Source organism: Macaca nemestrina, chromosome 1, assembly GCF_043159975.1.
Source record: "Macaca nemestrina isolate mMacNem1 chromosome 1, mMacNem.hap1, whole genome shotgun sequence".
Classification (NCBI taxonomy): Eukaryota; Metazoa; Chordata; class Mammalia; order Primates; family Cercopithecidae; genus Macaca; species Macaca nemestrina.
Genome location: NC_092125.1, coordinates 213,791,863 through 213,933,802, shown reverse-complemented (window position 1 = coordinate 213,933,802; position 141,940 = coordinate 213,791,863). Strand labels below are relative to the sequence as shown.

At 48.2% G+C, this 141,940-nt stretch overlaps 4 protein-coding genes and 1 long non-coding RNA gene across 9 annotated transcripts in view; 2 read left to right on the top strand and 3 right to left on the bottom strand.

Moving 5' to 3' along the window:
* LOC105483096 (phospholipase A2 group IIF) overlaps positions 1-48,768 on the top strand; it is a 53,472-nt gene extending 4,704 nt beyond the window's left edge. For 2 of the 4 annotated variants that reach the window (XM_071099280.1, XM_071099291.1), the window contains 7 exons: positions 22,929-23,256; positions 37,573-37,640; positions 37,900-38,025; positions 38,667-38,719; positions 41,964-42,108; positions 43,078-43,187; positions 46,708-48,768. In XM_071099280.1, the coding sequence (XP_070955381.1) occupies positions 37,910-38,025; positions 38,667-38,719; positions 41,964-42,108; positions 43,078-43,187; positions 46,708-46,883 (600 nt within the window). In that variant the 5' untranslated portion in view covers positions 22,929-23,256; positions 37,573-37,640; positions 37,900-37,909 and the 3' untranslated portion in view covers positions 46,884-48,768. Of the gene's footprint in view, positions 1-22,652; positions 22,757-22,928; positions 23,257-26,750; positions 27,436-28,197; positions 28,262-37,572; positions 37,641-37,899; positions 38,026-38,666; positions 38,720-41,963; positions 42,109-43,077; positions 43,188-46,707 lie in introns of those variants that run through there. The other 2 variants (XM_071099299.1, XM_071099300.1) reach the window with 2 other exon arrangements.
* On the bottom strand, positions 10,219-17,781 carry LOC105483097 (phospholipase A2 group IID). Its single transcript, XM_011743735.2, has 4 exons — positions 17,676-17,781; positions 14,232-14,376; positions 13,406-13,512; positions 10,219-11,827 (listed from the first exon to the last, which is right to left on the bottom strand). The coding sequence occupies exons 1-4, from the start codon at positions 17,761-17,763 to the stop codon at positions 11,682-11,684; spliced, it is 486 nt and encodes a 161-aa protein (XP_011742037.2). The 5' UTR covers positions 17,764-17,781; the 3' UTR covers positions 10,219-11,681.
* Positions 48,769-61,622: 12,854 nt separating the features above from the next.
* Positions 61,623-85,478, bottom strand: LOC105483094 (phospholipase A2 group IIC). The gene is made up of 6 exons (XM_071099269.1): positions 85,295-85,478; positions 75,950-76,064; positions 73,198-73,342; positions 71,013-71,116; positions 62,574-62,712; positions 61,623-62,387 (listed from the first exon to the last, which is right to left on the bottom strand). The coding sequence occupies exons 2-6, from the start codon at positions 75,987-75,989 to the stop codon at positions 62,321-62,323; spliced, it is 495 nt and encodes a 164-aa protein (XP_070955370.1). The 5' UTR covers positions 75,990-76,064; positions 85,295-85,478; the 3' UTR covers positions 61,623-62,320.
* LOC105483095 (UBX domain protein 10) lies at positions 85,234-92,699 on the top strand. 2 transcript variants are annotated; one of them, XM_011743729.2, is made up of 2 exons: positions 85,234-85,342; positions 89,729-92,699. In XM_011743729.2, the coding sequence occupies exon 2, from the start codon at positions 89,744-89,746 to the stop codon at positions 90,584-90,586; it is 843 nt and encodes a 280-aa protein (XP_011742031.1). In that variant the 5' UTR covers positions 85,234-85,342; positions 89,729-89,743; the 3' UTR covers positions 90,587-92,699. The 2 variants fall into 2 exon arrangements, with proteins under 2 accessions (XP_011742031.1, XP_011742032.1); XM_011743730.3 differs by lacking the exon at positions 85,234-85,342 and adding an exon at positions 85,464-85,709.
* A 1,742-nt stretch (positions 92,700-94,441) lies between these two features.
* On the bottom strand, positions 94,442-140,301 carry LOC139364050 (uncharacterized). Its single transcript, XR_011625249.1, has 3 exons — positions 140,212-140,301; positions 95,901-96,054; positions 94,442-94,699 (listed from the first exon to the last, which is right to left on the bottom strand). It is a non-coding gene; the product is annotated as an uncharacterized lncRNA (long non-coding RNA).
* Between the last annotated feature and the right edge of the window lie 1,639 nt (positions 140,302-141,940).

Sequence of the window (141,940 nt, the reverse complement as noted above, 5' to 3'; positions counted from 1 at the left end):
GACTCTGTCTCTAAAAAAAAAAAAATAATAATAAAAAAATAAAAATAAAAAAAATTGGCGACCAAAACAGTCAAACTCTGCAAAATATTTGAAGGATTTATTCTGAGCCAAACATGAATGACTGGTGGCCCATGACAGAGCCCTCAGGAGATCCTGAGAACATGTGCCCAAGGTGGTGGGAGTATGGCTTGGTTTTATACATTTTAGGGAGACATAAGACATCAGTCAATATGTGTAAGATGTGTATTGGTTCGGTCTGGAAAGGCGGGACAACTGGAAGTGGAGGTGTCAGAGGCATTAGAACAAGACCAACTCCATCTTGAACAAGGGCTGGGTAAAATGAGGCTGAGACCTACTGGCCTGCATTCCTAGACAGCTAAGGCATTCTAAGTCACAGGATGACATAGGAGATAGGCACAAGATACGGGATATAAAGACCTTGCTAATAAAACAGTTTGCAGTAAAGAAGCCAGCTAAAACCCACCAAATGCAAGGTGGCTACAAAAGTGGCCTCTGGTTGTCCCCCAGTGCTACACTCCCACCAGCACCATGACAGTTTACAAATGCCATGGCAACATCAGGAAGTTACCCTAGATGGTCTCAAAAGGAGAGGCATACATAATCCACTGCTTGTTTAGCATATCATAAAGAAGTAACCATAAAAGTGGCAACCAGCAGTCCTTGGGGCTGCTCTGTCGATGGAGTAGCCATTCTTTTATTCCTTTACTTTTTAAATAAACTTACTTTCACTTTACTCTATGGACTCACCCTGAATTCCTTCTTGCATGAGATCCAAGAACCCTCTTTTAGGGTCTGGATCTGGACCCCTTTCTTATAACAGAGGCTTCCAAGTCATAGGCAGATTCAAAGATTTTCTGATGAGCAATTGGTTGAAAAAGTTATTATCAATAAAAAGGAACATCTGGGTGATGACAAGCGGTTGTAGAGACCAAGGTTTTATCATGTAGATGAAGCCTCCAGATAGCAGGCATTGAAGTTAATAGATTGTAAATGTTTCTTATCAGGCTTAATAGAGTCTGTCTTACGAGCAATTCCAAAAGGGAGGAGGGTTTAATGAGGCATGTCTGGCTTCTCCTTCCCATCATGGCCTGAAAATAGTTTTTCAGGTTAACTTTGGGAAGCCCCTGGCTGAGAGGACGAGGTCCACAGGATGGTCTCCATCTCCTGACCTCGTGATCCGCCTGCCTCGGCCTCCCAAAGTGCTGGGATTACAGGCATGAGCCACTGCACCCGGCCCCCTGTGTCTTTTTAGTAAGTCCCCCAGCACCACTCAGCAGACTTCCCTGCAGGACAGGCTCCCCTAACCCAGAGGTTACCCAAGACAGTGGGATGAGACTGCTTGGTTTAGATTCCTTAGGATTTATTTACCCCCAAGAGGGAACAGGATCAGTGTCCCTGAGGGGTTGGGTAGCTGATGAAATTTGTGTTGGGTGAGCAAGCCTGGAGCAAGGGACTGCAACCCGTTCTCACTTTGGCCAGGAGCTGAGCTGTGCCTGGGGTGCTCCCATTTCTGACCACCTTATCACCAGGGCAGGCTTGATATGTAGTAGGTGATCAATACGGATTTGTGGAACAAATAAATGAATTATGAATGAATGAATGAATGAATGAATGAATGAACCTCAGACTGGTAAAGACATGGGATTTATTTAGATTAGGAGGCTAGATGCACAGGTGGGACCTCAGGCAGCAGGACTTGGAACATCCCACGCTGCAAGTTCTTGTCCTGGACCAGCGTTCAATGATTGAAACTGGGCGAGAGGCAGCAAGGAAGGAGCGATTCCCAGGGGAGCCTCGGTTCTCCTCCTACCCCTCTCAGTGCTCCTGGATGGCAGAGGCAGCTACTGTGCTTCCTGTTCCCTCTGAGGTTAGACTCTGCCCAGTGTGGGAGGTGGAGTGGACACTGAACACCTGTGGTGCCCATTCACCCCTCCTCTTACCTACCTTGAGGCGCTGGTACTGTTACTGCATTTGACAGCTGTAGAAACTGAAACTCCAAGGGTGAGTCACTGGCTGATAAGTGGCAGGGTTGGGATTCGAACCCAGGTATCTCTGGCTCCAGGGCCACGTCCCACTCTACCTCCTAGCCACACCCAGGGACTACCAGGTGGGGGTGACGTGTGTCAAAGGCAGAAACCTACCCATTGGTGGGTACAAGCCTCAGGCCACCTGGGATGCAGGGTTCCACCTCCAGGGGGCCCAGCGCAGGAAAAAGTGACAGGGACGACTTCTCCAAGGCCCTGCCTGTCCTTCCAGCTGAATCCTGCTTCCAAATGCCCATGTTCCTTCCCCACATCCTCGCCTTGCTGTGATGTGCAGGAGGGGCTGGGCTCCTGCCACCCCCTGGCCACCCTATCTCAGTGTCCTCTTGAGGAGGACTGGGGGGCATTCACACTTGGGGTTCCTGACTGAGGTCAGCCAGAGGGTCATCCTGACCTCAGGGCACCAGGGCAGCTGAATAGCCCATGTCTCCCACTGGGTGACCTGGCTTGTTCTCTAGAGCTCAGAGTCCCCTGTGTATGTGTATGTGTGTGTGTGTGTGTGTGTGTGTGTGTGTGTGTGTGTATTTTTTTAATTTAAAATAAAGAAGAGATTTTTAAAGCAGTTTGTAAAAGCTCAAAGCAAGGTCAGAGAAGGCAGGCTGAGGATTCCTTTCTGGTCCCTTTCAGTTTTTGGTTCCTGGCCAAACCCTGTCCACCTTGGGGCCTCTGCTGGGGGAAGCTTCCTCTGGATCCTCCTCTGGCAAGATGGGCTCCTTCTTCACCCAGAGCTCAGCTGAACTGCTTCTCCCTCCGAAAAAATGTCCCTGCCCTCCCGACCGAAAGCAACCACTGCCCACCCTTGGTTACTCCCAGTCTCCCTGCCCTGTTTTAATTCTCTGCTGTACACTTTCTGATGGTTTTCTTAATCAGCATTCAGCAATTCACTTCTCTCACCCAACAGTCGGCGAGAATATGACTGCGTTGGACACAGGAAAGACCACAACATTCCCAGCATCAAGAACAATGCTGGGGGCATAGGACGTTTCTGTTGAATGAATGAATGAATGAATGAATGAATGAATGGGGATTGATAGGGAGGCTCCTCCTATTTCTTTCAGCTGGGCTGCTTCCCAGCTGTGTGACCTTGGGCTTGTGGTTTTGTTACAAGAAAGGGGTCCGGATCTAGACCCAAGAGAGGGTTCTGGGATCTCACGCAAGAAGGAATTCAGGGTGACTCCATAGAGGAAAGTGAAATCAAGTTTATTAAAAAAATAAAGGAATAAAAGAATGGCTACTCCATAGGCAGAGCAGCCCGAGGGCTGCTGGTTGCCCATTTTTATGGTTATTTTTGATGATATGTTAAACAAGGGGTGGCTTATTCATGCCTCCCCTTTTTAGACCATATAGGGTAACTTCCTGATGTTGCCATGGCGTTTGTAAACTGTCAGGGTGCTCATGGGAGTGTAGCAGTGAGGACGGCCAGAGGTCACTCTCGTGGCCACTTTAGTTTTGGTGGGTTTGGCCGGCTTTTTTACTGCAACCTGTTTTATCAGCAAGGTCTTCGTGACTTGTATGTTGTGCTGACCTCCTGTCTCATTCTGTGACTTAGAACACCTTAAGCATCTGGGAATGCAGCCCAGTAGGTTTCAGCCTTATTTTCCCCAGCTTCTGTTCAAGATGGAGTTGCTCTGGTTCACACACCTCTCACAGTTTTACTTCTCAGGCCTTAGAATTTTCTTTTCAATTTACAAACTACAGGTTCCTTGGCTCCATCCTAGACCTACAGAATCATAATGTTTAGGTGTGGGGCCCAGAGAACCTGCATTTTAAACTTGCTCCCCTGGGTGATTTTTGTCCGCCACAAAGTTTCAGACCTGCTGCTTTTGAAGCCATCCTCGAAAATTCTGGACAGAAATATGGTGATAACGAAGCATTAATCAGGCTGCATGTTGGCTCACTTCCATGTTGCTAAAAGTCACAAAGCACTAGATACTGACCCACTTTCATCTCGTGTTACTATAGATAAGATTCCTGACACTACAATTGATTTGTATTTCCATTGTTCCTATAGATAGGATTTCTGATGTTAGAATCACAAGATCGACTTGTTTAAGGATTGCTTAGGGTGCTTTTCAAAGCCCAAATTCCAGCCACCAGCTTGAAGCCTCTCACAGAGGAACGAGATCGGCATGAGAATGCGTGTTCTTCCTCTCCGGGTCCTGTGACATCACCCTGCACTCTTCCACCATTCAGTGATCTCCACACTTCATCCCACTCCAAAACCCTTAAAAACCCCAGCCCCAAACTCCTCAGGGAGATGGATTTAAGGTTCTCTCCCGTCTCCTTGTTTGGTGACCCTAAGTTTAAACCTCCTTCTCTGCTGCAACCTGGTGTCTCAGCATATTAACTTGCTGTGTGCACCAGGCAACAGACTTATTACAGTTCTAGCATAGGGAGCACACTACCTGGGGTGGTGAGGGTTGCACCAGGACCCTGGGCTTAACACGGCTTTTGCTAACTTTTGCCCAGCCTCCACCACTTCTTTTTGGGGTCGGGGGTGGGTGGGGGGGCACCAACTTTTGCTCTGTCACTCAGGCTGGAGTGCAGTGGTGCAATCTTGGCTCACTGCAACCTCTGCCTCCCTGGTTCAAGCAATTCTCCTGTCTCAGCCTCCCAAGTAGCTGGGATTACAGGCAGGTGCTACCACGTCCAGCTAATTTTTATATTTTCAGTAGAGATGGGGTTTCACCATGTTGGTCAGGCTGGTCTTGAACTCCTGACCTCAAGTGATCCGCCTGCCTTGGCCTCCCAAAGTGGCCTCCACCACTTCTCCATGAGTGAGTTACTGCAGGCGAGAAGTTTAACTCATCAGAACCTGTGTCCTCATCTGTACTGTGCGGCCAATCATACCCACCTTGCTGGGTCATGCAGAATGAAGTGTAAGTGTAAGTGAGAAAATGTATATAAGGTTCTTAGCACAGGGGAACCCAGAAGTTGGCATTTTCCCGTTCCCTCTCAGGAAACCGGAAGCCACTATGGCTGAATTTCCCTCCCTTCCTTCTGCTCTGCAGTTCCTGGGCTGGTGTTTGGGGCAGGGAGGGATGCTTACCGCAGGGCCAGGGCCGACTGCTGCATCATCTCGGGGCTTGAATCGTTGAGGAAGGAACAGGGACAGCCTCAGCTTCCTCTCAGCCCAGCCCAGCCCTGGCTCCTGGAAGGGGCTCCAGCAGAGGCAGCTCACCAGCAGACTGCACTTTGACCCCACTTCAATGGCCTCCTGAAATTAAGGGGAGTGTTCCTGGCAGAGGGTGAAGGGCTAATTTCTGATCATCCTGAGAGAAGGGCTGGGAGGTAATAGAACGTCCCTCCCTTTCCTACCTGCCCACGCACCCCTTCTACCCTGTCCCAACCTTCTCCCTGGTAGGAGGTTCTCAGTAGGAAAGAGATGAGGGTTTGGTCAAAAATTCCCCTTCAAGGGTAGGCGTTATGGGTTAATTTTACTAATTGCAAATTGAGAATCAGAGAAGTAAAACTGTGAGAGGTGTGTGAACCAGAGCAACTCCATCTTGAACAGAAGCTGGGGAAAATAAGGCTGAAACCTACTGGGCTGCATTCCCAGATGCTTAAGGCGTTCTAAGTCACAGAATGAGACAGGAGGTCAGCACAACATACAAGTCACAAAGACCTTGCTGATAAAACAGGTTGCAGTAAAAAAGCCGGCCAAACCCACCAAAACTAAAGTGGCCACGAGAGTGACCTCTGGCCGTCCTCACTGCTACACTCCCATGAGCACCCTGACAGTTTACAAACGCCATGGTAACATCAGGAAGTTACCCTATATGGTCTAAAAAGGGGAGGCATGAATAAGCCACCCCTTGTTTAACATATCATCAAAAATAACCATAAAAATGGGCAACCAGCAGCCCTCGGGCTGCTCTGCCTATGGAGTAGCCATTCTTTTATTCCTTTATTTTTTTAATAAACTTGATTTCACTTTCCTCTATGGAGTCACCCTGAATTCCTTCTTGCGTGAGATCCCAGAACCCTCTCTTGGGTCTAGATCCGGACCCCTTTCTTGTAACAAAACCACAAGCCCAAGGTCACACAGCTGGGAAGCAGCCCAGCTGAAAGAAATAGGAGGAGCCTCCCTATCAATCCCCATTCATTCATTCATTCATTCATTCATTCATTCATTCAACAGAAACGTCCTATGCCCCCAGCATTGTTCTTGATGCTGGGAATGTTGTGGTCCTTCCTGTGTCCAACGCAGTCATATTCTCGCCGACTGTTGGGTGAGAGAAGTGAATTGCTGAAGGCTGATTAAGAAAACCATCAGAAAGTGTACAGCAGAGAATTAAAACAGGGCAGGGAGACTGGGAGTAACCAAGGGTGGGCGGTGGTTGCTTTCGGTCGGGAGGGCAGGGACATTTTTTTGGAGGGAGAAGCGGTTCAGCTGAGCTCTGGGTGAAGAAGGAGCCCATCTTGCCAGAGAAGGATCCAGAGGAGGCTTCCCCCAGCAGAGGCCCCAAGGTGGACAGGGTTTGGCCAGGAACCAAAAACTGAAAGGGACCAGAGAGGAATCCTCAGCCTGCCTTCTCTGACCTTGCTTTGAGCTTTTACAAACTGCTTTAAAAATCTCTTCTTTATTTTAAATTAAAAAAAAATATATATATATATACACACAGGGGACTCTGAGCTCTAGAGAACAAGCCAGGTCACCCCGTGGGAGACATGGGCTATTCGGCTGCCCTGGTGCCCTGAGGTCAGGATGACCCTCTGGCTGACCTCAGTCAGGAACCCCAAGTGTGAATGCCCCCCAGTCCTCCTCAAGGGGACACTGAGATAGGGTGGGGAGGGGGTGGCAAGAGCCCAGCCCCTCCTGCACATCACAGCAAGGCGAGGATGTGGGGAAGGAACATGGACATTTGGAAGCAAGATTCAGCTGGAAAGATAGGCGGGGCCTTGGAGAAGTCGTCCCTGTCACTTTTTCCTGCGCTGGGCCCCCTGGAGGTGGAACCCTGCATCCCAGGTGGCCTGAGGCTTGTACCCACCAATGGGTAGGTTTCTGCCTTTGACACACATCACCCCCACCTGGTAGTCCCTGGGTGTGGCTAGGAGGTAGAGTGGGACATGGCCCTGGAGCCAGAGATACCTGGGTTCGAATCCCAACCCTGCCACTTATCAGCCAGTGACTCACCCTTGGAGTTTCAGTTTCTACAGCTGTCAAATGCAGTAACAGTACCAGCGCCTCAAGGTAGGTACGAGGAGGGGTGAATGGGCACCACAGGTGTTCAGTGTCCACTCCACCTCCCACACTGGGCAGAGTCTAACCTCAGAGGGAACGGGAAGCACAGTAGCTGCCTCTGCCATCCAGGAGCACTGAGAGGGGTGGGTGGAGAACTGAGGCTCCCCTGGGAATTGCTTCTTCCTTGCTGCCTGTCATCCAGTTTCAATCATTGAACGCTGGTCCAGGACAAGAACTTGCAGCGTGGGATGTTCCAAGTCCTGCTGCCTGAGGTCCCACCTGTGCATCTAGCCTCCTAATCTAAATAAATCCCATGTCTTTACCAGTCTGAGGTTCATTCATTCATTCATTCATTCATTCTTTCTTTCTTTCATAATTCATTTATTTGTTCCACAAATCCGTATTGATCACCTACTACATATCAAGCCTGCCCTGGTGATAAGGTGGTCAGAAATGGGAGCACCCCAGGCACAGCTCAGCTCCTGGCCAAAGTGAGAGCGGGTTGCAGTCCCTGGCTCCAGGCTTGCTCACCCAACACAAATTTCATCAGCTACCCAACCCCTCAGGGACACTGATCCTGTTCCCTCTTGGGGGTAAATAAATCCTAAGGAATCTAAACCAAGCAGTCTCATCCCACTGTCTTGGGTAACCTCTGGGTTAGGGGAGCCTGTCCTGCAGGGAAGTCTGCTGGGTGGTGCTGGGGGACTTATTAAAAGGACACAGGGAGCTGGGTGCAGTGGCTCACATCTGTAATCCCAGCACTTTGGGAGGCCGAGGCAGGCAGATCATGAGGTCAGGAGATTGAGATCATCCTGGCTAACACGGTGAAACCCCATCTCCACTAAAAATACAAAAAAAATTAGCCGGGCGTGGTGGTGGGTGCCTGTAGTCCCAGCTACTCGGGAAGCTGAGGCAGGAGAATGGCGTGAACCCAGGAGGCGGAGCTTGCAGTGAGCCGAGACTGCGCCACTGCACTCCAGCCTGGGCGACAGAGCGAGACTCCGTCTCAAAAAAAAAAAAAAAAAAGAAAAAAGAAAAAGAAGACACAGGAAGAGAGGAAGACACAGCGTCTCCTTGGCTGGATGCTGTCACATCCCGCCCTGCAGGCTGGCATCATGGTTGCCAGCTTGGAGCTGTGAGGGGAGTCACCCAGAGGGCAAAGCCAACACACAAAGGGTGGCTTGCCAGGAGCAGGAAGGAAATCAGGCCCTGATGATATCAAGCGCTGAAGAGCCAGACTTGGAACCACCTCCTCTCTGATCGTCTCATCATGTGAGATCATAAATGCCCGCATTGTTTCAGCCCACTGAGTCACAGTTTTTAGCTGGAAGCTTCTTAACCAATACAAACGTGATGTGGCGAGGGAGTGGAGCCAGAAGAGGCTGGGGCGAAGCTGTGGCTCTGTCTTTCTCGGGTTGTGTGATCTCAGGAGGACCCTTAATTATGAAACGGGGATCATAATGGCTAAGTCGGCCCACATTAATATTAAGAGAGATGTTACTGCAAAGCCATAGAGAGCTATTGGGCCAAATTTGGTAAACAAATAAGAGTTGTCAGCTCCCAATGGAGTCTCTTGAATAAATGGACATTATGCATCCAATGTCCCTGGGAGAAGACTTGGTGGGGAAGGAGGAGGACACTTTCTCCTCCTGATTTCTCTTGGGGGTGACTTTAGATCTGGTCACTACGAAATAACAACAGTAACCATGCCGTTAACATTTAAAGTTAACACCCTGTGCCAGGTGCCTGCTGTGCTAAGAATTTAATCTACACTAATCTTATTTAATTCAAACACAAATACCTTCTTATTTTCTTCTTTTTAAAAGATTTTCAGTCGAGTGCAGTGGCTCAAGACTGTAATGCCAACACGTTGGGAGGCCAAGGCAGGAGGATCACTTGAGCCCAGGAATTTGAGGCCAGCCTAGACAACATAGTGAGGCTCCATCTCTACAAAAAATACACAAATTACCCAGGCGTTCAGGTGCCTGGCTACTCAGGAGGCTGGGGCAGGAGGATCACTGGAGCCATGGAGGTCGAGGCTGCCATGAGCCACGATTGTGCTGCTGCATTCCAGCCTGGGCAACAGAGCAAGACCCTGTCTCAACAACAACAACAACAACAACAACAACAAATTCATATTTTTTGTAGAGATGAGGTCTGTGTTGCCCAGGTTGGTCTCTTCTTATTTTCATTTATACTTTACAAGTAGAGAATGTTTACTCCTGTAAGGTACATGGTTAGTCACTGATGTAAGTGGAATTTTTTTTTTTTAAACCTAGACTTTATTTTATTTTATTTTATTTTATTTTTTGAGACACAGTGTCACTCTGTTGCCCAGGCTGGAGTGCAGTGTTGCGACCTTGGCTCACTGCAACCTCTGCCTCCCGGGTTCAAGTGATTTTCCTGCCTCAGTCTCCCGAGTAGCTGGGATTACAGGCGCCCGCCACGAAGGCTGGCTAATTTTTGTATTTTTAGTAAAGACGAGGTTTTGCCATGTTGGGCAGGCTGGTCTTGAACTCTTGACCTCAGGTGATCCGCCTGCCTCAGCCTCCCTAAGTGCTGGGATTATAGGTATGAGCCATCACGCCCGGCCTAGACTTTATACGGCAGTTTTAGGTTCACAGCAAAATTGAGAAGGTACGGAGATTTCCCTACCCCGTTCCCCCACACAGGCACAGCTGCCCCCACGGGTATCCCCACACAGAGTGGTGCATGGAACTGGAATTTGAACCCGGTGCCCACAGTCCTTCATTCCTATGACACCACCTCACATGAGTCACCACATCTCGGAACTGCTCAGTCAGCTGAGGCACAGGTAGTGCCACCGGCCCAGAGTGTGGGTGAAGGCAGGTGCCTCAGCCCCCTGGCTGGAAACAGCTAACCACACACAAATGGCAGATTGGGAGTCCTCACAGGAAAAAGTTGTCCCTCTGCAGTCTCTTTCTTTAGAAGCAGAGCCGTAGACAAGGATTCTTGTGCAAACGCTTTACTGAGGGAGTACTTTCTGGAGAAACCTGTGAGGGAACCAGGAAAACTGAATAGGCCATGGGGTCCGACCAAGCAGAGAGGTGGTTCCAGGAGAGGCCTGGCCTCAGCCCGATCCCAGGAGGAATTCAAGAGTGTCGTTCCGCCCAGACAATCCTGCACAGAGGCAGGAGAGCTGGCAGTTGTACCCTCCATAGTGTCAGACTCTCCTGGCCATGAGTGACAGGTGGCCTCTTGGTGGGAGAGGTGGGGCGAGGGGCAGGCAGCTCCCTGTATACCAGGGCAACATTTAAGAGAAGGAGGCAGATTGGAGCAGTTGGCTGCCAACACCTGGCCTCACTCAGGGAGAGGGGCCTTGGGCCTGGAGGGGATCTGGGTGGGGTACCCACACCATCTGCTACAACTTCTGTGTATCCATTATGGGCTTGCTCCATTCACAGGCATGAATTGAGCACCCAGTATGTGGGGAAACAGGGGAAACAGAGATGGTACAGACATGGCCTCCATCCTTCAGGGCTCCAGTTTCGTTGGGGGAGATCAGAGAAGTTCCATTTGCCACTGTAGGACAAGCTTGGTAAGTGGCAGAGCCGTGAAGCATTGTGGGAGCTTGGAGGAGAGAGCGAGCCTTTGCAGTCAGGGAGGAGGAGTCAGCCCGGGGAGACTTCCAGAAAGTAGCCCTTTGACCCCGAGGAGGTGGGGATCAGTCGTGATGAAAGTAATAGCCATTCAGTAGCCCCTTGTAATTCACCCTGAGCCGATGCCTGGAGTCAGGAGAAAGTACTCAAGGCTCTGGTGCCCGGAGCCATACGAGCTGGCGGCTTTGTTTAGCGCTTCACCCAAGAGGGATTTACGGAGCTCCTTGGTTCTGAGTGCTGCTTTGGGCACCAGTGATGCAACTGAGTTTAAGACAGGCATGGCCTCCACCTGCAGGGACTTCAGAGCTTGCTTGGGGAGAGGGTCACACGGCCGGATGGTGCGGGGTCCCCAACGCCTATGAGAGGCTTTATCTTAGGACAGTGGAGGGCCTTGAGATTTTAAGAGAGAGAGTCACATGGACAGAAAAATCAATATTGCCCTTTAAAGTGGCTGCTCCGGTTGTAGCTCCGAGACTATATTGGAGGGGGTGAGAAAGGATCGGGGAGACAGCAGGTGGGGGACAGCGGCAGACCTCTCCCCCCACCCCGATGCTTTGGTCCAAACACCATCTCTGAGGGCTCCCTTGCTTGGGCTTCTCCCAAGATTCCCATCCACCCCAGAGGACACAGCTGCTGCCTCAACTGGGAGGATTCGGAAAGCTTCAGAAGGTTAGAAGGCACTGGTAGGGGGTTCCGGGGGAGGCTGGGACTACCTCCCCACGGAGTGTTTGAAAAGCCAGGCTGGTTCAGGTTAGATACTGATGCGGGGATGCCGGAGCTCCATGCTGAGGAACAGGGTAGAGGGTATGGGCTTTAGCACCCAGGGGTCTGCCCCTGGCAGTGGGGCCGCCAGTAGAAACGCAGTCGCTTCTTGTAGGTGTCCAGGTTACGCTTCAGGCAGAAGGCCACCTCCTTGTCACAGGCACACAGCTGCTGCTCACACCAGCTTCCCTTGTCAGCTGTGGGTGGAGGAGTGGGAGCTCTGTGTCTGTCCTTTCCCAAGACAGAGCCAGGTATGGGTCTAGCAGCCTCTGAAGGCAGTGCAGTTCCTACTCAGTTGTGGAGGTACCAGTGCCAGCAGCCTCGATTCTAGCTGCATGACCTTGGCCACGTACCATGACCGCCCTGTGTGCCATTGCACCTTCAGTTATTTATCCACCCATTCATTAAATAATTATTGAGCACCTACCGTGTCTTGGCAGGAGAGGACTTAATGATAGGGACATGGGAGGGGGCAGGTATTAGAGCATCACAGGGAGGAATAAACAACTATGCAAAGTGAAAGTGAGGAACCACGCAGGGCTAGGAGATCAGAAAACAGGGTGGAAGAGCCTTTTGAGCTGAGATCAGAAGGGTCTGCTCTTCCTGGAGGAAGCTGCGGTTGGGGAGTGGGGGTGGTAACAGTCTATGCAAAGACTCCATGCAGGAGGGATCACAGTTTCATTATCTGTGCAGTGGGGATAATAGTAAGAGCTGCCTAGGGGGCTGCTATGAGAGTTAAAGTAAGAAGACAAGGCACTTAGCCTATAGTAAGTGCTCAATAAATGTTGGATATTATTGTTACTATTATTATGAATTCAGCCCTCAATGAACAGCGGCTGCTGTGATGAAACCTTTCGATTCCCAGCCCTGAGGACCTGCTACATTTCTATGCTTGTGATGCTGGAAAGGATGCAGGGGCCAGGTGCCCTGGGTTCCAGCCCAGGCTCTGTCAATTGGAGGCAGACACTTCCCCACTGTAGTTTTGGTTTCCTGGCCTGTACAATGGAGATAATCAGGGTTTTGCTGATCTTCGACAGGCTGCCCGAGTGACTCCATGTGGTGATGAAGAAAGGAATAGCCAATCGGTAGCCCTGTGTAATTTATTGTGGCAAGCATCCTGTGAGGCCCATTCTGTCTGTCTCATTTTAGTTCTTTTTTTTTTTTTTTTTTTTTTTGAGACGGAGTCTCGCTCTGTCACCCAGGCTGGAGTGCAGTGGCCGGACCTCAGCTCACTGCAAGCTCCGCCTCCCAGGTTTACGCCATTCTCCTGCCTCAGCCTCCCAAGTAGCTGGGAGTACAAGCGCCCGCCACCTCGCCCGGCTAGTTTTTTTTTTTTTTTGTATTTTTTAGTAGAGACGGGGTTTCACGGTGTTCGCCAGGATGGTCTCGATCTCCTGACCTCGTGATCCGCCCGTCTCGGCCTCCCAAAGTGCTGGGATTACAGGCTTGAGCCACCGTGCCTGGCATCATTTTAGTTCTTGCGATAACTTAATGGGGGTAGATTACAGATGATGATACTGAGGTTCAGGGAGGTTAAGCAATGTGGTCACCAAGCTGGTTGGTAGTGGGCCTGAATTCCAGGTGCTAAAGTGGTCAAACCTCCCATAGGCCCTCTCCATACCACCATACCCATTCTTGCCTCTTCACAGCCCAACTGCAGCCAGTGGGCGCACGTAAAAAAACAGAGAGGTCAAGTAGCTGTACTGTGAAGGCAGTGGGGGCCAGAACTCGCTTCCTGGGGTCTCCAGCTCCAGCCCTGAGGTCTGGGTACTCACAGCAGTGGATGTCCCCGTGGGAAAAGCTGTATCTGTAATGGTCCGTGTGGATGCAGCATCCGTGGGTCTTCAGGTGGTCGTAGCAGCAGTCATGGGTCTGGCAGCACCTGCAGCAGATGGGGTACACAGCTGCATGGGTCCCCAGCCTACTGGGGTCTCTGGCTGCTCCCCCACCGGAGAAGAACCCGTGTCCCCACCTGGGAAGAGTCAAGGCCTGCAGGGCTGCAGTCTTCCTTAAGATCATGATGGCTAACATTTTTTGAGCGATTCCTACGTGCCAGACACTTGCTTTATCTATGCATTCTCTCTTAATCCTTAAAACCACCATGGGATGGAGGTACTCATACTACCCCCTCTTCAGAGATGAAGAAACTGAGACTCAGGGAGGTCGAGACACTTGCCCAAGGTCACACAGCCTGTAAGTGGCAGATCGGGGCAGTGTCCCCAGGCCTGGCTGGCTCTCACCGCTCCTCTAGCTGACTCCCAGGGTGGTTATGAAGATCAAATGAGATAACGGCAAAAAAGGCGGTTGGTGGCTGGGCTTTAAAACCATTGTCCATTGCAGTGGGGAGTGAACGTGGGCATTGCCACTAGAGTAGGGGATGGGAGTGCAAGGGGGTGTCTGGCCTTCAGGGACCCTGGGGAACCTTCCGGAAGGCAAGCTGCAGGAGGGCTTGGACCATATTGGCACTCAGCAGTTTCTAGCACATAGTAGATGCTCAACAAAATGGATTCAACTTAGCTAAATGAATAGGTGGGTGGAGAGAAGAGCAGAGTCCTGGAGTCGGGGGCAGGATAGGATTGCCATCCCTGGGAAAGGCGTTACCAGTCCGTGGCATCTTTGGGCTGGCCTCTGCCACCTGGTCCGCAGTAACAGCCGTAGGGCCAGTAGAAGAAAAGGGGCATTTTCCCAGTCACTTGCTTGACCATCTTGTTCAGGTTCAAGATCCCGCCCTGGATTGGAATCACACCTGCCAAGCAGCCCAGCAACCAAGAGAGGAGAGATGAATTTCAGGGCCACGCCAGTGGGCACAGGACAGCACTCTGCTCTGCCCAGACCAAATGAGTGACCTCAAATAATAATGATAATAAAATGACATCTGATACCGCTATTAAAAATACAGTGACAGGCCAGGCACAGTGGCTCACACCTGTAATCCCAGCACTTTGGGAGACAAAGTCTCGCTCTGTTGCCCAGGCTGGAATGCAGTGGCACGATCTCGGCTTTGAGAGGCCAAGGTGGGCAGATTGCTTGAACCCAGGAGTTTGAGACTAGCTTGGGAAACATGGTGACACCCTGTCTCTACAAAAAATACAAAAATTAACTGGGGGTGGTGGTGGACACCTGTCGTCTCAGCTACATGGGAGGCTGAGGTGGGAGGGTCACCTTAGCTCAGGGAGGTGGAGGCTGCAGTGAGCCGAGACTGTACCACTGCACTCCAGCCTGGGCAACAGAGTGAGACTTTGTCTCAAGGGAAAAAAATGACAATTACTGAGTGCTTACTATAGGTCTTCTTGTGTACTGATTTCTCGACTCCATCTGGCTAGATAATTACTGTTAAATAAATATACTTTTTATTTTGGAATAATTCTAGATGTACAGAAAAGTTGCAAAGATAGAAAGTTCCTGTATACCCCTCAGTCAATTTCCTCAAACGTTATCATCTTACTTGTGATTCACTTGTTAAAACCAACATTGGTACAATGAATATTATTTTTAATCCCCATTTTACAGATGAGCGGATTGAGGCTCAGTAACTTGCTCAAAGTCTTAGCGGCTGGTAAGTGGAGCCAGAATTCATCACTTAAAACAGTCTGGTTTCATTCTCTGTCTCTGGGCGTTGATTTCCCACTCCACAACAGGAAGAATAATCCCAACTCACCCTTCTTACCTCCAGTCCCTACAAAAATCTGAGTCTGTAATAAAGAGAGTGTGTGGGTCTCCTGGGAGGCAGCATGATTTAGAAATCAATACTTTTCATGGATAATTTTATTTCACTCTAATAAATGCTGGTTAGAATTGATAGTCAGGGTAATTTATTTTACTGGAAGAGAGGAATGCATTATGCTGAGTTAGGAGAAATAAAATATATTAAGTCCATGAATTCAAGTGGGAAGTTGGGAGAAACAGATGACAGAAAGGAAGGGAACTGTGCCCGTGCAACTCCAAGAGATGATTCGAGAATGCAGGCAGCACACGTCCAGACGGAGCCCAGAGTCTCAGGGAGACTGGGCTGCGCAGCCAATCTTCGAGTGAGCCTAGTTATGGAACCTGCACCCAACCTCAGGCAAATGAAGTCAACAGTACACTGTGGGTGAGCCCCACATTGGGGGCCGCTGGGGTGGGAAGGGTGGTTGGGAGGGACTCATGCAGTGGACAAAGAGTGAGACTACACGCGGTGGCCTTGGGCTGCAACTGAAAGTGACTGGGCCATTGTGTCCCCAGTGTGTCCCCTTGATGTGTGGGAGTCCATGTTGCCATGCCTGTTTGACATGGTGGCTCTAGCCGTTAAGACATGTACAAGAGAAGCTTCGCTAAGCTTTGGCTGCACTGGTGAAGGATCCCGGGCCCTCTGGAATGGTACACAATCCATCAGAGATTCCTGGATTCCATGATAAGGAACCCAACTGTAAACAGAGAGTCCACCTTGCAGATCAACCAAAGCCCCGCGTTCAGAATCTTGCCTTTTTTAGGGTATCTCCGTCCTCTTTTTTTTTCTCCCCCTAAATCTAGCCCTTTCCATCTGGGCTCAGAAATACATGAACTGAACTCACGCCTGAATGATGCAGCTCTTTCTTGCCATGTGAGAAATACATTCAGCTTTGAAATACATTCAGAATGCTTTCGGGTGGTCTTACTTGTCATAATTTTAAGGTGAGGAGGACCCAGCCCGAGAAGCAGGGCTGGAGCTGTGGCTGGGGAGGTGTTGGTGAACTGGCTTCGCTTGTCAGCAGTTCTTGCCCGGGTAGCTTTTCTCACCCTTGGCTGCCACTGACGGGGATGAAGCTCCTTCTCCCAAGGGATGGGCACAGTGGGCAGGAGGAGGTACCACTGCCATCTTTCATGCATGGGCCATGTGTGAAGCTATTATTTACGCTTACTCAACACTTAGTATCTGTTTTCTCATTAGAGTCCTTCTAACAGTCCCACCAAGCAGGTTATGCCCATTTTACAGATGAGGATATTGAAAGGTGGGGCGATTTGGCTAGTCACACTGCCAAGAGATGGCCGGGCCAGCATTTGACTGCAGATTCATCTGTATATTTGATCTCTACAGTGTCTTCCCTCTTTACATGTTAGAGATGAATTTTTGCAGCTCGATTGCGAATTTCCTAATGGTTTTTGCTGTAATCCTGGAGACATGTTCCTCTAGAGAATTTTGGAGTCCCAAGATAATATAAAACTATATTTTGAAATGCAAGTCCTTTCCAAAATCACAATTTTGAGTTGGATTAAGGACAAAAAAGGCCAATTTGCTAGCAACTGCGTTTTATATTTGGTCTGCTTGAGATCAAATGGATTGGCCGAGCGCGGTGGCTCAAGCCTGTAATCCCAGTACTTTGGGAGGCCGAGGCGGGCGGATCACAAGGTCAGGAGATGGAGACTATCCTGGCTAACACCGTGAAACCCCGTCTCTACTAAAACAAATACAAAAAACTAGCCGGGCGTGGTGGCGGGCGCCTGCAGTCCCAGCTACTCAGGAGGCTGAGGCAGGAGAATGGCGTGAACCCGGGGGGCGGAGCTTGCAGTGAGCCGAGATCGCGCCACTGCACTCCAGCCTGGGGCACAGAGCAAGACTCCATCTCAAAAAAAAAATGGAAACTGCCCCACCCTTCACCGAAGGTCCAGGGAACCCTCTTCCCAGGTTCAAGGAAGAGCATGAACATGAAACGGCTCTAAAAACATGGAGTGCTATGCATTTGCACAGGTTGTTCTTATTCAGTGGGAGAGGCAGGGGTGAAGTGACCCGTGTCCAAAGCGTCATCATCATGGGCCCAGCAGACCCCAGTTCTGGATTTCCAGTTTGAACCTTCACAGCAGTCCAGAGACGTGCAGTGCAGCTTGGCCACCCAGAGCTCTCTGGCTGAAGCTACCATGCTAGGAGACTGGCGGCCACTGAAGGCTCTTTGCAGAGAGGCAGAAGGATTGGGGAGTGGGGTCCAGGGTCCTGGGGATCAGAGCAGCAGCCCCCCAATCTAGGAAAGAGAGCACAGGGGTGCACTGTCCTCCCTCCTTCCCTTCCCAGCCTGAGTCCCATCCGCAACTCACCAGCCATCACCACCAGCCCACACAGCAGGGCAAGTTCCATGATCCCAGCACAGAGCAGTGGAGGCAGCTGCTGGAAGTCTCTTGCCATGCGGGCTGCCCCCTTATATCAGATGCACCCCACCCAGGCTTCCCCAGCCCTCCCTCCCAACCCTCCCTCCCAGCCCTCACTCTCATGGAGGAAACATATGCTTCTTTCACTTCCACTTTTCTGGCACTGGGGAGTTTTTGTGTAACATATTTTTTTCCCTATTTTATTTATTTATTTATTTATATTCATATATATGTATATTTTGAGATAGGGTCTCACTCTGTCACTCAGGCTGGAGTGCAGTAGAATGATCATAGCTCACTGTAGCCTTGAGCTCCCGGGCTCAGGCAATCCTCCTGCCTCAGCTTTCCAAGTAGCTGAGACCACAGGTGTGTGCCAATACTCCTGGCAATTTTTTTCTTTTTCTTTTCTTTTTTGTTTTTTTTAGACAATACTATGTTGCCCAGGCTGCTCTCGAATTCCTGGCCTCAAGCAATCATCAACCTCCCAAAGTGCTGGGATTACAGGTGTGAGCACCATGCCTTGGCTTCCCTTCCACGCCCTTTTTGATAAAAGAAACATACACTCAGTGTAGAAGATTTGGAAAACCTAAATAATAAACTTAAAATCACCTGTTAACCTATTAAGCACCATTGACACTTTGGTGTACGTCCTTCTGTGGTCCCGTTGCTACCTGTCTCTCTCTCTCTCTCTCTCTCTCTCTCTCTCTCTCTCTTCATACTTTTCCCTAACCAAATTAGGAAAATGTTATACATGCAGTGCTTCATAGCCTATTTTTTTCATTTGCTGATATAACTTGCACATATTTCTATGTTATTAAATATTCCTCTCTAGTAACATTGTGAAAGGCAGGTTCCTGGCCAGGCACGGTGGCTCATGCCTGTAATCCTAGCACTTTGGGAGCCCGATGCAGGTGGATCACAAGGTCAGGAGTTCAAGACCAGCCTGGCCAAGATGGTGAAACCCCATCTCTACTAAAAAATACAAAAATTAGCCGGGCGTGGTGGCAGGTGCCTGTAATCCCAGCTACTCGGGAGGCTGAGGCAAAAACTTACTTGAACTCAGGAGGCAGAAGTTGCAGTGAGCCAAGATTGTGCTACTGCACTCCAGCCTGGACGACAGAGCAAGACTCCGTCTCAAAAAAAAAAAAAAAAAAAAAGGCAGGTTCCTATTTCATTATACTGTTATATATATTATTATACTGCTATACCATTTATCTAATGAAGCTCCAATGATGGATATATGGTGGCTTCTGATTTTTTTTAATAATCTATACTGTACAGTGAAAGAAGGCCAAATTTCAGTCAGTTCATGTCCAGAATTGCTTCCACAGGATCTACTCCTAATGTGGACTCACTGAGTCAAAGCACACACACAATTTGAAGGCAGGCAATTGATGTGTGTTGACAACTGACCCTGCAGAAGGTCTGCCCCAGTTTACACGTGAGAATCTTAATGAGGCAAACGGGATGGAGCCAGCCCAAACTGGGTGGAGGAGCTGGTGGGAGGACATGCCCGGCCATGGCACAGAGATGGTCAACCACCAGGGTTCCACTGAGAATCTTGTTCCCACACAGCAGAAACTGTTTTGCTCTGATGCCTGTTAGATGGCTGTCTAAGGACAGAATGCCCAGGCTGACCTCTGCTGCCAGCATAAAAGCTCATCCGAAAGAATATACTAGCAACAGCCACTGCTAGGAGCTTCCTTCTCTCTCTCTTCTCTCTTCTCTTCCCTCCCTTTTAAATCTGATTATTGCCTTTGTTCCTTGATTCAGTCAACCAGCTGACCAGCTCATATGTGTATCAACACTCTACATGCAAAATAATTCAACAGCAAGCAACGTAGATGTCTCTGGCACATTTTTTGATGCACCCCCTCCCACGTAGGCTCAATAGTCCTTCCCTTGTGCACTTACCAGTGTGGTACCTTACGCTATAGACAATCCTCTAGACAGGGACTCTTGGTGGGCCACGTGGCTACCTGTCAGAACCCATGCCACCCTCCATCTGGTATGGACGGATGAGAGCAAAAGCAGCCACAAGCCCTTTGTTGATTCCAGAAGGCTTTTCCCTAAAGGGAGAGAAGGCACGACATTGATGCTACAAAGCATCCTCAAAAACCCCATCTTCAGAGTTGTCCCGGACACCTCCAGAAGCCCCGGGGCACATCCAACCTCTGATCCCAAGGTTTAGGATCAGACAGATCTGGTTCAAATCCTGGCCCCTTCTCCTACCAACTGTGGGACCGAGGGCAAATTACTTCACCTCCAGGAGCCTTGGTTTCTTCATCTGAAAAATGGGGTCAGCATCTCCCTTCCCTGATGGCTGTGAGATTTAGAGATAACGTCCATAAAGCACACAGCACCAAGTCTCACCGATCCAGGGAATGCCGTTACAGTAACCACAACACGCCTGGAGGTTAAGAGGACTGGGGACCTGGGATTCAAACCCAGACTGCCTAGGTTAACAGCCTGGCCTCCCTGACATCTGGCTGCTTAACTTGGAGCAAGCTGATGATTAGCTCCGTGTCTTCCTCTTGCTCCTGTATAAGACAGGGCTGATGACAGTACCTACTTCACAGGGTTACTGTGAGGATGAAAAGATGAACAGGGTTTGGTCCACAGCTAGAGACCAATAAATGTCAGTTGCAGTCACCCCCATCATTCTCCTCCTCCTCCTCGTGATCATCCTCATCATCACTGCTTAAAATAAGTGGAGTAACTAACCTTTTCTTCTGTATTCTCTGATCTGCCGTTCATCCTATCCATTGTTTTTTTCCCATCTCAGTGCATTTGGTCCCTCTATACATTTGATCTGGGTCTTTTAAGTATTTTCCGTGCTTCTACTTAACATGCCTAATCTTTCTTTCTTTTTTTAAAATTTTTAAATTTTTTTTTGAGATGGAGTCTTGCTCTGTCACCCAGGCTGGAGTGCAGTGGTGCGATCTCGGCTCGCTGCAACCTCCACCTCCCAGGTTCAAGCAATCCTCCTGCCTCAGCCTCCTGAGTAGCTGGGACTATAGGCATGCACCACTATGCCTGGCTAATTTTTGTATTTTTAGTAGAGACGGGGGTTTTATTATGTTGGCCAGGCTGATCTTGAACTCCTGACCTCAGGTATTAACCTATCTTGGCCTCCCAAAGTGTTGGGATTACAGGCGTGAGCCACTGTCCCTGGCTTCTTTTATATCCTTAAACATAGAGAATCTACAGTAGTTCCCCCTTATCAGTTTCCTGGCAGTTTCTCTTTCCATGGTTTCAGTGACCTATGGTATACAGGTCACTGAGGTTTTTGTGTGTGTGTGTGTGTGTGTGTGTGTGTTTGTTTGAGACAGAGTCTCTCTCTGTCACCAGGCTGGAGTGCAGTGGTGCAGTCTTGGCTCACTGCAACCTCCGCCTCCCAGGTTCAAGTGATCCTTCTGCCTCAGTCCCCTGAGTAGCTGGGACTACAGGCATGCGCCACCACTCCCAGCTAATTTTTGTATTTTTAGTAGAAACAGGGTCTCACTATGTTGGTCAGGATGGTCTCGAACTCCTGACCTCATGATCTGCCCACCTTGATCTCCCAAAGTGCTGGGATTACAGGCGTGAGCCACCACACCCAGCCATGACACTGAGATATTTTGAGAGAGAGAAAGAGAGACCACATTCACTTAACTTTTATTATAGCATATTGTCATAATTGTTCTATTTTATCATTAGTCGTTGTTATTAATCTCTTACCATGCCTAATTTATAAATTAAACTTTACCATAGATTCGTATGGCTCATATGTGAAAAAACATAGTCTATATAGGGTTGGGTCCTATCCATTCTTTCAGACAGCCGCTGGGGGTCTTGGAATGTATCCCCCGAAGATAAAGGAGAACAACTGTAGTTATAACTTTCAATGTCCTCCATCTACTAATTCCATCGTTTGTGTCATTACTGGGCATTTTTCTATTGTTTGATGGTTTCTTTAGTATAGATTTCCAGAAGTGAAATTTCTAGGTGAGAAGACATAAAGATTTTTGGAGGCTGGGTGTGGTGGCTCACACCTGTAATCCCAGCACTTTAGGAGGCTGAGATGGGTGGATCTTGAGCCCAGGAGTTCAAGACCAGCCTGGGCAACATGGTGAAACCCCATCTCCACTAAAAATTTAAAAGTTAGCTGGGAGGTCGGACGTGGTGGCTCATGCCTGTATTCCCAGAACTTTGGGAGACCGAGGTGGTCAGATTGTTTGAGACCACGAATTCGAGACCAGCCTGGCCAATATGGTGAAAGCTGTTTCTACAAAAGTACAAAAATTAGCCAGGCATGGTCTTGAGTGCTTGTAATCCCAGCTACTTGAGAGGCTGAGGTGGGTGGATCACTTGAGCCCAGGAGGTCAAGGCTTTAGTGAGCCGAGATTGAATCATTGCACTCCAGCCTAGGTGACAGAGTGAGACCCTATCTCTTAAAAAAAAAAAAAAAAGAAGAAGAAGAAGAATGGTGATGTGGGCTTGTAGTCTCAGCTACTCAGGAGGCTAAGGCAGAAGGATTGCTTGATCCCAGGAGTTTGAGGCTGTAGTAAGCCACGATCATGCCACTGCACTTCGTTCAGCCTAGGTGACAGAGCGATACCCTGTCTCAAGAAAAAAAGGCATTATATAATTTGCATTTGAATAATTAACAATGAGGATGAATATATAAAGGTTTTCATGCCTTTTTCTTTCTCTGAAAATCTATGTGAATTTGAAACCCCCTTACTTCTGCCCATCAGCAGGTCTTAGTATCTATTGGGCCTGGTTGTTTCTTGGGACATCAGCAAGTCTGTGTGTTTTTACTTCCCTGGCAACAGTCAGAAAAACACTGATGATACTGTTAGGCCACAACCTGGCAAGCTCTCAAGGTGGAGGGTGGAAGGGAGCAGGAAGCTATCAGATGCCGGGAGGGGAAACTCTGTTAAAAATAGCTACTGCCGACTGAGTTTCTACTGTGTGTCAGGCCCTGAGTTCTTAGCTCATTTCATTTTCACAGCCACGAAGAAGACACTGCTATTCCCATATTACAGGTGAGGAAGCTGGAGCTCAGAGAGGTTAGCAGGGTCACACAGCAGGTACACGGCAGAGTTTGGGTTAGACCACAGCTCTGCTGGAGCCCGCCTTACTGTATTGGGGGTACTGCCCTAAGAACTCCACATATAATAAATCTAAGTAGGTACTGTCATAATCTCCATTCCACAGATGAGTCACTGTATCTTGGAGCTCTGCCATACGAATTCTCTTACCCGCCCAGCATAGACAGTCGTGGAAGCCAGAAGAGCTGGCAGAGTCTAGAAATTGGCTGCCCCCACTCTCACCACATACCTGAAGAAAGTGGACCCTCTTTCTCACTTCCTAAGAATACCCCCGCGAGGTGACAGCATATCCTCTCAGCCCATGGCAGGAGACCTCCCCTACAAAGCCCTATTGACCAGAAGAGTCCCATTGCGTGGATTCCATCCACCATGAAAGCCTGCCAGAGCGTATCTGAAATGAAGCTCCAAACTCCCAAAGGTTTGCAGGATCGGAGGTAAGCAAAGGAGAAGCGCTTCCCCAGGGCGGGGAAGAGGGAGGAGGGAGAGATTAGCTTTTGTGGGAGAGTGACCCACTTTTCTTCATCTGAACCAAAGGAAGTGGGTTAAACAACTGAAATCCCCCCAAACAGCTGTCAACAGCAGAATGGAGAGACCCGTGGTGGTAGAGTCATGTCAACAAACCACAGTGACACACGAGGACATGGATGAATCCCACAAGCATAGAATGAAAAATAAAGCCAGACACAAAAGAGCACAGCGTGTGAGAGAGACTGCATTGCCACGACGTTCCACAACAGTCAAACTCATGTGTGATTTCACAAGTCAGGGCAGCAGTTCCCCACAGCTGTACATGCTGATTAGAGGGGGTTACTAGAGGTCTTCCTTCAGGGGGTGCTGCTGATATTATCTGTTTGGTGTTGGTTACATGGGTGTGTTCACATTGCAATAATTCATCCCGCTGTTCACTAAGGTTTGTGCATTTTCTTGGATATATGTTACATTTCCATGCATTCGAATGATAATAATGAGGATGATGATGATGGTTTAATTTCTTCTTGTAGTGCCTGTAATCCTAGCACTTTGGGAGGCTGAGGCAGGAGGATCACTTGAGGCCAGGAGTTTGAGACCACCCTGGGCAACATAGCCAGACCTTATCTCTATAAAAAGTAAAAATTAGCCAGGCAGGGTGGCTTGCACCTGCAGTCCCAGCTACTCAGGAGGCTGAAGCAGGAGGATCCCTGGAGCCCAGGAGTTCGAGGCTGTAGTGAGCTGTGATTGCACCACAGCACCCCAGCCTGGGTGACAGCTGAGACCCTGTCTCTTAAAAAATTAGGTTCAAACTTCAGCAGGAAGTCCTTTGGACACCCTTCCGGATTATCAGATACCCTTCCAGATTATGAACAACCAAGGTCATGTAGTAGAAAGAAAGCCCCAGCTTTGATATCAGAAAGCTCTGTCTTTGGCTTCTAGTTTAATAACTGTATTACTTTGATCCGAGTGCTTCATCTCTCTGAGCGTCAGTTTCCCATCTGGAAAATGGCACCAGTGATGCATCTCTTTTAGGCTTCTTGTCATGATTACAGGTAGCATGATTGTCACATGGTAAGTGGCCAATAATAGGAGGAAAAAGTCTAGGGTTCAAACTCAGGCAAGGGGCAGGGCAAACTGCCCTCTTTCTGCACGTCAAGCCCAGAGAGTCTTGTCTGAGAATAACACAAAGCTGGTCACATGCAATGGGGGGATTCCCAGGCCAGTGGTCACGAGAAGGCACTTTCAAAATCATTTGAAATCCCCATGCCCAGCAGCTTCCAGACGGTCATTGCTGGAAGGTTCTTTCCTGTGTTTAGATCCAGCCCAGCCCCCTGCTGCTTCATAAAGGCCACATCTGGTGGGAGGCCACAGAGTCTGGGCATCCAGAAGGAGGCCTGGGGGTCAGACCTGACATGGATCCTGACTCCCGCTCTGTTTTGTCATCTGTTACACGGGGCAGGGAAAACTGATAATATCCAGCTAGTTGGATTGTTATGAGGATTCCTAGACGTAGGGCATGCACGGCACTTGGCAATGTGCTTCGTGCCGAAGAAACACTCAATAATGGTGGTGGGTGGTGGTGTTATTAGTATTAGCTCATGGGAGGCAAACAGCACACTTCCAGGAAGCCCCACAGGAGCCCAGCACATGATTCCATTCTACGGACATTCCTGAGCACCTACTGTGTGCCAGCCCTAGCCAGACTCAGCACACTGTGCAGGGAGCAGAGACGAAGGAGCAAGACAAGGCCCTGCCCACCAGGAACTTACAGTGTCCTCAGAGTGACCAGACACCTTTCCAGCTGGTTGGGACCTGGGCAGTGCAGACAGTCTGTGGCCTGTCCGGTGGGTGCAGGTGAGGGGCTCACACTGATTTGCGTGGAAGTGGGTTGCCCTGCCTGAGGAGTTGGAATGGAGGGCTGACTGTGGACAGCAAGATAATTGTCTGGTGGGTTTGGCCTGAGTCCTGCAGCAAGAAGCCTGTAGAACCTCCTGGCACCCCTCTGGCCACCAAGAGGGGCTATGCAAGGCACAGGTGATAGAGTGTTACTGTGGCGTGGGATGGGACTGGGGGCACGCACCTTTTCCGTGCAGAGCGTGGTATGGCTCTGACGCTGGAAGGCAAGGTAACTTTCCTGGCACCTCAAGAGTCTCCAGCTTTGAGGGAATCTAAGGTCAGCACCCTGGGGTAGGCCCAATCTCTGTGGGTGCCAAGGCTTCCATTAGTAGCTGTGAGTGGATGTCAACACTGGGATCAGGGGAGCAGAGCAGAGGGATACGAGCAGCTGGGGCTCCCGAGACGCTTCTGGAGATGCTCAGCTGCCATGGCAAGGCATTATTTTGGGAGGGCCGGCGGGCTGACTTACGTGGGTGGGACAGAGCCATTTCTCCCTGTTAATATGATCCCACAGGGGCTCACAGCCTCATGAGATCTGGCACAAGGGTTAGCCTGGAAGGGTCCACCATCCGCTCCACAGGAAATAATAGCACTTGGGCACACACAGAACCTTCTATCTTTCTCGCTCCTTGAAGCACATTTTATATTTTGGTCACTATTTTTTCCAAGTGCAGATGAGGTTGGTGGGGCTCTGCAGGGTCTACTTCCTGTCTCTATGAATATGACTAAGTACCTCACATAAGTGAAATCATACAGCATTTCTCCTTTTCTACTTGGCTTCTTTCATTTAGCACAATGTTCGCAAAGTTCATCTGTGTTGTAGCATACGTCAGAATTTCCTTCATTTTTCAGGCTGAGTCATATCATCTGTTTTTAAAAACAGCTGTGTCAGCCAGGCGTGGTGGCTTACGCCTGTAATCCCAGCACTTTGGGAGGCTGAGGCAGGTGGATCACAAGGTCAAGAGATCGAGACCATCCTGGCCAACTTGGTGAAACCCCATCTCTACTAAAAATACAAAAATTAACTGGGTGTGATGGTGCACACCTGTAGTCCCAGCTACTCGGGAGGCTGAGGCAGGTCAATCTCTCGAGCCTGGGAGGCCAAGGTTGCAGTGAGTTGAGATTGTGCCACTGCACTCCAGCCTGGGCAACGAGAGCGAAACTCTGTCTCAAAAAAACCCCAAACAAACAAACAAACAAACAAAAAAACAGCTTTATTGAGATATTCACTCAAGTGTATAATTCAATGTTGTTGGGTTTTTTTTTGTTTGTTTTTTGGTTTTTGGTTTTTGGATTTTTTTTTTTTTTTTTTTTTTTTTGCAGATTCACAGTTTCACAACCATCACCACAATCTAATTTTAGAATTTTTTTCTTTTTCTTTTTTTTGAGACAGGATCTCACTCTGTCACCCAGGCTGCAGTACAGTGGTGCAATCTCGGGTCACTGCAGCCTCAACCTCCGGGGCTCAAGCAATCCTCCCATCTCAGCCTCCCAAGTAGCTGGTACTACAGGCATGCACCACCACACCCAGCTAATTTTTGTATTTTTTGTAGAGATGAGGTTTTGCCATGTTGCCCAGGCCGGTCTTGAACTCCTGGGCTCAGGCAATTCATCTGCCTCAACTTCCCAAAGTGCTGGGATTACAGGTGTGAGCCAACACACCAGGCCTAGAACATTTTTGATATCCCAAAAAGAAGGGTCTCCAACCAAGGACTGACCAGAACCCGTTCTTCTCACCTTAAGTCTAATTTTTCCCCCCAAGAGGCCCACAGTCAGGAGCCATATGGTATTGTCATGGGCAGCACCACAGTCCATGTGTCCCCCACTCCAAATCGATGTGTTCAAGTCCTAACCGCCAGTACTTCAGAATGTGACTGTATTTGGAGATAGGGCCTTTGAAGAGGTGATTAAGTTAAAATGAAGTTACTAGCATGGGCCTTAATCCAATATAACTGGTGTCCTTATGAGAAGAAGAGATCAGGACATAGACAGGCACACAGAAAAGATCATGTGAAGACACAGGGAAAAAGTGGCCACCAACAAGCTTGGAGAGAAGCCTCAGAAGGAACCAGCCCCACTGACACCTTCCTCTCAGACATCCGGCCTCCAGAACTGTGAGAAAATAAATTTCTATTGTGTAAGCCACCCAGTTTGTGGGACTTTGTTATGGCGGTGCTGGAAAACTAATACAGGTGTTAAGAGAGGCCAGAGAAAATAATGAATACACGGTAGACTTCCTGGAGGAGGTGAGCAGCCGGTAGGTCATTGCTCTCTTTCTTCTATCTGCTCCCCTCTGGTTGGACCCCAGGTATGCACACACGATCCCTGCAGGACAGAGACCTGCTCGGAGGGACTGGCCTGGTCCTCAGGGAGCCGCCTATAGTCGGGTCTTCCCTGGTTCATGGGGCTGAGACACATGGCTTCCCAGCTTGCTGCCTCAGTTTCCACCTCCACAAAACAACTCCATAACACATAAAATGACATTTGATGCGTCCCTCTCCAGAGTTAACAGCTTAATGATTAGGAAATATTTGGTGAAATGGTCACTATCTAAATATTTTTGTTATAAATGTAGAAATTGTTTCTTATAAAAAAATTTTTTTTGTAGACTCACAGTTTTGCAACCATCACCACAATCTAATTTTAGAACTTTTTTTCTTTTTTTTTTTTTTGAGACAAGATCTATTGAGGTACAATTTATATAAAATAAGATACATCCATTTGAAGTTTCATGGATTTTTACAAATATATGACATTTGTCAAGCATTTGCATGATAGTGACAGAAACAGACCAGTGACAACTACTGGTCCACTTTAGTCACTGTAGGTGAGTTTTGCCCTCTCCAGAATCTTAAATAGATGGAATCACACAATTTGTAGGATTTTGTATCTGGCTTCTTTTATTTAGCCTAATGCTTTTGAGGTTCATTCGTGTTGCTGCTTGAATTTTAATGCTGAATGGTATTTTGTTGGATGGAGTCATCGTAGTTTGTTTTTCCTTTCTTCAGTTAATGGACACTTGGTTGTTCGTAGTTCTGGGCTACTATGAATATGAGGCTGTTATAAACACTTGTAAGTAAGTCTTTGTATGAACACATGCTTTTTTTTTTCCTTTTGGGTAAATGCCAACGAGTAAAATGACTGGGTGTTATATGGTAAGTGCATGTTTAACTTTATAAGAAATTGCCCAACTGTTTTCCAAAGTGGTTGTACCATTTTACATTTCCCACCACAAGTGTAGGTAAGTTTCTATTGCTTTACACCCTCACTAAATTTTGATTTGGTCCGTCTTTCTAAATTGTAAGCATTCTAATAGGTGCTCAGCAGAATCTCATGTTTTTAATTTTTATTTATCTGATGACTAATGATGCTATGTGCTAATTTGCCAATCTGTATACCTTCTTTAGTGAAGCGTCTGTTGAAATCTGTTGCTTATTTTTTATTGGGTTGTTTATTTTCTTATCAATGAGTATTGACAGTAGTTTTCTATATCTTGGATACAAGTCCTTTATCGGATATGTGCTTTGCAAATATTTTCTTCCGTTCAGCGATTTGTTTTCCCATTACCTTTTTTTTTTTTTTTTTTTGAGACAGAGTCTCACTCTGTCACCCAGACTGGAGTTCACTGGTGTTATCTCGGCTCACTGCAACCTCCACCTCCTGGGTTCAAGTGATTCTCTAGTGCCTCATATTCTCAAGTAGCTGGGACTATCGGTGCATGCCACCATGCCCGGCTAAATTTTTTGTATTTTTAGTACAGACAGGTTTTTGCCTTGTTGGCTAGGCTGATCTCAAACTCCTAGGCTCAAGTGATCCTCCTGCCTTGGCCTCCCAAAGTGCTGAGACTGCAGACATGAGCCACCGTGTCCAGCCTCCACTATCTTAACAGGATGTCTGAAAGAGCAGAAGTTATATTTTCTTTTTTTTTTTTTTGAAATGAAGTTTCCCTCTTGTCCCCCAGGCTGGAATGCAATGGTGCGATCTCGGCTCACTGCAACCTCCACCTCTTGGGTTCAAGTGATTCTCCTGCCTCAGCCTCTCGAGTAGCTGGGATTACAGGCACCTTCCACCATACCTGGCTAATTTTTGTATTTAGTAGAGATGGGGTTTCACCATGTTGGCCAGGCTCATCTTGAACTGCTGACCTCAGGTGATCCACCCACCTTGGCCTCCCAAAGTGCTGAAATTACAGGCGTGAGCCACTGTGCCCGGCCTGAAGGTAAATTTTTATGAAGTCCTCTTTACTGATTGTTTTTCTCTTATGCGTTGTGCTTTTGGTGTTATATTGAGAAATCTGCCTAATCCAAGGTCACAACAATTTTCTCCCTGGTTTTCTTCTAGAAATTTTATAAGCCTAGGTTTTATATCTAGGTCTATGATCCATTTTTTAAATATTCATTTTTTAAATTGTGGCAAATACAGCATAAAATTTACCATCTTAACCATTTTTTAGTGTACTGTTTAGTGGCGTTAAGTACATTTACATTGTTGTGGAACCATCACCACCATCCATCCATAGTGCTCTTTTAATCTTGCAAAACTGAAACTCCGTACACTTTAAATACTGACTCCCCACTCTCCCCTTCTCTCAGCCCCTGGCAACCACCATTCTACTTCATGTCTCTGTGAATTTGACTAAGTCCCTTGTGTAAGTAAAATCACGACCTTTTCCGACCAGTTTATTTCACTTAGCACAATGTCCTCAAAATTCATCTGTATGGTGAATTTCCTTCCTTTTTAAGGTTGAATAATATATTCTACTTTTTAAAACAGTTTTATTGACTGGGCATGGTGGCTCACACCTGTAATCCCAGCACTTTGGAAGGCCGAGGCAGGCAGGAGGATTGCTTGAGCCCAGAAGTTAGACACCAGCCTAGGCAACATAGCAAGACCCTATCTCTACCATAAAACACAAAAACAAAAACAAAACAAAACAAAACAAAAAAAAACTTTATTGAGATATTAATATACCATATCATTCATTCATTTCAAGTGTATAATTCAATGGGCTTTTGTGTGTGTGTGTGTATCCATAGTTTTGCAACCATTTACAACCATTTGCAAGTATTCTAATTTTAGAACACTTTTGATACCACAAAAAGAAACGCTACCCATCAGTAGGCATTCCCCAATCCCTGTCACCACACACTCCTTTCTCTCAGCCCCTGGAAACCATCATCTACTTTCTGTTTCTGCAGCTGTGCCTACTATGGACATTTCACAGAGCAAAATCATGTGATAATGTGACTTTTGTGACTGGTTTCTTTCATTTAACATAGTGCTTTCAAGGTTTGGCCATGTTATAACATGTATCACTACTCTATTCCTTTTAATGATTGAAGAATATTTCCTTGTATAGATATACCATATTCATCAACCAAATGTCCATGGACATTTGGTGTTTTCCACTTTTTGGTTATAATCAATAATGCTGCTATGAACATTAGTGTACAGTTTTTGTGTGTGGATGCGAAAGTGTTAAAAATGCAAAGTGTTAAAATAGAGACATTTCTCTTGGTATTGTATTAGTCCGTTTTCATGCTGCTGATGAAGACATTCCCAAGACAGGGTAATTTGTACAGGAAAAAAGTTTATTAGACTTACAGTTCCACATGGCTGGGGAGGTCTCACAATATGGCGGAAGGCAAGGAGGAGCAAGTCACATCTTACATGGATGGCAGCAGGCAAAGAAAGAGCTGGTGCAGGCAAACTCCCGTTTTTTTAAAGCCATCAGCTCTCATAAGACTTATTCACTATCACGAGAACAGCACGGGAAAGATCTGCCCCCATGATTCAGTCATCTCCAACTGGGTCCCTCCCACAACACGTGGGAATTAAGGGAGCTACAAGATGAGATTTGGGTGGGGACACAGAGCCAAACCATATCAGGTATATGCCGAGGAGTGGAATTACTGGGTCTTAGGGTAACTCCATGTTTAATGCTTTGAAGAACTGCCAAGCTGTTTTCCACAGTGCCTTCACCATTTTACATTCCCATCAGCAATGTATGAGGGTTCTGGTTTCTCCGCCTCCTCACTAACTCTTGGTATCATCTGTCTTTTTGATCACAGCCATCGTAGTGGGTGTGAAGTGGTATCACATTATGGTTTTCGTTTGCATTTCCCTGATAACTAATGATGCTGAGCATCATTTCACATGCTTGTTGGTCATAAGGTTATCTTCTTTGGAGAAATGTCTTTAAATCTTTTTCCTATTTTAAAGATTGTGTTGTAATATTTTTATTGCTAAGTTATAAGAGCTCTTTAGGTATTCTAGGTACGAGTTCCTTATCAGACATATGGTTTTCAAATATTTTCTCTCATTCTCTATTTTTTAAATTTTATTGATGGTACAGTTTGCAGCACACATATTTTTCATTTTGATAAAGTTCAAATTATCTTTTTTGTGTCACTTGCACTTTTGATGTACTAAGAAACCGTTGCTAACTCAGTGTCACAAAGACTTAGTCCTATGTTTTCTTCTAAAAGTTTATTGTTTTTTTCTTTTCTTCTTCTTCTTCTTTTTTTTTTTTTTTTTTTTTGAGGCAGAGTCTTGCTCTGTCGCCCAGGCTGGAGTGCAGTGGTGCAGTCTTGGCTCACTGCAACCTCCTCCTCCCAGGTTCAAGTGATCCTCCTGCCTCAGCTTCCCGAGTAGCTGGGGTTACAGGCACCTACCACCATGCCTGGCTAATGTTTTGTATTTTTAGTAGAAATGGGGTTTTGCCATGTTGGCCAGGCTGGTCTCGAACTCCTGACTGCTAGTGATCAGCCCGCCTTGGCCTCCCAAAGAGCTGGGATTACAGGTGTGAGCCACCACACCCAGCCTAAAAGTTCATTGTTTTTTTTGTTTTGAGATAGAATCTCACTCTGCTGCCCAGGCTGGAGTGCAGTGGCACCATCACAGCTCAAAGCAGCCTCAACTTCCTGGGTTCAAGCCATCCTCCCACCTCAGCCTCCTGAATAGCTGGGACTACAGGCATGTGCCAACATGCCCATGCCCAGCTCATTCTTTTTTTTTTTTTTTTTTTTTTGGCAGAGATGAGGTCTCACTATGTTGCCCAGGCTTGTAAAAGATTTATAGTTTACGTTTAGGTCTCTGATCCATTTTGAGTTAACTTTTGTATATGGTATAAGGAAGGGGTTCAACTTCATTCTTTTATATGTGGTGTAAAGAAGGGGTTCAACTTCATTCTTTTGCATATGGGTAGTATCCAGTTATCTCAACAATGTTTGTTGAAAATATCATTTTTCCCTATTGAATTGTCTTAGCACCCTTGCACTATGATGAGTTTTGGTTAATTTTTGTATATGGTTAGAGGTATGAATTGAAATTCTTATTTCTTTTCTGTCTTTCTCTCCCTTCCTTCCTCCCCTGATCCCTGTTCTGTTTCCCTCTTTCCTTCTCATCCTCTTTCTTCTTTCTCTCCCTCCCTCTGTTTCTTTCTTTCTCCCTTTCTCTGTCTTTTTTCTTTCTCTTCCCCCTCCTCTCTCCCTTTCTTTCTATTTCTCTCTCTTTCTGTTGATAGTCAGTTGGCCTAGCAACATGGTTGAAAATTCTGTTATTTCTTCATGAACTTCCCTTTGCATCCTTGTCAAAAATAAATTTTCCACATGTGTAAGTCTGATTCTCAATCATCTATTCTGTTCCACTGACCTATTTATCTTTATATCAATATCATATTATCTCAATTACAGTAACTTTTTTTAAGGCAGAGTCTCCCTCTGTCACCCAGGTTGGAATGCAAGGCACAATCATAGCTCACTGCAGCCTTGACCTCCCAGACTCAAGCAATTCTCCTGCCTCAGCCCGCCGGGTAGCTGGGATTACAAGTGTGTGCCACCAAGCCATGCTAATTTATTTTGTTTGTTTGTGAAGACAGGGTCTTGCTATGTTGTCCAGGCTGGTCTTGAACTCCTGGGCTCAAGCAATTCTCCCACCTTGGCCTCCCAAAGTGCTGGGATTACAGGTGTGAGTTGCCACACCTGGCCCACTTTATAAGTCTTAAAATCAGGTAGTATAGGTCCTGTAATACTGTTAATCTTTTTATAGTTGATTTGGCTATTCTAGATCCCTTGAATTTCCATATGAATTTTGGGATCAGTTTGTCAATTTCTATAAGAGAAGTCTGTTAGGATTTTCATTGAGAGTGCACTGACTATAGAGCAAATAAGAATTGACATTGTAACATTATTGGGCCTTCTGATTCATAAGCATGACGTATCCCTTGATTTACTTTGGTTTTCCTTGATTTCTCTGAGCATCATTTTATAGTTTTTAATGCACAAGTATCCATGTTTTGGTCAATTTTATCCCTAAATATTTCATACTATTGGATATTATTGTAAATGTATTTTTAAAAAATTTCAGTGTCCAATTACTCATTGCTAGTATGTAGAAGTACAATTATTACAACTATTTCATATTTTCGTCTTATATTCTGCAACCTTGCTAAATTCAGTTGTTAGTTCCAGTAGCTTTTTTGTAGCTTCTACAGGATTTTTTATATGGACTATTATGTTGATGCCAATAGACACCAACTCTCTTCTTCCTTTCCAATCTGAAGGCCTTTCATTTCTTTTCTTGGCTGTTACACTAACTGAAATCACCAGTACAATATAGAATAGAAGTGATAAGAGTGGGCATTCTTCCTAATCTTTGGGAGAAAAGCATTCAGTCTTGTACCATTCAACCTGGTGTTAGCCATAGGTTTCTCGTAGATGCCCTTTATCTTTTTTCTTTTCTTTCTTTTTTTTTTTTTTGAGACGTCGCCCAGGCTGGAGTATAGTGGCACAACCTCAGCTCACTTCAACCTCCGCCTCCCGGGTTCAAACAATTTCCCTGCCTTAGTCTCCTGAGAAGCTGGGATTACAGGCCTGTGCCACCACACCCAGCTGATTTTTGTATTTTTAGTAGAGAGCAGACCACATTGGACAGGCTGGTCTTGAACTCCCGACCTAAGGTGATCCGCCAGCCTCGGCCTCTGAAAGTGCTGGGATTACAGGCGTGAGCCACTGCACCCAGCCGTAGATGTCCTTTCTCAAGTTGGGGAAGTTCCATTCTGTCTGTTTGTGGACAGTTTTTTAAATCAGGAAGGGATGCTGGATTTTGTCAAATGGCATTTGTTTTGTTTTCTTGAATTTGTTGAGATGACCATATGGCTTTCCTTCTTTAGTCTGTTAGTATGGTATATTTACATTGACTGATTTTTAATGCAAACCAATCTTTCATTCCTGGGATAAACCCCACTAGGTCATGGTATATTTTCTTGTTTACCAGCATTTGCCTGTTTGCCAATATTTTGTTAAGAATTTTTTTTATCTATGTTGATGAGGAATCGTAGTCTTGTAGTTTTCATTTCTTGTAATGTCCTTATCTGGTTTCGGTATTAGAATAATGTTGGCTTAGTAGAATGAATTGGGAAGCACTTTCTTTATCTAAATTTTCTGGAAGAATTTGTGTATAATTGGTGTTATGGGCTCAACTGTTTCCCCCCCCCCCGTCAAATGTGTAATTTGAAGCTGTAACCCTGGTACCTCAGAATATGGCTGTATTTGGAGATAGTGCCTTTAAAGACGTGATTAAGTGGAATCAAGGGTGGGCCCTAATCCAGCATGACTTGTGTCCTTATAAGATAAGTAAATTTAGACACACAAAGAGACACGAGGGATGTGCATGCGCAGAGGAAAGGCCACTTGAGGCCACAGGACGAAGGTGGCATCTTCAAGCCACAGAGAGGGGCCTCAGAATGAAATCAGCCCTGCCAGCATCTTGATCTTGGACTTCCAGACTCCAGAACTGGGAGAGAATAAATTTCTGTTATTGAAGTCCCTCCATTTGTGGTATTTTGTCATGGTAGCCCTAGCAAACTAATACAATTGGTGTTTCTTCTTGCTTAAGTATTTGGTCAAGTTCACCAGTGAAGCCATCTGGACCTGGAGTTTGTTTGTGGGAAGGTTTTAAACTATGCATTCAGTGGCTTTCATAGATACACAGCTATTTCCAGTTGAGTGACTTTGTGTCTTTTGAGGAAATTGACCATTTTATTGTAGTTGTTGGATGTATTCTTACACTCATTTTAATACCAAAAATTACAAATAAAAAAATAAAAACCACCAGTTATTCCACTGTCTCAAGATGTCCATTACTAATGCTTTGACATTGCATCCTTCTAGAAAATTTTTATACCTGTGTACACCAACTCCTTTTTGAAAATGCTATTACCTTGTAGTACAGGGTGTTTTTTTTTTGTATCATAAATATTATTTGAAAACATGATTATGGATGGATGACTAATAATCTGCTTAACGAACCCCTAATTTAAGTTGCTTCTAATGGGGTGGGGGGAGCATCAAGTAAACACCCCTTCAGTGTCCCTCTTCTGTCTCTAGGAGCAACTCAAGTTGGCATTTGGTTTGCAGTCCCAGAAGTGGAATTACTGGATCAACCAGTTTATTATTGACTCGCTATTGAGCACCCTGAGCTTGGTAGGGGGATGGTAGAAGGAAAGGGAAGAGCCTGTCCTCTTCCTCAAGCATCAGGTCTCTGAAGACCAGCCCAACCAGCATGTCCGGTGGGAATTCCAGTTGAGAAAGTAGCAGTGATGCTGCTCAGAGGCTCTCAGGGGTCCCCGGCCCCAGCCTTGGCCTCCTCGACCTATCTCGGAGTGGCTCTAGTTATCTGCAAGTTGGAGGCTGTATCTTCAGGATTTGGACATACTGGGCCTTATTTCTCCATTCTTCCTTCTTTGGAATGTGGTGACATCATTAAGTTGTGTTTGTGAAAATGGAGGCAAAGATAGAAGCCAAACTTTGTGCAGACAAGTGAAGGCAGACACTAGTCTTGTTCTCCAATCACTCCCAGTCTGATGAAGCAGATGCAGCCTTGTCCCAAGGGGGAAGCCCTAGGCTTTTGGAAGAAACAAAGGCCCCTTCCTTCCAGGATCCCCAGTCTGAAGGAAGTGTCAAGATTCATAAACCAAAACATGAAACCTATACAGTTAGCAACACCTGTATATGTTTTGGAATGCATCACCAAATGCAAATAAACACCCTCCCATGCAAGGACCTGTGATTGGATGCAGTGGGTTTTTTCCGGGAAAACTTCCTGGAGAGGAGACGGACCTGGATCCACAGAGAGGAAGCTGGGCAGAGGAAGGGTAGGGGCTGGGTGACGGGGATGACATGTGGACTGTGGTTTGGTATAGCCAGAAGAGGAGGCTGGCAAAGCTAGGGGCAGGAAGGGAAGCCCCAGGGGTCTCTTCTGCCCCTGTTGGCAGGTTCGAGGACACTGAGAGAGATGGGGCAACTTGAAGGTGCGGGGATTATTTGCAATGTCAACTTCCAAGAGTCTTCTTCTTCTGCCTCCCTTGCTGTCTCCTCCCAGTAGCTCAGTTCTCCCCAAGGCTGGAGGTCAGCCCCTACTTTGCAGTTTTTTGTAGACATGGGGTCTCACTATGTTTTCCAGGCCGGTCTCAAACTCCTGGCCTCAAGCAAACCTTCCGTGTTGGCCTCCCAAGTGCTGGGATTGCAGGTGTGAGTGACTACGCTGTGCCTAGGCCTCTACTTTGTAACAATCAGATCTTTAACTGGGCACCTACACCTGCCCCCACTCACCACATGACACATGACACCCAACTTGTATGAACATCATCCTCATTCGGTGAGGCCTTGTTATGTGCACTTACAGCTGAGAACTCAGAGACCAGGGAAGGGAGTTCTCCTACCAAGGCCTCACAGCAGGGAAGTGGGGGTGCTGGCATGGGATCTTTTATCAGTGCGACTGCTCAAACCCCCAGGATCAGCCCAGGTGACCCAGCCCTGAGAGGGGCTCCCAGAGCTCACACTCCCTTGGATTCTCTCCAGCCCCATCTTTCTCATACACACCACCCCCCTTCAAAAAAGGCAAACGGTGCTGACAAAGCCCAGGCCCCGAAGGCTCTCCCTCAGATAATTGTGCCCCCTACGAGGGCAAATTTGGCAATGTCACAACCATGCTAAGTTGGTTTAGGTAGAATCCCCAATGTTGTCCTCCATATCTGATTGGGTTTCTCGTCCTCCATGGCCCCCAGGTAATGTCTGAGGAACCCACCTGCCTTCAGCAGGAATCCTGGGGGATCGCTTTAGCCAGAGTCTCCCAACCCCCCACGACCCCGATGTGTCTTCTGGTTAACTTCTCATCCTCAGACCCCACCCTGCTCCTTGGCTATGAATTCCTGCCTTTTCTTATTGTATCTGCCGTTGAGTCCAGTCTCTCTTCCCCACTGCAGAACCCACTGCCATGGCCCTACACATGTCCCCATGGCCCCTTTGAACAAAGCCTGCCTTACTGTGCTTCATGCTTCAACAAGTGTCACTGAGTGATGTTTTATCTTTAACATCTTTCAGATGGGGAAAGAGAGGCCTTTGGGCTAATTTCCTTTCGGATGCATGGGGAAGGCCGATTCTCCTATCTGGTATGTAAACCCCCAAGTCAGGCAGGCCAGAGCACCCAGGGGTGGGGACTGTACCAACTGGCTGTGGGCAGGGCTGTGGGGGTGGGAGGAGGAGTTGGAGCCTCCTTTTTCTAGGGCATGTGTCACCTGCCTCCTGCCCAGGGGCATTGCCCCGGCACTCCCCTGCCAGTGTGCGAGGCAGCCTGAAGCTGGAGCCTGCTCCCCGCAGCCTCTGGAGCGTATCTCAGACCTTTCAAGACCTATGTTGCTGGCCCCCCAGAACCCGGAACATGGCAGATGGGGCGCAGGCCAACCCCAAAGCATTCAAAAAGAAGGTGCTGGATAGATGCTCCTCTGGGTGGAGGGGCCCACGCTTCCGAGCCTCCTGTCCTTCAAGAACCCCCAGGTAGGTGCCTGCTACCCTGAGATGGAATCCCCCAGGGAGAGGCAGAGACAGGGGTGAGGGACTGGTTCCTAGAATTCCTGTCTCCTGAGAGTCTGCGTGGCGGGCTGAGATGGTCACTACTTTTCCAGCACTAAATGGGGATCATTTAGTCAACCCTCACGTGGCATTCATGTGGCCCAGGGAGAGTGAGGCCACAACCCTCATGTGGCCCAGGGAGGCTGAGGCCACACATTTTGGAAGCGGTGCTGGGACCAGAATCCAGGGACCTAGGACTCCTGACTTTGGGTTCAAGACCCAGCTGCTAAGCTGGGTCACATGACTTCCTTCCAGGACTCCCTAGTGTGTGCATGGGAGGTCCGGCCTGAGACAGTGGGCTTCCTGTCCTGGAGGCTGATGTGTAGAGGGGGTTCCTGCCAGAGTGGGGGGCAAGGAGGTACTCGTGCCTCCTGGCTCTGCCATCTGGGGTGTGCTCCTCCAGGAGGGGCTGGGCAGGTGCTGATGACAGCACTAGGAGCAGCAACTAGGACATCCAGGGACATCATTGATGACACCTGTCATGAGGCTCAGGAAGGGAGCAGCAGGTCCAGCACTGCCAGGGGTGAAGGGGATGGACTCAAGCTCCGGGTTTTGTCCTCCCTCAGGTCTAGCCTGGGTATGAAGAAGTTCTTTGCCGTGGCCATCCTTGCCAGCAGTGGTGAGTAAAGACTCCAGGGGGCTCCTCCTTCTCTCCCGCTCCTGGCCTGTCTCCCATGACCTTGGGCGCCTGAGTTAGGGTTCCACTGACCAGCCTAAGTTCCTTCCTCTCTCTGGGCTTTGCTTCCTGGCTCAGCCCAGCAGACTGCACCCAATTCTGGGGTTGTTTACCCCTCCAGCCACCTGTAAACAGGCTTTTATGAGCCCCAGGGGGCAGGGCGCAGGGCTGAGCAAGCATCATAAAATGCTGGTGTTGGCTGGGCATTTGTGTACCTGAGTGTGTATTAGCGTGTGTCCATCAGACAGGAGTTAATGATTTTGTGTGCAGACAGGCGCAGGTACCTATGTGTGTGTAGGTGTGCCTGAGCACTTGATGATGTCTATGTGTGCAACATGCATCTATAAAGTATGTGACACTGTAGGCACCTGAGTGCAAGCCCGTTTGTGTCTCTTCGTGTAAGCGTGTGTTAATTGGGGTGTGTGTCTCCAGAGTGTGCTTACGGATGTAGGGTGCACAGATCTGCAGAAGGGTGTGTGTGTGTGTGTGTGTGTGTGTGTGTAGGGTGGGTGTCTGTGTACTGCAGAGCGGTGGGAGGTTAGGGGCTTCTTTCTGGGGGTGGTACCCAGGGTATCATGGCTCTGGGCAGCCCCCCCATAGGATTGTTGTGTGAGGCTCTTGACACAAACCTGACCCTGCCACTCGTCCCAGCATCATTCATGTGGCAGGTGTCCCAGTTCCATGGACCATTGGCTGGGCCTCTCGCTGGCCTTTCATGCAGCCTGTTAAACCTCACCAGAACACAGCCTGGCTTGAGGAAAAGAAATAAATGCCAAAAACCAAAATAAGGTTCCATGTGAGAGAGGGCTGGCTGCATTCAGGCAAAGTGACCTGTTATTGAGGAGATGACTGCTTGAGTTCAGCCCAAGCCACTGGTTAGGGACAGAACCTTCAACCCCACTGAATGCGGACTTGGATTCCTTCGCTGGGACTGTCAGTGTGGATGTGGCCTTGGGCCAGGCCCCTGCGTTGTGTATGTGAGTGCATCTGTAATGCACGAGGGTGTGAGTGTGCAAGTGTGTGTGTGTATCAGGTATGGGTGTGTGTGTATCAGGTATGTGTGTGTGTATACGGTATGTGTGTGTGTATCAGGTACGTGTGTGTCTATCAGGTAGGTGTGTGTGTATCAGGTGTGTGTGGGTGAGTGTAGGTGAGTTTGAGGTGTCTGGGGGTGAGTGTGTGTGCAAGTGTATGTGGTGTGTAGAGGAGAGTGTGACGTGGGCAGGTGTGTGAATGTGTGTGAGATGAGTGTGTGTGTGTCTGTGTGTGTGTGCACCCTGTGCATGGCTGCGTAGGTTTCTTGCTCTTCTTCTCTTGCCACATGGGAGTTGCCGGTCAGGGGGTCCCAGGGACTGGAGGTGCCCCCTCCCCCAGGGTAACATTTACAAGGCCAGGGGTGGATGGGGAGGAGGCCAGGGGCTCACAGTGGCTGGGTCCCTCCTCAAGGCGCTGTGGGGGTCAGGCACTCTACACACCTTCGTGATCACACTTCAACCTCCAAGGTGCCCTGCAAGGAGGGCATCATTATCCCCATCCTCTGCTTTGGGAATTGCAATCTGAGAGGTTGCTGGTATGTGCCAAGCCTCAAGCAGGGCACTGGCCTGCCTGATCTCTCATGGTTGAGATTGTTACTCCCATGTTACAGATGGGAGAACAGAGCCCCAGGGAGTCCCAGCTGGCCTTGGTTATTGGCCTAGGTCTGTCTGACTCCAGAGTCAATGCTCTTCCCACTAAGACACATTGAGGTGGCGAGTTCCCTGTCGTTAGAGATGTCGGATACCATGTCTCTGGAAGCAAGCAAGAGTGGCCTTTGGGATTCCCCTGAGCCACCAGTTTCTGAAACTGTTGACTTTCCCCTCTCCCAGTACATTTCCTCATTCAGGCTGGGGAGCAGGGTGGGGACATGGAGAGAGCAGCAGGAAGGGTGCTGAGCTAGGCCCCTCATGCTGACTGCAGCTGGAATGGCTGGGGTGGGGGAAGCAGGCAGAGCTGTGCTGCTCTGTGGTTAGCTTCCCAGCTCCAGAGCACACAAACCCCGGGCAGTCTGGGCTCTGCCCCTTCCAGCCTGTGGGACCTGGGCAAGCCTGCACCTTTCTGAGCCTTAGTTTCCTTACCCATAAAATGGTGATAGATTGGGTCTCCTGCTGGTGCGTGTAGGGCAGCTTCCCCCAGGTTAAGGACTGTAGGTGCCAGACTGGGCGTGTGGACCCAGTGCTGCATCCAGGAGGATGTGCAGAGGCAGCGCAGGCGATTCAGAGAGCCACTGCACGGGCACGGACTGCAAGACAGAGAGAAGCAGTGGCAAGGGGAGAATGTGTCCTGGGGTGGGCTGGCCTGGCAGGTGCCATGAAGCTGATTTCGCTGGTGCAGGGAGTGTCCTTGTACTACTTCTCCCTCTGTATGTGTGTGGGGAGAGCGTTTTCCTTTGTCCTACCCCCAGCCAATATCAGCCTGTACTACAAAGGCTTTTCTGTTTCTTCATTAACGACCAGAGCACCGAATTGTCTCTGGATTGATCCTGAGATGCACCAGCCCCGGGATCATGGTGGGGACTCTGAGGCCCCCAGGAGGGCAGAGGCAGGAGGCAGAGGCCAGGAAGGGACCCAGAATCAACCCCCTGAGCTTGCTAACAGCATGTGGCCTTTGCGAAGCCTCCTCCAGCATACCAGGCGCTTGGGCATCCCCCTTGAGAAGTGTGTACAGCCAAGTGGCAGAGGGTGTGGGTGCAAAACCCTCACTGCCTGGGTCCAAATTCTGTCTCCACTGCTTTCTGACAATAGGACCTAGAGCAAGTTACAAAATGCACTGGGCCTCAGTCTTCTCATCGATGTAGTGGGATAACAAGAGCGTGCAGTGCGCACTCAATGGGTTCATGCACGGAAGGAGCTTGGGACAGTACCTGGCATGGAGCAAGCCCCCAGCAAGGATGACCTGCATTGTTTTCTTGGGGCTGCAGGGCTTACTGCTGGGATGTGGGTGCACACCATGCATGGTATCTTGTAGATTTCTTTCCTCCTGCTTAGCTGCCCACCCTTCTTGCCCCAGCTTCCTCTCCTGCTTTCTCCTTCCTTCTCCCACCTACCCTAGGTATTGAGAGGATGGTCAGACCAGACTCTCAGGATGAGAGAGGATGGGAGCAGCCAGCCATGGGGCAGAGGCTCAGATCACCCCCCTGGTTCTCTTGCAGTTCTGTCCACAGCCCACAGCAGCCTGCTCAACCTGAGGGCCATGGTGGAGGCCGTCACGGGGAGGAACGCCATCCTGTCCTTCGTGGGTTACGGTTGCTACTGTGGGCTGGGGGGCCGTGGCCAGCCTAAGGATGAGGTGGACTGGTAGGTACCAGACCTGGGCTCCTGTCAGGGGCCAAATGAGGACAGTTGAAGGTCAGACTGAACTTACCCTCCATCCCTGAGAGGGGGAGACCTTCTTTCCCCAAGGGATCCGGCTTCTTTGATGAGTTGGTGACCAGAGCCTGGTCTTTGACTATGTTCTTTCCAAACTGTCTTGGGCGCTTTCTGTTGTCCATCTCCAAGGTCATGGACTTGGAAGTGTTTCAGCCCCTCCTCTCTCTAGGAAGGGACCTTTGACTGTGGTAGAGCAGTCATACAGCTTACACCCCACAAAGGCAAGGGCTGTGACCCCTGCCCACCTCAGGCTGGAGGCTCTGGAAGACAGGACCGTGCCTCCTCCATCAGTCTGGGAGCTCCCAGCAACCATGGCTTGTCTTCTCCTCCTATTTCCCCAACAGCAGCCAGCACCAAGTTTGTATCACAGAAAGCTTAATAAATGCATGTTGACTAGCTGACTTCACTCCCCCAGAGGTGAGGGACAGCCACACTGCCTGTGCTTCTTGTCCCCCATCCTACTAGTCCCTGTTGACAACTCCAGACCTTTGTCCCTCCCTGGCCATGAGGCACTGCCAGGGGTAGCCTCTGCCTACAGTCGACGCTCCTCCAACCTTGACGTAAACCCAGGCAGCCCCTGACCCCTCCCACAGCTGCAGCCAGGGCTCTGGGGGAAAGCTGGGAGTCCTGTGGATAGAACAAAGACACAGGGGAGAATGTGTCCTGGGGTGGGCAGGCCTGGCAGGTGCCACAAAGCTGAAGCTGTGAGGATCGGAACCTGGGGTACCGGCCCCAGCTCTGCTTGGTTGTGTGACCTCAGACAAGTAACTGTCCCTCTCTGGGCTTCAGTTAGAACGTTTGACCTGTGAGAGACTGGAAGAGATGATCAGAGGTTTCTGCTGGTGGGAGATGGGCCAGCCCAGCCATGACTGTCCACTCACCTCTGCCGCTCCCTAGGTGCTGCCACGCCCACGACTGCTGCTACCAGGAACTCTTTGACCAGGGCTGTCACCCCTATGTGGACCACTATGATCACACCATCGAGAACAACACTGAGATAGTCTGCAGTGAGTTCCTCCCCTGTCACCTGGGCCCCTGGAGAAGGGAGTGGCTGGTTCCACCAGGCTGTGCTGGGATGGTGGACAGGCTTGCCAGATTAAATAAAGGCTGCCGGCTGGGTGCGGAGGCTCACGCCTGTAATCCCAGCACTTTGGGAGGCCGAGGCGAGTGGATCACTTGAGGTCAGGAGTTCGAGACCAGCCTGGCTAACATGATGAAAACCGGTCTCTACTGAAAACACAAAAATTAGCCGGGTGTGGTGGTGCACACCTGTAATCACAGCTGCTGGAGAGGCTGAGACATGAGAATCACTTCGAACCTGGGAGGCAGAGGTTGCAGTGAGCCAAGATCGCACACCACTGCACTCCCGCCTGGGCAACAGAGTGAGACTCTGCCTCAAAAAAAAGAAAAAAGAAAGAAATACAGGCTGCCTAGTGAAACTCATTTCTTAGATATACAATAAAAATGTTTTAATATTAAATACATCCTAAATATTGCATGGGACATATTGATACTCAAAACTAAATGCTAGTATAAAATTAATTAATATTTATAGAAAATGAAATGTTTAGGACATACTTCTACTAACACATGTACTTTTTTTTTATTTTTTTATTTTTTTATTTTTTGAGAAGGAGTCTTGCTATGTCACCAGGCTGGAGTGCAGTGGCGCAATCTCAGCTCACTGCAACCTCTGCCTCTCAGGTTCAAGTGATTCTCCTGCCTCAGCCTCCCAAGTAGCTGGGACTACAGGTGCACGCCACCACGCCCAGCTAATTTTTGTACTTTTAGGAGAGACAGGGTTTCACCATGTTGGCTAGGATGGTCTTGATTTCTTGACTTCGTGATCCACCCGCCTCGGCTTCCCAAAGTACTGGGATTACAGGTGTGAGCCACCGCGTCCAGCCAAACATGTACTATTTACCTGAAATTTTAATTAATTAATTAATTAAAACAGGGTCTTGCTCTGTTGCCCAGGCTGGAGTACAGTGGTGCCATTGTAGCTCACTGCAGCCTTGACCTCCAGGGCTAAAGTGATCCTTCTGTCTCAGTCTCCCGAGTAGCTGGGATTACAGGCAAGTGCCACCAAGCACAGTTGATTTTTGTATTTTTTGCAGAGATGGGGTCTCACTATGTTGCCCAGGCTGGTCTTGAACTCCTGGCCTCCAGCAATCCTCCCACCTCTGCCTCCCAAAGAGTCCGCTGGGATTATGGGTATGAACCACCAGCCAGCCCAGCCTGAAATTGAAATTTAACCAGGCATCCTGTGTTTTGATTTTGGTTTTGCTTTTTTTGCTAAATCTAAATCTGACCAGCCTAGCTGTGGCTGGAGAACATCTCCCTGAGGTGCTCTGAAGCTCCAGTCCTGGAATTGGCATCCCAGTTCTCCTGTCTCCCAAATTCTGAGTGATTCTGATTCAGTGGGTGTGGGTGGGGCCCCGGAATTTGGCTTTCAGCCGGCTCCCCAGATGGTTCTGAGGCTGCAGCTCTGCAGGGAGGCTCTGAGGCATGCTGGCCTGGGAGTCGGGGGACCTGGGTTTGAACTCTGGTTCTGTCGCCATCTCCTCGCTCCGTGTAGCCCTGGGCAGGTCCTTCCCCGCCTGGCCTCAGTTTCCTCACTCATGGGTCCATTGAGGGGTTTGGATCAGAGCGGACTCTTTCTCTTCTGGTTCTGTCACTCGGACCCCACCAGCAGAGGTGGCTCCATCCCAGGACGCCCAGTGTTTCTAGGGATCCAAGGTATTAGCACCTGGCCTGGTGTGTTCCCTCATTTACCATGAACTTGCTGTGGCTATTTCCCAACTGAGAAATGTAGGTAAGCGCAAGTGGCATCCAGGTAGCAGTGCCCAGTTTTCCCTGCCCTGCTCCACTCTGTGCCCCTCTCTGAGGCAGGATTCCCCCCTGGCCCAGCCTGTGAGCAGCCACTGGGCCTTCTTTGCCCCCATGTCTTCACCTGGTACTACCAGTTGTTGCTTATTAATAGCTCACAAGCAATGCTGGCTTTGCAAAGACACTCACGTCTCCTGTCACCTGGGAAGGAGTCTAGTGGAGACTGGGGTGCAATTTGGGACCCCTTGGGAGCCCAGATCTCTGTGGTCCTCATGTTCTGCTGTCCAAACATGAGGTGGAGGGGCTGGCCTGAGACAGCAGATGCCCCCCTATTAAAGCAGCTGGAGGAGAGAGATTCTCCCCCCACCACCACCCACCAGGGGTAACGGACTAACTTAAAGCAGTGGCTTTCATGCTGGGTTTGGGGGATCCCTGGGACCATTGGAGCCAGAGGCCTTGAGAGGTGATAGCCACACAGTTCCTGAGAGGTTCAGCTGATACTTCAGTGTATTTTATCATTAAGCAACTTCTTCTGGGGCTGTCTGATGCACCAGCCTTCTTTACACAGTTTCATTTAAGAGACAGGATTTTGTTGGTAGAAAGTATGAAAAGTTTGCAGACTGATCAAGCTAATTGGAGGTTCTCAAAGGGTCGTCCCTGAACCAGCAACAGCAGCAGCTGCAGCACCCAGGAAATTGTTAGAAATGCCAATTATCAGGCCCCACCCAGACCTACTGAATCTGACATTTAGGGGTGAGGTCCAGCAGTCTTAGTTAGAGCAAACCCTCCAGCTGATTCTATTGTGCACCTGAGGATGTTTCCTGAAATCTACTAATTATAACAACAGCACAGGGACAGACAACAGTAGCATTTGCCCTGGATTAGGCATGTGCTAGGCTCTTAGGCATTGACTAAGCTTTTGACAAGTGTTTTTCCCACTCATTTCTTACCAATAACTCCATCTTTTTTTTTTTTTTTTTTTTTAAGACAAAGTTTGGCTCTTGTTGCCCAGGCTGGAGTGCAGTGGCATAATCTTGGCTTACTGCAACCTCGGCCTCCAGGGTTCAAGAGATTCTCCTGCCTCAGTCTCCCTCAGCTGGGATTACAGGCGTCCACCACCATGCCTGGCTAATTTTTCTATTTTTAGTAGAGATGGGGTTTCACCATGTTGGCCAGGCTGGTCTCGAACTCCTGACCTCAGGCGATCCGCCTGCCTCGGCCTCCCAAAGTACTGGGATTATAGGCGTGAGCCAGTATGCCCGGCAATAACTCCCTCTTCAGTGGGCTTTCTTTGAATCTGTGATTGAAGGGAAGAGGTCTGGGATGGCAGGAAGTAACGGGCCTGGGGGTGTGGGAGGTGCTTTAGTTCTGTGGGTGACTTAGGTAAACCCATCCCCCTTTCTGGGGCTCAGTTTCCCCAGTTATGCAATAACTGTGTTGGGCTTCAGTGGTTCCCTAATTTTTCTCTAGTTACCTAGAGAGCTTGTTACAACACAGACTGCTGGGCCCCAGCCCAGAGCTGCTGACCTTGCAGGTGGAGGGTGGGGCCCGTGAGTGGTGCTGGTCCTGCCACCCGGGGAACACATTCCAAGGACCACTGGGTTCTCCAAGTCTGTGTGCTCCCCCTCCCCAGCAGTGGTCCTGGGGGAGCCACTGCCCCTTTCATCCACAGCCTTTGCCGCCCCCATCCCCCTATAGGTGACCTCAACAAGACAGAGTGTGACAAGCAGACATGCGTGTGTGACAAGAACGTGGTTCTGTGCCTCATGAACCAGACGTACCGAGAGGAGTACCGCGGCTTCCTCAATGTCTACTGCCAGGGCCCCACGCCCAACTGCAGCATCTATGAACCACCCCCTGAGGAGGTCACCTAGAGTCACCAATCCCCGGAGCCCCCCACCCCTCCCTAGAGCCTCTGAGGTCTGAGAGAGAAGAGCAGGCGGAGGGGCCCAGATGAGGAGCAGGGAGGGCAGGAGCCAGGCTGGGAGCCCAAGTGTTGCTGGCTGCCTCCCAGCGAGGGCTCATCCCCCAGAGGACTCAGGAAGGCCTGGGTCCTGACTCCCCCAGCCCAGCCCAGCCCAGCCCCAGGCATGGGTGCATCCTGCCGCTGGTTCTGGACTGGGTGGGAGGCATGGAGCTTGTAGGAGTCTCTCCTGAGGGTGGCTGGGAAGACCCGAGAGAGAGGAGGAGGGGCCTCTGAGTGGGGCCTCTGTTGCTGGCGCCAGCTTGACTCCCCGGAGCCTTCGAGAATCTGAGCTGCCAGCCCAGGTCCAGAGCTGGGTGCATCCTCGGCCCAAGATCACAGGAAGGCAGATTGCTGGTCACAAAACCTGGGTTCCGGGAGCCCCTCAGCTGATCCCACAGGATGGCCTGGGGTGGTGGCTACTTTGGGCTTGAGGCTCTCTCGAGCCCCACTCACAGAGCAGGTGCCCCACCCCAGCCCTCACTGAGGTGGCCATGAGTCCAGTTCAGACCCTAGGGGATGTGCAGTGCTGAGTGTCCCAGCCCCGAAGTCCAGCCTCTGAGCAGGCTCCTGGGCACTGACAGAGCCACACACCCAGGTACACCTCACAGGCTAATATGGGGACACACGAAAATGTGGCCTCCAAAACCTGCAAGTCTTCTCTGTGCCCCTCATCGACCCATGCATGTCACCCAACCCTGCCCTGCCACACCACGTGGGTCTGAGGAGCGCCTCTACCCCCGCCCTCCGGGTCCCTGACAGACACTGCCCTCCTGGCCTGCACCTGGAACAGCAGCCAAAACAATGGAGGGGGACCCACACCCTCTCTCCCTGGGCTGTGGGCAGGCGTCACAAGTCCCATTGGTGGGGAAGAGGCTGAGGGCTGAGACCCACCTCAGTGAAGAGGGAAACGTAAGCAGGGAGAGCATCAAGGCGGGAGGCTGCCTGGAAATTTCTAGAAGAGGGTCAAGGTAGGAGGCTACGTGGAAGCTTCTAGAAGGCAGTTAAGGAACAGGATGGTGAAGGAGAGGGGAGAAGATGGGAGCATGGAGAGACGAGGTGAGTGACAGCCGCCAGCAGGGAGGGGCCTCCAGGCAGCACAGAGGAGTTGGGGGGCAGGGCCTTATGGCGCTGGGTTCCTGTGTGGGGCGTGCAGCTGGGGCTGAAGTAGAGGGGACGGCCTTGCGGCCCCCAGCACTGTTGTTTCTCCAGGTGCACCATAACCTCCTCCTTACCTGCCCGAACCTCAACTCAGGGTCAGCGGCCTCCATGGAGCCAGCCCCACCTGCCTAAGGACCACTGAGGCCATCCTCCGCCTGGACTCAACAGCCGCCAGCAAGTTTGCCTGGCAGTGTCCCTGGGGTACCATTGTCACTGGGGAGGGAGACCCAGGAAGGGTGGAGAAGGAGGCAGAAGGGGCACGTATGAAAAAGAGGACAGGAAGCCTCACCAGAGGCAGTTTCCAGAGCCCCAGTCTTGGAGACAAGGACACTGCCACCCAACGCCACAGTCAGTGTGGGAGGGGCCCACGTCCCCCACCCCCCATGCCACACCGCTGCCTCCTGCTGGCCATGGTCCTCTGGCTGGGAGGAATGTGGGTTCCCAGCTGTACCCCACCCCCCTGCACACACACCCTCCCCTGCCCCATGGAAAGTCTAGGCCAGGATCTGGCGATGGGATTCTGCTGCCCAGGGGTCCTGCCCGCCCTCACTCACCCCAGATGCTTCGGATGCTGCAGGTCCCAGAGAATCTCCACAGGACTTGGCTTCCCCTGCTCAAATGAATAAAGGCCTCCTACCTCAACTCCCTATGGCTGGGCCCTCCTTGGCCAGGCGTCGAGGGAGGGCATGGTGACTCCCCCTGCTTCTCCAGCTCTGGGAAAGGTGGGTTCCCATGCCCCGTAGCTGGCATGGCCCATCTCCCTCTTGCCCCCAGCCTGGGGGTGAGAAGTGGTGCCCAGGCCATGGACCCTAGGCCCCATGGTCTAGCAGTGGGACGATGACCGTGGTATGATGATAATGACAGGGCTAAGAACTTTTCAGGCACAGATCTCTGCAATACTCTCTCCACCCATTTCTGTTGAATAACTGAGGCCCAGAGAGTTCAAGTCACACAGGTCACAAGTGATGGGGCTGGGCTCTGGCTCTGAGTCCTCTGTGTTGGACTTTTTTTTTTTTTTTTTTTTTTTTGAGACAGAGTCTCACCATATTGTCCAGGCTGGAGTGCAGTGGCGCGATCTCGGCTCACTGCAACCTCCACCTCCTGGATTCAAGCGATTCTCCTGCCTCAGTCTCCCGAGTAGCTGGGATTACAGGCGCGCGCCACCAGGCCCAGCTAATTTTTGTATTTTTATTAGAGACAGTGTTCCACCATGTTGGCCAGGCTGGTGTCGAACTCCTGACCTCAAGTGATCCGCCCGCCTCAGCCTCCCAAAGTGCTGGAATTACAGGTGTGAGCCACCACTCCTGGCTGCCTCTGACTTTTAACCCCTGCTCCTTGCAGCTCCTGAATGATGATTTGGGCACCTGGGGCAGTGGTAGGAGAGACCAAGGTCCTGATGCCGGCCCATCCGGTTCTCCTTCCAGCTCTGCCCCTGACATCTGTCCAGCCTTGGTGGGCCCATCTGTGAAATGGGACTACATTTCTGCAGTGAAGAGTCCCAGGCTGCTGCTTGTGACAGCCACTGAGACAGCGGGGAGGAAAGGGCTTGTGAGCTGAGTGGGGTGGGGAGGGGAAAGCGGGCAGGAGATTATTATCGTCAAGATCATTAGTATGGAGGCTGGATATTTCTTCAGAGTGAAAGGGAGTGACAGTGGGACCATGAGGGTCCTGCAGGGCAGCTGGGTCCTGGCCCCTTCCCGACTCAGGCTCCTTCCTGTATGGGTATCGGTTGCCTTCCGCCGCAGCGACCACAGCGGCTGTTTCTCATGCTCTCTAAAGCCGTGGGCTTCCCTGGGGACATCAGCTGAGGACATCAGTGGGTACCCCTGTGTCATATGGAGAAGCTTTCACACACGACCCTGCAAGAAGAGGGATTCCTCAGCTCAATATTTTAAGTTTGAAAATCCCTGGACAAGCTCACCCGCGGATTCGTTCACTCAGCGGCCCTGCATGAGAGTGCCCTGGGTGCCAGCTGTGGTGCTGGGCTTCCAGCCTCTGCCCCTCGGGGAGTCTGCAGCCCAAGTGGGAGGCAGACGCTGAGCTCCGAACCTTGACACGTGGTGCTAAGTGGTGTGACCGGGAGCACAGGGGTGAGAGAACCCAGGTCTGTGTGGCAGTCCCAAAGGTGCCAACAGGGGATGGGTGCAGCTGGGATGGTGCAGCTGGGGTCTCCCTGGCGTGGAGAGGAGTAGCAGGGGGTCACATTTTGTGAGGAGGGGCCCCTTCTTCTACCGCCTGGGGATCTCTTCCCCTGGGGACCAATGAAGACTCCATCCGGGGACTGAAGTCTTCCACGCTAAAGCGTAAGGAGGGGGCTGTCCGTGCTCCTCTCTGTCCTGGTGCTGCCATCTCTGCCCAGACCTAGGTCCGCCTACCCCCTCCGGAGACCCATGCCCCTCCAGGCCCCTTTCCCCTTTCCTCGGACCTGTGGGGCGTCGCTGACAGGTTTTCCAGAACATGGGCGACACCTAGTGGACATCACGGGTCACAACCGGCGCTCCGCTCCACCCCTCCCACCCCTGCCGCCCCTCTGCCCTGGACCCAGAGTGGAATTCTTTGAGGGCCTGCCCCAGGCCCACAGTGCCCAGGAGAGCACAGGAAGCCATCAGTGTGGCCTCCACCATCCTCTCATTGTTGTCATCACTGCCTCTCAAGAAGTGCTGCCCTTAAAGCAAACAGCACAGGCTGGGTGGCACCCTGGCCCTGTCCCTCGCGGGGGGAGGGTAGATGTGGCAAGTCGCTTCACCCCTCCCAGCCTCAGTTTCCCCTTCTGTAAAATGTGGTTGATAATGAAGCACACCCCATAGGGTTTGAGTATGACATGAGGTCAGGGATGAGGATGCCCCTAGCACAAGGCCTGGCATGAAGAAGGGAAATTGTCTAGAGGAGGTGACTGATGCCCTGGGCAAAAGACCCTCAGGTAGGGGTGGCAGACAGCGGCAGGTAGAAGAAGTTGTTGCTGATGGAAGTGGACTGCCTGTGACATTCTTCCCCAAACAGAAAACTGGCAGAAGCAAAGCTGCTATTTAGCAAGAAAATCTGGCTCCCTGCCTGTGAGTGTGAGGGGGAAAGGGAGCGGGTGGGAGGAGGAGGAGGGAGAGGATGCAGAAGGGAAGGGTCTGTGGACCCTTGCTGTCCCTAAGCCACAGCCAGGCACCCGGGGCCTTGACTGACCCTGCCCCCAGCTGGGCCTAGGAGCTGACACTTCCTCAGTCTGGCCCTAACTATGAATGCAGAGAGGCAGCCGTTCCTCCAGAGGTTGGCATGGTAACACTAGCTGTTGGCTTCCCCAGTTGTGACTTTCTAACAAGCAGCTGATGCTACCAACTGTGACAACAAGGAAAGTTCTGGAGAAAAACACCAAGGCTCCTAGCAACAGGAGACAGGGGTGCAGTTTTTTTTTTTTTTTTTTTAAAGACATATTGGGCCAGGCGCAGTGGCTCACGCCTGTAATCCCAGCACTTTGGGAGGCCGAGGCAGGCGGATCACCAGGTCAGGAGATCAAGACCATCCTGGCTAATACAGTGAAACCCCGTCTCTACTAAACAAAATACCAAAAAAAAAAAAAAAAAATTAGCTGGTCGTAGTGGTGGGTGCCTGTAGTCCCAGCCACTTGGGAAGCTGAGGTAGGAGAATGGCGTGAACCCAGGAGGCAGAGCTTGCAGTGAGCTGAGATTGTGCCACTGCACTCCAGCCTGGGTGACAGAGTGAGACTCCATCTCAAAAAAAAAAAAAAAAAAAAAAGATGTATTGCCCCGCCAACATCAACCCCTCTAAAACACGCATGCTCTGCCCAGGACGGGGGTCTGGGATCTCAAGATGTCAGGGCCCAAGTAAGAAAAGCAGAGCACATCAATCACTGTGCCAAGAGTTTTGCATGTGTCCTCTCATTTAACCCTCTCAGCAGCCCTAGGAGGGGGGTGAGGAGAGAGGCCATTTCTCTTACTGTCTCCTGTCTCTGAAGAGAAGGAGGAAGTAAAAGTTGAAAAACAACAAGAATGAAGTCAGTGGCAAGACCAGCCGGTGTCACTGATGACCAGGCCTGAGGTTAAAAGATTAACCCCCTACTCTCACCACACGTGCTCTCAATCTGTCACGACCCTTTCACGTGGAACCTCTTAGAGTTGTAAACCCTTAAAAGGGCCAGAAACTCTGTCTTAGGGGAGCTCGGTTCTTGAGACATGAGTCTGCCAAAGCTCCTGTCCAAATAAAGCCAAATCCTTCTTTAACCGGTGTCTGAGGGGTTTTGTCCGTGGCTCGTCTTGCTACATTTCTTGGTTCCCTGACCAGGAAATGAGGTAATTAACAGATGGTTGAGGCAGTCCCTTAGGCAGCTTAGGCCTGCCCTGCAAAGTATCCATGTAGGGGGCTCTGGCCAGCTTGGGCTACATGGGTCCTGAGAGCGCTCCCCGGTAAGCATTTGCCCCAGTGGAACGCCTTGTCAGAGTGGTGCATGGCAGGCCCCCGCAGAGGATCAATGCAGTGGCTGAACACCGGGAAGGAGCTGGCACTTGGAATCTGGACAACTGGAATACAGTAGTAGGACCGGTCCTGGGAATTTCCCCACTCCATTTGAGTGGAAGCGTGGCCTGATCACCCACGGTGTGCCCTTATCGGCACTTTGGTCTCAGCATTGATTTTGATTTGGCTTGATTTGTTTGCAACTGGCACTTTGGTCTCAGTACTGATTTTGATTTGGCTTGACTTGTTTGCAAAAAGGAAAGTGAAAGTGAGTGCTTGAGTTTGAGACGGGCGAGACTGGAGTGACCCCTTTACCCTTTCCTTCTTGTGGTGTGAGTGTTGTCTTGTCTCGGGAGGAAGATGGGTGGAATGCAAAGTAAGCCCACTCCACTAGGAACTATGTTGAAAAATTTCAAGGAAGGATTTAGTGGAGACTATGGAGTTAACTATGACACTGGGAAAACTTAGAACTTGGTGTGAGATAGACTGGCAGGCATTAGAAGTGGGTTGGCCAACAGAAGGAAGCCTAGACAGGTCTCTTGTTTCAGTGGTGTGGCACAAGGTAACTGGTAAAAAGGTAACTAGACCAGTTTCCATACATAGACATTTGGTTATGGCTGATTTTAGACCCCCTACAGTGGTGAAGAGGACAGGCAGTAGTAGTACTAGTGGCAAAGGGACAGACAGCCAAGGAAGAAGCCCGCTCCACGCGCCAAGGGGAATCGGCTCCTAAAGTCCTGTCCAACCCAACATCAGAGGATTCACGGCAAGAAACGGCGCCAGTGGCCTCCCCCTTTTACCAAGAAGGAAGGCCTTCCACTCCTGAGCCCACTGTGCCCGAACTTCCACAAGGCCTATATACCCGTAGGCCATCCAGAGTGGAAAAGAAAGGATGCGAGGTCTTGGGAGAAATGCCTCCCTTGGCAGCCTGTTTGAGGCCTAGAACTGGATACAGATGCCCCTGAGAGAGCAACAGTATACTGGGGTAGACAAGGATGGGCATACAGTGGAAAGGCGTGCCTTTGTGTACCAGCTCTTCACCTCTACCGATCTCCTCAATAGGAAAAACAATGCCCCATCCTACACCGAAAAGCCTCAAGCTATACTTAATTTGCTCCAAACTATTATCCAGACCCACAACCCCACCTGGGCTGATTGCCACCAGTTGCTCATGTACCTCCTTTTTTTTTTTTTTTTTTTTTTTTGAGACGGAGTCTCGCTCTGTTGCCCAGGCTGGAGTGCAGTGGCCGGATCTCAGCTCACTGCAAGCTCCGCCTCCCGGGTTTATGCCATTCTCCTGCCTCAGCCTCCCGAGTAGCTGGGACTACAGACGCCCGCCACCTCGCCCGGCTAGTTTTTTGTATTTTTTAGTAGAGATGGGGTTTCACCGTGTTAGCCAGGATGGTCTCAATCTCCTGACCTTGTGATCCGCCCGTCTCGGCCTCCCAAAGTGCTGGGATTACAGGCTTGAGCCACCGTGCCCGGCCGCTCTTGTACCTCTTTAACACAGATGAAAGGAGGAGAGTGCTCCAAGCAGCAACTAAGTGGCTGGAAGAACATGTTCCTGCTGATTACCAAAACCCCCAAGAGTATGTGAGGATCCAACTACCAGGTACAGACCCCCAGTGGGACCCAGATGAAAGACAGGGTATGCAAAGCCTGAACCGGTACAGGGAAGCCCTTCTGGAAGGGTTAAAGAAGGGAGCTCAGAAGGCCACAAATGTTAACAAAGTCTCTGAGATCATTCAAGAGAAAGATGAGAGCCGGACACAATTCTACGAGAGACTATGTGAGGCCTGTCGTATGTATACTCCCTTTGATCCTGATAGCCCTGAAAATCAGCGCATGATTAACACGGCTTTAGTCAGACTACAGAAGACATGAGAAGAAAATTGCAGAAACAGGCTGGGTTTGCAGGCATGAATACGTCACAGTTATCGGAGATAGCCAACCAGATGTTTCTAAATAGAGATGCAGTAAGCCACAGAGAGAACCACAGGCAACAAACACCAAGCCCGGCAAAACACAGACCTGCTAGTGGCAGCTATTAGAGGGGTCCCCCACAAAGAGGCAAGAGATGGGGGGGCCCCAGGAAAAATACCCAGTCTGGCCGTCCACACTTGCAGCATAACTAGTATGCTTTACTATAATGAAATAGGACATTGGAAGGACAAGGGTCCCCAGTTGAAAAGGAAACAAGGTGACTCTGAGCAGAGGATCTCAGACAAGGATGAAAGAGCCTTGTTCAATCTGGCAGAAGGGTTACTGGACAGAGGGGGACCAGGCTCATGTGTCCCTAAAGAGCCCATGGTCAGGATGACAGTCGGGGGCAAGAACATTGAGTTTCTAGTTGATACTGGTGCCGAACATTCCGTAGTGATCACCCTGGTTGCCCTCTTATCCAAAAAGACTATTGATATAATTGGAGCCACAGGAGTTTCAGCAAAGCAAGCTCTCTCTTTGCCCCAGACCTGTACCATAGGGGGGCATGAAGTGACTCACCAGTTCCTGTACATGCCTGACTGCCCCTTGCCTTTGCTAGGAAGGGACCTACTTAGCAAACTGAGAGCCACCATCTATTTCACAAAGCACGGCTCTTTACAGCTAAAGTTATGTGGAACGGGAATCATCATTGCCCTTACGGTTTCTCAGTAGGAGGAATGGAGACTCTTCTTAACTGAGCCAGGTCAAGGGACAGGACCAGCTGTGGCTAAGTGGTGGCCAAGCGTGTGGGCGGAAGACAACACTCCAGTGTTGGCAATCAACCAGGCCCCCGTACTTATAGAAGTTAAGCCTGAGGCCCAGCCAGTCAGGCAAAAATAGTACCCAGTCCCCAGAGAAGCTCTGTATCCAGGTCCATCCTCAAGTGCCTGAGGGCCTTTGGAATTATAGTCCCATGTCGGTCTCCATGGAACACTCCCCTCCTGCCTGTTCCCAAGCCAGGGACCAAGGCCTATAGGCCAGTACAGGATTTGCACTTGGTCACTCAAGCTACAGTGACTTTACATCCAACAGTACTTAACCCGTACACATTGCTGGGATTGCTGCCAGCTGAGGACAGCTGGTTCACCTGCCTGGACCTGAAGGACACTTTCTTTAGCATCAGACCAGCCCCTGAGAGCCAGAAACTGTTTGCCTTTTAGTGGGAAGATCTGGGGTCAGGTGTCACCACTCAGTACCCTTGGATCTGGCTTCCCCAAGGGTTCAAGAACCCCCCCCCCCCAACATCTTCAGGGAGGCCCTGGCTCGAGAGCTGTGAAAGTTTCCCACCAGGGACCTAGGCTGTGTGTTGCTCCAGTATGTCGATGACCTCCTTCCGGGACACCCCACAGCGGTTGGGTGCGCCAAGAGAATGGATACCCTGCTCTGGCACCTGGAGTACTATGGGTATAAGGTGTCCAAAAAGAAAGCTCAGATCTGTTGACAGCAGGTATGTTACTTGGGATTTACTCTCCGACAGAGGGAGTGCAGCCTGGGATCAGAGAGAAAGCAGGTCATTTGCAACCTGCTGGAGCCTAAGACCAGAAGGCAGGTGAGAGAATTCTTAGGAGCTGTGGGGTTCTGCAGGTTATGGATCCCAAACTTTGCAGTACTGGCCAAACCTCTGTGCGAAGTCACAAAGGGAGGTAACAAAGAGCCTTTCGAATGGGAGTCCCAACAGCAACAAGCTTGTCATGAGTTTAAAGAGAGACTCATGTCAGTCCCAGCCCTGGGGCTACCTGACCTTACAAAGCCATTTACACTGTATGTGTTAGAGAGAGAAAAGATGGCAGTTGGAGTTTTAACCCAGATGGTGGGGCCCTGGCCAAGACTGGTAGTCCACCTCTCCACACAGCTAGATGGAGTTTCTAAAGGTTAGCCCCCATGTTTGAGGGCCTTGGCAGCAACTGCCCTGCTAGCACAAGCGGATAAACTAACTCTTGGGCAAAACCTGAACATAAAGGCCCCCCATGCTGTGGTGACTTTAATGAATACCAAAGGACATCATTGGCTAAGGAATGCTAGACTAACTAGGTACCAAAGCTTGCTCTGTGAAAATCCCCACATAACCATTGAAGTTTGCAACACCTTGAACTCTGCCACCTTACTCCCGGTATCAGAGAGCCCAGTTGAACATAACTGTGTAGAGGTGTTGGACACAGTTTATTCTAGCAGGCCTGACCTCTGAGACTATCCTTGGACATCAGTAGACTGGGAGCTGTATGTAGACGGGAGCAGCTTTGTCAACCCACAAGGAGAGAGATGTGTGGGATATGCAGTGGTAACCCCGGACGCCACTGTCATTGAAGCCAAATGGTTTCCCCGGGATACTTCAGCCCAGAAGGCCAAACTCATTGCTTTAATTTGGGCCTTATAGCTAAGTGAAGGTAAGACTGTAAATATATATACTGTCTCTCAGTATGCCTTCTTAACCCTCCAAGTGCATGGGGTGTTATATAAAGAAAAAGGCCTGTTGAACTCTGGGGGAAAAGACATAAAGTATCAGCAAGAGATCCTGCAATTATTAGAGGCAGAGCAGTACGGAAGCCCGTGCTCTCTGCACTGCAGAGGACACCAGCGAGCTTCCACCTTGATTGCCTTGGGGAACTCCCGAGCTGACTCAGAGGCTCGAAAAGCAGCATCCACCCCCTACTGGGCATCAGTCACAGCCCCCCTGCTCCCTCAGGCACCTGACCTTGTACCTACTTATTCTAAAGAGGAGAAGGACTTTCTCCAGGCAGAGGGAGGGCAGGTGGTAGAAGAGGGACGGATCCAGTTATTGGATGGAAGAATAGCCGTGCCACAACTGATAGGAGCCACAGTTGTGTTGGCTGTGCATGAGACCACCCACCTAGGCCAAGAGTCACTTGAAAAGTTGTTGGGCCGGTACTTCTACATCTCACATCTGTCAGCCCTTGCCAAAACAGTGGTGCAGCAGTGTGTCACCTGCCGGCAGCACAATACTAGGCAAGGTCCAACCGTTCCGCCCGGCATACAAGCTTATGGAGCAGCCCCCTTTGAAGATCTCCAAGTAGACTTCACCAAGATGCCCAAATGTGGAGGTAACAAGTATTTGCTTGTTCTAGTGTGTTAATACTCTGGGTGGGTGGAGGCCTATCCAACACAAACTGGGAAAGCTCGTGAAGGAACCCGTGTGCTTCTCTGAGATCTCATCCGTAGGTTTGGACTGCCCTTACGAATCAGCTTGGACAATGGGCCGGCATTTGTAGCTGACTTGGTACAGAAGACAGCAAAGGTATTGGGCATCACATGGAGACTACATACCACTTACCGACGACAGAGTTCCGGAAAGGTGGAACAGATGAATCAGACTATCAAAAATAGTTTAGGGAAAGTGTGTCAAGAAACAGGATTAAAGTTGGTATTAGCTCTCCCTATGATATTGTTTAAGATTAGATGTATCCTTTCTAAAAGAACAGGATATTCCCCTTATGAAATATTATGTCATAGGCCCCCCCCCCACCGCCATACTATGTGGACTCCCAGGCACTCCTCAAGAGCTAGGTGAAATTGAGTTACAGCGACAGCTACAGGCTTGAGGGAAAATTACACAAACAATTTCAGCTTGGGTAAATGAGAGGTGCCCTTTTAGCTTATTCTCCCCAGCTCACCCTTTCTCCCCAGGTGATCTGGTATGGATCAAGGATTAGAACGTAGCCTCCTTGCAGCCATAGTGGAAAGGACCCCAGACCATCATTTTGACCACTCCCACAGCCGTAAAGGTAGAAGGAATCCCAACCTGGATCCACCACAGCCATTTAAAACCTGTAGCATCTGAGACCTGGGAGGTGAGACCAAGCCCAGACAACCCATGCAAGGTGACTTTGAAGAAGATGACAAGCCCTGCTCCAGTCACACCCAGAAACTGAGTAGTCAGCACATGGCTGAAGCATGAGGAAACTAATTGTTGGACTCATTTTCCTTAAATTTTGGACTGATACAGTAAGGACTTCAACTGACCTTCCTCAGACTGAGACAGGGCAAAAAGTTAAAATAGTCCTTTTGTTTAAAAGGGACTTGTGTGTATAATGCCACCCAGTACAAGGTATGTGGCCCAGGAAGTGACCAGCCTGATGTGTGCTATAACCCATTAGAACTACTTGATCCTCGTTGGAAAACAGGACAGTATGTAACTCTAGGAATCAATGGAACTGGACTGGCAGGAAGACCTGGGTAGTGAAGATGAGAGTGAGAACTCCCACTAGTGAGTGAGGTTCTCAAAGGGGGGAATGAGGAGAGAAGCCATTTCTCTTACTGTCTCCTGTCTCTGAAGAGGAGGAGGAAGTAAAAGTTGAAAAACAACAGAAGTGAAGTCAGTGGCAAGACCAGCCGGTGTCACTGATGACCAGGCCTGAGGTTAGAAGATTAACCCCCCACTCTAACCACATGTGCTCTCAATCTATCACGACTCTTTCACATGGAACCCCTTAGAGTTGTAAGCCCTTAAAAAGGCCAGGAACTCTGTCTTCCGGGAGCTTGGTTCTTGAGACGTGAGTCTGCTGAAGCTCCCAGCCATTGAGATGAGAGTCTGCCAAAGCTCCTGGCCGAATAAAGCCAAATCCTTCCTTAACCCGGTGTCTGAGGGGTTTTGTCTGCAGCTCATCCTGCTGCGGTGGGGACTATTCATAGCTTTGCTTCTGCAGGGAGGAAACTGAGGCCCAGATGAGCCAAGTAAATGACTCAAGGTCATGCAACAAACACAGGGTTTGAACTCCAACTCCAGAGCTTGAGACTCAGAGGGCATCAGATCCAACTTCCTCATTTTGAGAAAGTGGGTGGGAAGTAAGACATCAGGAATCAGAAGACAGGGGTTCACATTCCAGCCCTGCTGGGCACTAGCTGGTGACCCGTAACAAGTCACCAGTCCCCTCTCCTGGTCCCCAGTTTTCATCAGATGAATAAGGAGGAGGGCAGAGAGGATGGGCAACCCTGGTGGGAGAGGGCAGGATTGAATAGGGTGGTCAGCATAAGCCTCATCAAGAAGGTGCGATTCCAGTCCAGACTTGAAGGGATGGCACTGTAAAGACAGCCCAGTGGGAGCCACCGAGGGTCTGAGCAGAGAGTGCCAGGCTCGGTCACTGCTGCCTGACTGCTGTGTGAGGAAGAGATGGAGGGACCGAGTGTGGGTGCAGAGAGAATGGCATAGAGCAGCTGCAGTGACCCAGGCACCAGTGATGGTGGCTCCCACCCAAGAAGATGGCAGTGAGAGTCCTAAGAAGTGGCCAGCTTCTAGGTTTTTCCCCTCTCTTTTTCCCATGTAAACATTTGATGGAAGCATTTTATAAATACAGAGTCTAGATGCATTTTGTAGGTAGTGCCAACAGATTGGGTGTGGGATGCAGAATATGAGAATTCATCACCCAGGTTATTGGGCTGCAGGGACCAATGATGAAGAGCCTTTGGCAGAGATGGGCGAGGCAGGTGGACAAGGAGCTTGCATAGACATATGCTGCTTTTCCCCAACCCTCAACCTGGGAGGCTCTGCAAGGCCCCACTAGCCCTCCTAAGTCCTCATCAAGTCTCAGATTGGATGTCAGACCACCAGCAGTCCTCAGGAAACCTTCCCTCACCCTCCAGGAAGTGGGCATTGCTCCCCAAGCCCACCCCAATCCCAGCACCCCCAGCTTGTTTGGCAATCCCCTGCTTACGTGTTTTCCCTTTGGTCTGAGAGCTCCGTGGAGTCTGGCGCAGAGGGCCTGGCTTGGAGTAGGTCTTCAGTAACATGTGCTCATGGAATGGATGATTTCCTTTTGAGGAAGGAAATCCTGCACATCCCTCGACACTCCCACCTCAGTTCTCCGAGAGTCAGGGCATCAGTGCCAAACAAATGGGGCTTGCATACCATCAAGGGCCCATCATTTCTATCTTATAGGTTGAGTGGATGGAAGAGAGGAGGGAGTGAAAAAGATGGCCTGGGGCTGGGCGCGGTGGCTCCTGCCTGTAATCCTAGCACTTTGGGAGGCTGAGGTGGGTGGATCAATTGAGGTTAGGAGTTCCAGACAAGCCTGGCCAACATGATGAAACCCTGTCTCTACTAAAAATACAAAAATTAGCCAGGCGTGGTGGTGGGCGCCTGTAATCCCAGCTACTCGGGAACCTGAGGCAGGAGAATCGCTTGAACCTGGGAGGCAGAGGTTGCAGTGAGCCGGGATTGTGCCACTGCCCTCCATCCTGGAAGGCAGAGTGAGACTCTGTCTCAAAACATTTTTTGAAAAAGATGGCCTGTATCTCACATGGGAACCCTGTCCCCCACGCTAAGCCTGGCCCTCGCCCCTCTTCCTCCACTGTGTCGGTCAGCCAGGCACCTTCACAGTCTGGAGCTGGTCTCTGTGGTGGTCAGGATTCCCAAGGTTGGGGGGTGCCTGCTGGCTTGGGCCTGGCCACCTTGTTTCCATGCCCACTTTTCTACAGCTGCTTCCCTCATGGTCGGCTTAACAATCTCCCTGATGTTCATAAACCTCAAGCTGCCCATCTGCAGTTGCAATTTCCACCCATGTGTGTGTGCAGGAGAAGAGCAGGCCAGTCACCCACATGACAGTACAAGCTGAGCCAGACAGAGCGCAGGAGCCGGGGCCCCCAGACCCTCCACTGATCCTCCCCATCTGGTGTCCTTTTCTGTCGTCACATCTGTCCGTTTTTCAATCCAGATCTTGTGTCTGAATTCCTAAAAGCTGGTACCACTCTCAGAATTCTCCCCAGGAGTTTTAGACCTGATTTGTGTTTGTTTTCTTTAAATCTCTGAATGCCGACTGCCTGGCACTGTGCCTGGCACATAGTAAGTGCTCCATAAATGTGTGTTGCCTGAACAAGCAAACGCTTACAGCTGTGTGTTCCCCATTATTCCATGAGCTTCACCTCCTTCCGCACCTTCAAGGTAAGGAACAAAGGCCATGTCCACGACATTTCCATGGCCTCCAAGTCCAGCTCAGGGCTGAGAAACCATCACTCTCAGTGAATAAGGGAATAAGGACCAATTACACCAGTTAGTTATGGCTGCCTAACAAACCATACCAAAACCCAGTGACTTAGAACAGCAGCCTTTATTTAGCTCACAATTCTGCACGCTGGCAGTTTAGCCTGGGCTCAGCTGGACAGTTGTTTTGGTCTCAGCCAGGTTCCCTCATGCATTTGTAGTCAGCTACAAGCTGAGTCTCACTGAGCTCTCTCTCATGTGTCTGAAATCAGCTGAGACGACTGATCCAGGTGGGCTGTCATCCTCCAGCAGGCTAGCCCAGGCTTTTTCGCAGGGTGGGGGCAGCTATCCTAAGAGAGAGTAGACGTGCCCTAGACCTCCTGAGGCCTAGCTCAAAACTGGTAAACCATCCCTCCCACAACATTCTGTTGACCGAACTAAGCCACAAGACCAGTTCAGATTCACAAGGTGGGGAAAACAGATTCTGCCTCTTGATAAGAAAAGCTAAGAATGACATCATAAAAAGTAAGGACACAGGGAGGCAAGGAAAGTGGTGGCCTTGTTCCCAGCTAGAGCTGGGTGTGGGCCTGGCGCTCAAGTCTGCTCCGCGTCCTGGTTTGCAGTCGGGGTGAAGAGAGAGTTTGGGGTAGATCCTGGGGCCTCTCCCCTCCTGGAAACCCTGGGGTGTGGGGTCGGGTGCATCTCTATCCAGTCCCTTTGTTTTACTACATCATAGCACTTACTATGGTCTAATGTGTCTCTTACTTCTATATTCATGCATCTGTAGTCCTCCCCGCTCCACAGAATGCCAGCTAATGCAGGGCAGGGATCTCGTCTTTCCCATTTCTGCTCTCCAGTCCTCCGATGCTGAGGAGTCCCCTTGGTCAGAATGCTGAATGGTGAGCTGCCCTGCAGGAGACATTGTGTCCTCCCTCCCAGGGGAAGAACAGGGGCCTGTCGGGGATGATCTGAGAAGGCTTCCCGGAAGAGCAACACTAGAGCAGACACTGGATGACGAGGAGGACCCTGTGGTGTCCCTAGCACCGGGGCTTACGTCTGCCACACCTGGGCCGGCTGGAGAACTGCTTGAAGTTTTTCTCATAGGTAGGCAGGCTCTCTTTGAAGCAGTGCACGGATTGCTTGTCACATTCACAGGCCTTCAGCCCGCAGTGGCAGCTGGCACCAGGACCAAGGGTGCATCCACCTGCAGAGACACAGAGGGTCACTGGGGGCTCCCAGCCCAGCCCCAGGGTTTGGTTCCAAGGCTGGGGGGAGCAGGGAGCTCACTGCAAAGGGCCAAGGGTTGAGGACAGAAAGGAAAGCCACTGAAAGGGATACATGTATGCATGTGTGTGCATGCATGTGTGTGCATATGCATTTGTGTGCATGTGTGTGCACGTGTGCGTGTGTATGCTCGTGTGTGCATGTGTCTGTGTATGTGTAAGTGCGTGTGTGTGCGTGTTTAGGGCTCTCAGCCACAGCTTCCCTGCATCCCCAAGCCTTTCCCTGATCACATCTGAACATCCCATGAGTGCTGGAATGAGGAGAAGCCTAGAAGGAAGCAGGAGGAGGGGGGTGTGGGCTGCATGGAGGCGCCCTGAGTGAGTTCACCCGGGCAGTGCGCAGGCCAGGGTGATAGAGCATTTTCCCAGAGCTCATCTCCTATTTCCAGCTGCCTGCTTGACATCTCGCTTGGATGTCTCAGGCATCTCCAACTTGAGGCATTCACAAGGGAACCCTTGACATCCCAGTGCTCCCTCTGCCTGTGGGCCCCTGATTCACCCACATTCTCAGGAAACCAGGAGTCGACCTCGCTGCTCCTGCTCTTTCCACATTTCACATCCGGTCTGCCAGCAGGTCCTGCTAATCTTCTCTATGTTTAAAATAGCCCATGTTCTGCCCTGTTCTCTCCATCTCTTTGGCCACTGTCCAAATCCCTGTCATCAACAGCTCTTTCTCCTTCATGGAAGGAAATAAGCAGGGACCATCTCAAACTGTAACCTGAGTTACGTTCACTCTCTGGCTTACAGCCCCAGTGTGGTTTCCTATTCGGGAAAGACAGGCTGAATCCTCCCGTGGCCTCCATGGCCAGGCACACTTGCCGGGATGCCACCCTCACCAGCCTCTCCACCCTCATCACCCTCCCCCTCCACTCTCCCAGCCTCCCTGCTCTGGGCACACCAGGCTGTTTCATGTCACAGGTCTTGCTCTGCCTTGTCCCTGGGCCTTTGGACTTGCTGTTCTTTTTGTCTAAAATGCTTCTCCCAAGGATCTGCAAGCGGTGGGATCCCTGAAACTGTTGGAGGCTTGGTCACATTTCACCTCCTCAGAGAGGCGCTTCCTGACTGCCTGAACTAAAGCTCTCTCTGGCCACGCCCTCCATACCCGTTTGTCTCACTCACTGTGCTTTTTACTGAACTTCTCTTATTGGTTTCCTGGCTTGTGACTGCCTCCCCTCAAAGAAGCATAAGCTGTGTGCGGCTGGGACCTCATCTGGCTCATCACAGTGTCCCCAGCATCCAGAACAGATGCTGCACAAAGCAGATGCTCAATAGAAACCATGAATGAAGAATAAGAGAAGAAATGAATGAAGCCTCTATGGACCTTTGGGGTTGAGTGTCTGCACTTTGGCCGAGTCACCACTAGATGGGGACATTTTATTTACCTACTAATCAGAGCTGTAGCACTGTGTGCGTGTGTATGCATGTGTGTGCAGGTATGTGTCCATCTGTGCATGTGCGTGTATGTGCGTGCGTGTGCATGTGTTGTGTGCATGTGTGTGTGTATGTGTGTGCGTGTGTGTTTAGGGCTCTCAGGTGCAGCTTTCTCTTTCCAGAAAACTCCACCCTAGTCCGCTCTCAGGATTGGCAGTGAGGAGGGGAGGCCACCAGACGCCCTGGTTTGTGACCTTGGGCAAGTTAGCTTCAGGTTCCTCGTCTATGAAATGATGCTAAAACCTAATCATTTCAGAAACACATGACAGTGTCCCATTCCTGGGATGGTGGTGAGGATCGTTGGTGTCTACCGACGAGTGGTCTGGATGTGCCTGGCACAAAGAAGGTGCCCTATGGGTGCTTGCTGCTATTCTCAGGGTGATGCACTCCAGCTCCACATGGAGAAAAAGCAGCGCCCTGTGGAGCCAGCCGAGCTGGCTGCAGTCAGTCTGTTCCGTCCTCCCACGCCTCCCTGGAACTTCTCACATTGTGCCAACACCGCCGAGCTTCCTGTCCCCTCTGCTCGCCCGCAGGAAATCTGCCAGGGATGTTCACTCCTCTGGCTCTCTGGTTTTGCGGCTCTCGCTGCTCCCACTGTTGTAGCGCCTGGGTGCCCTCTGCCCTCCCACTCCCCCTCCGGCCTCTGTGAAAATCCTTCCAGATGCATCAAGCCCAGCTCCCCAGGTAGCCCCCCACTCTCTCAGGGGGTGAGGGCTACTTGAGCTCAGGCCCCCCAGCCAGCCTCACTGTCCAACCAGAGGGCCTGGTCCAGTTGCTGTCACCCTGGAAACTTTTCTCATCTTTCTCAGCCACCTTCTTTCTCATCCCTCTCTCTTTCTGTTGATCTCACTGTCTTCTGGTCCTCCCTTCTTCTCCATCTCTTGTTTCCTTCGTCTCGAGTCTCTAACTCTCCTTCCTTTCTCCCTGCCCCCTCTCCCTGTCTCGTTTGGTCTTCCTGTCCTTTCTAATGCATGCATCTGACATCCAGTTCTACTTCAGTGACCTGCCCTATCCCCAGGCCTTCCAGAATTGATCTGGAGCAGTAGTCTTTTGCAGTGGACTGTCACGTCTGTGGCATTTCTCAACCATGGACCAAGCTTTTCATGACCTGGATGATGAGACAGTCCCAGGCTAAGAAAAACCATCTTTGGAAGTCGCCTTTTAAAAACAAGCTTAACTCCAGACCTTGCATCTTTTAATATGCTAATGGAGAAACTGAGGTATGAAGAAAGGAAAGGAGAGCTTCGGAACACCTTTCTTGCTGCATGAACTACATCTCCACAAATAAGAAGAGGCAACAAGTCTGCATTCCTGCCTGTGGCTGGCCCAGGTCCCGGTCTGAGCCCCTCGCCTCAGCCCTGGTTGTCTCTGAATTCTCTCAGGGGTGTTCTTGTTCAGTGTCAGAACTCTGAATACTCCCAATTTCTCTGCTGCAGCCCACACCTCTCCCTTGGGGTCCGGACTTCAATAAGCACGTGTCCACCTGCCTTCCCCTTACATGTCTGACACGTGTCTCAAACTCAGGGTGACTGACACCAAACTCTTGCTGCCTTCATCATCAGCTCTTCCCCCATCTTCACGAACTCAGTATTTGGTGCCACTATCTACAGCCACTCAGGCCAGGAGCCTGGGATGCAGCCTCTGTTCCCTTCACACCCCACACGGAATCCCCACTCAGGCCAGGAGCCTGGGATGCAGCCTCGGCTCCCTTCATACCCCACACCGAACCCCCACTCAGGCCAGGAGCCTGGGATGCAGCCTCTGTTCCCTTCACACCCCACACCGAACCCATCAGCAGGTCCCGCCGGCCCCGACCCTACCTGCACAGCATTCCTGGCATCTGACACTTCCCATCCCCACTGTCACCGTGCTGATCCTGGCTGTGGTTGTGCCTCCCAATGCTCTGCAACAGTCCCCTAATGGGGCCCTTCTTTCCTCCCTGACTCTTCTTTCTCTGCACCGTAGCCAGAGTGATCTTTCTGGGGCAAAAGTAGAGCGTCCTCTGCTTCACACGCTCCAATGACTCCCTTGCATTGACATAGAAGGTGCGTGTCTCCCCCGTCCAACCTCATCTCCCTTCTTCCCAAGGCTCCTCTGCTCCTAGCACATTGGCCCTGAGGTCTCAGACCAAACGCCACCTCCCCAGAGAGGCCTTCTTCGACCACCTAAAGCAGGCACCCTTCTGTCTCCTTGACCCCCGACCTCTGTCATTCTGCAGGCTGTCGCTTTGTCCAAGGTGCCTCAGAGCACCTGGCCCTGTCTGAATGTGTCTTTATTAATAAATACGCTACGGTCTCTTGTTTTTTTTGGAATGCAAGCTCCTTCTGGGCAAGGATTTTGTCCTCATTGCTGATCTCCTGGCCCTAACACGCAGTAAGGGCTCCTTCCTGACCACCTTACTGGCTACACTCACATGGCCTACAGGCCAGTGCCAGCAGCTGAGCCCTAGGAGACAGGAAGCCAGGTTCTTGGGCAAGATAGGCTGCTTCTGTGCTTTGGGGTCTCAGGCAAGTTGCTTCCCTCTCCAAGCCTGTTTCCTCAGCTTTCAAATGGTGGTAAAGATACGTGCACTGCCTATTTCATGAGTGCTTTTGTTCATCTACTCATTCAACAAACAAGTATTGAGCTCCCAACATGTGTCCGGTCTGTGGCTAGGAGCTGGGGGTACAGGTGCAAGCCAGCAGCCCCCACACTGCTTAGTCCAGAGGCATGGTTCTCTGTGGGCTCTGTGAGAACCAGTGCCCTCAAACAAGACAGGCTTGCTCCCTGCTCTCACGGAACTTTCTAGCTGGGGGGAGAGTCGAGGCACACAGACACAGAGAAGTAAACAAGATCATTTCAGGCAGAGATGAATGCTGGGAGAGACGGTGGGTAGCGTGTCAGTGAGTGGAGGCTGAGATGGGGAATATATTCAGCAGTAAATGAGAAAAGTCTTTGCAAAATACAAATTCCGGCGGTTGCCATTTTCATCTTCCCGCTTTGGCAGAGGGAGGCAGTCCGAGGCTGGGAGATGTAGATAATGGAGGTTCAGTTGGCTGAAACCCCATCTCTCCTCCCTGTACCACACATGTATGTGCATGTGGGCGGAGGGGGTGTCACTGCTGAGTGAGCTTAAAGTCCCTTGGAAAAATGCCAAGTACTTATGTAAGCCCACTAAAAGGAGGGATAACCACCTCCCAGGTGGCCTGAGGGCAGCTGTCCCCGCCACCAGGGAAATTAGGCCCTGGGCTCTGGTGACAGGCCTTTCTCTGCGCTGATCCCTCAGTGACATTTAGACCAAGTTGTTTTCTTCCTTTCCCTCCCCTGCTTACCTACTGCATCCCAGAGCAGCCCCTGGTTGCTAGGCAACCTGGACCAGGCCTGGGTGCAGGATTTCAGAATTCAGGGGAGGCTAGGGAGTTGGTTAACTCTTGCAGGGGCAGCTCTTTGAACGGAGGTGCAATTAGGATAGGGAAATAGTTTTTTTTGTTGTTTGTTTTTCTTTTTTGAGGTAGGGTCTCACTCTGTTGTCCAGGCTGGAGGGCAGTGGCACAACTACAGCTCACCGTGGCCTCATCTCCTGGGCTCAGGTGATCCTCCTATCTCAGCCTTTCGAGTAGCTGGGACTACAGGTATGCACCACCACACCTGGCTAATTGTTTGTATGTTTAGTAGAGAGAGGAGTCTCACTGTGTTGCCCAGGCTGTTCTTGAACTCCTGGGCTCAAGTGATCTCCCCACCTCAGCCTCCCAAAGTGCTGGGATTATAGGTATGAGCCACCGTGCCTGGCCAGGAAAGGAGTTTTATTCCATAAGGGGTCACTGACCTTAGCCCGATGGACACAAGTACAGAGCAGACTCTTCAAAGAAACAGTATTTAAGAAAATCCCAGTGCTGTAAGCAAAGAAGAAAAGAAAACTTGGACAAAAAGAGGAATTTCCACATCTAAAAGGAAGGGCATTAATGAAGCACCTACTGTAGGCCAGCCCCTGTAGCTGGGCTGCTTTAGCTAATCCTTCCAGCAGCCTTATGAAGTACAGGCATTATCTCCATTTCACAGGTGAGGAGATGCATACATTAATCTATTAATACAACTCTTAATACAAAGGGTGGAGCTGGAATCAGACCCAGTGCTGCCTGACTCCGAGGCCTCTCAGCAGGAACACAAAGCTCCGGGGCCTTACAGAGAAGCAAACTCCATCTGCCCCTCTTTCCTTCCCTGGGCCAGGGCAGAGCATTCTGACCAGTTTGCTGCAGATCCTGAGACTTACACTGTGTGAGGGCCTCCAATCATGCACACACACAGCACCCTCCACAGGGGAAGCTGGTGTGAGACAGGGTGCCTGGGGTTTGAATCCCAGCTCTTCTTTCCCTGGCTGTGTGACCTTGGCCATCGTGCTTAACCTCTCTGAGCCTCAGAGTCCTCCTTGATAACGGGAGATAATGCTCACCTCAGAGGTTTATCATGTGAGTTCAGGTGCTGTGTGTACAGCATCTACCACAGAGGTTCATACACTGTAGCTGCTGTTATTGTACCCATTTCATGGATGAGAAAACCAAAGCCCACACAACTCAGGCCAGACGGTATGTTCCAGAGCACTGAAAAGTTTCAAGACACATGCATCTTAATCTTGTCCGTTTCTTGGATCAAACTCGTCCCCTCTGTGGGTCTCAGTCTCTTCATTGCAACAATGAGGGACTGATCTGGACGATCTCTAAGGGCACTTTAGCTCTGGAGTTTCCACAAGACTGTGAACGCCAGAAGAGCAGGGACTGGGTCTGCTTTATTCTGTGCCCCTGGCCCCTGGCACAGCACCAGCACTGGGCGGGTACCCAGTGGATGCTCACTCAATACTGGGGCAAGTAAATCAATGGCCTGGGGCTCAGCACGTGTCAGCAGCAGACTCTGGATTAGAACCCAGATCACCTGGCTCTCAGCCCTGCTCCTGGAGGCAGGGGCTTGGCGAGGTGGGGATGGGGATGACAGAGGCTGGCCTGGTCCTCACTGGCTGGGTCAGCTGGGGAGGCGGGTGCTGATGCCCTGGTACTGATGCGGAAGCCTCCTCCCACGCTAGTGCCCTGAGCAGGGCTCTGGACTCAGGAGCCCTGATCAAGGCTTCAGGAGCAACTGGCTGCTTCTGCTCTGCAGGGGCAACGTGGGAAGAAAGTACAGCCCAGGCCAGGTACTTTCTGGTCCAACTCCCAGCCTCTGCCGGCACCTCCCACCACCGCCCAGCAGTGCCACTGCCTGGGGTTCCAGCCTCTGCTCCTCAACCTTTGCTCCACTCTTCCTCATCTCCTGGGGTCCTGGGCTGGGAGGGTGAAGAGCGTTGAATAGAGAAGTTTCCCCGGGTACAGAGAGCCCAGGCCAGCCCTGGCAAGTGCAGTCAGTCCACAGGAGCCCAGGGTGGAGGCTTGGGCTGGGCCAGCCGGGCATCCCCACCCCTGTGGCAAAGACGGGTGGGAAGAGGCTATGGGAAACTCGGTTCCTGGCAGCCAACTTCTCCAGTGCCCTCTCCCCATCCCTCCCACCAGACCCTGATCCCTTCCCCTCTCCTGAACATGGCCTTGGAGGTGTCACAGAAAAGACACTTTGCTTTAGGCCTGAGAAGGACCACACCAGAGAGCTCCAACTCAGTCTCCTTGAGCTCACATGGGGAACAAAAGAAGGTTCTTTCCCTGTCAACCACGTCCTGGTGGCAGTGGGTAGTGCAGGCCAAGAAGCAGGCTGAAAACTGAGGCAGGTCCTCCCGGTGTAGGGGTCCGAGCCCCCAACCCACACAGCTGGCTCCAGGGAGACTTCACAGTCCTAACTCTGGGTCTTGGTGTGTGCCGAGCTGGAGTGGTGGGTGCGGGGAGCTCAGGAGACCGGAAGTCTGAGCCCTGGAACCCACCACGGGACGGAGGATGTATCTCCCGCCCTAGGGGATGAGTGGCCGAGAGGTGGTGGTTCCTTGACCTCAGGAGGAAACAGAGGAACTCCAAGGCGCACTCACAGCTGTGAACAAATAGACCTGGGAAGGAAAGCGATTCATGCAACCCCACGAGGCCAGGCAGGAAGTGAGCCACTCGCTGTAAAGGGCCACTTCTTTATTCGGTGCTCTTCACCCTCCCAGCCCGGGACCCCAGGACCCACCCTGGCTATGCTGGAAAGGATGGTACTCACCAAAGGCCACTGCCCAGTGCCTCCGAATGTGCCTGCTGTTTAGACCGGGATTACCATGCTCATACCCATACTCTACCAGCAGTAGAACACGCCCCGGATGCCAGGGCCACGGCCCATATGCAGGGCACTTGATCCACTTGTCCACATGGCTCCTTGAACGGTCTCAATAACACGTGAGTCCCCCTCCCTTCCCACCTATTTGCTTTTGTGGCCCTGGTGGCACCTCTCTTAGTGGTTGGCATACAGTCACCCTTAATAAATATTTGTCCAACTGGAAGACAGCTGAGCTGTTTTGTTAACACATGACAGAAACAAGGAAACACGTTATCAACAGTAACAGTTGTCAAGGGAAGCTTCAAAATTCAGTGTAAGCTCAAGTGAACAAGTATGTATTGAGCATGTACTATCTGCAGGGCTCTGGCCTCCCAGAGAGTTCAGGAAGTACACCCATGGGCGGGAGAGACCAGGGCAGGATGAGCACAGACACTCCGAGAAGCTCTGGAGCATCAGGGAAAAGCTCAGGATTGCCTCCTTCCAAGAACTTGGAAGCATTTCATTTTCTAAAACATCTCTGGGTCAAAGAGGAGGTGAATGTTAAGGAAAGGCCCAGGTTAAAAGACATTTCCATACAGAAAAGGCTACTCACACACCACTGTGCCATTGACGATGTGGAACTGGTAGCCGTTCAACACAGGCTGGCAGCTGGACTCCTTCAGCTTCTCGTAGCAACAGTCATGTGCCTGGCAGCATCTGGGGCGAGACAAGAGGGAAATGAGGGGCTGTGCCTGGAAGTGGGTCCCTCGGGAATCTGCTGGAGGACCTTATCTGGGGACTAGAAAGGGCTCACCTGCCTCCTCCTCTAGGCAAGAAGGCATTGAAGGTGGGGAGGTGAATTATCAATAATAATAAAAACAGGCCAGGTGTGGTGGCTCATGCCTGTAATCCCAGCACTTTGTGAGGATGAGGCAGGAGGATCGCTTCAGTCCAGGAGTTTGAGACCAGCCTGGGCAGCACAGGGAGACCTCCTACGTTTTTTAAGTTTTTTTTTTTTTTTTAAAAAGCCAGGCATAGTGGCACCAGCCTGTGGTCCCAGCTACTCAGGAGGCTGAGGTGGGTGGATTGCTTGAGCTCGGGTGACAGAGGCTGCAGTGAGCTGTGATTGAGCCTCTCCACCCCAGCCTGGACAACAGAGCAAGACCCTGTCTTCCAAAAAATAAATAAAATAAAAAACAATAATAATAACCAGTAGCATTTCCTGAGCCCTCTCTAGTATCTGTTGCTATCTCATTAGCTACTCACAGAAACCTATGAAGTACAATCATTGTCTCCCTTTTGTAGGGGAGGGACTGAGATTCAGAGAGGCCCATTTCCCAAACGTAGGCAGCTGGAAAATGACAGACCCAGGACACAAATCTGGGTCCATTCACGCATTTAACACTTTTTACTGAGCACCTACTGTGCGCCAGGCACTGTGATGGTCTCTGAGGAGACAACTGTCTGCAAAAGCAGAGATAGTCCTACTCTTGGCACCCGGAGTTGGCTGGGGGCTGGATGGGAGAGCACTGCAGGAGAAATAACATCTGGAGAATGGGCTCAGTCCAAGTCCTCAGCCACTGCTCAAGGCACAGGAAGGCAGAAACTTAAGCTTGGATTCTAAGGCCTGAAAGGCCAAGAAAAATGTTTCAGTCTCCGTCTCTTGCCATTCCCATCTGCAAGTGAGGGCTCTGCTGTTGATCAGCTTTGACTAATGATGTTCAATTTCTAATCAGCCTTTGGACTTTGACAGTGGAGCTACAGACCATCAAGGAGAGGGGACAAACTTTGAAACAGGCAAATTCTTGTTCAATTCTAACCCTGCCACTTAGAAGCTGCATTGCCTTCGGGAAGTGGTTTAGCAACTCACTGTCCTCACCTGTCAAATGGGCTGGTATCACTGTCTTGTGCATTCCCTGAAAGAATTAAGTTCATGTGCCAATCGCCAGTCCCAGTGCCTGGCATATAATGGGCATTTTGTAAGTATCAGTTGACCTTCCAGGGCTCTGAGGTCCTCCCATGGTTCCAAGAGCCCAACTCACAAGGCTTGAGCTCCAGGAGTGATATTTAAGGCCCCACTGTGGGGACATGTTTCTCCACACTAGGTTAAATGTGGCAAGGAACATTTTGCTTTCTTATTTCTTCAAATGAAATGACACGCAAACTGTCCCGTTTCTTACCTCCCCACACACACACTCACCACATGACACCCACTTCTACTTTTTCTAGGAACTCACACTCCCCTACCCCCATCCTTTGGAGTAGGCCTGGGAAGCAGGTTTGTGCCATGCAACCTCACCCAGATGGACAACTTCTCCAAACTGGGCCACTTGGATTCCCTCTCCTAGAATATGGAATTAGGACTAGTGAGTCAGTTGTGCTGTGCCTATAGTCCTAAAAGCTGGAGAGCTGGAAGCAGAGCACTTTTACTATGAGGATGAAACAGCTTCTAGAGCTCTGGGCAGGACCGATGCATAATTGCAGAGGCCAAAGCAATATGAAAATGTGGGGCCCTTTATTAAGAATTTCAAGATGGCGGCAGCAGAGCAGCAAACCACATTTAGGCCCTTATGAGTGTTGGGCCCTGTGAAACTTCACAGATCACACACTCAGGAAGCTGGCCCCGACACTGGGTTTCTCAAGACCCATCCTCCGAATCCTGTTCAGTTCTTCCTTCCATTAGCCTGAATTGTTTTCTGTTACTTGCCATGCAAGAATTCTAACACCCTCTCTCTGGCTTCGAGCTTGAACTTTAATGCAAAACAAATGATAGGTGGCCTCAGAGCCTCTGCACCCACCTGTCAGTGTCATCCACGGGGACCCCTTTGCCCCCAAGCCCACAGTAGCAGCCATATCCGTAATACGAGAAGAAGGCACTCCGCCCCGTGATGTGTTTGACCATCCTCTGAAACTGCCAGAAGCTGCTGTGGGTGGGGGCTGCCACTGCCGATGAGGAAACAAGGAAGAAGGAAGTTGCAATGAGCACGATGCTGCCTTGATGTCCCCTCCCCTTACTAGAATGCTGAGAATTCGAAATATCACCAGATCCCCAAAGCGAAGTGCAAAGGGCATAGCTGGAATCATTAGCCCTTTTCCTGGGGAAGAAAATAAGTTCAGATTTGCTCCTGTAACACAGCTAGTTTTTTGCTAACCCGGATGAATACCCAGTTCCCATGAGGTTTGGAACAAGGCTCTCCCATCAACCATAGTCTTCCCCCTCAAGGCAGGAAACCACCGTCCTAGGCAGAACACCCTCGGGTCTGATGCAACATGAATGGGAAAAGTTCAAAGCCAGAAATGCCAGTCCCTCCAGATGTCATCAGGCCTTTACTATCTTGCAGGAGAAACAAAATACTTAAGAGGCAGGAAAGGTATCCTCAATTATTATTTTTTTAAATGGCAAGTACACATGAACTCAGCTGTTTTTGCTTCTACAAGATGCTTATGAGAGTGGGCACAAATGCATACACAAAGTGGTTTGCTGAAGCATTATCTGTGATATAAAAAAATTGGAAACCACCCACATGTCCGCTGACAGGGGGATAATAACAAAATTATGTGTCTCAAAAATAAACTACACTTGATAGCACTATCTCTAGGCAATTGGGATTGAAGAGAGAGAAAGAAACAGTCAACATTCATTTTATATACATCTCTGCTGTCTCATGTCTTTGCACAATAAGCATGTGTTTTCTTTCTTTCTCTTTCTCTTTCTTTCTTTCTTTCTTTCTTTCTTTCTTTCTTTCTTTCTTTCTTTCTTTCTTTCTTTCCTTCTTTCTTTTCTTTTTCTTTCTCTCTCTCTCTCTCTCTCTCTCTTTCTTTCTTTCTTTCTTTTGAGATGGAGTTTCACTGTAGTTGCCCAGGCTGGAGTATAATGGTGCGATCTCAGCTCGCTGCAACCTCTGCCTCCCGGGTTCAAGCAATTCTCCTGCCTCAGCCTCCTAATTAGCTGGGATTACAGGTGCCCGCTGCCATGCCTGGCTAATTTTTTGTATTTTTAGTAGAGACGGGGTTTCACCATCTTGGCCAGCTGGCCAGGCTGGTCTTGAACTCCTGACCTCAGGTGATCTGCCCGTCTCGGCCTCCCGAAGTGCTGGGATTACAGGCATGAGCCACCGCACCTGACCCAGCCTGTGTTCCATTTCTATTATGGTGTTTTACATGTGTGTGTGTAAAAGTTGTATAGAGGATGTATATCAAACTCTTAAGAGTGGCCACCTCTGGAGGTAGGGAAAACACTAGGGTCTGGGGAGGATGAGGAGGAGCTTTACCTTGTTGCTATATACTCATTTATTTTACTTTTTAATTATAAGCATGTTGTAAATTTGCAATAAAAATACAATAAAGACATGAACTTGAAGAAGAGAAACAGAAATAGAGTCTGGGGAAGTTTGCTCAGGAGCCTTCAATCTCACTATTGTGTTTAGTCTAAACAGGGGTGTGAGGGGAAGAAGCCCAGGAGTGGTCACTGCTGCCCAAGCAGTCCCTGGAGCTGCACTCAGGGGTTGATCTTCAGACTGAGGGGCTGCAGAGGCAGTCATCCCTGCATACGGGTATCCTCCTGCGCTATCACCTTGAAAAGTGTACGTTCCACTACTCACTGTGGGGAAAGGAAGTCTGTTTTTGACATCTTTGACTTAGGGACTCAAAAGTTATTGTGACGCAATTGAAAGAGACAGGAAAATGGATCTGGACAAACCTCCACTCTACCAATCCAGCAAAGGAGTCTGTGAGTCTCCAATAGACCCCAAACTGTTTCCCAGTAGGTCTTTTTTCACTTTGCAGAGGTAAGCAATAAGCAATGACTTATAGCTACCAATTATCCCGTAAGTCACCATAAAAATGTCTTTCTGATAAGCATTAATCATTCTTAAATTAGCTGGATGTATGTCTGCATTTTTGTTCTGAATCCAAATGGCCTTAAATAAAGGCTACTATTATCCAAAGGAAAAGAGACTCTTGGGGGAGAGGGGCATAAAATAGTAGTCAAACTCCCTTTCTAGCAAATGGTTGGCAACCTCTGATTTCCTAGACACTTTATAAAATCCCAACACTGGGATCAGCCCATTTCATAGCAGGAACAGAAGCAAGAGGACGTTGGGGGGAGCCCGTTCCATTCCTGGTTCTTTTTTTTTGTTTGTTTGAGACGGAGTCTCGCTCTGTCGCCCAGGCTGGAGTGCAGTGGCGTGATCTCAGCTCACTGCAAGCTCCGCCTCCTGGGTTCACGCCATTCTCATGCCTCAGCCTCCTGAGTAGCTGGGACCACAAGTGCCCGCCAGCATACCCGGCTAACTTGTTGTATTTTTAGTAGAGACCGGGTTTCACCATGTTAGCCAGGATGGTCTCGATCTCCTGACCTTGTGATCCGCCCACCTTGGCCTCCCAAAGTGCTGGGATTACAGGCGTGAGCCCCGTGCCCGGCCCATTCCTGATTCTTTTCTGAGTGACTTGTGACTTCCTTCACCTGGTACCACCTGGACAGTCCCCCCTCCCACTGACATGAACAGGAAGACAGAAGCCTGGTGCTGTCCCAGCAAGCCCTCTACTTACAGCAGGAGAGGAGGAGGAGGAGGACGGCAATGACCTTCATTTCTGAGGAGACCGGGGGTCTGAGGTTCCACGGCCACGCCTTCACCTGTGTGTGAGGGGTCTCCCAGTTGAACCTCTGTTCGGGACAAAACGACCAAAATGAGGCAAGGGTATTTGGGAGCAAAACCCTAATTGCAGTGCCTTGGAAAGACCTCAGCAGAGGACTCAAAGAAATCGTTTTCAAATCTCATTCCCTTTGAATATGGTATCCTTTCTGGCATTTAGACCTGAACATATAAAAATAAGAAGGGTTCCATGGTTTTAAAAGTGCAAATGTTGTTTTTTTTTTTTTCCAAATTTCTTTCTTTGGCAACATCATCCCTTCATCTCTTCTTTTTTTCTTTTGAGGAGTCCGTATTTCCTCTGCTCCCCAAGCTGGAAAGGCATCTATGTTGTTCGTAATAGAAATCCCACACAGGAATGCCTAGCTCGGTTTGCATCTAGTCCCACAGTGCCTTCCTTCCTTGATACCCGGGCATCTTATTCATCAACTTTACCTCTCTGCATCTTGGTTTCTTCTCCTATAGAGTGAGACTAGAAATTCCTGTCAATAATTTCAAGCCTTTATTTTAAGGGCTTCACAGGTATTATACGGTTTAACCCTTACAACTCTTTCTGAGGTTCTATTATCGTTTTGAAGATGGGTAAACTGAGACCCAGAGAGGTTGAACAAATTCCTCACGATCACATAGCCATCTCCTTCACAGACCCATTGTGGGACCTGCTGGAATAATGAAAGTAAAACCGTTTTGTACTATAAAATGCAGTCACAGGTAGACACAGAATTCATATTCCGATTAGTATGGGTAATGATACCCATATGAGGACAGTGGAGGAGAATGTGGGTTGCAGCCCCGCCATGGAACTGCCAGGGATCAGTCTTTATAGCCCCATCATAAATCAGGCTACATCTGGTAATGTCAGGACTTGGAGTGTGAAACAATAGAGAATTTGGCAGGTGCAGAGCTTGGGCTAGATTTACACCTGGTGGCAAAGCTTCCCAGGAAAACTTCAAAATGACCATCCTGCTGCAGATCCCTGGGAGAGTTAACCAGGGTGTCTTTGCTATCTTCCCCCTTTGGCAACATTCTGGTGGATGCTGCGAGGCCCGGCCCTGACCAGGCCTGGTCCCAGCCAACCTTCACTTCAACTGCTGTGCGGGATGTTTTTTAATTAGGTTCTGTCTCTACAGGCTTGCTTCCTTTTTCTCTTTTGAGTCTAAAAAAATAATCATGTGCAGGTTTAGCCCACGAAAAACGGGCTCGTTCTTTTGAATGAGCAGGTGATGACACTTTAGAGAGACACAGAAAGGGACCTGGGTGCATTACTGGTCATGAAATCCAATAGACTCTTATTAAGCACCAACTATGAGCTCTTCTAATGAGAACATTCTGACCCAAGGAAGGCTGCCAAGCTGGCTGGAGAGACCAAATAGGTAAACAGAGACCAAATATAGCCCCAAAGCCCCATGTGGGCAGCAATTCTGCTTGGTTCTCCATTAGTTCCCGAATCTTCACACAGTCCTGGCAGGCCCCCTCTTCAGGGCTAGGGTACCAGCAGCTGCTGACGCTCTCCCTCACTGGGAACCACCCTTTGCTGCAGGTACCGCGTGGCCCACGGTTACGGCCCCTCCCAGGGAAGACAGAAGTAGGAGTCTCTAGCCAATCCCTGGTTGGGGTGATAGTTTAAAGGGCCATCCCTTGCCTTTTTCAGGATAGCTCTGAAAGGCAGTCCCAGCCCCAGAGCTCCCTGTGGCCTCAGCAACTGCCTGTGTGTATCAACTTCTCCCTCTATGTCAGTTTCTGTGTGTGTGTGTTAGCTTGTCCCTCTGTGTCAGCTTCTCCCTTTATGTCAGTTTCTGTGTGTGTGTGTGCTAGTTTGTCCCTCTGAGTCAGCTTCTCCCTTTATGTTGGCCTCTGTGGGCGTGTGTCAGCTTCTCCCTCTGTGTCAACTTCTCCCTTTTGTGTGTCAGCTTCTCCCTCTATGTCAGCTTCTCCCTCTGTGTCAGCTTCTCCCTTTTGTGTGTCAGCTTCTCCCTCTATGTCAGTTTCTCTGTGTGTGTGTTAGCTTGTCCCTCTGTGTCAGCTTCTCCCTCTATGTTGGCTTCTCTGTGTGTGTTAGCTTCTCCCTCTATGTCAGTTTCTCTATATGTGTGTGTGTTAGTTTGTCCCTCTGTGTCAGCTTCTCCTCTGTGTTGGCTTCTCTGTGTCAGCTTCTCCCTCTATGTCAGTTTGTGTGTGTGTGTGTGTTAGCTTGTCCCTCTGTGTCAGCTTGTCGCTCTATGTTGGTTTTCTGTGTGTGTGTGTGTGTTAGCTTATCCCTCTGTGTCAACTTTTCCCTTGTGTGTCAGCTTCTCCCTCTATGTCAGCTTCTCTCTGTGTGTCAGCTTCTCCCTTCCTTGTATGTCACCTTCTCCCTCTGTGTCAGCTTCTCCCTTGTGTGTCAGCTTCTCTCTGTGTGTTCAGCTTCTCCCTCTTGTCAGCTTCTCCCTTGTGCGTAGGCTTCTCCCTCTGTGCCAGCTTCTCCCTTGTGTGTCAGCTTCTCCCTCTGTTCCAGCTTCTCCCTTTTGTGTTAGCTTCTCCCTCTGTGTCAGCTTATCCCTTGCATGTCAGCTTCTCCCTCTCACCATTCTTCCCTTGCTCACTTCCCAACAGCTGTATCTCCTGGAACCTCCCAGCAACATACTTTTTTGTGTCAGTCTGTTTCTAGGGACCTCAGTCTGCATCCATGTGGAGTGAGGAGCACTGCTCCAGTGGTTGTATAAATAAATGCCTCTGAGCTCAGAGGAAGGAGCAGTGAACTCTCTAGAGAAGGTCACAGAAATCTTCCCAGGAGACGTGGTATTTGAGAAGGCCTAAATTCTCCTTAAGTTTATGCTCTGCTCCTGTTTACTCCTCACTACAACCCTACCAGGCGGGTTCTATCACATTCACATTTGACAGAGGAGGAGACCAATTCTCAGAGAGCGAAGTAACCTGAACAAATCTACACAGCTATGAGGTGGGCCAGGACTTAAACTCTGGTCCCTTTCTCCAAATCCAGTGCTCTTCCTCCTTGCCAGTCTCTCTGCCTAGACCTCTCGTTCGTGTGGCATTTTGAAGGTTTGAGGGCATTTTCATGCACTGACCTTCACAGCTATGACTCAGGCATGGTTCTCTCCATTTGATGAGTCATTTGGGGCTGCCTAGAACTGTGCTGAAGCTAAAGTAAGAGCACAGGACCAGAGGGCCAGAGGTTTGATGAGAGGCAAGAATGTAGAAAGCATGGCATTGCCTCCCACGCCAGCCCCTAGGGCAGCAGCCAGTAAGTTGCAGGGTCCTTAGGAGCCACCATCTGGGTCATTTGCTGGACCCATCAATTCAGCTTTTATCAACAGTGATAAAACACTGGTTGGCTTTCCTCCCCATAGAGAAAACAAGGTGAATGGAGCCTGCAAGCTCATTAAGGACAAAGGTCATGTCTGTTTTGTTCACCTCTTTGTCCCTAGTGCCTTCTTAGCACAGTGCCTGGCACGAACTAATACTACTGACGATGATGGCTAACGTATATATCACACTTATGTTATGCCTTGCAGGGGTTCTGAGCACTTTGCATATATTTACTCACTAAATCTTCACATCTCCCGGCTAGATAAGTGCCATTATTACCCTCGTTTTGCAGATAAGGAAACTAGGCATGGAGAGACGGGCAGTAAATAAATATTTGAGGCATGAATGAATGAGAGAATGAGTGATAGGAGTCTTATCATACTTCAAGTTACAGAAATAAAAACAATAACTGCAAGCCCTCGAGTACCAACAGGAGGCTAAGCACAGGATGTGAATCAGGATTCTCCTTGAATCCTTTTGAATCCTCCCGATGAGACATATACAATTAATTCCAGTTTACCAATAAGGGTAACTGAAGCTGGCACAGGTCAGGTCATTTGCCCTGCAAACTGACGGGTCGCGGACTTAACCCCAGGTGTGTCTGACTCCAAAGCTGGCACTCCTAATCCTTGAAAGCTCTCCTGCTTCCATGTCTATCCAAAACATCACCGAGAAGACAAAACCCAAAACAACCCAAGCAGTGAAGCAAGTATCACAACACTCTTAGACTCTCATTTTAGATGCAATTCCAACAGGCTGCTCAGCTTCATTTATCAGGCCCAGCAGCCGGACAGGAATGGAGTTAGAGCAGCTTCTCTTAATAGGAAGGTAAGAGAGGGGTGATTAAAGCGATAATCAATGAAGCCTAGGAGCCTGGGCCACTGTGTGTTGGGGCAGCTGACTCCATCCACATCAAACTAGTGCACCTGGAGCACAATTATTGACTGCAAGTTGCCAAGGAAAGGTAGCATTGTGCAAGAGACTGCAAGGGCGGAGAGCAACGAACTCAGGAGCCTATGTCAAAGAAAGGGGTTGGAGCTGTTCCGCCACTTCCTGACAGATTTAAACTACCTGAGCCTCAGCTTCCTCCACCGGAGAGGTGCAGACAATGATTCTGGCCCCCCACAGAATGCCGGCAAGATTCCACAGGCTCTTGAAGGTGAAAACACTTGGCCAACAGTAGCCAAGGTGAGTTACAGTGTTTGATGCGTTCTGCTTAACAAGACTGGAAAGTAGGCTATACATTTTTGGATATTTTCCAACAAAACGGGGAAAATAATAAAAAACTGCGGTACAGTCATGCACCATATAAGGACGTTTTGGTCCAATGACAGGCCACACATACGACGGTGGTCCCATAAGATTATAAGGTAGCTGCCCTATATGGGCATACACTTTTTTATATTTTATGCCATATTTTAAATTGTACCTTTTCTATGTTTAGATCTGTTTGGATACACAAATACGTACTGTTGTGTTATAACTGCCATTGTGTTACAGTATTTAGAACAGTAACATGCTGTACAGGTTTGTGGCCTAGAAGCAACAGGCTATACCATATAACCTAGCTGTGTAGTGGGCTAGACCATCTAGGTTTGGGTAAGCACATTCCAAGATGTTTGCACAATGACAAAATTGCCTAGCAATGAAGTTCTCAGCATGTATCCCCATTGTTAAGTGACCCATGACTGTACTTCAAGGGTTAAGTTTCATCATCCAGAAACTTCCTTCTTGCAGATCCCCTCGGGAAGCTGATCACAGGAGCCATGACTAACTGCCAGCCTCTTGGCCTTGCTACTAGAATATCCACCTGGTTCACCTTCTGCTTAAAGGTTACCCATGATCTCAATCCACATGTCTAATGAGACCAAGGACAGGCAGAGCAGGACACTGGCTATCGAGTCTGAAATCTAGAAGTCACTAATTCTAAATGGGGCCAACCACTCTGTGAGGACAAGCTGCTAAGAAACTGGGGCTCCCACCTTCAGCCAGCCCCTGGGGAGGTCATTTGAACTCCAAGCCAAATATGGCTGGGGAGGATACCAATAAGCAGCTTGCTGGATCACTCAGTGGAAACGCTAGCCTTGGAATCAGCACCACCATCATCATGGCTGAGTACCTATCACAAAGCAAGCACTGTGTGGGCAAAGCAGGGGATTCTGAGACAGGCAAGTTCCTGCCTTCAAGGAGCTCATAACCTACTGAAGGAGATATACACTGTAAGTGAAGATGATGTGATGAGAGTTAGCCCTCACTAAGCCCTTGGAACATGTGTTTTCTCATTTTAGCTGCACAACAATCCTGTGCTTATCATCTCCATTCTGGAGATGTGGAAACTGGATTCCAGCGAAGGTAAATCATTTACCTAACGTCTTCAGCTGGCAAGTGGTGGAGCCAGGATTCAGACTCAAGCTTTGGCATCAGAGGCCATGCCTGTGGTCCCTACGACCAGTGCAATGGACAGTACAGATAAGGGCCCTGGGGGAACATGCAGGTGAGGAGCTTGAGGATGGGACTCTGGGGTCCAGGGTAGGCTTTGGAAACAGCTGGATGTGGTTGTAAAATTGCTCTGCTGCTCATTCACCAGGGGGAACCCTGAGGCTCCATTGTTTTCTAAAGGGCTATGATGCCTCCATGAAGGAGCACTGTGAAGATGAAAGGAGCTGACTCAGAGAGGGTGCACAGCGCCATCTTGGGCATGTTCCACTGGACCGAAGGGGACCAGAGAGAGCACATGAGCTTTTGTGGGGAGGCTGTGGTCAGGAAAGGGCTTCACAGAAAAGATGGCTTTTAAGATGGGCCTTGGAGGATCAGTCAGTTTGGCTTAACTTCAAGGAAGGAAGCAGGGTGGGGTAGACATGAGCAAAGACACTGGAGATGAAAAAGCTGGGGCCCATCTGGGGAGCAAGCTGGCTGCAGCCCAGGGAGAGAGCTAGAGAGTAGATCGGGACATGGCTGGAAAGGAAGGTGAGTCTACATTTCAGCTGGCAGGGCAATGACCTCTGCCCATGTTTACTGAGATCCACTCTGGGTATGTGCCAGACACCAGGCATTATGGGGTCCATCCTTTGAAGATATCCTCTTTATAGAAGGTCGGGGACAAAGGCAGCAGAGGCACAGCAATGGACTGGCGCTTTCCTTTCCTCCTCTCCTGCCTCCCCCTGGGGCTGTGCATTACACAACACTGCAGAGCGAAAGGCATGTACTGCTGACATTAACTGCACGTACTGCTGACATTAACTGCACGTACTGCTGACATTAAACAGACCGCCATTTCACTGTGCACTGGCAAAGGCACGCGTGCGCACACACGCACACACACACGAGGTGAGAAGCCAATTTGATTCTCCAAAGGATTGCATAATTCTTAGGTGATTTTAAAATAGCTGATGAAGAATCCACTTTAATCTTTTTTGGGTGGGCGCTGAAGGGCTGAAGAGCATCGCTAAGACACTTTTGACAGAATCATTAACAAGAAATAAGCCGCCAGCACTCAGTTGCAAAACCAGCAGCTCCTAAAACCACCATCTTTTACACATTCCGAGGGCCACAGAAGCTTCCTGGATGACCAGTGTGTGTGAGGGGGCAACTCAAACGAGAGGCTGGGCCCAGCCCAGGCCCTCCCCAGCAACTCCCACGGGTCACGGCCTTCCCTTCTGAGATGAGCAGAAACACCACCACTGAAATGATCTTCTTTCACGGCCCCCAAAGAACTGCCTTGTCTGTGCTAATCACTCGGCACCTAATCGTGTCCAGCCTGTGCCTGCTATTCTACCCTGGGCTCAAATTGTATTGAAAATAATCTGATTTGTAACTGTTCATCAGCGTGAAAAGCATTCTCTCAACCAGATTGTGAACGTCTTGAAAGACGGTTAGAATTGCGCTCCTGTCGCAATCCTGTGTCCACATGTCCAGGACAGACCAGATAGCAAATATTTTGCCACATGCTAGATAATGAATCTATCGTTCTTTTTTTCTTTGTTTTTGGAGAGATAGGGCCTCACCATGTTGCCCATGGCTGGTCTCAAACTCCTGGCTTCAAGTGATCCTCCCACCTCGGTCTGTCAAAGTGCTGGGATTACAGCCATGAGCCACCATGCTTGGCCTGAATTTATGGTTCGTGCACGTCTACTAACATTATCTTCTAATGATACTGTCAGTAAATTATTCATCTGCGTATCCCATGAGTCTAGAACAGAGCTTGGCAGACAATAGTCCAGTTAAGGCTTCTTTCGAAGAAATCTTAATTCCACCTTGGAAGAAAGACTTCATCCATGAGGTTGGGACCTGAAGGGTGAACGACGGGAATTAGGCAGATGAGGGAGGGTCGGGAGGAATCTTCTAGGGTCAGAGGGAGTGTGAGGGTGTGTATATGTGTGGTCAGAAATGGGCTTCCAAGCACCCACGGAGGAGCAATTCACCTTGGAGAGAATCAGAAGACATTAGAACTGGAGGGAGGGAGAAAAACAAGGAAGCGTAGGCAGGCAAGTTTGCAGGCCTGATGGCAGAAGGCTGAGGAAGTTTCCATCTGATGGCTTCTATTTTTTCTCTGAAGAGGGCAGTAAAGGTATCTTCTAAGAGGGAGGAGGGAGGGAGGGAGGTGGGAGAGGGAAAGGTGGGAGGTTTCGGGAGCAAAACGACGTTTTGAAATAGCTATTGAGAAGAAAGCAGAGGCTGGGTGAGGTGGCTCATGTCTGTAATCCCAGCACTTTGAGAGGCTGAGGCGGGAGGATCACTTGAGCCCAAGACTTCGAGACCAACCTCAGCAGCATGGCAGAACCCTATTCTACAAAATATAATAAAAATTAGCCAGGCATGGTGATGCACGCCTGTAGTCCCAGCTATAAGGCAGGCTGAGCTGGGGAGGTCCAGGCTGCAGTGAGCTGTGATTGCACCACTGCACTCCAGCCTGGGTGAAGGGGCAAGACCCTGTCTCCCCTTCAAAAAAAAAAAAAAAAAAAAAAGGAAGAAAGAAGAAAGGAGGGAGAGAGAACCCAATGGTTGGTCGGGGATGGAAGTGCAGGGCTGATGGTCTAATTGAGGTTAGAGACCTCCTGTTTGTTACACCAAGGTGTGTGGCTGGCCAAGCCTTCTTCAGTACCCATGTGTAGGCGGACTGATTTGGCTTGGGGTTTCATCAGATGGAAGGAGAGCAGGACTCGGGGAGGGAGGATCCTTTTGAGAAGGCTGAGGGATGGGCCAGGATAGGGAAGAAGCAGGTTGATAGCAAGGGGGAAAGCAGAGACAGCAATGGACAGGTAGCCCAAAGATGGTGAAAAACAGATACAGCAGAAGTGACTCAAGCGGCTGGAAGTGGAAGAGATTGTGGCTGGGGACATCAAAGGAGGTGCAGATGCTGTTGATAAGGTTCCCAGTGTGGCCCGGGGTGGGAGGCTGATGTGAAAATGAGGAGGTCAGGGATCTGGCACTGAAAGGGCTGTACTGAGGATGGGGACCCTGCTCCCCGCAACTCAGATACCCTAGAAGCATCCACTCAGAGTCTAGGGTTCCGAGAATCCATCAGTCCCACAGCCTCATTTTAAAACCAGGGACACTGAGAGGCTCAGGACCTGACCCAAAGTGAGAAACGGGGTTTGAGACTAGTGGTGCTGCTCCCTGCGCCTCCACGCCCCGGCTAGGGCTCTCCTTCTCCCAGACACTCTCCCCAGCGAGAAACAGAGGCAGGTGACGCTAGGAAGAGGAGGAGAGAAGGAGGCCGCAGGTCCCTGTCGCCTCCAGGCCAGGCAATACGGCTGGCAATCCACCGACCTGGAGCTCATGGCCTCCGCCCTCCTGGCCCAGCGGCCCCCACCGACCCCACCCGACCCGACCCGACCAGACCCAACTGGACCCCACCCGACCCAGGCCGGTTCCGGTCACGGCGGAAGCACGTGGCCCCCCACCCCGCGGCGTTGCCCGGGAGACCAGGGCTGTTTACCAGCGGGACAGAGCTGGGCGCAGGCGGCGGATGGAGCGGAACGGCTAGGTGAGCGCGGCTGCCAGACCCGGCGGCCTGCCCTTGGCCTCCGCCGGGCCTGGAAGGGGCCGGGGGAAGCCAGTCCCCGAGCCCCCAGCACGTCACCCTTGAGGGCCTCCCCAGCCCCAGCCCCAGGGACGCGAACCCCGGGAGACAGGCGAGGAACCTGTAGAAAAGTCTGCTCCCGAGGCAAAGCAAGCCTGGCCAGAGCTCACCTTTACCAAAGGGACCTATGCAACCGCTGGGCCATGCCCTCCAGGCTGGGATGTAGCGATGGGGACACAGACCCAGGGAGAGAAAAGGACGTCCCAGTCTCCGGCAGGGCAGAGACCGGAACCAGATGGACCCTCCCCCAGTCCTGTGCTCTTTCACTGAAGTCAGTTCTCACTTTCTAAACGCTCTTTCTCGCCCCTCCCCCAGATCCCTCCTCCACCCCTTAAGCCTGTTGCCTTCTAGGGCGCTGGAACTTGGACATAATTGAGTTATCCCCACCACTTCCTTGCCCTTCTGTCTCTGGAATCATCCCTAATTCTCTTTCCAAACATTTGATCACTTGGTGGCTTGTGGTTCAGTGTGGCACTCTGCATAGGACAGTGTATTCTAATCACTAGTTTGGGGTAGAACTGGGAATGGTACCAGAGTTTTTTCATTCTCAGGCCAACCACCATCTCCTGTTGGTTCTTCAGAGCATTTTTATCCTGAAAGCCTGGTGGGGGTGTGGGTTGGGGGTGGGGAGTGGCAACGGATAGGATTAACTGATACAGTTTTAAAAGACCAATTCAAATGTATGTATCTTGGTATATACCAGCAGATGGTATGTAGGTGGTTATATTTTACTGCATATACTGTAGGCTTAGATTTGGGTTGTGAGTGAAATAGGGTGGTCTGACCCTGTGGTGGGTGGTGGGCACCCTTAGAAAGCAGGAGCCCTGCTTTAGCTTCCCCCATCCACATTTCCTTCTTTCCAGTTGATTTGCTGATGAATCTTAAGGAATGGGCACCTGCCCTTCTGGCAACTTCTTGGAAACAGTTGGCAGTGTTTGCTTCCTGACTCCTAGCAGGCCTCTGGGGCGCAGCTATTGTGTTTAAGTAAACAGGCCACTCGCCTATTCAGCTTGGCAGCTTGGTAGATGCCTACGCCTAGATCTTGTCAAATCAGTTTGTGGTTGAGCGGCTGCCAGGCCTAGAGGTGGTGAAATGAACTGAGCAGGGATAATGATGGCTGCTGCTAGGAGCTTTCCTGGACTGAGGGCGGCGGGCAGAGTTCAGGACCCGACGTGTGAATATAAAGGCACAGTTGGCCCAGATCCCCAGACACCTGTTTCCCCAACCGCCCCATCCCTATGTGATGGCTGCTGGGGAGAGCTGGTGTTCCCTCCGTGTAACAGATGGTCCCTGTGCTCGGGAGGAGGCAGTGGGTTATGAAAGCAGGTTGGATATAATGGTTTTACCTGAAGGAGGTGTTAGTCTCTAAATAACCATGAGTGGGCTCCTAGGAATTAGTCATAATTGAGGTTTTTCTCTGAGATAGCTCACAGTCATGTTATCTTATGACCAGGGTGTCTTGAATATGACACCCCCTGAACATGGATAATTATATAGAACCAAAAGGTATAGAAAGTGCATGCACATACTCAAGTTTTACTGTTAAAAATAATCCCACAGAGAGCCTGTGAGAACACATGACTCTCCTCATCAAAGTTGTTAAGGAAGAGGTTTCTAAGTTACCAAACTCACTGACAGCTAAACCTTCCTGAGGCATGTGTGGGTGTTGGAAGCCAAGCCTGTGATAATTCTGTAGAAGCTGTGGCAAATTAATAGCCATTCCACAAGTGGGGAGGGTGGGCCGAGAGGGGCGTGGGTTTGCCTGTGGAGCTTATCTTTGGCAGAACAGTTGGACAGTTATGACCTTCTCCTGCCATCCTGAGTGAAAGTGCAGAGCTGCTAATTGCCAGAGAAAGACTTGAGAATGAGACTAAAGGGGGAAAAACACATTCTTCACAGTTGATCAGAAAATAGATGAAATTAACAAGGAGATGGGCAGTCTTTTTTGATGCCAAAACTTTGCTAAGGAGAAGGCTCCTGAGCTACTAGCAGCCAGACTGGGTGTGAAAGACGAGGGAGAAGTGGAAAATGGGGAGTGGAGAGAGACTCAGGCTGTGAGTAGAATGCAGCCGACATAGAGGCCTTTAAAAGAGGGTAGCTTTGTCCCGGATTTTGAATTGAGCAGGACATCAGGAAGATACAGGGATGCTGTGTTTTGTTTGGTCCTGGTTTGAGTGGAGAGGAAGCAGATACTCCCTAAAATTAGGCAGCAGTGGTTACATGCACGGAATGGTAAGGTTAGAATACATACCCTGAGAAGCTCAGATTACATTGAAGATTTTGTGATGAAAGGAATGAATTTGCAGGAAGTAATCATTCTATGGGAAGTGAATTTGAGGTAAGTAAAATGTAGAATTAGAAGAGAAGTGATCAACTCAGGATTTTTTTTTCACATGTTTTTGAGGCAACTGAATAGGTGGTAGCTCATTGCAATCCACCTCCCTGTGTTTCTGTGCAGTGGACAGGCAGGGCAGGCATGAGTTTCAGGACTCACCCAGCTGGTTGACTAGGAGTAGAATCACCAAGGACACAGGGGAAAAGTTCTAGAGCAAAACAAGGAAGGCTTTTGAATTTAGCAGACAGAAAGCACTAAACAGACAACCCAAAGCAAACAACAACAACAACAACAACAACAACAACAAAATCCCTTAACGTTTAATTAAGTTTCTACCATGCACTAAGCCTGGTGCTTCCCGCCTTACCTACATTATTTCATGTTATTATCCTCATGTTACAGAAAAAAAGACTGATGTTCTGAGGTATTTAAGTAATACCTCTAAGATCATTTAGCTAATTTGATAGATGAGGAAAGTTTTGTGCCGGAAAGGTCTAGTGATTGCCCCTTGATCAGGTAGCTAGCCAGTGGCAGAAAAGCTGAAATTGAACCCACACCTTGTGACACCCAGTCCTCTGTCCTTTGCTCCCAAATATGCTGTTTCTTGGGGATCATGAATCACTGGAAAGTCACCAGAAGGTCTTTAGAAGGCTAGGAGAGGCCAGGTTCACTTGTGAGCAGAAAAGTCAGGAGTCACAGTGGTGGTCAGGACTCAGAGGGAGGCAGGGAGCCCAACAAGATGTCTGCAATGTTTAGGGAAAGATGCAACTGGAGATTGGGAGGAGGAGGTGCTGGTAGTAGTGTTAGTGAAGTGGCCACCAAGATGGCAATGAAAGAGGAGGTGTCATGGTTTAGCAATTCCGGGTCTGCACAGAGAAATGTTCACGCCTCCCACCATGCTTCAGTTCATTGCTTCTGGCGGATTTAACCAGGACTCACATAGACTCTTGGTGGGAGATCCAGATACAGAGGCCCCAGGGTGCCTGTCAGGTAGCTGGGAAGACAGAAGTCTGAACAGCTCGGGAGGCTGAGGCACAAGAATTGCTTGAACCTGGGAGGCGGAGATTGCAATGAGCTGAGATCGTGTCACTGCATTGCAGCCTGAGTGATGGAGTGAGACTCTGTCTCAAAAAAAAAAAAAAAAAAGAAAGAAAGAAAGAAAGAAAGAAGGAAATGTGAGCAGCTAGTAGACATACAGAATGTGATGTGCTGGGCTCAGGAAGCAGCTTGTATGGGTATAGAGGACACAGGACCGGGTGTCACAAGACCTGGGTCCTATCTCTTGCTCTGCCACCAGCTGGCTGTGTGACCATCAGGAAATCACTCTACCTTTCTGGCTCACACATCTGTAGAATTAGCATATGCCCAGAGTTGCTATAGGACAGCGACCAACAAATGATGGCCCACAGCCCAAATCCGGCCTGTCACCTATTTTGTGTGGCTCATGAACTTAGAATAGCTTTCACATTTTAAAATCATTGAAGAAGAATCAAAAGAGCGTATTTTGTGACACATGAAAATTATCTGAAATTCAAATTTCAGAGTCCAAAAATGAAGTTTTCTTGAAACACAGCAGGTTTTCTGGTTTTTACCAGAAACTTCCCCCCTCCTAAAAGAGTAAGAATTAGTCCCCCACCTTAATCACGCTTAGGTGCAATACTTTTTATTTTCTTGATAGCAGTTGTTACTCTTTGAAAATGTCTATTTACTTGTGGCGTTTAACCCCCGTCTTTCCTCACTATAATGATTTACATTGCAAGGACTTCGTTTCGCTGATGCCTCCCAAGTGCCTAAAATAAATGAATGCATGCCTGAATGAATAAATTGCAGCTGGTGCCCCTTTCTAGATGCCAGAAATTTGTGCTTATTCTGGGCACTCAGGGAGGGAATGGCTTGGATCTAGGAGTCCCAGGAAGTTTAACCCACGGTCTCCTGTTTTTTTCCTGCTTCCTTAGGGGTCTTGAGAAGCAATGGCCACAGAAGCCCCTGTGAATATAGCACCACCTGAGTGTAGCACTGTTGTCAGCACAGCAGTTGACAACCTCATTTGGCAGCCAAACTCACTAAATATGCACATGATAAGGCCCAAGTCCGCCAAGGGACGGACAAGACCAAGTCTGCAAAAATCCCAGGGCGCAGAGGTGTGCGCTCATCATATACCATCTCCGCCTCCAGCCATTCCCTATGAGTCGCCAAGCAGCCAAAAACCAGGAGCCTGTGCACCCAAATCTCCAAACCAGGGAGCTTCTGATGAGATCCCTGAGCTGCTGCAGCAAGTTCCCATTGGAGCTTCCTCTTCTCTCAATAAGTATCCAGTCCTTCCTTCTATCAACAGAAAGAACCCAGAGGAGGAGGCTGTGGAAAGCGTCGCCAAAAAGGCCAGCTCACTGCAACTGAGCAGTATCCAGGCTCTTTACCAAGAGGAGACCTGCAGCATGAAGACAAGTGAACAAGATTCCAGAGCTCAAGCTTTTGCCATGGAGAGGAAATTCATCATCCGAACCAAGAAACAGGGCTCTTCCAGGGCTGGAAACCTGGAGGAACCATCGGACCAAGAACCAAGGTTGCTGCTTGCTGTCAGATCACCAACAGGCCAAAGGTTTGTACGCCATTTCCGGCCAACTGATGATTTGCAAACCATTGTTGCTGTGGCGGAACAGAAAAACAAAACCTCCTACCGACACTGCAGCATTGAAACAATGGAGGTGCCCAGGAGGCGATTTTCTGACCTCACCAAATCTCTACAAGAGTGCCGAATCCCCCACAAGTCTGTGCTGGGCATCTCACTGGAAGATGGGGAAGGGTGGCCCTGAGTCTACAGCCACCCAGCTGAGGTCCTGGGTCTCTGAGCAAAGGAGCATGCTTGGGCGTCGTGGCCTCCCAGGCAGCCTGTTTCAAGTGCCATGTGGACCTGGTGCAACTGGGAAGCGTGGGACTCTCGTTTCCACTGCGTGTCCTCTGAAGCAGTGAAATCTGTGCCTGCGCCAAGTGCGCTGAGAAGGCTCCCTTCCAGCTGTTCCATTCTCTCCGCCACCAGCATAACTGGCAAGTTACCAAGGCTGTTCCTGAAACAGTGGTGATCACGACTTCTCCTTTCCAGAGTTTGGGGTCCTTCTAAACTAATGGTCCTTTTGGAACACCAGCTTGCCTTTACAGTGAACTCTGATTCTCTTGAAGCCAATGCTTTCCTTTCTGTATTTGATGCAGGATTAAACACTTCCCAGAGTGGATTCTAGTCTGGTAAATAACCAGGGTGTAGGAACTATCTAACTGGCATTTGTGTTTCTTGCAAGTATTTTAAAGAAATACTTGTTGACCCCGTCTTTGGAAGTAGCCCTTGGCCATGCATGGTTAGTTTCTTAGGGATTTATTATTTGTATGAGGTGGCATCGAAGGGAAGAATGGGTTTTCTTCCCCCAAAACATCAGCTTTTCTAAAATAGTTCTAGAGCTTGAAAGTAAGTTGCTTCCGTGAGCATGGATTACCCAGTAGCTACTTTTAAATAGAGACTGACTAGGTTTACAACTTCTGGTAGCTACTTTGTGGGCTGAAATCTTCCAAAACAGAAAAAGCCAGTGCAATCTGATTTCTTTTGCTTTTGTCAGTAATGGAATCTTTTGTTTTTAAAATGTACAAACCTCTAAGTCTAAACGGGTTTGTACTGACAACTTCCTTGGCTTATCTGGGGTTGGAGCAGTTGTTTTATTCCCCAGTTTGTGTGTTGCCCACTTCAAACATGGAGTGTCCTTTGGAGCTGTGACAGAGGTGCCTGTTCTGACTTAGAACCTCTGGAGGAGGAGGGAGGTGCCTTGGTCTGGTGTTACTCTGCTGTGCCTGTACTGAAAGACCATGTGCCCCAAGCATCTGGTTGGCCGTCATGAAGTACATCAGCCTGTCTTAGCCTGAGCTGCTTTGAAGACCATGGAGTCTTGTGTTTCCAACTTTGAAGTGATGATATGGACAATTTGCCAATGTTCTCTTCTATTGCAAGTTCAGCCAGACTCCATGACTCATCTGATCCCTTTTATGGCCAAATCATCCTTCAGAGTAGGGAACACTCAGACGTTCTGGGCATGTTGTTCCCCCAGAGCTTGGTCATCACGAAGCCCTGAGTTCTAGTGTGTACCCCCGCCTCCTGGGTATACAGAGAGAAGGCAGGAATCAGGAGTTCCAGAAGCATATAAATGTGGCTACCCCAGCAACAAGCGCATCCTGTGCTCAGATAAGGTGCATGGTTGGGAGTGTTTTTGTTGCATACTGAGGCTTAGCCGTGGAGATGGGCACCACTGCCATTTGCTCAGAAGAAAGCGGCTGGCCTTGTCCTAACTGTATCCCACACCACCCAGATCACTCTAGAATAGGTTATTTCTGAACGTTTTACAGAATTTCTTAATACCATCCTGGTTTGGTCAGCCATGCCTTTGATTGGAAAGGTCAGCTGGGGCCAGTGGTGCCTCGGGCAGGCCCACACAACTGGCCACCTCTTCCCGTTAATGACCACAGCAGAGGGAACTTGAGCCCAGAACCTAAAAGTACAGGAATTTCACTTCCCACCAGGACTCGGGCATGTAACTCTACGTCTGATCTAGGAGGCTGGGGGAAGAGCCTCCCATAAAAATCACACCTACTCCGTGGTAAGAATAAAATGCCACCCACCTGGGACTTGGTAATTTCTCCAGACAGGAAAGCTTTAGAAAACTTGAGTGAAATGGAGCAAGCTTGAAGGAGTTAGAATCTTCTACGCTTAGGATTTGCTGCTGCTGGTGAGCTTAGAATTTTGGGGTTGGGAAAAAGTGGAAGGCATAAGCATAGAAATATTTTAGGATATATGAATAAAGCTAGACTCAAACCATCATAATAAACTTTTTTTTTTTTTGGACAAAAGATGATGTTACTAACAATAAAAACCAACTTGTGTGAAACTTAGTCAGTGGAGAAGTGCATCTCGTATTTTAACCTAAGACTTCACCTCCCACACACAACTGGACAGAGGGGTGTGTTAGCCTGATCTTCAGTTTTCTCACTGGGAAAGCACTTGTTCCACTGTTAGAACCATGTCCTCCTCCCTGGACACTTCCGATGCCCACTGCAGAACCTCCGGGGCTCCTGTTCTCAGCTTCTGTCACAGCACTTAGCTTGTCTGGATAAGAGTCACCTGAATTTTTCCTAAACATCATTCCAAGTACTCTGATTTTGAGGGTTGGCAAGAACAAACTAAATCAGGATTCAGAGTTCCTGACAGCTCCTCATGTGGCATTGCAGCTGAGGCCCCCTGTCCTAAATGGGCTCAACTGGCCTAGCACACTCCCCTTGGTGGCTTTGGGTGGGTCAGCCTTGCCCCATTTGGGGTCACAGACCTCAGTTGTTCATTTAACCAATGGTCATTGAGGGCTTACCCGGTGCCACACTTCAAGACAAGCATGGGTGTCCTGGCAAGAAAGTGTTGGCAAGAAAATATGAACCCACCATTGAACTCTCAACTCAAACCTTACTGAAGTCAGTGGCTATAGCTTTATGTGCAAAGGACCCCAGAGTGAGGATCCCACATTGTTACTACTGGGTCTTCTCCCCACCTCTGGAGATGCTAAGAAAACCCTTCCCCACCTTTTCTAGTGATGGAGTAGGAACTTTGCATAGGACAAACCTTCACGATAGGTTACTCCAGTATATTCCCGATAAAGTCCAATAGGTAAATTAGTTTTGGCAGCAGAAGGAACAGCAGGAGAAGTAAGTGATTCATCATCTAGAATCCAAAAAATTTGCACCAACAGATGGCAGGTGGTTATAACACAACAGTTCTTGCCCTGAGAGTATCTGGGGACCCAGCCAACAGCCGTCAAGCCAGGGCAGTCCTGCGGAAGAGATGGCTTGTGAACATGACTGTGGACCCAGAGTCACCCCAGAGCTCCCACATAAAATGCTTCACAGACAGAGAAACTGAGAGCAGCCTTGGGGCATTCATGCCAGTTAATAACCTTAAAGACTACAGCCAGATCCACCCGTGTCACAAAAGCAGGCATTCGAGGGACTATGCTTTTGTTCATGCTCTTATCTGCCATTTTAAATGGGTTTCTAATGTCAAATAAAGCCACTCTGCCTCTTGGGACAAAGATGTTTATCTTCACATAGTTTTTAAAATAAAGTCCTCATAAGTTCAGATAAAAGAGCCTTTTACATGGTAAGAGGATCTACTTTTCTGCCTTTTAAATGGAATAATGAAGAACGCTATATTATTTTGCTTTAGCATTAGTTTAGAAGTCATTCTGAGAATTAAGCAGGAATATCTGTTTTCTTAGTCCATTAAGGCAACACCCCACAATGAAGTTGAAAGTTCACGAGCCTATTGACTCTCATCCAGAAACCACAACCAACCAAACCCCACCATGTAACAGGGAAGACCCAGGGTCACTTCGGAGGAGTTAGCAATCAAAGGAGAACAGACTTTTGGTGACTCAGTTACCAACACACAAGACAGCAACTCATAAAACTAAAATTGGGTGTTTTATTTTTTGTCTACACGGGTGGCGTGCCACTTTCCTTTCCTATTAGGGAAGCTTCTCCCAGCCCTTTCTGACGTTCATCTGTGTGCCTTTACATTCAAACAGTTTAGGAAGCAGCAGCCCTCCTAACACTCGACGCGGAAGCACAAATCTCTGGAGGTATTTTTGGACACACTTAAATCCTATCCCAAGAGGCTGAACGACTGTGGTGACAAATGCCCACGGGTAAAACTGAGCAAGCCTCATTCAGACTGTCCTGCTCAGAGATGCCCTCTGGCTGCCGTGTTGAGGGTCTGGGGTGGAAGATGGAAGACTAAGCGCTGGAGATGTGAAGGTGACTCAGCGAGAGGTGATGGTGGCTCGGGCCAGGGTGGTAGCCAGAGATGTCATGAGAGGTGGCCAGATTCTGGACATATAATCCATTTTCTTAAGGAAAAAAAAAAAAAGAGAATAATTTGACAAGTTGGAATTTACCCAAGTGGACTTAGCTTGACCAATATCGCCAACGTGGATTGTTTCTGCAAAAACAAACAAGCAAAGAAACACCACAGCAGCAAAGCACATGGCAGGCAGGGGAAAGACACTGACCAGCAGGAACATCCACATCAAGGAAATGCATGAGTGTTTTTGGACAAAGTGTACAGAGAAAATCAAAGCTATTCATTGTTTTAATTAAGAGATAAAACTAAGATCACTGTTTCACTTAATGTTTAGATATAAGTTAAAAGTATCATCTAACTCTGGGGTAGGATATGATTGCTGACCAAGGTTACTTAATAAGAAATCCCTTGTTCTAGTTAAATACATTGTTTATCTCTGTCTCCCGTCCTTCATCCCTCCCTTTCTTGCCACCCTTCCCTCCGTTTATTCCAATCCAGCAGCTGACTGGTGATGCATTTCTTCCTGGGAGGGCAAACAAAGCCATAATTCCGGGGCTTAAATAATAAAGCTCCTAGTTTCATAGTTTTCATGCCCACCTCGTGTTTATATGAGAGGACCTGTGCAGTGGGGCCTTGGTCCTTGGTCCCTTTTGTGACTGGCTAAGAGCTGCGTCTCTCTGACATTTGTTCTCTTTGATGGGAGATGTAAGTGTCCTGGGTCTACTCTGGCTGGTGAGCACCTCCAGCAGACAGCCTGGGTCTGCTCTAGCTCTAGCCACTATTAACAAGAATCACCAGCCACCTGCAGATGAACCCTGGGAGAATGGCGGGGGCTCCCACCCTGCCAGCTGGGACGTATTGTCTGGAAACTGCTGCCCCCACCCCACCACCTGCATACAATCCTGGGATCCTGACGATACCAGCCTAGACCAGACATAAGCATTCCAGGTCCTGAAGACTCTGGATCTGGACTCTTGGCCACTCCGTAGAGGATTCCCCAGCCCAGGCCTGGACCTCAGTTCGCAGTTTTCCTTCCTTTTTTCTTTTTCTTTTTTTTTTTTTTTTGAGACTGAGTCTCGCTCTGTCATCCAGGCTGGAGTGCAGTGGCAGGATCTCGGCTCACTGCAACCTCGGCCTCTTGGGTTCAAGCGATTCTCCCACCTCAGCCTCCTGAGTAGCTGGGACTACATCTGCGCACCACCATGCCCAGCTAATTTTTTTGTATTTTAGTACAGATGGGGTCTCACCATATTGTTCAGGGTGGTCTCAAACTCCTGAGCTCAGGCAGTCGGCCCACCTCAGCCTCCCAAAGTGCTAGGATTACAGGCTTGAGCCACTGTGCCCAGTGCTCTTTTCCTTTTTAATGGCATTCCCAGCAGGCCATCATCTGATTCAAATCATCTGTAACAAATTTATTCAACAAATATACATTAAGCACCTAGATAGCACATATCAGGCTCATCAGTGAACAGAACAGGCCAAAACTCCCTCCTCCCATATACTAATGGGAGGAGACAGAAAGTGAATATACATAATTCATATAGAATGGAAGAAGAGGATACATGCCACGGAAAAGAGAAAGTAAGGCGCGGTGGCTCACGCCAGTAATCCCAGCACTTTGGGAGGCCAAAGCGGTCAGATCACGAGGTCAGGAGTTCAAGACCAGCCTGACCAACATGGTGAAACCCCGTCTCTACTAAACATACAAAAATTAGCCGGGCATGGTGGGGGGCACTTGTAATCCCAACTACTTAGGTGGCTGAGGCAGGAGAATCGCTTGAATCCGGGAGGTGGAGGTTGCAGTGAGCCGAGATCATACCACTGCACTCCAGCCTTGGTGACAAAGCAATACTCTGTCTCAAAGAAAAAAAAAAGAAAAAAGGCTGTGGGGATCTGGAGGGCATGGGCAGGGCAGGGGATTGGCACAGGATGAAATCTGACACAGATGGTCAAGGAATACCCAGGTGAAGAATCAGAAGGAAACAAGGTTGTTGGCCTGTAGATAGGTGGGAGAAGAGAGCTCCTGGAACAGGGGGCACAAAGGTCTTCAGGAGAGAGCATGTCTAGCCTGTTAGAGGAAGGACCAGCAGTGGGTGTGGCTGGAGCCAGGTGGGTAGAGCAGTCAGAGATGGGGGCAGGAGACACATAGTGTCACTCTGGGTCAGATGCAGAGCCACCGCAGGCAGCTGAGCAGAGGAGTGGTGCCCGATGGATGTCTTCAAATCCGCTCTTGGCTGCCGAGTTGAGATTAGGCAAAAGCAGAAGACAGAAGACCAAGTAGAAGCTATTAGCATAATCTAAGTGACAGATGATGACCAGAGTGGTCCCTCCAGGTGTCATGAGAAGTGGTCAGCTTCTGGGTATAGAATCTATTTATTTTTTAAAAAGTAATAATTTTATTGTAAAAGTAACATTGAAGTAAATGCTAACTCATAATATACATCATCATTATACATTATTTTTCCAGACACAAAAGGCTCATTCTTACAGAAGCCATTATATTCTTCCCCAAAAATAAAAACACACGCTTTTTTTGAAAGATGGAAAGCTTGGGAGATACAGAGAAGATGAAAGAGGAAAATAAAAATCATCCATAATCCTTTTGGTCAGAGATAACTGTTGTTAATATTTTGCATATATTTTTTCATTCTTAACGACTAAATTTATGTTGCACATTACTTTCTTGCCAGTAGGCACACATGCATATTTTTAACATTTGTAATCTTAGCAAACACAGTTAAATATTCTTTCTCCAAATATCTACAGCCTTCATAATTATTTTAAGACTGAGCAATACTTCAACATGTTGATGTACCATAATTTATTAAACTATTTTCCCTTTATGGAAGGAACATCTATATAGTTCCAATTTTTTCTGTGCTGAAATCTTCATTTAGGTAGCATTTGCATCTTTTGAATTATTTCTTTAGGACAGATGTCCAGGAATAGGATTGGCAGGTCAAATTATATGAAAAATTTTTATGGATTTTGCTTTGCTTTTCAGCGCATTATATAGCAAAGCACGTAACAACTTCATTGTAGCATCTTCAGTTTTGTGGTTACTGCTTTTTAAAATTTTCCCTAAGTTTGTTGATTGAAAATGGAAACTAAACTTCGAAAATGGAAACTAAACTAAACTTTCCATGCTGCTGATTACTATTAAGTATTAATATTTCCCAAGCCTCTCAACACACTTTTAATAGTAAAATGAAAACACAAAGGCACAGTTACTTTGTTGTCATAATCCAGACACTCTAGTCCAATTAATGCCAAGGAAAGTAGGACTGCTGGGGGCTGAAAGAGAAATGTCTTTGTTCTTACTCTTCATATTTACATGAAGCATTACACCTCTCAAAATATGTACGGTCTTGAACATGATCTTGAAAACGCATGCAAGATTTTAATGAATCAAATCTTATTTAAATACATATCTTTTCACTGAGTCAACAAACGGAACATGTACATGCAACAGACGTGGGACATGACCATGACCATGAACCAGACTGGTCTCTGCTCTCAAGGAACTTCCAATCTAGTGGGAAGAGCCATGTGAATTTAGAATGGGCATATATGGTAAGACTGATACTAGCCTTTTATCTCACTTGTCCATAGTCAAGTGAGATATTGACTAGCACAACAGTGGCAGGAAATAGTCCTCTTCATCTATAGCAAACGGTCTCTGGAAGGATGTCTGATTGCTCAACTTCACAGCAGCCTGGTCAGAGCCTTTAGCATTCAGTCTGAGGACCAGTGCTACCAAGCCATGGGTTTCTAATGCCTTTTAATTTGGACTTAAAAAAAAAAAAAGAGTGTGGAGGAGGTGTGAGAGGCAGGTTGAGGCAAAGGCCAGTCTGGGAGCATGGGAAATCAGTTCACTCTGCAGACAGTGTTTGTCCCCATTGCCATTGAGGAGACATTCCTGGGTCTTACTGAAAACACCCTTGCACTTGGTCTTGTCTGTTCAGGCTACACTACCCTGCTCAGATCATTCCCCACCAGGCCTGCTAGCCAAGGCATCTGGCATCAACCTGTCTAGAGTCCTCAGTCCCATCCTCCAGGAGGTCCAAGGTGTGAGTCACAGACACCCGCTCAAGAGAGAAATTGACGTGTACATTCACAGTCCACCGAAAAGGTTGTCCCTTTACATTCAGGCAGAGGAGATGGAAGACCGTAAACGGGGGCGTGGCTGGCAGACAAAGGCCAGGAGGCAAGCATTAGGGGAAATGCAGAAAGTCACCAGCAAATCCCAGACAGCACTCTTTCTACAGACTGGGATGGGCAACCCCCACTCAGTGTAGCCAGAAACGCCTCGCAGATGGCTTTTGAATTCTAAGATTGTCCAATAGGCAAAAATAGAATAATAGATTTTTACAAGGGGGCCTCCACATCCCAAAGCCTCTGGAACTTTTCAAAAAGATCTGCCCCAGATCGACTGAATTACTGTCTCTGGAGCTGGATTCTGGGAACCACTCTTTTAGAAACTCCCCAGGGAATACTAAGGCTCAGCTGGGCTAAGAACTTCTGGACTGGATGAGGTCCCTTCCAACACCTATGGTCTGTGACTCTCCAGGGCTGTCTCGTTCTCCTATCTTTGCTCAGGCTTCCTCTCCCCTGACCCCAGCACCACTTGTCAGGAGGCCACCTTTCCGTGTCAGCTTCAGCCCTGATCTCCCTGAAGCCTTGGCCAGAAGAGACCTCTGCCTCCCTTGAGTTTTTCCAGCTCATTATCTCCCTCAAGTCTTTTTATAAAACACTCCGATGTGGCGTAGAGAGAACAGGGGATTCGGATTCAAGTGTTCCATGCTCTTCGTCTGGGTGGATCATGGCTTCTCCCAGCCTCCATCTTCCCACCCACAAACGGAAACAAGTGTTCTGAGAGGGGTGGTTGTGAAGAATCGGATGAAATAACGTGCATGGAGAATGCTTTGACACCTGTATAAATAGGTAAAAATGCTCATTTTTATTTTAGCAACTACCCATCTTCTATTGTTATCATTTATCTCTTTATTTGCTCCACAGACACTTGCTGAGTGCCTGCTTTGTGCCAAGCACTGGGGATACAAAAAGAAAGATGTGCCCACTGCCCTCCAGGAGCTCCCAGCCCAGTGCAGGGAGGCAGAGAGGTACACAGAAAGCTATCGTATCTATCACAAGATTAGCACAATTGTCCATTTTCTTTACCGATGCACCCCCAGTGCCTAAAACAGAGCTTGGCACAGGGTAGTTGCTCAGTGAGTGTGGAATGATGAATCAATTCAAGGGTGTTATGGAATCACAGACTGAGGATGGGGGAGGCCTCTGCAAAGTTACATGGGAGCTGAGGGTCAAAGGGCTGAGTAGGAAAGAACCAGTGCACATCTGGCCTCTTCCACAAGGCTCTAAGGCCCTACAAGATCAGCTTGTGGCTAATTCATTGCTGTGCCTCTTGGTGCCTAGCAGTGGGCACTGTACTTAACAGGTGTCAACCTCTCAGAAATGAAACTGTTCAAGATTCTGCTTTAAAAAACAAAAAGCAACTCAGCATCATAGCCACAAAACTTACTTAGGTCATTTGAGTCACCCAAGCCCTTCAGCCAGTTCACAGTGACGTGTCTCACATTGATGCCATCCCCAAAGAGCCTGGCATGATTTCCAAAGTTCCTTGCAGTGCTCTATGTAGAGCTGGCAAACACAGATTAATTCAACCCATCTGCTTTGGTCCTCATCCACATATTTCAGAGCAGGTTTCTCATTACCTTAATCAAGATAATATATTCTTTGCAGCAAGGGACCATGAAGACAGGTAGGTTCCTGTTTTCTAAATAGTTCACATTTTCACAAGAACAGAAGCCCAGCCTAAAAGTGAGACAGTGTCGCATAAGCAATCAGATACTCGAATGGCCCCTGCTGGAGTCCCTTTCAGGGACCACACTTCTGAAGGCAAACACCGTAGCCTGAGTTCCGAGTCTAGATCTGAGGCAGAGCTGTAACCCTGAGGACACTGGGTGAATACGTTTTGGGAAATATTTATTTTGGGAATAAATTTCGAAATTACGTGCATAGAGAATGCTTTGACACCTGTAAAAATAGGTGCAAATGCTCATTTTTATTATAGCAACTACCCACCTTCTATTGTCATTTCTCTCTTTGTTTGCTCCACAGACACTTGCTGAGCACCTGCTCAGTGCTGAGCACTGGGGATACGAAAAGAGAGATGTGCCCTCTGCCCTGCAGGAGCTCCCAGCCTTGAGCACACCCCCGGTGCATTGGTTCGGGGCCTTTGGAATGCAACCTAAAGGTACATTATCTAAGAGGAAGAGGAATCTCCAGATTCTTAGATGTATCTTCTCTAAGCCAGTGCTGCTGACTTAACCTCAACTACTGGAGGACAACCTGAGCCAAGAAAGTCATTTAAGTTTCAAGGCAAAAAGAGCTCTTTCTGTAGCATGATAGATGGCGAAGTGCAAGCTCCGCGGGCCCAGATCCCCAGGGCTCAGTTCCAGGTCTCCCAACTACCCATCAACCCACCTTAGGCAGTTAGTTAGCCTCTCTGTGCCTTAGTTCCCAGTATTGAAAACATGGGTTGTTAGTGTACTTACCTCCCAGGGTTGTGGGAATTAAACGCGTGGATACACATGAAGCTCTCAGCATCCAACATGGCACCTGGAGAGCATCACTGTCACCATCCTTGCCAACCACTTTGTAAGGTAGGGACTTGCCTCCATTTTAAAAACAGTGAGGTCAAGAACATGGGTGGACATGCTTGCAGTGTGCTCAAATGCAACCTTAAAGTAAGAAGAGTAACCCTGAGCAGGGCGTCAAATGACTGGTGGGCTACCAAGGGCTCCCTGTCCACTGCCAACATAGCCCTGCTATGGCCCTGCCTCATTGGTCGGCTTTCACCCTCTCCCCACATGCTTCTTCTTGGTCCCTCTCTCGCAGCCAGGCCATTTGGTCACTCTACAGCGCTACCTGGCATACCTCCTAGAGAGCTTACTACCTTTCACTGCCCCCCAAGCAAATGCACCACAATGCCCCCACCTCTGCTGGCCCAGACATAAGTTCAAATCTGTGGAACCCCTTGCCATGAAGTGTCTGGTCGCTATGTAGAGCTTTCCCCAGACAGTAGAAAGAAGAGGGAGATAGTCTATGTTTTGCCCAAGGCCTCACTCTCTCTGTGCCAAAGCTGCACTGTCCAGACAGTGGAAGTGCCCAGAGAACTTCCTACATGGCCACCTGGGGTGCCGTTTCTTTGGTGGAACCTGGGGTGAATTTCTAGCTAAAACAAGGAAGGGATGAGGAGAATGGAACGAACTTGTTTTTGGTGTCTACTAAGAACTTCACAGACTCTCATTTGATCTTCAAATCAAATGAGATCAAACGTCTTACCTCCATTCTACAGAGGAGGAAATGGGACTCAGAGAGGAAGAGCAACTTGGCCAAGGTGGCACAGCCATTGAGCAGAGGGCTGGGATTCAGATGCAGGGTCTCTAATGGTGAAGCCCTACTCCGTGACTGCGGCAGGACAGAGGAGGCAAAGGGGTGAGGAGGGGCATTTAGAATCTGGGGGGCAAGAGGGAGGGGCACCAGGATCAGTCAGCCCATCTGTGCAAGAAAAATCGGCAGGTGGTTCTGAAATACTTTGACCCCCCCAACCCAAGATGAGAGCCCCTGCTACAGAGTTCAGAGGACATTTCAAGTCCAGTCCCTAGTGCTTTGGCATTTTGTTATGACAAAAATAAGGAGGTGATTAAATGGCGTTTACCATCCTTTAATCATCAATGACACAAGTTTCATGCCTAGGACAATTTCTGGTGTAATGTTCACACTGTGCCTTTGAAGGAGGCTGAAAGAGACCACATATGGCAAGTCCCAAAGAGTGTTATCCAAGGCCAGGCTACATTGTTCTGCAATACCCAAGCCCCATGCAGAAAGTGGCAGTGGGGTCGGCAAGGGTGGCTGCCTCTCAAGTAGCAGGAAACATATTGGGCGAGCAGAAGGTTCCTTCACAAAAGAGTGTGTGAAGGCAGAGATGGGAAGTAACCATAGCAGACACTCCCCAGGGTCCCTTTCAGAGCTGGGGTGCAACTGAGTCTGAGGAGGCAACAGAAGATGGAGAAGAGAAACTCCCCAACCCCCACCTCCTGCCCATCAGACTGGTTTTTATTTCTTAGGCTACAGACAAAAAAGAAATTCCTTTACCTAATTCAAGCACTGCGTCTTACCCATCAAGTCAGACTTTTAGAAAATTGCTGAAAACCCTGGCATTGCATACAAAGGGCACTTTATTCAACAAACACCTAATGTCTGTTATACATCAGGTTCTAGGCGAGGCCTCGGGGACTGAGACCTGCCCTGGAAGAGGTCATTGTCTACAAGGGAGGCACAAGAGTTTTACCTGGTGTGTGAGGGTGCCCTATCAGGTAGCCGCAGGAAGGTCCTTGCTGGAAGAAGTCAGCAAAGGCCACACAAACGGGCCACCCTGCCTCTGATTCCTGATCGGTGAAACACGAGCTTGCCAGGCAGAGAAGGTGGTAGGGAACGGCTTTCCAGGCAGGGGAAAGGGCATATCCTGAGCTTGGAATGAGAAAGGGCCTGTCTCCCAACACGTGGCAAGTTCAGAGTGGCTAGTACCAATGCTTCCAGAGAGTGAGTTAGGCAAGGGGATCGCAAAGGGCCCTGAAAACCACACCAGGATGTATGGATTTGACCTGTAGGCAAAGGAGAGCCAGTGGCAATTTTAACCCAGGGCTGTATCAGGGCTCAAATCAGAAGCTCATCTTAGAGGGCACTCTGTGGTGGCTGTATGCAGGGGAGCCGAGGGTGAGACCAACTGGAGGCAGGGAGGTCCATTTGGAGGCCTATGCTGAGGCTGGTGCAGGGTAAGCAGGGTCTTGCTGCAAGGCACCAGGCAATGAATAAGGCTCTTGATAAAGGACAGCCTGGAGCCTTTGTATTTGTGACCCCACTGCTGTCTTCACATAACCCAGACCGCCGACATACCCTGGAGGGCTGCTGTCAGTGCCTGACCAGCACCCATGGACATGCAGTCTGGGCTCCTTCCAACACTTCCTCCAACACTGTCATCGTCACTGTCACTTTCACAGCCTGGCCTGTGACAGGTACGCCCAAGAGCAGATGGAACCTTCTGCAGTGGCCAGGGCCACCAGTTCTCCTTGATTTCTGCCTCTATTTCCCCTTTCACACAAAGGGACACTGTCCTCCCCCAATAGTGATATTTTTAAATAACATAAGGCAGCAAATACCCCCAAACACTTGCTGTGTGTCAGGCACTGAAGCATAAGCTTTTTGTGGATTCTCTTTTGTTGTGATTGTTTGTTTTGTTTTGTTTTGTTTGAGACAGGGTCTCACTATGTTGACCAGGCTGGCCTTGAACTCCTGGGCTCAAGGGGTCTTCCCACCTTAGCCTCCCAGGTAGCTGGGATTACAGGCATGCACTACGGTGCCTAGCTTTTTACATTTTTTTAATGAATTCTGGTTTTCTTTTGCTTTAAACATACATAGGCAGGCTTAAGTTTATCTCATCCTCACAGTGGAACCTAAGAATTGCTGTTTATAGTGTTTAACAAGTAAGAACAACACATGCTCTTCAGTAAAGGGTAGGTGAAGCTGCACACATATTACATTTTTTAAAGAACTTTTTTTTTTTTGAGATAAGGTCTTGCTCTGCTACCCAGTCTGGAGTGCAGTGGCAAGACCAGAGCTCACTGCAGCCTCAAACTCCTGGGCCCAAGTAATCCTCCTGCCTCTCAACCTCCAAAGTAGCTGGGACTATAGGTGTGCGCCACTGTACCTAGTGGATTCTCTCTCTCTCTCTTTTTTTTTTTTCCTCTTTTTTCTTTCTTTCTTTTTTTTTTTTTTTTTTTTTTTTGAGACGGAGTCTTGTTCTGCTGCCCAGGCTGGAGTGCAGTGGTGTGATTTCAGCTCACTGCAACCTCTGCCTCCTGGGTTCAAGCAATTCTCCTGCCTCAGCCTCCTGAGTAGCTGGGATTACAGGCATAGGACACCATGCCTGGCTAACTTTTTTTTTTTTTTTGTATTTTTAATAGAGACGGGGTTTCACCATGTTGTCCAGGCTGGTCTCAGAACTCCTGACCTCAGGCGATCTGCCCGCCTTAGCCTCCCAAAGGGCTGAGATTCCAGGCTTGAGCCACCACACCCAGTCTAGATTCTCTCTTTTAACCAGACAACAATCCTAATGGTGGCTCTAGAAGAGTAAGCAATACCTACAATGATAGAAGGGTCCTTGAAAGGAAGGGAGAGCCGCTGAAAATCATCCGAACCCTGAAATCACAAACCAGCTGCTTCTTGACAACGGAGTACACCATGTAGAGAAGCTTCTTCCTTCTCACCACCTTCCTCCCTCCACTTCCCACCAGAAATCTGGGGCTTTTCTTCTTTAAGTCCTCTGGTGAATGCTCTTTGTCTATTAGAAATGTCTGTTGAATATTTACCACATTAAAAAAAAATCTTCATTAATTGATGAGGTGGGTTTTCATTGAGGATGTTCATTTCCCCCCAACCTGGGAAATGGCTCTGACGTTTAATGAGGTGGTCTGTGGCTTTCATGGCATGCTCATTAGTTACACAATTCCTGGCTTAAAAGACATTAAACTCCTACGGGTGCACAATGAATTCCTTTGCCCCTAACATTTACCCCTCTATAATGAGGTTCTAGAGAGTGCCTTGAAAGCCATTTCATGTCAAGTATCAGGTTGGTGCAAAAGTAATCTCAGTTTTTACCATTTAAAAGTGATGGCAAAAACCGTGATTACTTTTGGGCCAACCTACTATTTACCGCATGGAACGCTATTTGGGGAGTTGAGGGCAGTGTGAGCTGCAGCTGGTCCAATTGGTTAGAAATGCGTCAAAGCAGGATTCTACTGTGATTCACTTAGGATGATAACTCAGCTGGCAGTGTGAAGCAAGACCAGAAGGGTTCTAGACAATTGCTTCTGCAAACTTTCTCATGTACCATTTTAAGAAATGCTATATTTCTTAAAATGACTAGCTGTCAGCAGGTGCTTTTCATGGATGGAGGTTTACACTGCTAAGTTAAGGATGACAGTTACTTGCTCTTTTATGAAAAGGCCAGCAAACCGGCCTGGGCAACATAGTGGAACTCTGTCTCTACAAAAAATAATAATAATAAAAATTAGCTGGGTGTGATAGCACACACCTGTAGTCCCAGCTACTCAAGAGGCTGGGGCGGGAGGATCGCTTGAGCTTGGGAGCTGAAGGCTGCGGTGAACCATGATTGTCTCACTGCATTCCAGCCTGGCTGACAGGGTGAGACCTTGAATCCAAAAGAAAAGAAAAGGCTAGCAGAAAGTTTAGCCATCGTTAGGGCCATATGTCAGAGATGTCCCATGCAGTGTCTGAGAAGGTGAGGATCTTGGGGTTCGGTCAGTACTTGCCCATAATCCAGAGGCCAAAGTATGCCAGCAGGGAATGCAGCCTCAGGGGAAAGATGCACTGGAGTGAGGTCAGAGAGCAGAGAGCAGAGCCTCTGAAGCCCTTGGAAATAGTAACTCTCGCTTCCCTAGGGAGTCACAGATATTTAGAAGATGCAGTTTCTCCTCTGGTCTTCTTGCAGCAGAATCAGGAACCACCCAGGAAAATGCCTGTCAGGGTTCTGTGGCTTGGACCTTCCAGGGAAGGTGGTATCCAGTAGGCCACACGCCGATACCAAGCAATGTGGTGGCCCAACTTCCCTTGAGTTATTACTAAATCCAAGTATTTCCTAGAATAAAGTTAACAGCTAGATGCCAGAAATATGTTTTCACTAGTACAACTGCCCTGTCTGAGCAGGGTTCTCTCAGAAGACCACCTAATCACACTATTGCATGGGGAAAAGACTCTTGGCTTCCATACTAGGAGATCTTACTCCAGCTTTGACTGCCATGTACAAGATTTAGCCTTTCTTGGCCAGGTGTGGCTCATGCCTGTTATCCCAGCACTTTGAGAGGCCAAGGTGGGAGGTTTGCTCTAGGCCAGGAGTTCAAGACCAGCCTGGGCAACATAGAAAGACCTCATCTCTACTTTTTTTAAAAAAAGCTCTAGCCTTTTTGAACCTTATCCAACATGCAAAGATGTTAACACCTGCCCTGCCTGCTTTCCAAAACTGTTCTGAGGAACAGAGAAAGAAGAAACATGGAAACACTTTGTAAACTCAAAGGTCCTGTGCCCACGCCAAGTTAGAAGGTTAAATGTCACAGTGGCTCATATGGACCTGAGCCTCTAGACCAGATCTGAACCCCAAAGTCTCCTGTTTCTGCTGAACAAATCCCTTCCAGAATAGTCCTTAAAGCCTGGACATTGACCTTAATCTCAGATTCCCTAGACACTCATGTAAAACGTCAAATCTTTACAAGTACTCTAGGTGCTGACAGTTGTGTATTCTTAAAAAATAAACAAACGAGAAAGAATCAAATACTTCCATGCCAAAAAATATCCAGTGTCTACCAAAACGTGGACATACAACTCCTGCACACTATCTGGAACCCAGACCTGGCCCATAAAGCAAGAACTGGCCTCGTCTGTCACGATCCTCAGCCAGAAGGTCAAAGTTAGAAAGGCCTCTGAGCCACTTTCTTTCGGAGGAAGGTGGACGCCAAGACCAGCTGTCTTAGAAACCAAGGTGAGGTGCAGGGCGGCCAGGTGGCCATCCTCCCAAATATAGAAAACAAAACAACTCGTTCCCTAAATTCCACTTCCAGAAGGATTCGCATTTTGCACTTGTGAAACGATTTCCTGGCTGAGAGCTGACCTACATTGCCGTCCCTGCCCACACTGGTAATTGTTTACCACAGGGTGCCTGTTCTTTGGCCACTGTCCTTACTCTGGTGTTCAGCCTGTTAATTGGTTTCCAGTGGTTCTGTTGCACCAACTGTACCGAATCCCTCCCTGGGATCTGTCCACTGCTTCCTTGGGCATGCTTAAGGGGACAGATACCCCCAAAGGCATCACAGTGACCCCAAAGAGGCATTCCACCCTCAAAAGCCATCTTCGAAGAAGGGGGTCACTTAAAACTGTCCTTGAAAAATGTTTGTGACCACATAAAAATGGAGAAGGGGGTACACAGGGAATAAGAGGGGAAGGCAGGCAGGTGAACCTGATGGAGATGTGCTCTCTCTTCTTTCTTTCTTAAGGCCAAAGAATGAGCAAAGTGGAAAAGAATCGTGGGGGCAGAGAGGGGAGTTGACTGGAACGTTCCACTGAAGGAGAGGCAGGGGAGCTCTAGTCTCTTGGCTGAGAAGCCTAAGAGTCTATATAGTGCAAGCCAAAGAGTCTACAGTACGGGAGTCTATAGGGCCACGAATCAAAGAGCCCTCAGCGGGTCACAATTGAGAGCCCTTCCATGTGACCAGGTCCAATCTTTTCATTCTCCAGATGAGGAGATTGGATCAGAGAGGGAGTGACTTAGCCTCCACTCTGAGTGGAGGTGTCTAGACTAGCTCCTCAGACTTCCTGACTCCCAAGCCTTTCTGCTCATTGGACAAATGCCATTGATACCTTCCCCTCTAGAGCTCCATATAAGCACAGCTTTTTCATTTGTTTTTGTTTTTGTTTGTTTTTTGAGGCAGGGTCTCTGTCACTCAGCTGGAGTGCAGTGGTGTGATAATGGCTCATTGTAGCTTCAACCTCCTTGGTTCAAGGGATCCTCTCGCCTCAGCCTCCTGAGTAGCTGGGACTACAGGTGCACACCACTACGTCTGGCTAATTTTTTTTTTTTTTTCAGTAGAAACAGGTCTCCCTATGTTGTCTAGGCTGGTCTTCAACTCCTAAGCTCAAGTGATCCCCTCACCTTGATCTCCCAAAGTGCTGGGATTACAGGTGTGAGCTACCACACCTGGCCTGTCCATTTTATTTGCAGCTGTCTCCTGAGTGCCTTGGAAAGTGCTGACCCATGAAAAGAATTCAATAAACATCTTTTGGGAAAAGGAATGTCCTACTTAGCTACCCTTTCCCCTTAAGGCATAGAGGATTTGAGGTATCTTCAGGCTGTGTGAGGGCTCTGACCTGTGTTACATGGGGGTTCCCTTAGGCTTAGTCATCTGTGGAGGGTTGCTGTTATGACAGTCTGGGGCTCATCACAGGCTGGATTCTGTCAATGTGGGAGTTGCAGGGATGGGAAGGCATACGAAATTGTGAATTGTTCAAAAGTCTTTTAGTGAAAGGAATTCAGTGAGGAAAAGAGAAGAGTCAATGCAGAACAACTAACAGGCTAACAGTCTCAAGATGAAGGCCGGGAGAGGAGGGAAAGGGGCTCTGGCATGTGTGGTTGGGGAGGGACAGGCTCAGTTCAGCGCTGAGTCACGCGCTGAGGGCCCTACCAGTGTTAAGGGCGAAAGGCTTGTCTGAGAGTTCTTCTGATAAATGATCACAGAGCTTTCGGGATACATTAGCTTTTAGGCTATGCTGGGGATATCACTGGGAGGCATTTGGAGCCAGGTCTCTGGTTAGAAGCGCACCCCAGTTATGATGGTGTTTCTGTGGGAAAATATGGTCTGCATCTTGAAGATATTCTTTACAACTCCTTTTCCAGGATGTTGGCCTGGAAAGCCGAACTGTCTATGAGTCTACATCTCAACAGGCTCCCAGGCACTGCAACAAAGCCCAGTTGTAACCAAGTGCGTTGGAGGAGAAGCATTTTGGAGGGCAGGATGGTGACCCTGGAGAGGACATAGAACCAGGTGGAGCAGGACCCGGAGAGGGGCCAGCTCTCTGCGTAGGGGCAGCTTGGGGCAAACCAGGCCATGTGATACTGCACTGTGACTCAGCCAGTGCCCTGGGCACCTGAGGATTTGTCAAGTCTTGGCCAGTTCAGGACATTCCAGTCCACAAAAGTCCCTGAGTCCGATTCCCTGGGCTAGAAGAGCAAAGGGCATTCAAAGTTTCCCTTACTCAAATCAGCTTTTTAAAAAATGAAATCAAAGGAGTGAGTTTAAAGGTTAGCTGCGCACCCTTCGTACTCACGTGTGCAGCTTGAAACCCTAACAGCAATCTTCGGTTTAAGACAAGATGGGCTTGGTCCTTCCTGCTGGGATGATAGTCTAGGAGTCAAGGGAAGGCCCAGGCTCTGAAGGAAGACAATGCAGCCGAGAGATCCTTTTGCTGTTTTAGGATAGCCATGAGAAACTAGACTACGATTTATCCCAAAGCATAGCCATATGTTTCAAGTCAACATTTAGGATTTTCTTTTGAAGGAATGAAGTTAAGCATTGGTTTTAACCTTTCCCTCCACCCCTGAAACTGACACTGAATAATGCAGCAAGCATTTCCCCCTCCACAATCGTGGGCAACAGTCTACTCCGTGGATGTGCCTTTTAGCTGTAGATTGGCTGAAAAGTCCAAATACTGCCCAGTTCCTCATGGCAGTCCTGTTTCATCCAGGTCACGGCAATCTCCAGAGAGCAGAAAACAAGGGTGTTTGCCCCACCCCTTGTCTGGGATCTCAGGATCGGAAACCCAGAGTTTCAGGAGTTTCTAAGAAGCAGGAGAAGGAGCTACAACTGAGACCAGAGGCTCAAATTTTTCCTTAACAGGGAAAAGGGGATAGGAAAGGTTGGGGCTGACATTCCGTAAACTCTCGTTCCCTTTTCTACCTTCAGGGTGCGAGTGGCCCTCTGTGGCCTCTCCTGCTCCCTAACCCAGTGTAATTTACATGATCTTATCCTGTGTGAGTTTCAGGGGCGATTGGAGTGTAAGGGGCAGGGCAGACAACTGAATTGTCTCTAGCCCTGCACCCATCACCATGAGTCCAGCCAAGGCATTCTATAGAACAGTAAATAACTGACAACTCTTTAGACATCAGCCCCCAGCATATGTTCACCTCCACCTCAGCAGAGCTCTGAAATGCCACTCAACCGATTTTAGCTTTTTCACCTTCTGGTTTCCTCACCGTGGCATGGTGCCAAGACTGCTGAACTGCATCTCAAATGATGAGGTTCTGTAGCGTCAAAGCTGCCACTGGCTGGCTATGTGACATTCAGGAAATCTATTTCCTTCTCTGGATTTGCTTTGGCCTCAATCTCCTTTGGTATCAAACGAAGACGTTTGATTCTCAGTCCATTTCAAGGTTTTTCCACTAATTAAAAATAAATAAATAAATAAATAAATAAATAAATGCAACTGGGTGTTTTTTTCTTTCTTCCACTAGATGGCGCTGTGTCTCCAATTGCAGCCGGCCGGGCCGGGAGCGCTCCCGAGGGCATTTGTTCAGGGGTTCCACTTGGCCGAGCATAGCGGAGGCGCTGGAGGCGGCTGCTCTCCCAGGACCCGGCCAAGAGGGTGCAATCCGGCTCTGCAGGTTGAATCAGGGCAAAACAGGAAATGGCCAGGAGCTTAAACTGCAAAAAGCAATTTGGCTTTAAAAGGGCAAAGCTTAGGATTGGACAGGTCAGGCAGGTTCCTGAAGGCAGATTCCTGGGCTCTGAACCCCATACGGGCACCCCGTTTCACCAAGACAGGCCACCAGAGGATTCTGGCACAGGCTCTGTGCTGGGCCTTCATCTGCAGCTCACCTTTCTAGAACGTCAGCCTCTAAAAATTCTAGAATGTAGAACCAAACGCTTGAAGCATTAGAAGGGACTTTAGGGCCAGTGCCCTCCGCTGCAGATTCTGGCCAAGGCATCCCAGAGAGGTGGCGTCCAGGTCACTGCGACCATCACCTTTCCTCATCTCTGTTCAAGTGGAAGGTGTTTCTTTCCTTTTAGCTATCATCTTGATAATTTTTTCTTTTTTTTTTTAGAGAAGGTCAGATAGTTCAAGTCAACAAATGTTCAAGAATAACAGTGTTTTAAAATGTAATCAGTAATACATTTTTTGAATACTTAAAATAATAAAGTATCGAGTAAAAATACTTCCGTCTTCTGTAGCGGGGAGAAAACTGAATAAAAGGTATCTAAAGCTATATGAAATGTTTGGAATAGATGGGCAAATGCTAGAGTATAAGGAACAAATAGAAAGATGGTTTGGTTTGTGGCATTTCTGTGATTATGGATCATCTTTTTCTTCTTAAATTTAGAATGTTTGGCCGGGCGTGGTGGCTCATGCCTGTAATCCCAGCACTTTGGGAGGCCGAGGCAGGTGGATCACTTGAGGTAGGGAGTTCAAGACCAGTCTGACCAACATGGAGAAACCTCGTCTCTACTAAAAATACAAAAAAAAAATTAGTCGGGCGTGGTGGCGGGTGCTTGTAATCCCAGCTACTCAGGAGGCTGAGGCAGGAGAATTGCTGGAACCTGGGAGGTGGAGGTTGCTATGAGCCGAGATAGCGCCATTGCACTCCAGCCTGGGCAACAAGAGCGGAACTCCAACTAAAAAAAAAAAATTTAGAATGTTCTTAGCTTTGCTCTGATGTTTGAAAAATATCAATAGCAAATCCCTAATGACTAGGATCTACTGACTTCTAAAAGCCCCCTGTATTTCTCTAAAATTTTCCCCCTTTCAAGTTCTCTGCCCAAAGGTCAGCGTTTCCTTGCAATGTGACTATTTTGTAGTTATTTTAAAGATTCTCTCTCTGAACTTCACCATTGATGCTTTTCCCATTGATTTGTTAAAATGTCATATTTTGGTTACAACAGAATAATAATTTGTTCTTCCTTCATTACAATGGGGGCAATACAATATCAAAACATTTATAAAAAATTCTTGTATAATCTCACCACTATAAAATAACTTCCTTCACTATGTATAGTTCTGTCTGGAGGCTGGCCACATATATAGGTATTTTTATATAGTTGTAATCATAGAGTATATGTTATTTTACAGAATACTTCTTTTTAAAGACTTGCCAAATTTTTATCCACTATGTTGCCAATGCTGAAGTGTCAATACCTAATTCAAAGATCCTTCAGAGGGATGTTCAGTTAAAAGCCAAAATGATACTGGGGAATTTCATTACCTAACGTGACCTACTTAGTTCTCAGACACAGTAATACCTGTGGGTTCTGATCAGAATAGAAGAGGCATCCACATATGTGATTCGGCTACCCTCGGCTCGATCCTCTAGTACCATTTTGGCTTTTAAGTGAATGTTCTTCTGAAGGATCTTTGGATTATGTATTGACACTTTGGCACTGGAAACAGAGATTGGATAAAAATTTCCCCCTCTGCACTCCTCCGAGTGTCTCTGTTTAGCACTTTAGAAGTTCTCTGTCCCGTTGTTTCTCGTTCACCTGTCTGTGTGTGGTGGAGCTGGGGTAGTATCTCCTATCTTTCTCTCCTGGCCCACTGCTAAGCACAGCACTGTCCACTCCAGAGTTTACCCCATGAGAGACCCCTAGAAGTGCATCTTGTTTTGTCAGAAATGATGGGCTACAGCGTATGGCAGAAATCAGGCTCCTTGAAAGAAAGTAAGAAAGAAGGAGTCATCCCCCAATTCTCAATATTAAGGAAGAAGGAGAAATATCTCTCAAGCACTAAGACTTCGCCTTCCAACTCCTACCTGGCAAGAAGCTATGGCACCAACCACCACAATCACACAGGTTTATGCACACCATTAACTGCCCCTGTCCTTCCACAAACTCAGGGATAACCTTCACTGGTCTATGAAAATCTAGAGAATCCAAAACAGCTCCTTTTTCCAGGGTAGTGCTACCTGTTCAACCACCCACACATCACGCAGCCTCTAGGTGCTGAGCCTTCCTGAGAAGCCGCAGGAGTGATGTCAATTAACTCACGGCAGGAAAGAGATAGGGAAGTCACTTCAAGATCAGATATATTTTTTGCTACACAAAGAGGTTCAGAAATCACTTTACAACACACTATTTGTGTTTTAAGTACCTACAGAACAAGTCAAGATCAGTGCTAATGTTTAATGAAAACAAATACAAAATAAACGACTATTGTATCTTTGCTCAGAGAAACCTTGCAGATACCAGTAACGAGACATGGCGGGGCGATAATTAAAATGCGGACTTTGCTTTCATGCCATTACCGGGTCAGCATGGGCACGACTTGCTTAAAATCCTTCCCGATGATGGCATTTACTTGATACTTCTCTGCAAGGTTATATGAAAACATTCCATGCAACCCTGGATTCCAGGACAAAAGAGGTACATTTTAATGAAGCTTTATCACATAGTCATCTATTTATACCCTGCCTTGAGTCAGAAGGGACTTAGGTAGCCAATAACGACAACAATAATAATAGAAACAGTTGCCATATGTGGGGAACTATTATATGTCAGACACTGCATATGAGGTGGTTTATTTACATTAGCCTGTAATTTTACAGAAATCCCCCCAGGAGAGATGGCATTAGAGAGGCAGCAGATGCAGAGGTTAAGAACTCAGGCCCTAAAGTCTATTTCACTTTGATCCTGACCCCACTACCTACTAGCTATGAGACATCAGCAAGTTACCTAACCTCTCTGGGTCTCAGTGCATTATCTGTACAATATAATACAGATATTAGTAAGCACCTCATAAGATTGAGGATTAAACGAGATCAGCCATGTACAGTGTTGAGAACAGTGCCTGGCACATAGGGAGGGCTCAATTAACATTAGTACAGTGGCAGAGACTTCTGATGGTCACCTCTACCCCATGTGCTCTTCTAAACTTCCAATCTAGGAGTGAGGCAAAGCCATGTGATCAGTTTTAGTCAATGAAATGTGAGTGGAGGTGACATGTGTCATTTCTGGACACAACATCTAACAGCCAGTGCGTGGCCTTTTTAGTGCTCTCTTCCCTGCCTCAGTGACCCCAGAAGTTGCCTATTGGTGGCAATGCCAGATGGAAGATAACTGAATCCCAGGGTCACCAGATGGGGCAGGGTCCCGGTGATGCACATCAGATTTTTCTTGAGCGAAAAATCAATTTTTGCTGTATTAAGCTCCTGATGTTTCCAGACTTATTTTTTCTGCAGCATAGTATACCCTAGCTCTGGCTAGCACAGATACTGGATAAAAATTGCCCTTTCTGCACTCCTCTGAGTGTCCTCTGGGTGTCTCTGTTTAGCCCTTTAGAAGTTCTCACTCCCGTAGTTTCTTGTTCACCTGTCTGTATGTAGTGCAGCTGAGGTAGCATCTCCTATCTTTCTCTCCTGGCCCACTGCTATAGTGTTCTAATTTTTTTTTTTTTTTTGAGGCAAGGTCTGGCTCTGTCACGCAGGCTGTAGTGCAGTGGCATGATCATAGCTCACTGCAGCCTCAAACTCCTGGGCTCAAGTAACCCCCTCCCACCTCAGCCTCCTGAGTAGGTGGGACTGCAGGTGTGTGCCACCATGCCTGGCCAATATTTTTATTATTTTATTTTATTTGTGGAGATGCAGTCCTGCTATGTTGCCCAGGCTGGTCTCAAACTCCTGGGCTCAAGCAATCCTCTCTCCTCAGCCTCCCAAAGTTCTCAGATCACAGGCGTGAGCCACTGCGCCCAGTCTATGTGATTCTTATTACCTTCTTTTTACACTTAAAGAAGCAAAGGTTTAACTAGTCAAAAGGAGCACCTCCATTCAAACTCAGCTATGGGCCAGGTGCAGTCCCAGCGCTTTTGGAGGCTAAGGTGGGAAGATCACTTGAGGCCAGGAGTTCAAGACAAGCCTCGACAACACAGTGAGACTCCATCTCTACAAAAAAGTAAAACAAATTAGCCAGGCATGGTGGTACATGCCTGCAGTCCCAGCTACTTGGGAGGGAGAGGTGGGAGGATAACTTGAGCCCAGGAGTTTGAGGTTGTAATGAGATGTGATCACACCACTGCACTCCAGCCTGGAGCAAGATGCCATTTCTAAAACAGAAAACAAAAAACAAATCCAGCTATTTCACTCTAAAAGTAGCATCATCACATTCATACTTGCCTTTTCTTGAATCCCTGCAAACTCTTGGGTGCTATGGGAAAAAATTAATCCTCAGTTAAGCACTGGTTAAAAAAATATATCAGTGATGGTAACTGTTGGAGAATATGAGTATTTGACTCCTCTGAATCTGGATTGTGACCATCTTGACAAACAACATCAGAGAAATGGGAGGGAGTGAAGCTTAGAATTCTTGTATCAACTTGAGGGGAGCATACCCCGAACCCTAAATTGAAAGTGATCATAGATGGGCTAGTATGCTAGAGATACCAGGTGACATGGAAACCCCAGGAAGCAGAAGCGGGAAGTGGGTGAGGGAAAGGTCTCACAGAAGAGGGCTAGGATAGTCTGGCTGTTATAATACAAGGGACCAAGGAAAGCGTCAGATGCACTGATCAGTCAGGGAATTCAGGAAGCATGAGAGTCACAGCCCACCTTCTCTGGCTGCCAATATTCTTCTGTCTACCCTGTCTCCAGTCTAATCTGTAAGAATTCAGGGTTCCCCCACTTTTCATAGAGGTCTTCGGCAGGAATCACGCGATCTATTAAACCAAAAAGCTCCTCTAGAACATCCTTCATCCTAAACAACAAGGCAAGGGAATTACCTTCTCAAATACTAGGCTAACTCACTGTTTTGCCTTAGTTTCCTCTTGGTGAGGTAGTGGACTACACACCATTTTTACAGTCCCTGCCAATCCTAATCAATTGTCTATGCTTCTATGAATAAGGGATGGCAGCACCATGTCTTCATGGAGGCTCTGCTTTCACAGCTTAAAGACTTCATGGGTGGAAAATGCAGTGCTTGTTCTATGCTTCGTTTGTTTTTGAGACCAAGTCTTGCTCTATCGCTCAGGCTGGAGTGCAGTGGCGTGATGTCTGCTCACTGTAACCTCTGCCTCCTGGGCTCAAGCGATCCTCCCACCTCAGCCTCCCAAGTAGCTGGGACTACAGTTACATGCCACCACATCTGGCTAATTTTTGTATTTTTCGTAGAGACAGGGTTTTGCCATATTGCCCAGGCTGGTCTTGAACTCTTGGGCCCCAGCAATCATCCTGCCTCGGCCTCCCAAAGTGCTGGGATTACAGGGGTGAGCCACCACACTCGGCCTTTCTTTCATCCATAAAATCATTACAATTCCTGCTGCCTACCACAGAGGGAGGGTATGAAAATGAGCTCAGGTGCTATCAAACACCTTAAAACTCTCCTGAGAAATGTTACATAAGTGCTAAACCTTAATATCCAACAGCTGCCACTCACTGCCAATTTCTAATTCACAAGTTCCACCACCATTACCTCCCTGAAACCACAAGATTTTGTCTTTGGTTTTGTTGCATAACACTTTAACCTAAATTGAAGTAATTTATGTTTATAGTGAAAAATTAGAAAATATGGGAAAAATAAAAAATACAAGAAAAATCGCTTACAGTCCCATGCCCAAGTGACAACTTTGGTATAATTATCAGATTAGTACACTTCCTTACAGTCTTTTCATCTGTATGTCTTTATTGATTTAAGTCAAGATCAGATTCAACATACAATTTTATGTCTTTAACATTGCATCGTAAACAGTTGCCATTAAAAACTGCTCATAGACCGGGTGCGGCAGTTCATGCCTATAACCCCAACACTTTGGGAGGCTGAGGCGGGTGGATCACCTGAGGTCAGGAGTTCGAGACCAGCCTGTCCAACATGGTGAAATCCCGTCTCTGCTAAAAATACAAAAATTAGCTGGGTGTGGTGGCAGGCTCCTGTAATCCCAGCTACTCGGGAGGCTGAGGCAGGAGAATTGTTTGAACCCAGGAGGCTGAGGCAGGAGAATCGCTTGAACCCAGGAGGCAGAGGTTGCAGTGAGCCGAGATTGCGCCACTGCACTCCAGCCTGGGTGACAAGAGTGAGACTCTGTCTCAAAAAAGAAAGAAAGAAAAAAAAAAAACCACTCATACATACAATTTGTAATGGCTATATAAAACTCTTATGGTGTGCTCTGATCTCCTTAACCAGTCCTGTTGCTGGACATTTTGGGTGTTTCCAAAGTTTTCCTAGTAGGAGTAATGCTGAGAAGAATTTCTTTAGCTTTTTTAGTGTTTCTAATTATTTCCTTAGGCTATACTTTGATGTGCAACTAGGTTGTACTAAAATAGTCTCCAGCAAATACTCAATTCTGCAAAAAAGGTAAAGAGAATCCAGTCATCGTAGTCAATATTACTAATCGCCCAATTCAAGTAGCAGAGCTTTTTCAGGGAGGGCCTATGAATAGCAAAGTGACAGCTTCTGGTAGAAAAAATACAAAGAAACAGTAACCCTTAAGGTTGCTCTTAAACTAGGGTTAAGATACTGTTCTATGCTGCCTCTTAACCAGAAAGCTATTTAATCAAGACCAGCATTCTTTGAAAAAGTATAATATTTCTATTCAAGGGGAATAATCTGGCCACCCACACCTTCCTTGTAATTTGACAGGCGCTCTAAAAGCACAGATTGCCTACAGACACTGGCTGACAGACAAAAAGAGCTTTGAAAGTCTAACCTTTCTGCGTCCTCCATCTGAAAGCAGAGCTCTGGGAAGCTCAGCTCTCTCCTAAACAGTTGCCAAGGATACCCTGAGTCGCCACAGAATTCAGACCCAATTAGTCCAAGTGCCCCCATTTAGTTGGTTAAGCATTGTGTTTGGTTAAAATGTGGCTTGGTTGGTTAAAAATGTTGGTTAAACATTTTGTCTTTTTATTTTGACAGATTAATTCATATTTTTCAAACATAAAACAGACAAAAGACATAAAACGATACAGGTTTCATTCTGTGTATGCGTTCCGCTACAGGTAACTACTTATCACCCAAGAATCTATCTTTAAAAGAGACCATCCCATCAATAGGCATCACAGTACTGATACTGACAACAACAATCATTAGGGCAGCAAATCATTTGTTGCACTAGACACGCCATGAAAACTGCGGAGAGACCGATCAGTCCTACAATTTTGGATGCGCAGCCAGGATTACAGCAAGTGAAACTGTAATGATCTCACCTAAAAACTTGGGCTTATTAACACTAAATGTTTATCAGGCGGCCACATGGGCCAGGCACTCTGCCGAGGGCTTTATATACATTTTCATCAAGCCTCACAACTGCCCTCCTAGGGAGGCATCATTAGTCTCATTTCACAGAGGAGGGAACTGAGGTTCACAGAGGTTAAGAGACAGATTGTGGCCGGTCACAGTGGCTCACACCTGTAATCCCAGCACTTTGGGAGGCTGAGGCGGGTGGATCACCTGAGGTCAGGAGTTCTAGACCAGCCTGGCCAACCTGGTAAAACCCCGTTTCTACTAAAAATACAAAAATTAGCCAGGCATGGTGGCAGGTGCCTGTAATCCCAGCTACTCGGGGGGCCAAGGCAGGGGAATCGCTTGAACCCGGGAGTCGGAGGTTGCAGTGAGCCCAGATCGCACCATCGCACTCCAGCTTGGGGGACAAGAGCGAGATTTCATCTCAAAAAAAAAAAAAAAAAAAAAGAGAGAGACAGATTGCACAATGGACAGAGCTGGGGTTTGAACACAGGACCAAGACCTGGGTTCTTCCACTGCCTTCTCTACTTCCTCAACAAAATTGGTAGGCTGATAAAAATTCTTGCCCAATAGCTGGAAGACAGCACGGATTGTGAAGAGATCTAAAGGGAAACAAATAAATGGTCTGGGAACAGGCTACATGGGCGGCAGAAGTGAATAGCCAGCCTCTCAGCCCTTCAGCTGATTCCTCCTAAATCAAGGGTCACAGCCCTGCTACCACTGATGGCAGAAGACAAGTGCTTGTGGCATTTATACTCAAGGCTGGCTCTTTAGAGCCCCTCTTCAACTCTTAAAAATAAAAAAACAGAACCATTATTCTGTCTCCAAGGAAGAGAGGCCAATTTTACCTCTTCCCTAGAGGAATTTCCTAACCCTTCTCCACACAGTAAAAGCCCTAGAGCCTTTTAAACATTGGAATCATCCTTGGGCAAATCCTGCAAGAGGAGATCAAACAAACAAACAAACAAACAAACAAAGCATTTTCACTGGAAAATGTAAGAAGTGAGCCTTTTTTGAAGGTAAGAAGTAGAAGTGATGGGGAATCAGTGAAGGAACCAGGGCCATGACAGGTGGTGAAGACAAGTAGGAGAGACAATCACACTTCTACTTATGAAAAGTGACTCCAAAGAAAGCCACTTTATGCTGTGGGCCTGGTGGGTGATACTGAGATAGCACCATTTAAACCAGCGACAGCCACCTACGGCTTGCAGACTAGATTTTTTTTTTTTTTTGGTTTTTTTTTTCTCCAACATGTACAGATTTATTTAGTGCTGTTAACTCTTCTTTTGGGCTTCTAAGCACTGAAGAATGGATCCTAGGAAAACTGGACCGGAAATCAGGAGTCTGCCAGCTACAGCTGGGGCTTATCCTCACCTTTACATACAAAAGAAGGAAGGGCTGTGGACTAGCTGAAGTCCCTTCCAAGTTTAACTCAATGTAATTTTTACTTTATTTTGGCAAATATATATTGAAGACACATACCGTGTCAGGCATGATCTTGGCTTGAAGATGTAAAGATTTAGTCCCTGCCCTTGAGAACTCAGTCTAGGAGGGGAGAAGTGTGTGTCAGGAAATACCCCAAGTCATCGATGTGATGAGTGCAACAAGGCTGTTTGAGGGGAGAAGCGGGGCTGGGGAGGCCCCTGAACTGGGGGCCTAGGAAGGCTCATGAAATAAATGATGAATAAATGATGTCTAAGCTGGGTTACTAAGGGTCAGGAGGCATTCACGGCGGAGCGGGGCTGTCTGTAAAGGGCTCCTTGCTGCTTTCTAACCTGGAGAAATCCAGAGATGAGTTTCTGTAAGCTCTCTAGGTGCGAAGGAGCCTGGCCTTTGGTTGGCTCATGGAGGAATGTGGTGCCCAGCCTAGGAACAGAATCCAAGGTTACTCTACTCTGAGTGGCCCTAAACTCACTAGGCCAAGGGCACCCTCTAGGGCAGGGCTGTGCCAACATCCTTCCTCACAGCCTTAGAGTTCAGAGGTATGAGGTGGGGTGGACACAGGAGGGGAGGGCTAAGTGAGCAGGCCTTCAGTCCCAGCCTTCCACCTTTCCAGGTGTCATGTACAGAAGAGGATGTCGTTGCTGGAACAGTTTTGGAAATCAGTGCTCTCGAGCCTGAAGTGATTATCAATTCACAATGATCTCCTCACAGAGACTTGAATATGAAAAGCGTCACGAAAAAGATTCTCTCCAGTTTTCTCCCCTTGTTTCTGATGGCAGCTTCTTAGTTTCCTTGGCTGATTCCCAATTCGCCCTCTTCTAAGAGACCATTAAATGCTGGGATTCCTCAGGGCTCTGGCCTGCATGTGAGCTTCTTCTCAGGCTACCCTCTCCCCCAGGGGTATCTTATGGAGTTCCAGATTTACAGTTCACCTGTTTGGCAAGGACGCCCACCTCTCCAGCTCCTCTAGGTCCCAGATCCACCCACACCAATGCCCTCCATGACATCACCCCTTGATGCCTCAAACTAAATACAGCCGAGACTTGAGCTCATAACTGCCCCATCTGCAGCCCCAGTTCTACTCTCTCTCCACCACTACGATGCTCCGCACATGATCCCACCATAACCCAGTTGCTCAACCCAAATCTTTAGGAATCACTCTTAACTACTCCCTCTTCCTCACTCCCAACATCCTATTAACCGCCAGTTCTTGGTCATTCTATCCTCTAACACTCTCTCAGATCTGCCTGCCTCTCACCATCCCCACTGTCAGCACCCTGGTTCAGGCCACTTTCACTTGGACAACTATAAAAATCTCCATGATCCCTAACCTCCCATCTGGACTCCCCCTAATCTGTTCTCCACACAGCTGCTGGGATATTTCAAGAACACAAATCTGATCCTAAGAGTCCCCTCCTGAAAACCTTTTAATGGCTTCCCATTCCTTTACAGCCCAAAATCCTTCAAGTGGCTTAAAGGGCTACAAATGACTAGGCAGCTCTCCAGCCCCAACCCATGAAATCCTCCAGCATGTGGGACTTTGCCCAGTTCCTAGCACAATACCTGCACCCTGCTTCCCTGCCTCCCTTCCCTGTGCAGGCCCCTGTGCTACTCCTGCTGGCTGGGACTCTGCTCCGCACCCCCTGCCCTGTGCCCAGCCATCTCTTACTTGACCTTCACTTCTCAGCTTACACTACATTCCTCGGGGAAGTCTGCTGTGTCCGTATAGGTCAGGCCTCCGGTGCTCGTGATTTATGCTCTGCGGCACTGTGCACGCTCTTACTTATCTGCAATCGTTTGTTTGTTGTCTGTCTTTCAAAGAGTCGTGTTCTTCACTGCTCTCTAACCTGTGCTCAGCATGGTGCCTAGCACACGATAGGTGCTCGATTTGTATTCTTTAAAGTATTTATTTAAGCCACTTCTATAGCTCTTCCTGGCACCGGGAAGCAAACGCTGCCCTCAGATCCCCGCCTCTCTCCCTTCCCATTCTCCTCTTTCCCTCAGTCCGTGGTCTGGTTCCTGTTACCGGGGCCTCGTGTCCTACTTGCAGGCCTGATTCCAACATAACCTTCACACACTGTGTGATGATGAAACCTAGAAAGCAACTTCGTTTTCTACTGAGTAATGCCTACGATGTCAGAATACACCCACTATTGTTACTTCTATAGAAATTATAATCCAAACTCTAGGAATCTGTGTCTAGAGTCCAGCATCCAGATTGGCACCAAAAAGGGAAGAAACATTATTTAAAATATGTATCTGGTTTCCATTGTCACTGCTGCTTTTTCAGAGAGATAAACGTATATACTATGGGGATGTTTTGGTTAAATAGTTTGGCTTAGTTGGGATTTATGGCAATTATCTCAAAAGCTCAGTTGCTCAGGAGGCGGAGACAGGTGGGCAGAGCAATCCCTTAGAAGTGTAAGATGTACAAGCATCAAGCACAGGAAAAAGAAAAACCTTGCTTCCCAAAGTCCAAAAGCTTTCCTCTGGCTGCAGTGCAGCCTCTTGCTGGCGCAGGCAACATGACAGAGAGCCAAGCATGAATGACAGAGTCTGATTTGTTCAGCAAAGCCAGTTTCAAAGCAATTAAAAAGAGAATGTCATCTCCTGTAGAAGCTGCAAACAAAAGGCCAGGGATGCGTTTTCCTTTTTTAATTGATCTGGGCTGTCAACTACTTCATTAGCAACCTGATTAGGTTCTAATCAGCCCTCTAATTAAGTGCTTTCAAATCAGAACCTGAGAAGGGTGTGAACTTAGAAGGGGGGATGGGGCAGGTTGGACAGGACCACTTGCAAGAAATTCCGATGGGTTTCTTAACCTAAGGCAGGATTCAAACCTTATTCTTGCAAGTAGATTTCCATACAGTGGGGGGAGTCCTGTGAACATTTTGTTTCGGAAACAAATGGTTCAACTCCTTACTTAGAAAGTCTAGGCAGTAAAGAAGAACATGGAAAAATAATTGGAAAATATTTCACAAACAGGAACCAAGGGAGAAAGCAAAATTAATGCTTTTGGCTGACAGTCTGTCTTCTAGAATGATTTTCTTTGGCCTTAGGAAACCCTTGGACTCCAGGTAACCAAAAAATGTCGTGGAAAGACCTCTCAAATCTAAAATTCAGGGAAACCCAGCACCTTTCCTTGCAACGCCACAAAGAGGCAAGTGCAGATCCTAACCCGCACTCCGCTTCAAAGGTGCTTCACTTTTGAGATGTCGGTTCTGAGGTGGTGGTGGTTGTTTGACAGCCATATAGTATTCATACTTTTAGCTGCCAATACTAGGAGCTCTGATCTTGTTCTGATGACCCACACGAGTCTAATATACAAGTAAGCTTGGGAATTTCATTCTTCAAAACCACAGGTATCAAATTTCAAATGCTAAGTTTTTTTTTTTTAATCAAGTGCAGAAGAAAGGAAACACCTTCATTTATTTTCTAAACTCTCTTCTTCAAAATAATTTCTCCTTCTTTTTCTGTCTTTGCAGTGATCAGAAAAGGGCATTTTATTAGTCCATTCTCTGACTGCCATAAATAAATACCTGAGACTGGGTAATGTATAAAGAAAAGAGGTTTAATTGGCTCACGATTCTTCAGGCTGTACAGGAAGCACGGCAGCATCTGCTTGGCTTCTGGGGAGGCCTCAGGAAACTTACAGTCATGGTGGAAGGTGAAAGGAAAGCAGGCATGTCACATGGTCAGAAAAGGAGGAAGAGAAAGAAGGGGGAGATAATATATACTTTTAAACAATCAGATCTCATGAGAACTCACTATCACAACAGCACCAAGCGGAGATGGTGTTAAGCCATGAAAACTGGGCCCTTCCCCCAACAATGATCCAATGGCCTCCCACCAGGTCCCACCTCCAACATTGGAGATTACAGTTTGACAGGAGATTTGGGTGGGGACACAGATCCAAACCATATCAGGCATTTTAAAAAAATCGTTTGATGTGGCTCTTCATGTAAGCAAGAATTTTTCATGCAGATGTGATGAAAGGATACCACAAGCTGGCCAACACAAGGCCTAATCTTAGCACCCAAATATTATAACCCGGACCCCATCTCTGGAGTTTTCTAAGTTCACAAGGTAGATTGAAAGTAAGTGCAATCCATTTGACCACAATGGGCTGAACCATAGATAATATGAAAATCAACAGAACTGAAGCTCTCGGAAAGTTTTCTGAATTGGGAAAGTGTGTGGCTGGTGTGTGTGTGGTAGCGGGGGATGGTGGTGAATTAAGGGATGCGGAGGTATGAATTTACCATAAAACTTCCATTGGTTTGTGTTATAAGCAAATCCAGGTTACTCTGGAACATCTTGTTTAGTTATGACCTTGTAGCATCGTCCCTCCATGTCTCAAGGGTGATGACGGAAACTGAAGCTGATTACAGATAAAGTTCTGGCCTCCTATGACCCTTAGCTCCTCCAGCGAGGTGGGATGTTAAGAACACAGGCTTTGGAATCAGACCATCCTGAGTGTGGCATAGGATGGGTTTTTATCTGTTCTGAGCTCCTATTTCCTTATCTGTAAAATGGGCATAATATTCTACCTTTACAGAGGTTTTATGAATATTAAAGGGAAGACATTTTAAAGTGCTGATCCCACAGTAATGACTATGACAGGTCAGGTTCCTTCTCCTCCTCTCCTCATCTTTTCCTGCCCTATCTTTTCCTCTCACAGACCCCTCTCCTCCTCTTCTCCTTCTCTTAGAACCACATTTTAAAACTTTAACCTGTAAAGCCAGAAACTATTTTTTCACTGATTTAGTTTGTAGATCAATTGAATACAAAACACAGGGCATCAGTAGATGTTCTTGTATATCATTTTCACAGGTATTAGACTTTCCTAAAAGTCTTGTAATGGATCTGTAAACAAATAGATTTAGGGTGTTATGAAAACAGTCTAAAAATGAAGCCCTGAGCATAATGGCTCCCTTTCCTCATCATACCAGGACTTGTCCAGAGTCTCTTTACCCTGTTTCTTGTTCACAGAACTTCAAAGAGCAGTTACCCACCTCTCTGCCTCCTCTTGCCTTCTCTGCATTATCAGCCTTGACAATAGCACCAACTATAAGACAAGCAGGTGCCCTTACTCAAGGACATAAGTTTCAAACAAAATGGTTAACACAGTTCAAAAGCTTTGACATGCTGACTTCGGGAGCAGCCCAAATGGGAAATGCTCTGGTTATTCATGCAAATGGCAGGTCTGCCCACCCTCCTTAAAAACTGCTTCGCTTATGGCCTGGTGGGGTGGCTCACACCTGTAATCCCAGCACTTTGGGAGGCCGAAGTGGGCAGATCATTTGAGATCAGGAGTTCGAGATCAGCCTGGCCAACAAGGTGAAACCCCGTCTCTACCAAAAAATACAAAAAGTAGCCAGGCATGATAGCAGGCACTTGTAATCCCAGCTACTCCAGAGGCCGAGGCACGAGAATCGCTTGAGCCCGGGAGGCGGAGATTGCAGTGAGCCGAGATCACACCACTGCACTCCAGCTTGGGTGACAGAGCGAGACCCTGTCTCAAAACAAAACAAAACAAAACAAACAAACAAAAAAGCTACATCACTTAAAAAAATATACAAATAAACCCAGTCCACTGCAAGGGCTCTTGACTGGACTTGAGAGCTTGCAGGTCACTGACCTGCTGTGTGGAGACTAGAAAGACAGAACATGAAGGATAAAGGCAGAGGGAGCCGGAGAGCAACTGAAATTCAAGAAAAATATATTTAAAGGGCGGGGGGAGGAGGAGGAGCCAGAAAGCCAACAGAGGACGAATGTTGAGAAAAGTAGGTGAATGAGGAGGGTGTGATTTCAAGGAATCCAAGGAAACAGGGGATACAGAGAAGGGGTGTTCGGCAGGATCTGCTGCTACTGATACCTGACATTACCACCTGTTCCTGTGCGCCAGGTTCTAGTTAAGTGCATGACCTAAGTTATCTCTGTCGCCATAGCTGGTAAGAGAGATATTATTCTTATGCTCGTATTACAAATAACGAAGCTGAGGTTCTGAGAAGATGAGCTAATCTGCAAGATCACACCACTGTAAGTAGTGGAGTCCAAGATTCTAATCTGGGCAACATGATTCTAGAACAATTCTCTACCATCTCCTGTTAGCAGGATGCAGACTTCAGCACCCAAAACTGAGACATCGGGATATGGAGATGTCCACCAGGGCTGGACTCCCTGAGAAACAGATCCTGAGACGGCGATTTGTATACAGGAAAGTCCACTGGGCAAGTGTGCTCCAGATCACACTTGTGGGAGTGCGACGGCCACAGGAGTGGGCAGAAGGAGAAACAGAGCTGTGATGCAGTCACAACTAAAGCCTCAGCTGATCCCACTGAAAACCTGGAGCTGGGGTGGCCCTGCAGAGTTGTGCGGCTCCAAGGCAAGGGGATCTGCCAAGGGGAGAGAGCTGCCAGCTCCCAATTCTCCCAGCCAGGAGGGGTGCATTCTTCAGTCTAGGGGAGGTAGGGAGTGGAACCTGCAGAGCTCCCCACAGAATTGACTACCGTGTTCCACATCTATAAGGAAGGGGTCATTTACTGGCACAGCATTTGATAGGGGCTTAGTCAAGTGCCTGGGTTTGCCTCCCAGCTCATTTCCTGGATGGAGAATTTTAGTAATTTGCTTAATTTCTCTGCATCTCCATGCCTTCATCTAAAATAAAGATAATGCTCATTTGATGGAATTGTTGAAGAAAATCTTCTATACAAAGTCCATGCTACTAAGTAAAATCTTCCTCCCCAGTTTTGTAGAAACCAATACTCCACAGAGAAGGGACAGGGTGAAGGATGGCAAAGCTAAAAGGGAGCTGCTAGATATTCAGAAGGGACAGGTTCATAATGGGCCATTTAGGGAGACACCAGGTTTTGCCTGGACAACTTCAACCTTTTTGAAGTGTGTGTCATGAAAACCAACTACTTTTTCTCTGTTGGGTGCTTCCTGTACTGTCAGGCAGAACAGGGATGGAGGAATAGGGAGATGGGATGAAATGGGGTGGGGGGGTATGACTGTGGCAATTCCTATAGTCGCTCTATCTTGACATTCCAAAACACGGAAAAGCTGATGTGACAAACCCGGTCAGAAAGAGACAGAAAATGCCAAACAGGAAGAGCGGTGGCCTTGGCAATGTCAGACGCCATGATGCTCCCTCTTGCCGGAATGGCACCAGGCAGAAAGCCAAAGGTTTCTTAACAAAACAGAACAGAACAGCTCAGCAGGCTATGGACCACGATTTGTTGGAGAATGTGAGCAACTACAAATGGCCAAGGCACTCCTAATATGTGTAACATATTATTATTCTCGCCACCTAGCCCAAATGTGTACTGATCTCAACCCATGTCCTCCAGTAGATGATACCAGTTTGGGGGACGGTGGGGCTGGGTGGAAAGGGAAGATTTAAGGTAGCATATGCCACAGTGAGGAGGGGGAGGGGAAAGAGCACACTGCCATTGAATGAGCAGCCTGCATGTTGCTGGGTACTCAGCATTAGCTAATTTCATCTTCCAAACAACTCTATAAGTGGGTATTGGCATTATCTCATTTCTTGGATTAGAAAACTGAGGTGCAGGCTGGGCTCAGTGGCTCATGCCTGTAATCCCAGCACTTTGGGAGGCTGAGGCAAGTGGATCACCTCAGGTCAGGAGTTTGAGATCAGCCTGATCAACAATGAGAAACCCAGTCTCTACTAAAAATGAAAAAAAAATTAGCCAGGCATGGTGGCACACACCTGTAGTCTCACCTACTCAGGAGGCTGACGCAGGAGAATCACTTGAACCTGGGAGGCAGAGGTTGCAGTGAGCTGAGATCCCACCACTACACTCCAGCCTGGGCGACAAAGCAAGACTCTGTCTTAAAAAAGAAAAGAAAAGAAAAGAAAACTGAGGTGCAAAAAGGTAAGTATTTTCCAAGTTTACTGTGCTAAGTAATTTAATGGAATATTTGGGATGAGAACTTGTCTCATCCCAATTATTAAGAGAGCACATCATGGCATCTGACATCACCAAGGCCACCGCTCTTCCTGTGTGGCATTTTCTGTCTCTTTCTGACTGGGTTTGTCACATCAGCTTTTCCGTGTTTTGGAATGTCAAGATAGAGCGACTATAGGAATTGCCACAGTCATCCCCTCCACCCCATTTCATCCCATCTCCCTATTCCCCCATCCCTGCTCTGCCTAACAGTACGGGAGGCTTGCCCTCTTCCCACCACTCCAGGGCCTGTAAATGGCCTGTGTCTACAGCAGCCAGTACTCTCCTCCAGCCAATGACCTCTGCAGGCCTGGGACAGCCTTAGACCCCCACTCCCCACAGCAGGCCCAGCCAATGGCACTTCAGGCAGGAAGGTGGCTGCACGCACTGCCATGCCTAATGTCAAAACTGCAGCAGGCTCTTAACTGACTACTGCAAAGATCCCCTTCTGCCCCAGTCTAAGCACCTGGACCACAGATACCTCCCCAAGGGTGTCAGCGTTTCTCAGGCTGCCGAGGACCTCAGCAACTCAATTAGCTCAATGACCATGAACTTATAATGGAAAACGCAGGCAAACACACCAGCGCTCTTAGGCAGGCTCCATCATCAAGCCTACTGAAGTCTGACACATTTCTCCCGTGTTTCCTCGAGAAAGACCTCGATTCTGACTGTATCTTTGACAACTTATGTCTAACCTTGTGTACACCGTGTGACCACATTGAGCTTCAGTCCCACGTGGAAAATGGGTAGGACTATAACTTTCAAAAGACAAACTCACAGCCCAGTTCCATCACTTACTAGTTGTACAACAACTCCCTGCAGGCTGGTTGCATGGCAGAGTTTCCTTTAGCAGGAAATGGGGGCCCGTACAATTATTTAGGTGGTAGACAGACAGAGCATTAAGTAACATGGAATAGCAAGTGAGAACGTTGTTCTTTTCCAAGTTCTCTATCAGTGGCTCAAGTTAAGGCAAGAAGTATGCCTGTTTGGTTCTAGTGCACTGTTTATTTGTTTACTTATTGATACGGAGTCCCACTCTGTCACCCAGGCTAGAGTGCAGTGGTGCGATCTTGGCTCGCTGCAACCTCTGCCTCCTGGATTCAAGCATTTCTCTGGCCTTGGCCTCCCGAATAGCTGGGATTACAGGTGCCTGCCACTATGCTCGGCTAATTTTGGTATTTTTGGTAGAGACAGGGTTTCACCATGTTGGCCAGGCTGGTCTCGAACTCTTGACCTCAAATGATCCACTCATCTTGGCCTCCCAAAGTGCTGGGATTACAGGCATGAGCCACGGTGCCTGGCCCGGTTCTAGCGCACTTTAAAAGCTAATGCTTGCTAATCTTCCTTAAAGAGATCAGGCCTCAGGTCCAGAGTATTATCTAGTTGGAACTTAACAACATTGCTTTGTTTTAATTGTATTTCTTTTCCTGATCATCTCCTATTTGTGGTAGTTGATGCTGGCTTTCTATTTACAGTAGTAATAACAACTTGTCTTTTAAAAAAATACATTTGTTTAAATAGTGTGAGTCCATTTTAAAGAAAATTATTGAGTAAAATAATGGTTTAGGTGGCACACAGAAATGGCAAAACTTGTGAAGATAGAACACAAATGGCCGAATTTTTGTGAACACTGTTAAAAAGACTAGAGACTGCATGCCAAATGCCTCATGTACACCGACCATATAGTGGGCACTCAATAGATATTAGCTCTTGTATTCTAATTTTTTAAATTATTAGCCTTGGAATTTAATGGCACAGCTCACTGCCGAAGTACCCAAGAGCTCCCATTTCCATTTCATGGTGCTCTGGCACTAACATGGCATCTTTTCTAATAAAAGAAGAGTGTGGCCAGGCATGGTGGCTCACACCTATAATCCCAGCACTTCGGGAGGCCAAGGCGGGCGGATCATTTGAGATCAGGAGTTCGAGACCAGCATGTCCAACATGGTGAAACCCTGCCTCTACTAAAAATACAAAAATTAGCCAGGCGTGATGGAGGGCTCCTATAATCCCAGCTACTCGGGAGACTGAGGCAGGAGAATTGCTTGAACCCGGGAGGCAGAGGTTGCAGTGAGCCGAGACCGCACCACTGCACTCCAGCCTGGGTGACAGAGCAAGACTCCGTCTCAAAAGAAAGAAAGAAAATAAAAGAGTGAAAGAAAAGGAAATCAATTTCAAAAGACGAACTCACAGCCCAGTTCCATCACTTACTAGTTGTACAAACTTGGGTAAGTCAAGTAACCTGGCCAAGTTCAAACTCTCCATAATAGCTACCTTTATTAAACACTTATTACACTCCAAGTCACCTTGTTAAGGAACTTACATCAACCATCGTGTTTAAATCTCATAACAACCCTATAGAGGGTGCATTATTATCTTCATTGTACAGATTAGGAACTAAAACTCAGTGAAGCCACTTGAGGGACTGCATGTCACACCACTGGGGAATGGCAGCATCAGTATTCAAACCCAGTTCTTTCTGACTCCATACCTACCTCCCAGAGGTTGATATGAGGATTAAAAGTTAGTAGAGAGGATGCACCTTCTGCATAATAAGCATTGGATAAATGGTTCTGCCTTAATTCACTTAGAATATTACTGGCAGAGGCAATGAACGAATGTTAGTTTCTCAAACTGAGTTCAAAAGATGCATGGAGGAAAGAAGGAGGAACCAACTGCTGTTCAGGAAGAGTTAAGTCAGTGAACGTCCGGCTCTAAGCATCTGCAGCAGGACTAGAGCTTGCATTCCCCTGGCACTTTGCCTTGCAGCGAGACAGCTAATGAGGTTGAGCAGAGTGGGTGTACATAGCACATCTGCTGCTGCCAACCACGTTGCACTTTAAATGCTCAAGACTGACAAAGAGGGCATTGTGGGGAAGAATTACCCACTTCCAGCCCAGCACAGGGACCGACTTGCAAATTACAGGCTGCAGCACAGGCTGCACAGTGCTGAGAAACCAGAAGAGGTTGAGAGGCACTGATGAGGCTGGCAGAAAGCTGCAGTTAGAGCCATGAGTCCCCAAAGAGCAACAACAAAACAAACACGGTGCGACTAGGGAGAGTTGGGAATGGCGCAAATCACTCTGCTGTCTACATGTGACAAGAGCACCCTCAGAAGTAGAGAACTGCCCTGATTTAAATGAAAAATAAGGTTCAGACTGCTGGTCCCACACTTCAGGTGCTTGTACTGTACAGTCAATCACATCATTATTATGAGATTACATGCTTAAGTTTTTTTTTTAAGTCATCATAGAAAGAGTGCTTTAAAATTTCCATATACTGGTAATAATTTTTCAGTTTTCTCAAAAATTAAGCTGTGAAAGGGAGAAAGAACATGGTTCATTGGAGATAGTACCCAGATCATGTGGACGGGACATTGAAGGATTGCTGACAGAATGCGCAGTGTTCCTCTCTACTTTGCTAGGGAGAAAAGATCATCGTATCTACAGGGAAATGGGAGAAGAGAGAGAACTGGGTGACTGGAGGCTCTGTGTTGGAGAGACAAAAAAAAAAAAAAAAGACAGTTCCATAGAAGCATTCATGGAATGATTCCATTAATTTTGAAGGGCATGAGCTGATAGACATTGATTGTACTGGCTTGTGTATTACACAAATGAACCCAAAGGGGACAGATAATGCTTCAAGGTCACCACCTGTCATATGCCAGTACCTTGCATTTCAGAAAGGGTTAAGAATGGCTGACTTAGTCCTTAGAGTACCTGAGTGGGAGTCAATAGGCTTGAACACCATTCTTTCAGATCTGACTCATTGTGGGCAACATTAATTTCCTACTTACAGAAACCACTCTCCAACACACGATAGATCCTATTTATTCAATGTACCACCTACAATATCTGTCAGATGTTACTGAGGTCCAGAGGCTCTGCAAATACTAGGCTTCCCCCACTGACTTGGAAAAGCTATGCTTTTTCAATTATGCTCTTAAAATGGCAGCATTCAGTGTTTCTTTCAATCACATTAAATTAATAGTCGACAGGTCATGAATTGTTAAAAAGACTTAAAAGTGCTGAAGGGGGAAGAAAACTGTATCAAAGTAGGTCAGTCCGCCCAGTGACAATCTTACCACAAGACAGTCCCATATCAGCCAATCCCCTCTCTCAGCCAAGGCCACAACAATTCATTAGCCTGGTTCAAAAGCATGTATTCAATGCCTTCTTAGCTCTCTGGGGTTTTCAGAATCTCAATGACCCAGCCAGCCCTCAAGAGATTGATTACACCAGAAGACAGAAAATGATTTTGAAGCTGCATTTCCTTCACATATAAGACTATGCAGTGGGAGAAAGGTAAATAAACATTACACAAATTCCTTTCTTTACCTTCACTTTCCTGCAGCTCCTCCAGCTTAAATTGTAAGAGTAAGGACTATAGTTTTTCTTGTCTAGCCAACACTTACTTTAAAATTCAACACAGCTATATGGCACTTTGTACCAAGGTACCTCTTGATACTATTACAGAATGAGAGTTTTTTTTTCTTTTCTTTTCTTTTTTTTTTTTTTTTTTGACAAGTCCACATTTAAAGGATGCAAGATAAATTGAGGACAATATTTACACATCTGCCAAGGGCCATCTGTCTCTTTAACAAGATGGTTACAGTATTCTACTATTTTTCCCTTTCTTTTCATCCCTTCTTCTTGTTGTGATGTTATTTGTGCAATAAACAAAAACCAGGAGAAAAGCCTAAAAAGCAGCTGGTCTTTTCTTAACCCATTTTTTAAGTAATAAATTCAAAAAGAGCTAAATCACCATAAGCCAGACAGACAGAAAATCCTGCCAAGGTGGCGGCCTTCCTCTCCCCAGCACACTGCTACACTAGATACTAAGATGGAAGGATGAGGGTCTTCCTCCCACATGGCAAAATGGGACTGGACAATGAGATCGGTGGCCAGCCTCCTACACACCTCAAACACATCCCAGTTCTGTCTTCCCTTCTGATTACTCAGTAGACTGATGGGAACTTTGGTGAGCAGAGCACTGGAAGAGGGACTCTGGCTGTTGTAAAGAACTGAATGAGAGTACAACCCTCCCAGGCCACGGCAGAAGCATAAGAATGACAGACAATTCTCAGCAGTGGTCTCTCTCTGCTCCAGTATATTCTTTACATGACCACGCTGACCTTCCTTCTTGTAATGGACATTTGTTGGTTTGGGACCCGGCCTTTAAGTACTGTTTGCAGCCACAAGCCTGTCTTCACTTAGAAATTCACTCCTCCCCTGCTTTCATTCAATGTGGTTTGGTTGGGGCCGACCCCTCTATAAGTTGGGAAAGGGGGACTGTAAATTTAAACGAGGATTAAGGCACTTGGCACAATGCATTCTTCCAGTAACAAATACTGATCCTGAGGTGTGCATATATACCAAGCCAGGCGGTCCCAGCCTTCTAGATTTAATTCAAGGATAGTTATTGGAATCACTGCGAAAGCTAACGACCTCTTTTCCCCTAGACCTCGGTCTTGGAAGACGTGGGCCTGGAGCTCATGCACCATCCCATCACCATGAGAGGAAAGCCTGCCTGAGAAAGGAGGCTACACCTAGGACGCAAAGCAGAGAGACACAGGAAGAAGCCAGTTCTATCACTTGCGCTGCTGGATCAAGCCAGGCCTAAAGATGGCTCTATGCCTGGGCTTTCCAGTTAAGCCTATTTGGATGGCTTTCTCTCGTGGGTAACACCGAGTCCTAACAGAGATATTTCCAATGCCACTGATTTCCAGATATTACCGCTTATGCTAAAAAACTATCAATAGTTTCCTACTGCCTATAGGATAAAGTTGAAATTCCTTAGCCTGGCACCCAGACCATCCATAAGATGGCCTCAACTGACTTCTCCACCTTTATTTTGAATTGCTACCTTAAATGTAACCCTTTTTCTGTCAAGCTGTACGCTCTGTTTCCTGAATATTCACCTTTGAAAAAAAGTTTAGTTTTTCTAAGAAATATTGTCTCACCCACCGCAGGTCCCAGTGATCTCGTCTCTGAATTTCCATCACACCCACCATCTTGAGCTTTTCTCTGACACTCGTCATAAGCTACCTGACTGCTCTCATTCCTTAACCATTATTTAATGGGCATTAGAGGTACTGAGGAGACGTGATATCTGCCTCAAGAAACTTGCAGACTAATAGGCAAATCAATGGCCAAATATTTATGCAAAGAGTATTATATAATTAAGACAAGCAGTAAGAAAAATAAAAGGCCAAGTTTTCATCAGAAGCCATAGTAGGTATAAACTAAAAATAAGATCATAAGCCCCTCAGCCGACTGAATGGACCCCTCTCTTGGCCACTTGGACCCCAGAGAAACCTTAAAAACTGCATTCCCAGTCATGGCCCAGTGGAAGGTCAGACATGCCTCATTATACTTCCTTCCTTTTGCAGTTTAAACACAACAAGGCACCAGCCCTAATATGAAAATAGAGATCATATGACTGACAGAATGGACCATTTGTAGCAATCAGATACTAAATTATAAACAGGACCTAAGGCCACACCAGGCAAGGGTTAAGTCACATATCCTACACTTAAAGGATAAACTCTGTTCTAGCTGCCACAAGATTTTTCTTTTCCTCCAGAAGCTAAACAAGTACAGGCCTGGAGATAAGCAGTACTGAAACAATGGCAGCTCATCCACTGCCAGATGCTGACCTACTGACCCCCTGCTCCACAAGTTGTAACTACAGCTTTGATTGGACAGGAAACTGATTTCAGTAACTTTCTGCTTAAGAAAACCACTGACCATGCACTGGCTCTGGCCGGTTTACAGAGGCTATGCACTTGAGTGCCTTTGCATCCTGAAAAGACCTTTTGACATATAGGGCCTAACTGTAATATATTTAAATGTTAAGTCTTCACCCCAAAGTGAACATGGGTTGTATGTAACATGCATGTTTATTCAGTATGCAGGTGTTAGGACCACCTTCGTGAATATTCTTAGTTCCTCCTGTAACCTGTTGAATATGTATACTTGGCCAACCCACTAAGCTTATGCTCCTGTCTTACCCCTTTCTCCCTCAAAGTGCCTGCCTTTTAGGCTCTGTCAGAGGCTATGCTTCCCAGCCTGTCAGGATGGCCACTGTACAGGCTGTAACCCTTTATAGGAAATAAAATCTCCTTTTGAAATTTATAAAGTGCGTAATTTTAAAGTTAGCATAAGGAAACTTAATCTAAATTATAGGGGGCAGGAAGGCCTCCCTGAAAGAGTAATCATCAATGCACAAAGAAACGGCCAGTGTGGACCGGGCGTGGTGGTTCATGCCTGTAATCCCAGCACTTTGGGAGGCCGAGGCGGGCGGATCACGAGGTCAGGAGATCGAGACCATCCTGGCCAACATGGTGAAAACCCGCCTCTACTAAAAATACAAAAAAATTAGCTGGGCATGGTGGTGGGCACCTGCAGTCCCAGCTACTCGGGAGGCTGAGGTGGGAGAATGGCGTGAACCCAGGAGGCGGAACTTGCAGTGAGCAGAGATCATACCACTGCACTCCAGCCTGGGCGACACAGCGAGACTCCGTCTCAAACAAAAACAAAAATCCTGATTACTTTGCCAAAAGAGAACAGTGGAAGAAACTGCGGAGGGAAAGCTGGGAACGAGAGGTTAAGCAGCTGCAGGAGGAAACGCCACCTGGTGGTCCTTTAACTGAAGCTTTGCCCCCTGCCCGAAAGGAAGGTGATTTACCCCCACTGTGGTGGCATATTGTGACCAGACCCCGGGAGCGGCCCACATAGAGAGAGAGACCCCTCATCTTTCATACTTGCAAGTGAAATATGTTACACAACATGCACTAATAAAAAATCAATGAAATGAAAAAAAACAAAAAACAAAAACAAACAAAAAGAAACAGCCAGTGTGGCTGGAAGGGGAGTGATGGCAGCTGGGGACAGAGAAGCCAGTAGAGGCAAAGTATATTGACTGTCAGAGGGCTTGGGAATAACTGAACTTTAATCCTATCAGCAAAGGCACTGGGGGATTTTCAGCAGGGAAGTGGCCTGATCTTTTTGTACCTAAAAAGATCACTCTTGTTGCCATGTGGAAAATGGATTACAGGAGAGTTGAGACAGACAGCTATTACTGTTGTAAATAAAAATTTTTTTAAAAAAATTCTAAGCCCCCAACCAATTGAATGGACCCCTCCTCCCAGCCGAGAGCATTCCTAAGCTAACCTGAAAAACTAGGTCAGGCCATTATGGGAAGTAGGGGGTCAGACACACCTCATTATACCATCCTCCCTTTGGAATTCGGAATAGGCTGACCAGCATTTAACATTAAAACAAACCTTAAGACTGACGAAAAAAGCCAGGCGCAGTGGCTCACGCCTGTAATCCTAGTGCTCTGAGAGGCTGAGGATCACTTTGGATCACTTGATGTCAGGAGTTCGAGACCAGCCTGGCCAACATGGTGAAACCCCACCTCTACTAAAAATATAAAAAGTAGCCAGGCATGGTGGTGCACGCCTATAATCCCAGCTACTCAGGAGGCTGAAGCAGGAGAATCCCTTGAACCTGGGAGTCGGAGGTTGCAGTGAACCAAGATCATGCCAGTGCTCTCCAGCCTGGGTGATGAAGCAAGACTCAGTCTCAAAAAAAAAAAAAAAAAAAAAAAAAAGACTGACAAAACAGATTCTTCATAGCAATAAGATACCAACATGACAGATAGGGGGCCCGAAAAGAACTCAAACTATTTTACCCCAAACTGTATTTCTTTGACTTTTTTTTTTTTTTTTTTTTTTTTTTGAGACGGAGTCTCGCTCTGTTGCCCAGGCTGGAGTGTACTGGCTCAATCTTGGCTCACTACGACCTCTGCCGCCTGGGTTCAAGTGATTCTCCTGCCTCAGCCTCCTGAGTAGCTGGGATTACAGGCACCCACCACAACCACGCCCAGCTAATTTTTGCATTTTTAGTACAGACTGGGTCTCGCCATGTTGGCCAGGCTGGTCTTGAACTCCTGACTTCAGGTGATCCACCCACCTCAGCCTCCCAAAGTGCTGGGATTACAGGCGTGAGCAAGTGTGCTTCATCTTCTTGGACATATTTTGAAACGGCACCTGCAAAGTTTGTCTCTACAACCCATAGATTTTCCCTTCCCTTTCCAGATCTTTTTCCTGATCCATGAGGAAATTAACTAAGAGTCTGGCACCTTTTTAAGTCTGATAAGAAGCACTTACAATCTATTCTCTCTGACGCCTGCTACCCAGAAACTTCACCTGCTTAATAAAAACCTTTGTCTGTCTTAACCCCAAACACTCCATTTATTGGTTCCAGGTCTTTAGATAAACTCTTTTCAGCCAACTTCCAATCAGGAAATCTTTGAATCCACCTATGACCTGGAAGCTCCCCACCCCACCGTGCTTCAAGGCGTCCTGCCTTTCCAGATTGAACCAGTGTACATCTTACATGTATCGACTAACATCTCATATCTCCCTAAAACGTATAAAACCAAGCTGCAGCCTGACCACCTGTCCTCAGGACCTCCTGAGGCTGTGTCCCAGGCATGTCCTTAACCTTGGCAAAGCAAAATTCTAAATTGATTGAGACCTGTCTCAGGTACTTTTTGGTTTATGCAGTGGTACAGGAGACAGATGATGGTAGCTTAAACTTTGGTGATATGAGTGGGGATGGAGAGAATTGGGTGATTTCAGTTATATTTTGAAGGCAGAAACTATATGACTTAGTGATTTCCTGGATATATAGGCAGGGGAGATATGAGAGACAGGAGATCACAGGATGATGCCTGGGTCCCTGGTTTCAACCACTCCATGAAGATAGGCAACACTGGAGGTACAGCAGGCTTGGAGAGATTTGTTTCAGATAAGTTCAACGTTAAATAGTTGTAGAATAGGTGCATTTATTAAAGACAGCTGTAGATATGGGTTTGAAGTTTAAAAGTCTAGACTCTAAGTATGAATTTGGAAGTCTCTGGCATGTAGAGGGTATTTGAAGCCACAGGGGTGGATGAGTTTACTCAAGAAGAGTGTAGAGCTAAAAGATGGCCTGAGAGAACTCCACACCTGAGAGAACTCCAATTTTCAGAAGGTTTACTTGCTGGGATAGAGGCAACATGGATAAGAGGAAGATATTCCTAGCTTCCCAGATGGACTGAAACTTCTTGAGAAGAGTAACCCTGTCTCATCTCATGTTTCTTTCAAAAGACAGTACCTGGAACTTAACAGGTGTTAAGAAACATCTGTGAACTACACTGAATAGTGGCAGAGCATCAGGCTGAGAATCAGAAGTGTATTCTAAAATTTTATGATTCTGGATTAAGAGAAAAAACTTTAGTCCACATTCATAATTTAACTGGATGTGACAGGCTCTCATTAATTAAACTGGTATTTAATGGAATCTATAGGCACAAACACTGTATAAGGCTGGGAACAGAAAATAAAAAGGGATGCAGGGAAGGAAAGAAAAGTACTTCCCATTTTATTTAGTTATTTCTCACCACGTGTCTATGAGTAACAATCCTGCAGAAGACAGGTTTTACAGATATGTGATTGCTGAAGAAACTGAGGTTCACAAAGTTTCGGTTACGCAGCCAATAAACAGAGGGACCAGAACTCAAACTCAAGTCGTCTTCCAAACCTGTGCTTTTCCATCTACTGTACATTGTCCTCCAGCCTCTGCTCAACAACTCACAATCTTAGAATGAAAGTTAACTAACAATACAAACTGGTCTACAATTAAACGTCAAGAGCCATGTACCATGAATGCTACAGTTTCAAGGGGTGAACAAGATGATACAGATGGCTAGGAAGATCTAGTGGACTACCTGGACCTTGAAGTAAGGAAAAGAGAATATAAGAGTCGTGGGACAGGGCAGCAAATCTCGAAGTCACACCACCAACATGAAAAGCAAAGGTAAGCCTCAGAAATTCTCCTTATATGTATGTGCCTCACTCAGGTCCTTTGAGAATATATTCCCAGAGTTAGGTGGCATGTCAGTGATGATGGATATTGGAAAGGAGCAGTTATAAAACTTAAAATCTCTTTCACGACAACTAAGGGTCTGAAAAAGCATGTAACTTTAGCTCTAAATATAGTGTTCACTGGAAGACATGACGCCAATCCCAACTAAACTAACGGCTGTAATAAAATAAGGGAGGTTGTCTGTGAAACCTTCATTTTGTCTTAATGTAACTCTACTTGCATCAGACCCCCTACTACCTTATTTCCTGTTAATACCATGAGACCCTTGAGAGGCAGGACCATTATCATAGTCATTTCTCATCTCTCAAAGGTTTGGCACAGTGCTTTTGATCCATGTTAGTTATTGCATAAATGTGTTTAAAAATATTAGAAAACAAATATTATACATTTGTTCACAAAAGGAACAGTGAGCTTGTGAATGAAAACAGGAGGCAATGAAGATGCCAAGGCTTTCCCCCACTACAACAGGGATTCTATCGACCAAAAGGGGAAGAAGGGAAACAGAAGTCAAATGTTCCATGTTCCATTTTCAATATCAACAATTTCCAACCTTCCAAATTAATTAGGAAACTGAAAAACATTCTGAAGCTGCCAGAGAACTACACTTAGAGCAGCTACAAATTACTAACTCATTTTAATTCCTCTGAAGGAGTATTAAAGATGTACTCTACAGCAAGGACAAAATCAGACACCTGTCTGTACTGGGCCAATCCTATTCTCAACTCTTCCACTGATTACTGGATCTATTTGCAACAGACCTGGCCAGGGAGAGTGGGGTGACCAGAGCCCCAGAAAACAGCAAAGTTCGACCTCTTTCTTTACAAAAACTAACATATAAGGCTCAGCCTTTCATAAAGAGGTCACATTTCTATCATGCTTAAAAGCATGCCAATGGCTTTCACTTTCATTATCTCATTTGATTTCCCCGCAATAATCTTATGAATAAGAAGCACTTAAAACAGTGCCCATTAAGAGTGCAATCAAAGGCCGGGCAGGAACCGGTCATCCCATTTTACAGATGAGAAATACAGGTTCAGAGAAATAAAAGTAAACGATGGAAGCTCTCTCCAGGCTTCCAGAGGAGACAGGGCTCAGTTTGCTTGTCTGTGAAATGTGAGCGTGGGTTGAAATGATTATCTCTGAGGCCTGGTGCATTCCATGACGTCCAAGAAGCTCTACACGACCACCGCGGGCCCCAGGGCGGCAGCCGTTCCCGTATCCCAGGCCCTTTCGGGGTCCGACTTTCCCAGGCTGCTCTTGGTCCCTCCGCTCCCACCCTCCTCGCTACCCCTGCCCTCCGCCCTGCCCCGCGGGGGACGCTCTCGGCGACCGTCTCCCCTCGCCCACCTCGACGGCCATGTTCGGGAGTGGGGAAAGGCCAGCCCCACCCTCGGTCTACGGGGCTCGCGGGCTACTTTAGGTGGGCGCGGACTGGGCTCTGGCACTGACTACGTCACTGCGCCTGCGCAAGAGTCTCTGCCACTCTTGTCCGGGTGGGAGCCCAAGCCATGGACTTCCGTTCCGGAATCAAACTCTACGGCCGCCCTTCAGGGCGCTGCGTGTTTGTTTCTAGATCTCAGTTCCGAGGCTACCCAGGGCCGGCCTTTCTCGCTAACCCTCAGAAGGAAGAGCAAGCTCCTTAAGAGAAATTTAGATTGCCATTCCCAACTGCTAGTCAGGAAGCGGACTTAGCAAAATGGCAACACCTGGAAAGGCAAATGGAGTCAAAGTACCTGGGTACAAACCCTGACTCCACCACACGCTGTGTAGGTGACCTTGTCCTTTATTATAGTTTCCTTAGCTATTAATGTGAGGTTTAAATGTATAAATAGTTGTAAATCAACTGTACCAGAACAGTGCCTGGCATACAGTAAGCATTATATAAATGTAAAGTATTATCCCAAATTTTTTACTTGGCAAGCATTTTATCAATACTACTCTTGAAATAGCCTTTTTGATATTGTCAACATACAATTACAAGATTTGCCCTCTCCTCTCCCCTTAATTGCCAAGAAGTGTTCTCTCCTTTGACTGAGATTTTACCATTCCTCTCAATCTGCCCACCCCATGGCATTTTTCCAAAGGAGGTGTCTGTCTTAGGTTGTACTTGTATATAAAAGAAACCCTATAATTTTGATGTGTTAAGAAACTGAGACGTAGTTGTCACTGTTGTCGCTCAACATTTGACTACTGGGTGCTCTCTCAATATTTCCCTACTTAGTACAAATATTTCAATTAACAAAAAAGCCTTTCTTTCATTCCTGAATCTGTGGTCTTACTTTCCATAAAGCCTGTAGTAGATTGCAAAAACAAAACACTTTTATTCCTGTATGCATTTCCCTTTACAACATATGTTTGCTGTATTTCTCATCAAGAGATGAAGTCTATTGCTCTACCCCCTTGAGTATGGGCTGGCTTCGTAGCGCTTTGACAAATAGAATACATCAGAAGTCCCACTGTGGAATTTCTGAACCTAGACTTCAGAGGCTTTGTAACTTCCACCTTCTTTCTTTCTTGTTGATAGGGTTACCAACCATCCTGATCTGCCCAAGACTCAGGAGTTTCCCATTATATTTTGCTGCTACAACCAGGATAGTCCCACACACAAAGCAGCATGGCTGGTTACCCTACTTGCTGCCCTGAGACTGCCACCATCCTCGAGGATGATAGATCCCAAGGAGAGAGTGACCCAGTCAACATCTAGCCCCATCAGCATATTACTTATCCAGCCCAATCCAGTCACCAGATAATAGGAAATGCATGAGTTAATTCAGGTGAGACCATCAGAACAATCTAGCTGAACTTATCTCAAATTGCTGTCCTCTGTTGCAGTTTTTCTGTACGTAAAAAAATAAAATTGCTGTCCTATATAACTGTAAACAAGCAAAATGATTGTTTTTATAAGCTGCCTAGTTTTGGAGTTGTTATGTAGCAGTAGATAACTGTTAACATACTGCAACCCTTTAACTACAGGGAAAGATGCTTAAAACCAAAGGAATAGACTCCAATTTTAAGACAATAAAGCACAGCCCTCCCTCACCACTTGTTCATTTCTTAGACTCAGAGAATATTGATT

Bases quoted from the DNA above. Each gene is read 5' to 3' on its own strand.
- LOC105483097 (XM_011743735.2), bottom strand. From the start codon at position 17,763: ATGGCAAGAGACTTCCAGCAGCTGCCTCCACTGCTCTGTGCTGGGATC. The intron at 14,377-17,675 runs GTGAGTTGCGGA...GCTGCTTGGCAG, and splicing joins TGGGCTGGTGGTGATGGCTG to GTGTGATTCCAATCCAGGGC. The intron at 11,828-13,405 runs GTGAGTACCCAG...CTCCACCCACAG, and splicing joins CCACGGGGACATCCACTGCT to CTGACAAGGGAAGCTGGTGT.
- LOC105483094 (XM_071099269.1), bottom strand. From the start codon at position 75,989: ATGAAGGTCATTGCCGTCCTCCTCCTCCTCCTCTCCTGCT. The intron at 71,117-73,197 runs GTGGGTGCAGAG...GTCTCGCCCCAG, and splicing joins CCCGTGGATGACACTGACAG to ATGCTGCCAGGCACATGACT. The intron at 62,713-71,012 runs GTGAGTAGCCTT...GTGTCTCTGCAG, and splicing joins CGTCAATGGCACAGTGGTGT to GTGGATGCACCCTTGGTCCT.
- LOC105483095 (XM_011743729.2), top strand. From the start codon at position 89,744: ATGGCCACAGAAGCCCCTGTGAATATAGCACCACCTGAGTGTAGCACT.